This window comes from Oncorhynchus tshawytscha, linkage group LG03 (assembly GCF_018296145.1).
Source record: "Oncorhynchus tshawytscha isolate Ot180627B linkage group LG03, Otsh_v2.0, whole genome shotgun sequence".
NCBI classification, from domain to species: domain Eukaryota; kingdom Metazoa; phylum Chordata; class Actinopteri; order Salmoniformes; family Salmonidae; genus Oncorhynchus; species Oncorhynchus tshawytscha.
Genome location: NC_056431.1, coordinates 17018885 through 17163063, shown reverse-complemented (window position 1 = coordinate 17163063; position 144179 = coordinate 17018885). Strand labels below are relative to the sequence as shown.

General features: G+C 42.4%; 5 protein-coding genes across 10 annotated transcripts; 3 read left to right on the top strand and 2 right to left on the bottom strand.

Annotated features, from left to right (window-relative positions):
* Positions 1-56288: 56288 nt before the first annotated feature.
* Positions 56289-57685, top strand: LOC112228893 (GSK-3-binding protein). Its single transcript, XM_024394640.2, has one exon. The coding sequence runs from the start codon at positions 56397-56399 to the stop codon at positions 56883-56885; it is 489 nt and encodes a 162-aa protein (XP_024250408.1). The 5' UTR covers positions 56289-56396; the 3' UTR covers positions 56886-57685.
* A 19273-nt stretch (positions 57686-76958) lies between these two features.
* LOC112228870 (potassium voltage-gated channel subfamily V member 1-like) lies at positions 76959-87431 on the bottom strand. 2 transcript variants are annotated; one of them, XM_024394587.2, is made up of 4 exons: positions 87154-87431; positions 86230-86439; positions 79983-81017; positions 76959-77964 (listed from the first exon to the last, which is right to left on the bottom strand). In XM_024394587.2, exons 3-4 carry the CDS (start codon positions 80968-80970, stop codon positions 77432-77434), a joined length of 1521 nt encoding a protein of 506 aa, XP_024250355.1. In that variant the 5' UTR covers positions 80971-81017; positions 86230-86439; positions 87154-87431; the 3' UTR covers positions 76959-77431. The 2 variants fall into 2 exon arrangements, with proteins under 2 accessions (XP_024250355.1, XP_024250363.1); XM_024394595.2 differs by lacking the exons at positions 86230-86439; positions 87154-87431 and adding an exon at positions 84304-85373.
* A 34-nt stretch (positions 87432-87465) lies between these two features.
* On the top strand, positions 87466-94284 carry LOC112228882 (protein DEK). 3 transcript variants are annotated; one of them, XM_024394610.2, is made up of 12 exons: positions 87466-87599; positions 88409-88572; positions 88793-88891; positions 89147-89256; positions 89382-89476; positions 91372-91492; positions 91700-91984; positions 92159-92359; positions 92550-92661; positions 92767-92909; positions 93001-93069; positions 93240-94284. In XM_024394610.2, the coding sequence occupies exons 2-12, from the start codon at positions 88437-88439 to the stop codon at positions 93249-93251; spliced, it is 1383 nt and encodes a 460-aa protein (XP_024250378.1). In that variant the 5' UTR covers positions 87466-87599; positions 88409-88436; the 3' UTR covers positions 93252-94284. The 3 variants fall into 3 exon arrangements, with proteins under 3 accessions (XP_024250378.1, XP_024250387.1, XP_024250396.1); XM_024394619.2 differs by lacking the exon at positions 87466-87599 and adding an exon at positions 87787-87887; XM_024394628.2 differs by lacking the exons at positions 87466-87599; positions 88409-88572; positions 88793-88891 and having other exon boundaries at positions 89147-89251.
* Positions 94285-97067: 2783 nt separating this feature from the next.
* LOC112244961 (succinate-semialdehyde dehydrogenase, mitochondrial) lies at positions 97068-106287 on the top strand. Of its 2 annotated transcripts, none has more exons than XM_024412876.2 (10): positions 97068-97164; positions 100307-100390; positions 100490-100660; positions 100798-100914; positions 101018-101161; positions 102932-103075; positions 103239-103397; positions 103523-103683; positions 103779-103837; positions 105625-106287. In XM_024412876.2, the coding sequence occupies exons 1-10, from the start codon at positions 97141-97143 to the stop codon at positions 105834-105836; spliced, it is 1275 nt and encodes a 424-aa protein (XP_024268644.2). In that variant the 5' UTR covers positions 97068-97140; the 3' UTR covers positions 105837-106287. The 2 variants fall into 2 exon arrangements, with proteins under 2 accessions (XP_024268644.2, XP_024268637.2); XM_024412869.2 differs by lacking the exon at positions 97068-97164 and adding an exon at positions 97421-97891.
* Positions 106288-109341: 3054 nt separating this feature from the next.
* On the bottom strand, positions 109342-128932 carry kiaa0319 (KIAA0319 ortholog). 2 transcript variants are annotated; one of them, XM_024394574.1, is made up of 18 exons: positions 128535-128932; positions 127437-127514; positions 126100-126758; positions 125365-125536; positions 125138-125200; positions 124916-125008; positions 118214-118346; positions 117641-117852; positions 117288-117453; positions 117030-117178; positions 116597-116748; positions 116318-116456; positions 113811-113970; positions 113476-113612; positions 113122-113244; positions 112923-113013; positions 111066-111157; positions 109342-110975 (listed from the first exon to the last, which is right to left on the bottom strand). In XM_024394574.1, the coding sequence occupies exons 2-18, from the start codon at positions 127486-127488 to the stop codon at positions 110818-110820; spliced, it is 2751 nt and encodes a 916-aa protein (XP_024250342.1). In that variant the 5' UTR covers positions 127489-127514; positions 128535-128932; the 3' UTR covers positions 109342-110817. The 2 variants fall into 2 exon arrangements, with proteins under 2 accessions (XP_024250342.1, XP_024250334.1); XM_024394566.1 differs by having other exon boundaries at positions 124916-125200.
* Between the last annotated feature and the right edge of the window lie 15247 nt (positions 128933-144179).

Sequence of the window (144179 nt, the reverse complement as noted above, 5' to 3'; positions counted from 1 at the left end):
TTTTCGGCCAAATGCACTCGCCTAATTAGCTAGCTAGAGATCACTCCATGTCATGCTCTTAGCCCTTACCTCACGGGGCTAGCCGTACCCTGTGGCCTATACAACTGGAATAACTAGCCCTCTCATTATAGGTAGAGAAGGGGCCACCTCTGGAAGCCAAATGTTTACCAGCTAAATCACTCCAGACGGGCATTCGTTATGGCGTTGTCATGGCGATGTCGACGAATGTAATTTATCAACTGCTGTCAGTCTCAGCACCAAGTCAAGGTAGAAATGTAAGTAGGGCATCGCTATTTTAATTCTCTTTCTTTACTGGCTCTTAATGAAAGCTGTAGTGTTGAAATGGTGAGTCTTGAATGAAAGATTTGTTCCAGTCGATGAAAGTACTTACATTTCCGGTAATCTTCTATAAAATAGTATTCACAGATGTTATACAGAGGTTGCTAAGGGAGTACATTTAATCTGTTTATGGATTGAAGTTACTGACTGGTAATGTTGGTATATACATATGAATTGCTCTGAATTTCCCTACTTCCCCATCCCGCCCCATCACGATCATTGATTTTAAAGTCAGTCATCTCAGTCTAAGTAAACAAACAGTAATCATGGACTGCAGTCTGTTTTCACCTATGGACTCCTTTAGGGGTTAAAATCTGTGACTGAGTTGAGTCCATTTTTTCCCCTTATCCTTAAATTAGCTACAGGTCTTGCCAAATATGTGACCAGCATCAGAGACTAAGTAGGCCTGTTACGGTCTTGGAGCCTGAGGGGAAATGGCATTAGGAGCCCCCAAAGGATGCTGGGTGATCACAGTGAAATATTGCTACAAAGGTAAGCATGTGTGTGTGGGTGTGTGTGCGTGTGTGTGTTTGCGAGTGGGCAGAAGGGGTTAATACAACGCTGAGCATAATCCCTTTATAACACCAAATTGAAGTTCATGTTTGAACAGTGTTCACAAAATACTGGAAACATTCCCAGCAAGCATAACTGTGTGATGACCAGTGTTATGGGGAGGCGTACGAGACAAGTGTATCTTTTAAAAAGCTAATAACAAACTCTGACACTCAGAGACCCGGAGAGTGAAACAAAGAAAAGCTTCTATTGGAGTTATTTATTATGAAAGAAAAGCCCTGTACAACTCATCTTTTCATGCCCAATCACTCAACTCTTAAATATGAATGTTTTATATTCTCTTTAATGTGACAGCGTATCATTTCGTAACAAAGGAAATAACCTAGCATGGCAGCACTATTGAATGTCACACCATAGCATTTTAATGAATAGCAAGATGGGTTTAATCATTCGGTGTCGTCCCACAAGAGTATCCATGTCATCAAAAGTCTTTAAGTTACCACATTTCAAAAATAGATATTCAGGACTAGTTTTAGGAAAGCCACAATTGCACTAAAGCATTCAGTCATTTGTGGCTTGACAGCCTCTGTAACACAAACCTCAATCTCAAAATGAGCCGCATCAGGAATGTAGACTTCAGACGGTCTCACTTTATTTCTCTTTCTTTCAGATTCTGAGTGGGAGGTGAACCAGCACAAACAGTGTCCTGTGTGTCGCTAAATACTTCCTGGTTAAATCTTGCACACTGGCCAATCCCCTGACAGCCCTTTAGGGGGGATAAAGAGGCTCATAGATAACTCAAATGGGCAGTTATACTGTATTTCTATCTGAATGTGACACTCAGCATGACAAAGGGAAAGCAGGGGAGTCTCTTTCTTTCTTGCACGGCCAACAGGGAACAGATTGACAGGAGAGACAGCTGTTAACCTTAGGAGTCAGGGCAAATAACATGTGTGCCGGTGGTAGGGGTTGGAAGGGGACCATGACTCGCCCACAATGGCCATTGTATGATCTTAGCAGTAACTCAATGACCAACACATGTGTGTCATGCGGCTGACAGTCCACCCAATGACTCGTAAACTGTGTGCCGTGATTGGGGAGGCCCACCCTCTCCCCCTGTCAAACCAATGAAACTCAACACTCCATCCCTGTCATCTACGCTCACCTTCTCATTCGCACATTCTCTCTGACCTCCCGGATTCAGCTCCCCACACAAGCCACTCATCTTTGAGTTGAGCTGAGTAGTGTCAGCCATAGAATTACATACAGGTGGGGATAATACTGGTGGTTATATCATGCTGATTGATCTGGATGAATGGAAATGATTGTATCTGGTGACTACAAAAACCGACATGAACGAATGCACGCGTGCACACACACACACACACGCACACACACACACACACACACACACACACACACACACACACACACACACACACACACACACACGCACGCACGCACACACACACGCACACACACTCACGCAACCACACACACACGCACACGCGCACACACACACGCACACACGCACACGCACGCACATGCACGCACGCACACGCACACACACACACATGCACGCACACACAGTGGAACTGTTCCATCTGTATGCTTGTTGAAGACGACAATGGATGGTCGTTAAACAGTTAATCATCCCTCATTTTTCTAGCCTGTATGATGGTAATTCAGAAATAGAGAGGTGCAGAACCTGCCAGTTTTCTAGGCTCCATTTCGTGTCTGTTGAGACATAGTGTTCCACCAGCATATAGCCTGTTTGTGCTAATAATACAAGCAATCCATCAGGGTTATGGACTTTCTCTGGCTAGCACAATTGACCATTCTGACTGACATGTCTTTGCCTCATCATTTAGATTCACTGTTTGTAATTATAGTAGCTATGAATAGTGTTATGATCGGTGAGTTAACTATGAAGCTGTACTTGTATGTAGCTAGCGTCAGCTATGGAAAGTTAGGCATAGCTGGCAAGAGTGTTTGCTTTGGAGGATAAGCCTAGTTGTAGTAACTGGCTAGCAGTAGCTGTTTGGGGTCAGTGATACAGAGAGGCCACCAGGCTAGCCATGACATGATGGGAGAGACGGGTAGAACACCAGCTCTGGGCCTGGTTATTTGAGCTCCATTAGGCTTAATAGCAAATTATATCCTAATACCTGTTGTCATGGCGGATTCACTGGAGTGAGAACGCTTATCTGAGCCACAGGGGCTGAAAACCACCCACGCTGAACAACAGTGTAGCCTACAGATGTAGGATCTTAATTTGATCGCTCTTATGTTGCTGAGAATTTTCCTTCACAGCAAGTAATGCAAACTTGTAGTGTATTCAATGTTTAAAAGGCTTCTAAAGTTTGTGATTTCCATTTTAAAATGTCAGACTTGATTTGCCCTAATGAAAAATGTATCAACCCCTACAAAGAAATGCCATTAATTATAATCCACATAATTATATTGACGCAGGATTATTTTTGGCTCAAATGAAGATCCTACATCGGTACACAGAGACACACATACACATTACACCATCTCGGTCATGTATATTGTTGGGCTGCAACCACACACACAGTACGCATGACCTTCTGTCCATCAGACACAAAACCATACCCTTTTCCTGACAGGCAAAGTGGTCTCTCGCCTTCATTCTTTCTAGGTGCACTACTCAAAAAACATTCACACACACAATAAGCCGCATTAGTAAGCCTACAACATAATCTGCACAAAAATATGTTTGTTTGTGAATAGTTTTAAAGAAGCTTACTGCTCCTTTAAGTTTGTGCTTAAAATCTCCAGGTGTGAAGAACAAATTGTTGAAGCTTAATTAAGGGGGCAATCGGGGATTGGACTTTAATTATATACTGAACAAAAATATAAACACAACATGCAACAATTTCAAAGATTTTACCTAGTTCATAGAAGGAAATAAAGGCATTAGGCCCTAAACTATAGATTTCACATGACTGGGCAGGGGCGCAGGCCCACCCACTTAGGAGCCAGGCCCACCCACTTAGGAGCCAGGCCCACCCACTTAGGAGCCAGGCCCACCCACTGGGGAGCCAGGCCCAGCCAATCAGAATGAGTTTTTCCCCACAAAAGGGCTTTTTTACAGACAGAAATGCTCACTAACAGGAATGCACAAAATTTGAGATAAATACATTTTTTGTTTTTTTGTTTCAGCTCATGAAAAATGTACCAACACTTTACATGTTGCGTTTATATTTCTGTTGAGTACATTTACCCATTGATTCTTGAATAATATCATGTATAAATGCCTCACAAGCTTAGTTTGTCTTACTCCATCAGAACCACAAATATAAGCTTATTTTACTCCATTGTTTGTAAACAATGTATTTGTAAACAAACACAGTATATCCTCAACATATGGTTATATTAATTTGAGATTAGTTGCACTATCAAGCCCCGTCCCACAGCTGTTTACCAAAGCAGTGGCAGGGTGGTAATTTTGCCATTGTTTTAACTGCAGATTGCCCCTCTACCAAACAAAGACTTTCATCCTAAACTGTTTTTAGAAACGGAGTAACCCTCCCAACATCCCCTCTATTTACGATGTGCATCCATTCTGGAGAATGACAAGTTGGAGCAGCGTTCCTAAGCAACTGGACACAATAAGTACCTACCTCCTGATTCCAAAGGTGCCACAGGCAGCAGGCAGGCAATCGTTATCTCAAACCCGCACCACACATCAAACCGATACCCAATCTCTGGGCAATATCAGCTACGTGCCATGCTAAAGACGAATGGGAACATTCAAAATATAGTATACCATAAAAATGAGAAATACTTGCTCCAAACGAATGATAATCCTGATAAGAAAAACTAACATGCGATTCAAGTTGGGAGTTGGTTGGTATTTTATGTAGTTATTGTTGGGTTGTCATGGAGGTTGAGGTGAGGAAAGAGAGAGAAGGGAAACAAACGCATCTGTTGCTAGAGGTGGAGGGAGTTGGGGCTGTGTATTGGGTGGACACACACACACTCAGCTAGTCCTTTTTATCCAGAGTAAGTATTTTATCTCGTAGCTGGGGGAAGAAAGGACAAGCCTGGGCATGCCTCTATTTGACACACTGACTCAAGGTCCCCTAACATATTGACATGTCTGTCCCCTCTCATCTAAAATAAACAACCACCAATCTCCTGCAGAGTTTCTGGATGGATGGCAATGACTACTGCACCCTCACTGCTGAGCTCCAACATCCTCACTGCAGAGGCCCTGAGATTAAACAGATCAGTCACACACACATGCCCTCACACACATACACACACTCACTCACTCATGCTCACACACACACACGCACACACACACTCACTCACTCACTCATGCTCACACACACACACACACACGCACACACACATGCACACGCACACACACACACACACACACACACACACACACACACACACACACACACACACACACACACACACACACACACACACACACACACACACACGCACACTACAACACCGGCTCACAGACCCCTGTAGCATTGAAAAGAGATGACAGAAAGCATTGAACATTATCCCTCAAGTACAACACAAAACCTCTGTCATATTCCTAAGAGAGAAAGTGATAGAGAAAGAGACAGAAACATGGGGCATCTACTGGGATTGGTTGACGTAGACTCCTACTGATTCCTTAGTGAGAAGTGGAAGAAGGAAAGAGAAGAAGAGTAAGAAAGATAGAGATGGAATCCCTTTGATGGAGGAACAACGAGTCATAAACCTCTTCTGTCAGTCCTCAGAGAAGGGGAGATTGAAACAGTTAGATGGGAGAGAGACAGTGATTCTGACAGCATCACAGGGACAGCGTTCGCCACCAAGATAATCATCTTTTTCTTTTCCATTTGGAACTCAGAGAGCTGTCTCTCCTTAAGTGCTGGTACCTCCTCTGTCGAACGCACACCCTCTCAAATCACCCTGACAGCTACTCCTGCATGACAGTAGAACTCCTCAGCGGGGCGAGAGTTCACTCCACCTAGGTCGGGAGGTCACCCCAAATGGGCTTCTCCCTTCTCCATTCTTCCATAATGATGTGCTATGTCAGTACAGTAAGTGTCAAAGGAAAATACATGAAATGTGGGGATAGAGCATGGTATTGGGCTTGGTTTCATACTGAAGACGTGCACCCTTTCTCCCTGCCCTCAGTCACTTGTTCTGAGAAATGTGAAAGCAATGGAAAGGGAGTGATAGGGAGGAAATTACACAGTTTTGGGTGTGTAAATGTAACACATATTAAATGGCATTTGGAATGTAACAAACGTTACTGTAAATTACATCACCGTATTTCTGGTCGTATTTCTGGTCCATTCATACCTGGGCCCGGTTTCCCGATAGCGTCGTAAGGCTAAGTTCATCATTAGAACCTTTGTAGGAGCATGGTTAAATCCGAGCTGTTTCCCAAAACCATCATTACTACAGTTGCAGTTTAAAACGCTCATTATTTACCGACTGCCTCAGACCACAGTCGGTAGAACAGCTAAGTGCGTAAATGATCGCTGAGTGCGATAATTTATTTTGCCCTTCCACGTCACTTTATACACAGAAGATCTCTGTTCAACATGGAAACAAGATGTTTATCTGTCTCAATGTGACCGCCGATAAGCCCACCTTCACAACGAAGTTGACTCGAAATACAAAGTTGCCAATGTCTTTGGAATTGTTACAAACAAGCAATGGATTTAAATTTACTTCAAATTAAGACATACATAAGCTACATAGGCCTATACAGTGCATTCGGAAAGTTTTCAGACCCCTTGATGTTTTCCACATTTTGTTACGTGACAGTCTTATTCTAAGCAAAAACGGAAATATCACATTTTCATAAGTATTCAGAACCTTTACTCAGTACTTTGTTGAAGCACCTGTGTCAGTGATTACAGCCTCGAGTCTTCTTGGGAATTACACCATAAGCTTGGCACACCTGTATTTGGGGAATTTCTCCCATTCTTCTCTGCAGATCCTCTCAAGCTCAGGTTGGATGGGGAGTGTCGCTGCACAGCTATTTTCCGGTCTCTCCAGAGATGCTCGATCCGGTTCAAGTCCGGGCTCTGGCTGTGCTACTCAAGGACATTCAGAGACTTGTCCCGAAGCCACTCCTGCGTTGTCTTGGCTATGTGCTTAGGGTCGTTGTCCAGTTGGAAGGTGAACCTTCCCCCAGTCTGTGGTCCTGAGTGCCCTGGAGCAGGTTTTCATCAAGGATCTCTCTGTACTTTGCTCCGTTCATCTTTGCCTCAATCCTGACTAGTCTCCCAGTCCCTGCTGCTGAAAAAACATCCCCACAGCATGATGCAAACACCACCATGCTTCACCGTAGGGATGGTGGCAGGTTTCCTCCAGACGTGACGCTTGGCATTCAGGCCAAATAGTTTAATCTTGGTTTCATCAGTCCAGAGAATCTTGTTTCTCATGATCTGAGAGTCTTTAGGTGCCTTTTGGCAAACTCCACCTGATTGGTGGAGTACTGCAGAGATCGTTATGCTTCTGAAAGGTTCTCCCATCTCCACAGAGGAACTCTGGAGCTCAGTCAGAGTGACCATCGGGTTCTTGGTCACCTCCTTGACCAAGGCCCTTCTTCCCCGATTCTTCAGTGTGGCCTGACGGCCAGCTCTAGGAAGAGTCTTGGTGGTTCCAAATTTCTTCAATTTAAGAATGATGGAGGCCACTGTATTTTTGGGGACCTTCAATGCTGCAGAAATGTTTGGCACCCTTCCCCAGATCTGTGCCTCGACACAATCCTGTCTCGGAGCTCTACAGACAATTTTTTCGACCTCAAGCCTTGGTTTTTGCTCTGACATGCACGGTCAACCGTGGGACCTTATATAGACAGGTGTGTGCCTTTCCAAATCATGTCCAATCAATTGAATTTAGCACAGGTGGACTCCAGTAAAGTTGTCGAAACATCTCAAGGATGATCAATGGAAACAGGATGCACCTGAGCTCAATTTTGAGTCTCATAGCAAAGGGTCTGAATACTTATTTAAATAGGGTATTTCTGGTTTTATATTTAGTAAATTAGCAAACATTTCTAAAAACCTGTTTTCCCTTTGTCATTATGCGGTATTGTGTGTAGATTGATGAAAATGTCTTATTTAATCAATTTTAGAATAAGTCTTTACAAAATAGGAAAAAGTCAAGGGGTCCGAATACTTTCCAAAGACACTGTATATTTAAACCATATCGAAAAATAAGTGTAATGGTCAGTCAATTTAGTTATATTTTGCTAATTGTGGGCTAGGCAACTGTACAATTTTTTATAATGTGTAACAACCTGTGCAATGATGTGCTAAATCTGTGTTTTTAGTGCATTATTATTGGGTAAGCATTAGAATAAGCCACCTCAATATTTGCAGAAATAGGTAGTAATATCTCTCTAGGAGCTGATCCGTCGTCAGTATTGTGAAAAGATTATAATGTTAAGATAAGATTTGAATGGAGAAAGTTGATCCAAAAGCAGCGCTGCCTTTCTTTCAATATACAATCAGTATCAACACCTGCTCCAACCACTTACTTAGTGCACGTTCTCTCTGTGTGGAGTTTTGGGAAACGAAGCATTGTAAAAACACTGGTAAGCCTAAGTTCCATCGCTATTGCAAAACCCGGACAGATTTGTTATGGATGGGGCTGATGGAAAACTAATTTTAGGTCTAGATCTAAATGTGTGACTACTCAAAACGACCGTAGTGACATGTCTGCACAGAACACACACAGAATGCATGTAATAACAGTTATATTACTATATTGGAATTTGTCTTCCCTGTGACGTATGACTTGTACGTATTTATATGTCATATTGTCTTAACATACTGCAAAGCAAATTATAAATTGAAAATGACTCCGGAATTTCTAGCTGTCTTCCCACTCTGTTTGGCCTTAGCATACCCTGGCATACCTCTGCACTCCCAAAGGGGATTCACACAGAATGACCTCTCATAGAGAATCTAAACAGCAGGGCTCCTGCAATGACAACCAGCTCATTGTTTTGATGACAGTCTCATTCCCGTACAGAAAGGAACACAAAATGAATTGGCAAGTAGGTGCAGTTAATTTCCATAAAAAAACACAAATAGTTTTGATAAAACAAACAAACCAATTAATAGGCATGTGCTCTGATAAGCATGAGTGCTGTTTTTTAATGGACCTTTGATAGACTGGGAGGCAGAGATATCCAACTCGCCCAGTTAAAAGGGAAAGGGAGAATTTTTGTGCTGAATGTTGCCAGCTAGAATGGATTTCACAAGAGCTTAAGTGGATGTACAGTTGATGTCGGATGTGTACATATACACACAGTCATTTTTCAACCACTCCACAAATTTCTTGTTAACTATAGTTTTGGCAAGTCGGTTAGGACATCTACTTTGTGCATGACACAAGTAATTTTTCCAACAATTGTTTACAGACAGATTATTTGACTTATAATTCACTGGATCACAATTCCAGTGGGTCAGAAGTTTACATACACTAAGTTGACTGTGCCTTTAAACAGCTTGAAAAATCCCAGAAAATGATGTCATGGCTTTAGAAGCTTCTGATAGGCTAATTGACATCATTTGAGTCAATTGGAGGTGTACCTGTGGGTGTATTTCAAGTCCTACCTTCAAACTCAGTGCCTCTTTGCTTGACATTGTGAGAAAATCTAAAAGAAATCAGCCAAGACCTCAGAATTATTTTTAGACCTCCACAAGTCTGGTTCATCCTTGGGAGCAATTTCCAAACGCCTGAAGGTACCACGTTCATCTGTACAAGCAATAGTACGCAAGTATAAATACCATGAGACCACGCAGCCGTCATACCGCTCAGGAAGTAGACGCGTTCTGTCTTCTAGAGATGAACGTACTTTGGTGCGAAAAGTGCGAATCAAGAACAACAGCAAAGGACCTTGTGAAGATGCTGGAGGAAACAGGTACAAAAGTATCTATATCCACAGTAAAACAAGTCCTATATCGACATAACCTGAAAGGCTGCTCTCAGCAAGGAAGAAGCCACTGTTCCAAAACCGGCATAAAACAACCAGACTACAGTTTGCAACTGCACATGGGGACAAAGATCGTACTTTTTGGAAAAAAGTCATCTGGTCTGATGAAACAATAATAGAACTGTTTGGCCATAATGACCATCGTTATGTTCGGAGGAAAAAGGCAGAGGTTTGCAAGCCGATGAACACCATCCCAACCGTGAAGCATGGGGGTGGCAGCATCATGTTGTGGGTGTGCTTTGCTGCAGGAGGGCTGGTGCACTTCACAAAATAGATGGCATCATGAGAAGGAAAATTATGTGGATGTATTGAAGCAACATCTCAAGACATCAGTCAGGAAGTTAAAGCTTGGTCGCAAATGGGTCTTCCAAATGGACAATGGCCCCAAGCATACTTCCAAAGTTGTGGCAAAATGGCTTAAGGACAACAAAGTCAAGGTATTCTATGGGATTGAAGCCCTGACCTCAATCCCATAGAAAATGTGTGGGCAGAACTGAAAAAGCATGTGCGAGCAAGGAGGCCTACAACCTGACTCAGTTACACCAGCTCTGTCAGGATCAATGGGCCACAATTCACCCAACTTTATGTGGGGAGCTTCTGGAAGGCTACCTGAAACATTTGACCCAAGTTAAACAATTTAAAGGCAATGCTACCAAATACTAATTGAGTGTATGTAAACTTCTGACTCACTGTGAATGTGATGAAATAAATAAAATCTGAAATAAATCATTCTATACTGTTATTCTGACATTTCACATTATTAAAATAAAGTGGTGATCCTAACTGACCTAAGTCAGGGAATCTTTACTAGGATTAAATGTCCGGAATTGTGAAAAACTGAGTTTAAATGTATTTGGCTAAGGTGTATGTAAACTTCCGACTTCAACTGTATGCTCTCGGTCTCTCTCTCTCTTGCACTTACTCTCTCTCGCTCTATTTTTTCTCTTCCTGCATTCCTTTCTATCCCCTTTCTTTGCATCTTAAACGGCCTTACCCTTTAACTTTCTCTTTCTCTCAAACTCTCTCGCAGTTCATAGCTGTTCTGTAGGTAACTACTGTATGGCGAGAGTCTATGAATCCAGACAGAGAAAGACTTGATGATGTTAAGCTGGAACCTTTACATAATGCTGTAAAGTCCTAAAGAAAGAAAAGGAATGAGAAACAAAGAGTGAAAGACAGATGCAAAGCTTCCCATCATCTGTTCAAGGTCATGAGAGAAACTTGTCTGCTGGCCGTGAGATCTGATCGTTCTTTCATATAGCACTCAGAGGGGAAGAGAAAAGGAGGAGGGTAGGAGATGAAGAGAGAGAAGGGGGACGGATCAGGCAAGCTAAAGTGAAAATCACCAAATCGGCGCCTCATGAATCTATCAGCGCAGGATCTAGATCCTATATCTTTTTATTCAAATTTCTTTATTTCCGTTTTCTTATCTAGTGGGCATGGGGCATGGGACATGGAGTGAGGAAGGACGGGGGTGGGGGTCTTTTTATGTCAAGGAATTTATTTGATCTTAGCTGCATCATTTTGATTGAAAAAATACTGTATATCCGTTCACACTTCAGATTGGAAAGATGTTCTAAGATTAGAGCTAGAAGGCTGCAGGGCCATCTCACTGCATATCACTGTTTTTCATTCTGTCCTTCTATTCAGGGACTGATTCAAAGCTGACTCACTCAGGAGAATAGGCCAATCAATGACAGTCATTTAGGAATTTACTAACAGATGGAAACATGGCCACGTATGTTTTGGGTTGGGGGTGCTGTGGGGTGCTGTCGAAAAATATATACGCCAATTGGGGGCTGAGGGAAACTGTTGAGCGTGAAAAACCCAGCAGCGTTGCAGTACTTGACACACTCAAACCAGTGCGCCTGGCACGTACTACCATGCCCCGTTCAAAGGCACTTCAATCTTTTACCTTGCCCGTTCACCCTCTGAATGGCACACACACACAATCCATGTCTCAACTGTATCAATGCTTAAAAATCCTTCTTTAACCTGTCCAGGTGAAAGCTATGATCCCTTATTGATGTCACATTTAAATCCACTTCAATCAGTATAGATGAAGGGAAGGAGACAGGTTAAAGAAGGATTTTTAAGCCTTGAGACAATTGAGACATGGATTGTGTGTGTGTGCCATTCAGAGGGTGAACGGGCAAGACAAAAGATTGAAGTGCATTTGAACAGGGCATGGTAGTAGGTGCCAGGCGCACCAGTTTGAGTGTGTCAAGAACTGCAACGCTGCTGGATTTTTCACGCTCAACATTGTCCCGTGTATATGAAGAATGGTCCACCACCCAAAGGACATCCATCCAACTTGATACAACTGTGGGAAACATTGGAGTCAACATGGGCCAGCATCCCTGTGGAATGCTTTTGACACCTTGTAGAGTCCATGCCCTGATGAATTGAGGCTGTTTTGAGGACAAAAGGGGGTGAACTCAATATTAGGAGGATGTTCCTATTGTTAGCACACTCAGTGTACGTTGAGCGCAAGGGAGGGGGGTACAATAAATTAGGTCGCGGGCTGCAAATGGCCCCAGGGCTATGTGTCTGACACCTCTGATGAGAATCAACGTGTATGGTAGGGAGTGAGAGGAAGCTCATGAAATAGAGAGAAACTTACATTTTTAATGGTTGGAAAGTGTGAGTGGGGAGCGCAGTACTGGAGACCCAATTTATCTGATGTTGAAACACGAGATGATGACACAGGAGGTCCCTCAACTAGGATGGGTGGTAGTTTGACCCACATTTGAAGAAAGGTTCCATATTTTGACTGTTATCCACCTTGTTAGCTAGTTTTTGTCCATACGGAGAGATACGGCCTAACTGACTCTAGAGGACGTGGGACAGCATGTACAGTGGCTTTTGTGAAAGTATTCATCCCCCTTGGCATTTTTCCTATTTTGTTGCCTTACAACCTGTAACATTTGATTTACACAACATGCCTACCACTTTGAAGATGCAAAATATGTTTTATTGTTACACAAACAAGAAATAAGACAAAAAAATTGAACACTTGAGCGTGCATAACAATTCTCCCCCTCCCAAAGTCAGTACTTCGTAGAGCCACCTTTTGCAGCAATTACAGCTGCAAGTCTCTTGGGGTATGTCTCTATAAGCTTGGCACATCTAGCCACTGGGATTTTTGCCCATTCTTCAAGGCAAAACTGCTCCAGCTCCATCAAGTTGATGGGTTCCACTGCTGTACAGTAATCTTTATGGTTTTTACTTTTTAATTACCGTTTATATTTTTTAGTTTTCCCCTCACTCAACTTTTTTTCATTCAACTTTTTCACTCGGTATCTGGACATGATTCATCGGGAATTACAACAGCCGAAGCTAAGTAGTAATTGCAGTCACTGTACTGATAATATACAGGAGAACGATCGTATTACGGCGAGGATAGCTGTGCTGCAAGCCCAGCTTCAGACACAACCGTCAGGCAAGGGTAATTTAAGTGTAGGAAAGGATGAAACAGCATCTGTGCCACCAGTAAGTACAGATAGTAGTATAAATCCCCTCGCACAGTCCCCGCAGCCGGACAACTTTCTCATGGCTTCTGGAGGGAAATGCTGTAGGAATGCTCAACCGGTGTTGCTCATTCAGCCGACAGAAACTTTCAACCGGTTCTCCCCATTAAGCAGCGAGTCGGAGTCAGAGGCCGAGCCTTCTCTGGTCTCCACTCCTCCCGTTACAGGGTCTGAGACGCCGAAGCCTCCCACCATTAGCTCTGGCAAATTGAAAACCCTAGTCATTGGCGACTCCATTACCCGCAGTATTAGACTTAAAACGAATCATCCAGCGATCATACACTGTTTACCAGGGGCAGGGCTACCGACGTTAAGGCTAATCTGAAGATGGTGCTGGCTAAAGCTAAAACTGGCGAGTGTAGAGAGTATAGAGATATTGTTATCCACGTCGGCACCAACGATGTTAGGATGAAACAGTCAGAGGTCACCAAGCGCAACATAGCTTCAGCGTGTAAATCAGCTAGAAAGATGTGTCGGCATCGAGTAATTATCTCTGGCCCCCTCCCAGTTAGGGGGAGTGATGAGCTCTACAGCAGAGTTTCACATCTCAATCGCTGGTTGAAAACTGTTTTCTGCCCCTCCCAAAAGATAGAATTTGTAGATAATTTGCCTTCCCTCTGTCCATCCTAGCTGGAGGGGTGCTCTCATCTTATCTACGAACATAGACAGGGCTCTAACTCCCCTAGCTCCACAATGAAATAGGATGCAGGCCAGGCAGCAGGCTGTTAGCCAGTGGAGTAGCTTAGTGGAGTCTGCCACTAGAACAGTGTAGTCAGCTCAGCTATCCCCATTGAGACCGTGTCTGTGCCTCGACCTAGGTTGGGCAAAACTAAACATGGCGGTGTTCGCCTTAGCAATCTCACTGGAATAAAGACCTCCTCCATTCCTGCCATTATTGAAAGATATTGTGATACCTCATATCTCAAAATAGGGCTACTTAATGTTAGATCCCTCACTTCCAAGGCAGTTAAAGTCAATGAACTAATCACTGATCATAATCTTAAAGTGATTGGACTGATTGAAACATAGCTTAAGCCTGATGAATGTACTGTGTTAAATGACGACTCACCTCCTGGTTACACTAGTGACCATATCCCTGATGCATTCCGCAAAGGCGGAGGTGTTGCTAACATTTACGATAGCAAATTTCAATATACCAAAAAAAAAAGGCGTTTTCATCTTTTGAGCGTGTCGTCATGAAATCTATGCAGTGTACTCAATCACTTTTTATAGCTACTGTTTACAGGCCTCCTGGGCCATATACAGCGTTCCTCACTGAGTTCCCTGAATTCCTATCGAACCTTGTAGTCATAGCAGATAACATTCACATTTTTGGTGACTTTAATATTCACATGGAAAAGTCCACAGACCTACTCCAAAAGGCTTTCGGAGCCATCATTGACTCAGTGGGTTTTGTCCAACATGTTAACCTACTCACTGCCACAGTCATACTCTGGACCTAGTTTTGTCCCATGGAATAAATGTTGTGGATCTTAATGTTTTTCCTCATAATCCTGGACTACCGGACCACCATGTTATTACGTTTGCAGTCGCAACAAATAATCTGCTCAGACCCCAACCAAGGAGCATCAAAAGTTGTTGCTATAAATTCTTAGACAACCCTAAGATTCCTTGGTGCCCTTCCAGACTCCCTCTGCCTTACCCAATGACGTCAGAGGATAAAAATCAGTTAACCACCTAACTGAGGAACTCAATTTAACCTTGCGCAATACCCTAGATGCAGTTGCACCCCTAAAAACTAAAATCATTTCTCATAAGAAACTAGCTCCCTGGTATACAGAAAATACCCGTGCTCTGAAGTAAGCTTCCAGAAAATTGGAACGGAAATGGCGCCCCACCAAACTGGAAGTCTTCTGACTAGCTTGGAAAGACAGTACCGTGCAGTATCGAAGAGCCCTCACTGCTGCTCCATCATCCTATTTTTCCAACATAATTGAGGAAAATAAGAACAATCCAAAATGTATTTTTTATACTGTCGCAAAGTTAACTAAAAAGCAGAATTCCCCAAGAGAGGATGGCTTTCACTTCAGCAGTAATAAATTCATGAACTTCTTTGAGGAAAAGATCATGATCATTGGAAAGCAAATTACGGACTCCTCTTTAAATCTGCGTATTCCTCCAAAGCTCAGTTGTCCTGAGTCTGCACAACTCTGCCAGGACCTAAGATCAAGAGAGACACTCAAGTGTTTTAGTACTATATCTCTTGACACAATGATGAAAATAATCATGGCCTCTAAACCTTCAAGCTGCATACTGGACCCTAATCCAATTAAACTACTGAAAGAGCTGCTTCCTGTGCTTGGCCCTCCTATGTTGAACATAATAAACAGTTCTCTATCCACTGGATGTGTACCAAGCTCACTAAAAGTGGCAGTAATAAAGCCTCTCTTGAAAAAGCCAAACCTTGACCCAGAAAATATAAAAAACTATCGGCCTATATCGAATCTTCCATTCCTCTCAAAAATGTTCGAAAAAGTTATTGCGCAGCAACTCACTGCCTTCCTGAAGACAAACAATGTATACGAAATGCTTCAGTCTGGTTTTAGACCCCATCATAGCTCTGAGACTGCACTTGTGAAGGTGGTAACTGACCTTTTAATGGCTTCAGACCGAGGCTCTGCATCTGTCCTCGTGCTCCTAGATCTTAGTTCTGCTTTTGATCTCATCGATCACCACATTCTTTTGGAGAGATTGGAAACCCAAATTGGTCTACACGGACAAGTTCTGGCCTGGTTTAGATCTTATCATAGATCTCATCATGCCAGGTAGTCCTGGCTTGACTCCTTGCTGTCTCCAGTCCACCTGGTCGTGCTGCTGCTCCAGTTTCAACTGTTCTGCCTTCGGCTATGGAACCCTGACCTGTTCACCGGACATGCTACCTGTTCCAGACCGGCTGTTTTCAACTCTCTAGAGACAGCAGAAGCGGTAGAGATACTCTCAATGATTGGCTATGAAAAGCCAACTGACATTTATTCCTGAGGTGCTGACTTGTTGCACCCTCGACAACTACTGTGTTTATTATTATTTGATCATGCTGGTCATTTATGAACATTTGAACTTCTTGGCCATGTTCTGTTATAATCTCCACCCGGCACAGCCAGAAGAGGACTGGCCACCCCTCATAGCCTGGTTCCTCTCTAGGTTCTGGTTTTTCTAGGGAGTTTTCCTAGCCACAGTGCTTCTACACCTGCATTGCTTGCTGTTTGGGGTTTTAGGCTGGGTTTTTGTACAGCACTTTGATATATCAGCTGATGTAAGAAGGGCTGTATAAATAAATACATTAGATTTTTTAAGTCATACCACAGATTCTCAATTGGATTGAGGTCTGGGCTTTCCAAGACATTTACGTGTTTCCACTTAAACCACTAGTGTTGCTTTAGCAGTATTCTTAGGGTCATTGTCCTGCTGGAAGGTGAACCTCCATCCCAGTCTCAAATCTCTGGAAGACTGAAACAGGTTTCCCTCAAGGATTTCCCTGTATTTAGCACCATCCATCATTCCTTCAGTTCTGACCAGTTTCCCAGTCCCTGTCGATGAAAAACATCCCCACAGCATGATGCTGCCACCACCATGCACACCAGGGATGGTATTCTCGGGTGATGAGAGGTGTAGGGTTTGCGCCAGACATAGCTTTTTCAAAGAAGCTACATTTTTGTTTCATCTGACCAGAGTACCTTCTTCCATATGTTTAGGGAGTCTCCCACATGCCTTTTGGCGAACACTAAACATGTTTGCTCATTTTTTTTCTTCAATATTTTTTTTCTTCTGGCCACTCTTCTGTGAAGCTCAGCTCTGTGGAGTGTATGGCTTAAAGTGGTCCTATGGACAGATACTCCAATCTCCGCTGTGGAGCTTTGCAGCTCCTTCAGGGTTATCTTTGGTCTCTTTGTTGCCTCTCTGATTAATGCCCTCCTTACGTGGTCCGTGAGTTTTGGTGGACAGCACTCTTTTGGCAGGTTTTCTGTGGTGCCATATTATTTTTTAAATAATGGATTTAATGGTGCTCTGTGGGATGTTCAAAGTTTTTGATATTTTTTTAATAATCCAACCCTGATCTGTACTCTCCACAACTTTGTCCCTGACCTGTTTGGAGAGCACCTTGGTCTTCATGATGCAGACCAGGTGTATATATACTGAGATCATGTGAAAGATCAAGCGACACTTGGTTAAATAAAGTTCACCTGTGTGCAATCTAATTATGTGACTTCTGAAGGTAATTGGTTGCACCAGATCTTATTTAGGAGCTTTATAGCAAAGGGGGTGAATACATATGCATGCACCACTTTTCCGTTTTGAATTTTTTAAAATTGTTTGAAACAAGTTATTTTTGGACTATTTTGTGTACGACACAATTCATTGAAATTGGGTCAGGCGCTGGATTGCCACCAAAACACACCCGCTCCCTAACCTTTAGAAAACCACACTGGGGTTCTCACACATGTGATTATCTTTCTCCCAAGGCCAATCCCAGACGACAGCTTCTCACATGTCAACAATCTTGTCTGTGCAGACACGTCTCACACAAGTCTCACACCCGCATGCATGCCTAGTCAAGTGTTACCGAAAGGACATATGTACCTTGGAAGATTTCAAAAGAGTCTGAAAACCTCAACTTCTCCCAGAAATGGAAGCCTTTTTGAAATGTTTCCTCTTTGCCCAAAATCATCTCAAACTCACCCCAGCCTCTCCAACTCCTTCCTAATCGTATTACTCCACTCTAACGTGTGTCTCCTGCTTTTCCTAGTCATTAACGTGATTTTCCCCCAATCAGCAGAATTTCCAGAGCCTATTCCCAACCAGGCAGCCTGGAATAGGGGATGGATCAGGCAGCTTATAGGAATAGGGGGATTGGAGCACATGCACAGAGCTGTGTTTATTTTAGCCCTTACTTCCTTAAACCAGTGTTTCCCCAGTCTGGAGATAATCTGGAGAAGAGATGCTAAACCAGCAGCTTTCTGAGGCTAAGGCTGGTGTGGACTCTCTTCTACTTCCTCCTATTCTTCTTCCTCTCAGTGTATGGTTTTGGGGTTTTGCCTTTAAATATGAACTCATAAAAAACACATGACGCAAAGCACGCAAGGTCTGGACAAGGTGTTCTCAAGGCAAACCAGTGATACAATGGTGCTGTTACTGAGAAAATGGGTGAAAATACACTACATGACCAAAAGAATGCAGAAACCTGCTCGTCGAACATCTCATTCCAAAATCATAGGCATTAATATGGAGTTGGTCCCCCTAGAAGTTGGAACATTGCTTTCATTTAGCCATAAGAGCATTAGTGAGGTCTGGCACTGATGTCGGGCGATTAGGCCTGGCTCGTAGTCGGCTTTCCAATTCATCCCAAAGGTGTTCAATGGAGTTGAGGTCAGGGCTCTGTGCAGACCAGTTAAGTTCTTCCACACAGATCTCGACAAACCATTTCTGTCTGGACCTCGCTTAGTGTACAGGGGCATTGTCATGCTGAAACTGGAAAGGGCCTTCCCCAAACTGTTGCCACAAAGTTGGAAGCACAGAATGGTCTAGAATGTCATTGTATGCTATAGTCTTAAAATGTCCCTTAGCTGGAACTAAGGGTCCTAGCCCGAACCATGAAAAACAGCCCCAGACAATGATTCCTTCTCCACCCAACTTTACAGCTGGCACTATGCATTGGGGCAGGTAGCGTTCTCCTGGCATCTGCCAAACCCAGATTAGTCCATTGGACTGCCAGATGGCGAAGCATGATTCATCACGCCAGAGAATGCGTTTCCACTGCTCCAGAGTCCAATGGTGGCAAGTTTTACACCACTCCAGTCGGTGCATGGTGATTTTAGGCTTGTGTGCGGCTGCTCGGCCATGAAAACCCATTTCATGAAGCTCCCGATGAACAGTTCTTGCAGTTTGGAACTCGGTAGTGAGTTTTTCAACCAAGGAAATATGATTTTTACAAGCTTCAACACTAGGTGGTCCCATTCTGTGAGCTTATGTGGCCTACCACTGCGTGGCTGAACCGTTGTTGCTCCTAGACGTTTCCACTTCACAATAACAGCACTTACAGTTGACCGGGGCAGCTCTAGCAGGGCAGAAATTTGATGATCTGACATGTTAGAAAGGTGGCATCCTATGACGGTGACACGTTGAATGTCACTGAGCACTTCAGTAAGGCCATTCTACTTCCAATGTTTGTCTATGGAGATTGCATTGCGGTGTGCTCAATTTTATACACCTGTCAGTAACGGCTGTAGCTGAAGTAGCTGAATCCACTAATTTGAAGGAGTGCCCACATACTTTTGTATAAATAGTGTAGAAAAAGGGGGAACGAAAGTAATATACAGTGCCTTCAGAAAGTATTCACACCCTTTGACTTTTTCCATATTTTGTTTTGTTACAGCCTGTATTTAAAATGGATTCAACTTAGATTTTGTGTCACTGATCTCCCCACAATACCCCACGATGTCAAAGTGGAATTTTGTTTTTCTCTTGAGTCAATACGTATTCAACCCCTTTGTTATGACAAGCCTAAAGGTCAGGAGAAAAAAATGTGCTTAACAAGTCACATAATAAGTTGCATGGATTCACTCTGTGTGCAATAATAGTGGTTAACATGATTTTTGAATGACTACCTCATCTCTGTACCCCACACATACAATTATCTGTAAGGTCCCTTAGTCAAGTAGTGAATTTCAAGTACAGATTCAACCTGAAAGACTAGAGAGGTTTTTCAATGCTTCACAAAGAAGGGCACCTATTGGTAGAAGGGTAAAAATAAAACAAGCATTTGAACTTTGTGAAGTTATTAATTTGGTTTTGGACAGTGTATCAATACACCCAGTCACTCCAAAGATACAGGAGTCCTTCCTAACTCAGTTGCCGGAAAGGAAGGAAACGGCTCAGGGATTTCACCATGAGGCCAATGGTGACTTTAAAATAGTTTAATGGCTGTGACAGGAGAAAACTGAGGATGGATCAACAACATTGTAGTTACTCCACAAAACGAACCTAATTGACAGAGGAAAAGGAAGAAAACCTGTGCAGAAGGAAAGAAACTATTCCAAAACATGCATCCTGTTTGCAATAAGGTGCTAAAGTAATACTGCAAGACATGTGGCAAAGAAATTAACTTTTTGTCCTGAATAAAAATAGTTATGTTTGGGGCAAATCTGACACAACACATCACTGGAGTACCAGTCTTCATATTTTCAAGTATGGGGGTGGCTCCATCTTGTTATGAATATGCTTGTCATTGGCAAGGACTAAGGAGTTTTTAGGATAAAAAGAAACGGAATAGAGTTAAGCACAGGCAACATCCGAAAGCAAAACCTGGTTCAGTCTGCTTTCCAACAGATACTGGGAGACAAATTCACCTTTCATCAAGACAAGAATTTAAAACTCAAGGCCAAATATACACTGGAGTTGCTTACCAAAATAACATTGAATGTTCCTGAGTGGCCTAGTTAGAGTTTTGACTTAAAGCTGCTTGGAAATCTATGGTAATACTTGAAAATGACTGTCTAGCAATGAAAACAACCAACTTGACAGAGCTTGAAGAGTTTAAAAAAGAATAAATGGGCAAATATTGCGCAATCCAATATTTTGAGATTTACCCCAAAATACTCACAACTGGAATCACTGCCAAAGGTGATTGTAACATGTATTAACTCAGAGGGTTGAATACTTATCTAATCAATATATATATATTATTTTTTTTAAGTGTTAAAATGTTTCTTCCACTTTGACATTACAGAGTATTTTGTGTAGATGGTTGAAAAAAAATATGATTAAATCCATTTTAATCCCAATTTGTAGCACAACAAATCTGGACAAAGCGAAGATACTTTTTGAAGGCACCGTAGAGAGACATAAGGAAGGAAGGAGACTGAAACAGGCTAGAAACTCTCTCTCTCTCTCTCTCTCTCTCTCTCTCTGTCTAGCTCTCTCTCTTTCTCTCTCTCTCTCTCTCTCTCTCTCTCTCTTCTCTCTCTCTCTCTCTCTCCCTCTCTTTTCTCTAGCTCTCTCTCTCTCTCTCTCTCTCTCTGTCTCTCTCTCTCTCTCTCTCTCTCTCTCTCTGTCTCTCTCTCTCTCTCTCTCTCTCTCTCTCTCTCTCTCTCTTTTCTCTCTCAATTTGTTCCCCTTTTCTCTCTTTCTTTTTTTTTTCTCTCCCTGCTCTCTTTTACTCTCTCGCTCTCTCTTTTTCTCTCTCTTTTTCTCTCTTTCTCTCTCTCTTTGTCTAGTAGTTTGTCTCCAGGTATGCCTCTGCACCCTGACTGGGTCCTCAGGGATCTGTTGGTGGCATGTGTGTTGAAGTTTCTTCTCCAGTGATGTGTCTGACTCAGGCTTTAAAAAACACAGAGTCAGTGAGAGAGGCTTCTCCAACAGCTGTTCATCCTCATTTAGACCCAACCCGCTTCACTCAACGATTAAAACCCTGTGTGCATCAGCAAGAACCCCCCCCCCCACATCTGCAGTCCCTATACAGCTCAGAGGGACACCAAAAGTTTCACTATATTATCAAGAAATGGGAAGAATTAATGTGCCACACCTTTAACCCTGGGCATCAGTAATAAGCCGTAATAACTTCCCAGAGGGTTTCTCCTCATCTCTTTTACTCGATCTGAACTGTTCTGAGAGAGTTGAACAAATGCAAAACAAATATTGATGTCACCCTGTTTATTTTTCTTCAGATCAGTGCAGATGAAACTGAGAGGACAGGAGAGGAAGGCACTTTAGTCTATTGAGATGCACCCTAGATCAGAGGAGGTGCTGTTCTGCGAAACAATACAAAAGTACATTCTCATACATAATGGGAAAGATAGAGGGAGGGAGAGAGAGAGTGAAAAAAGTTCACAGAAGGAGAAAAAAGTGTATAATGAGAGAGGGAAAGGGGAGAAGGAGGGAGAGCTGAAGAGTCAGAGATAGCGACTGCTGCCAGCGAGAGTTGAAAGCATGACCTTGCCTGATAGGATGACAAAGGGAACCGGCGGCACACTCAGGAACGCACACACACACACACACACACACACACACACACACACACACACACACACACACACACACACACACACACACACACACACACACACACACACACACACACACACACACAAACAGAACGTTTCTCTGTTCATTATTCATATGGCCCCTTGTTGATTTTGGGCGTTCGCCCCACATTCTAAATGCCAGGGTATCTCATTTGGATGTTGGCAGCCCCAGCCACGGCTGCTGTCTTGCGCTGCATTCTTTATGCATTTTGCCGTTTTCTTCAGTTATTCCCCCCGCTTCCCCTCTCTCTCCTTGCCTGTCCTCTTCTGTCATTGTCCCAACTATACATCATTCTGTCTCTCTCCTTGCCTGTCCTCTTCTGTCATTATCCCAACTATACATCATTCTGTCTCTCTCCTTGCCTGTCCTCTTCTGTCATTGTCCCAAATATACATCATTCTGTCTCTCTCCTTGCCTGTCCTCTTCTGTCATTATCCCAACTATACATCATTCTGTCTCTCTCCTTGCCTGTCCTCTTCTGTCATTGTCCCAAATATACATCATTCTGTCTCTCTCCTTGCCTGTCCTCTTCTGTCATTGTCCCAAATATACATCATTCTGTCTCTCTCCTTGCCTGTCCTCTTCTGTCATTGTCCCAACTATACATCATTCTGTCTCTCTCCTTGCCTGTCCTCTTCTGTCATTGTCCCAACTATACATCATTCTGTCTCTCTCCTTGCCTGTCCTCTTCTGTCATTATCCCAACTATACATCATTCTGTCTCTCTCCTTGCCTGTCCTCTTCTGTCATTATCCCAACTCTCTTCTTTTTGCTCAACCTCCACTTCCACCCCATATTCTCTCTCTCGCTCTCTCTTACTCTCTCGACCACCCCGGCCTTTAGGGACACACATCAGGTGTGTTATTCTCCTTCATGATCACCAGGCGTAGAGGCACGAGGCCCTTTAGTGTACATATGTCTGAGTGTGAAAGACGTGTGTGTGTGTGTGTGTGTACGTGCGTGCGTGTGTTTTTTGAATATACTGTATGTGTCCGTTCTCACCCATTCGCCCCCACCCCAAGTAAACACACACATCTCAGATGTATTGGGGAGAAAACTAGCTGAACTTGCTGATACCAAAGGTTTCCGTGGCTGAAAAACAGCATTCAGAGTAATGATGAAATAAGTCTGTAATGATGTCCTCTATTAGCTATGTATATCAGAGTAAAACTCTTTCTCACAACTTTCTTTTTCGCCTTCTTATGTACTGTGCAGAACATAAACAAAACGAGGCTGGGGTAAGGCAACATTCACCATGCCACTTTGATCAAAGAGCGTCGTTGTTTTTGAAATAGAAGAACACAGCGCACAGCCCACGAAGAAAGAGAGAGAGCACAAAAGACAGACAGAGAGGGAGGGTGAGAGAGGGAGGGTGAGAGAGGGAGGGTGAGAGAGCGGAGGGAAAGTTTTAATAATGCATCTGGCAATCCTGACGTCTCCCAGTTGTGGCAGAGTCATCCTGAAATGTCCAATTAGTATAAAATATTCAGGCGTGGTGTGTGTCTGTAGAAAGAGACAGCGTGGGGAACGGACACAGAGAAGGGAGAATGAGTGTGTGAGTCTGGAGGTGACAGGCTCTACGAGGGACACTAACAACATGCCCACGGTCTGAGAGTGCAAAGGAGAGTGTTAACGAAATACTGGGGAGCTCCTAGTGTGTGTGTGTGTGTGTGTGTGTGTGTGTGCATGTGTGCATACGTGTGTGTGTATGTGTTTGTGTCTCTCTGTGCATACGTGTATGTGTCTCTGTCTGTCTGTCTGTCTGTCTGTCTGTCTGTCTGTCTGTCTGTCTGTCTGTCTGTCTGTCTGTCTGTCTGTCTGTCTGTCTGTCTGTCTGTCTGTCTGTCTGTCTGTCTGTCTGTCTGTCTGTCTGTCTGTCTGTCTGTCTGTCTGTCTGTCTGTCTGTCTGTCTGTCTGTCTGTCTGTGTGTGTGTGTGTGTGTGTGTGTGTGTGTGTGTGTGTGTGTGTGTGTGTGTGTGTTTATAGAGATATTCTCATCCAGCAGGTGCTTGCTGTAAGGGTTCCCTCTTAAAACCCAACCAGGAGAACTAATAACACAGTAACCTGTCCAGAGAATGGCTGGTTCAGCTCTGTGACTGGTGACACTGATCTCTAGCCTTGTCTGCTGCATTACTCTTTACAAGCCCTCCTTTAGTAGTTCTGTATTCAGAAGGTCAGTCAAGCTTTCCACCAGCCCTATTAAAAAATAATGGGTATTGTCTGGCTAATTAGTTAATACTACTTCACAGTGTTCAATGTTGTGCTTATATATAGAGAAAGATGGTCAAACATTGTTGTAGACACTGGAGAAGGATTCACATAAAACTGCTGAATGTAAGCCTGAGGTATGTGTGAGACAGTGGAGGCTGCTGAGGGGAGGACGGCTCATAATAATGGCTGGGATGGAGTCAATGGAGTGGTATTAACCAAATGGAAACCACGTTTGATGTGGTTGATACCACTCCATTGACTCCATTCCAGCCATTATTATGAGCCATCCTCCCCTCAGCAGCCTCCACTGGTGGGAGAGCTCCATCCTTGGGACTGGTGGATAAGTACAGTGCAGGTTGTCGAAGGAAAGACAGAGAAGGGAAACACGTGGGTTAGCCAACATGACCGTAGTCATTCTCCACAGCGCACAATGTCTCCACAATAACCGTTGACATTTTAGTTGGACGTGACAGCACTTCATCTAAAATGAGTTAAACATACAGCTGCTCCTCTATGCATTGCAACTCCACACATTTTGAGGTTGTTTGTCTATCTATCCTGTCTGCTGTGGATGGTAGGAGGTGGGGGAAGAGTAGAGGAGGAGGAGAAGAGGGGGACGAAGAAGGGAGGAGCAGAAGGATGAGAGGAGTGGGAGGAGGAGAGAAGGGAGGAATAGAGGAGGGAGGACATGAGGAGGAGGCGGGGTAGGAGATCAGCATTCTGCTCCACTCCGATGCGATTCGCGGCACTGGCCACGTCTGCTGGCAGTAACAGATTTTCTGCTGCTCGAGTAGAGCCAGTTCATTTTCTCCCACTTGTACAAACACACACACGCACACGCACACAAATACATGCATACAAACACACACACATATAATCACCCCAATTGTTATTTTAACCTTGACAGAGCGGCAAGCAGCAATACACATGTTTACACACTACTGGCCTCAAGCAATAGCAAGTTACTCAATGTTAGAGTTTGTGGAGGGAACAGGCAAGGCTGAACGAGGGAGAGAGGATCCCTACTGTTGTTGTAGGACTAAGAGAGAAAAAGGGATAAGAAAAGAGAGAAAGAGAGATGGTGCTATAGATAAAATGATTCTAGGAAGGGGCAGGGTTAATGCAGCCTATAGCAGTAACATGTAACACTGACATTCTGCAATGACAACAGAGTTTTGCAGCAGACAAGGACAACATTGCACTTGCCTGCCAAAACATTTGAACATGAGATTATTACAACATGGCATTGGCTGCTTAATGTTATATCATTAATCTCCCCTACCCTCGTTCTCCCTCTCTCTCATTTTCTGTCATTCTCTCGTTCTCTCTCCCTCCATCCCTTCATCCCGCCAGTCGGACCTGTGACACGGTCGGTTCACTTTGACGGCTGGGGGACAGGAGCCGAGGACCCATGATTTTTCGGCTGGCACTTTGATGGGCCGAAAAGTGAGTCACTCATTAGAGGGTGTAAATCGTGTCATCTCTCTCCATCTGCTCCTCTCTCTCTCTCTTCATCTCTTGCTCTCTCTGTGTTTTTTGCATGTCTTTTTCTCAATCCCTGTCTCTCTCTCTCATCCCTTTTCCTCTCCCCTTGCACATCAACAACAGAACAAAATAGTGTCGGTGTGAGTATTAATATTGAGCAGAGTAGAGTGGATTGGGTAAAAAGGAGCAGAATGTATGGGCAGTGGATGGGGAGAAGAACAGGAGTCTAGCAAGACGCTCAATATACATTTAAACCCCACATACTGTAACTGATTAAATATAAATGGATCTCTACCAACAGCTGCTCCCTACACACTCATTGACACACACACACACACACGCACACACACACACACACACACGCACATGCACACGCATGAACATGCACACACACAAACAGGCTTGCTGACTTAGGGAGACCACAGACAGACTGCTGATATGCAGCAGGACATAGTATGGTCTGATGTGTGTGTGTGTTCTGCTGTGTCATCAGAGACATTGACCCGAATCTGCACCACGACAGGACCCTGTACAGGAATGAGGAGGGAATGTAGGGTTAGGGAAGGGGTTGAAGAAAGCAGGAGGGGGAGAATGGAGAGGAGTGGGGAAGGTGTGTGTGTGTGTGCATGTGTGTGTTAGTGAGGTTCTGTTTACCTTAATGTATATGAGAGTACTACAACACAATAGCAACAACACAAACAAACTAACAGAGTAGTGGAGTTGGTATAGGCTCATGCTCTGAAAATCCCCCCAATCTGACATGGAGAATTACCAGCGCCTTCCCAATGGGCTTAGACACACTTGAATCCACACTACAACTAAGAGGCATGAGATTTGTGTGTGTGTGTGTGTGTGTGTGTGTGTGTGTGTGTGTGTGTGTGTGTGTGTGTGTGTGTGTGTGTGTGTGTGTGTGTGTGTGTGTGTGTGTGTGTGTGTGTGTGTGTGTGTGTTTGTTCCTGCCCAAGGTAAGGCATAGGATGACCAACATCACATTCAGATACAGCAATTATAGAGATAGATAAAGAGAGAGGAGACATTGTAATGGGAGACAAAGATAGACAGATGGCGATAAAAAAGGGGAGAGATTCAGAGAGAAAATAGCATTGGACTAAAGGAGAAAAAGGAGAAGAGGAGAGGAAAAGATTAAGCGAGCAAGTAAGAAATAAAATTGACAGAGAAAGAAAAAACTGATTGAGAGCATCAAATATCTGTATTGTAAATACATCTTTGTCCCCCTCTGGTGGTTACATTTAGTAACTCTCTGAATCCCCTGAAGCTCTCGGTTGAACTTCAAATCAAATCAAACTTTGTCACATGTGCCGAATACAACAAGTGTAGACCTTACCGTGAAATGCTTACTTACATGCCCTTAACCAACAGTGCAGTTCAAGAAGAGTTAAGAAAATATTTACCAAATAAACGAAAGTAAAAAATAATAAAACGTAACACAATAACATAACAATAACGAGGCTATGTACAGGGGGTGCCGGTACCGAGTCATTGTGCGGGGGTACAGGTTAGAGGTCATTTGTACATGGAGGTAGGGGTGAAGTGACAATGCATAGATAATGAACAGCGAGTAGCAGCAGTGTACAAAACAAATGGGGGGGGGTCAATGTAAATAGTCAGGATGGTCGTGTGATTAATTGTTCAGCAGTCTTACGGCTTGGGGGTAGAAGCTGTTAAGGAGCCTTTTGGTCCTAGATTTGGCGCTCCGGTACCGCTTGCTGTGCGGTAGCAGAGAAAACAGTCTATGACTTGGGTGACTGGAGTCTCTGACAATTTTATGGGCTTTCCTCTGACACCGCCTATTATATAGGTCCTGGATTGCAGGAAACTTTTACCCAGTGATGTACTGGACCATTCGTACTACCTTCTGTTGCGCCTTACGGTCAGATGCCGAGCAGTTGCCATACCAGGCGGTGATGCAACCGGTCAGGATGCTCTAGACGGTGCAGCTGTATAACTTTTTGAGGATCTGGGGACCCATGCCAAATCTTTTCAGTCTCCTGAGGGAAAAAGGTTTTGTCGTGCCCTCTTCACGACTGTCTTGGTGTGTTTGGACCATGATAGATCATTGGTGGACATCAAGGAACTTGAAGCTCTCGACCCGCTCTACTACAGCCCTTTTGATGTTAATAGGGGCCTGTTCGGCCCACCTTTTCCTGTAGTCCACGATCAGCTCCTTTGTCTTGCTCACATTGAGGAAGAGGTTGTTGTCCTGGCACCACACTGCTAGTTCTCTGACCTTCTCCCTATAGGCTGTCTCATCGTTGTCGGTGATCAGGCCTACCACTGCTGTGTCGTCAGCAAACTTAATGATGGTGTTGGAGTCGTGTTTGCCACGCAGTCGTGGGTAAACATGGATTACAGGAGGGGACTAAGTACACACCCCTGAGGGGCCCCAGTGTTGAGGATCAGTGTGGCAGACGTGTTGTTGCCTACCCTTACCACCTCGGGGCGGCCCATCAGGAAGTCTAGGATCCAGTTGCAGAGGGAAGTGTTTAGTCCCAGGGTCCTTAGCTTAGTGATGAGCTTCGTGGGCACTATGGTGTAGAACGCTGAGCTGTAGTCAATGAACAGCCTTCTCACGTAGGTTTTCCTTTTGTCCAGGTGGGAAAGGGCAGTGTGGAATGCGATTGAGATTGCGTCATCTGTGGATCTTTTGGGGCGTTATGCGAGTTGGAGTGGGTCTAGGGTATACGGTACGATGTTGTTGATGTGAGCCATGACCAGCCTTTCAAAGCACTTCATGGCTACCGACGTGAGTGCTACGGGGCGGTAATAATTTAGGCAGGTTACCTTCGCTTCCTTGGGCACAGGGACTATGATGGTCTGCTTGAAACATGTAGGTATTACAGACTCAGTCAGGGAGAAGTTGAAAATGTCAGTGAAGACATTTGCCAGTTGGTCCGCGCATGCTTTGAATACATGTCCTGGTAATCCATCTGGCCCCGCGACTTTGTGAATGTTGACCAGTTTAAAGGTCTTGCTCACATCGGCTACCGAGAGCATTATCACACAGTCATCCAGAACAGCTGGTGCTCTCGTGCATGCTTCAGTGTTGCTTGCCTCGAAACCAGCATGAAAGGCATTTAGCTCGTCTGGTAGGTTTGCGTCACTGGGCAGCTCGTGTCTGGGTTTCCTTTTGTAGTCCGTAATAGTTTTCAAGCTCTGCCACATTCGACGAGCTTCAGAGCCGGTGTAGTAGGATTCAATCTTAGTCCTGTATTGATTCTGAGGACATAGCGGGATTTCTTATAGGCGTCTGGATTAGTGTCCCGCTCCTTGAAAGTGGCAGCTCTAGCCTTTTGCTCGATGAGGATGTTGCCTGTAATCCATGGCTTCTGGTTGGGATATATACGTACGGTCACTGTGGGGACGACATCGTCGATACACTTACTGATGAAGCCGATGACTGAGGTGGTATACTCCTCAACCCCATTGGAAGAAGCCCAGAACATATTCCAGTCTGTGCTAGCAAAACAGTCCTGTAGCGTAGCATCCGCGTCATCTGACCACTTCTGTATTGAACAAGTCACTGGTACTTCCTGCTTTAGTGTTTGCTTGTAAGCAGGAATCAGGAGGATAGAATTATGGTCAGATTTTCCAAATGGAGGGCGGGGGAGGGGGTGTGGAGTAAAAGTGGTCTAGAGTTTTTTTTCCCTCTGGTTGCACATGTGACATGCTGGTAAAAATGTGGTAAAACTGATTTAAGTTTGCCTGCATTAATTAAAGTCCCAGGCCACTATGATCGCCGCTTCTGGGTGAGCATTTTCTTGTTTGCTTATGGTCTTATAGAGTTGGTTGAGTGCGGTCTTAGTGCCAGCATCGGTCTGTGATGGTAAATAGACAGCTACGAATAATATAGATGAGAACTCTCTTGGTAGATAGTGTGGTCTACAGCATATCATAAGGTACTCTACCTTAGGCGAGCAATACCCCGAGACTTCTTTAATATTAGACGCGTACCAGCTGTTATTGACAAAAAGACACACACCCCCACCCCTCGTCTTACCAGATGTAGCTTCTCTGTTCTGCCGGTGCATTGAAAATCCCTCCAGCTCTATATTATCAGTGTCATTCAGTTCTTAAATGTCCCGTTGGTAGGATAATCGTAATCGAAGATCATCAATTTTTATTTTCCAATGACAGCATGTTGGCAAGTAGATTTGATGGCAGTGGGAGTTTAGTCGCTCGCCTACGGATTCTCAAAAGGCAGCCTGATCTGTGTCCTCTTTTCCTCTGTCTTTTCTTCACGCAAATGACAGGGATTTGGGCTTGTTCCCAGGAGAGCGGTATATCTTTCTCGTCGGACTTGTTAAAGGAAAAATCTTCTTCCAGTCCGTGGTGAGTAATTCCAGTTCTGATGTCCAGAAGTTATTTTCGGTCATAAGAGACGGTAGCAGTAACATTTTGTACAAAATCAGTTAAAAATCAGTTGCAAACAACCCAAAAAAACTAACAAAATACCATAATTGGTTACGGGCATGTAAAACGTCAGGCATCCTCTTCGGGGTCATCATAATCAGCTCTTAGGCACAGATCGAGGATCAGATCCCTCCTCCAAACTCTGACCTTAACCATTAGATGGGATAACTCAAAACTAAATCAGCCCCATTAGGTCTCATAACTCCCAGACATCGTCAGCCACTGACATTTCAGATCCTCATTCCTCAAACTCTGACCTTAACCATTAGATGGGATAACTCAAAACAGATGACTTACTTTTTATGAATCAGTGACGGGGAGCAAATTCATCTGTGTGACATAATATCTGGTCACAACTTGCAGACTTGTTTACGTGCTGCGGTGCATTTTGTTGCTAACCTTACTCTGCTACCTGCCAACTTTACGTTTTTTACTTTTTAATTACCGTTTTATTTGTACTTTTTTTCCCTCGCTCTACTTTTTTATTCAACTTTTTCACTCCGGACCGCTTTATCTGGACGTAGTTCGTCAGGACCTCCACCAGCCGAAGCTAAGTATTAACATTAACATGATGCCTTCTAATTGCAGTCGCTGTACTCATAATATACAGGAGAAGGATTGCCTTACGGCGAGGATAGCTGTGCTGTAAGCCCAGCTTCAGAAGCAATCGTTAGGCAAGGGTAATTTCAGTGTAGGAAAGGATGAAACAGCGTCTGTGCCACCAGTAAGTACAGATAGTAGTATAAATCCCCTCGCACAGTCCCCGCAGCCAGACAACTTTCTCATGGCTTCTGGAGGGAAATGCTGTAGGAATGCTCAACCGGTGTTGCTCATTCAGCCGACAGAAACTTTCAACCAGTTCTCCCCATTAAGCAGCGAGTCGGAGTCAGAGGCCGAGCCTTCTCTGGTCTCTACTCCTCCCGTTACGGGGTCTCAGACGCCGAAGCCTCCCACCATTAGCTCTGACAAATTGAAAACCCTAGTCATTGACGACTCCATTACCCGCAGTATTAGACTTAAAATGAATCATCCAGCGATCATACACTGTTTACCATGGGGCAGGGCTGCCGACGTTAAGGCTAATCTGAAGATGGTGCTGGCTAACGCTAAAACTGGCGAGTGTAGTGAGTATAGAGATATTGTTATCCACGTCGACACCAATGAAGTTAGGATGAAACAGTCAGAGGTCACCAAGCGCAATATAGCTTTAGCGTGTAAATCAGCTAGAAATATGTGTCAGCATCGAGTAATTGTCTCTGGTCCCCTCCCAGTTAGGGGGAGTGATGAGCTCTACAACAGGGTCTCACAACTCAATCGCTGGTTGAAAACTGTTTTCTGCCCCTCCCAAAGGATATAATTTGTAGATAATTGGCCCTCTTTCTGGGACTCACCCACAAACAGGACCAAGCCTGGCCTGTTGAGGAGTGACGGACTCCATCCTAGCTGGAGGGGTGCTCTCATCTTATCTATGAACATAGACAGGGCTCTAACTCCTCTAGCTCCACAATGAGATAGGGTGCCGGCCAGGCAGCAGGCTGTTAGCCAACCTGCCAGCTTAGTGGAGTCTGCAACTAGTACAGTCAGTGTAGACAGCTCAGCTATCTCCATTGAGACCGTGTATGTGCCTCGACCTAGGTTGGGCAAAACTAAACATGGCAGTGTTCGCCTTAGCAATCTTACTGGAATAAAGACCTCCATTCCTGCCATTATTGAAAGAGATCGTGATACCTCACATCTCAAAATAGGGCTACTTAATGTTAGATCCCTCACTTCCAAGGTAGTTATAGTCAATGAACTAATCACTGATCATCTTGATGTGATTGGCCTGACTGAAACATGGCTTAAGCTTGATGAATTTACTGATATCCCCCGCGACCATATCCCCCGCGTATTCCGCAAAGTTGGAGATGTTGCTAACATTTACGATAGCATATATCAATTTACAAAAAAAAATAAAACATTTTTGTCTTTTGAGCTTCTAGTTTTCACCATATATTTTACTTCTTGGTGATGTCATTCGGAAACATAATGTTAACTGTCACTGCTATGAGGATGACACACAGCTGTACTTTTCGTTGAAACATGGTGAAGCCCCAAAATTGCCCTCCCTGGAAGCCTGTGTTTCAGACATAAGGAAGTGGATGGCGGCAAATGTTCTACTTTTAAACTCAACAAAACAGAGATGCTTGTTCTAGGTCCCAAGAAGCAAAGAGATCTTCTGTTGAATCTGACAATTAATCTTGATGGTTGTACAGTCGATTAAAATAAAATTGTGAAGGACTTCGGCGTAACTCTGGACCCTGATCTCTCTTTTGACGAACATATCAAGACTGTTTCAAGGACAGCTTTTTTCCATCTACGTAACATTGCAAAAATCAGAAACTCTCTGTCCAAAAATGATGCAGAAAATGTATCCATGCTTTTGTCACTTCTAGGTTAGACTACTGCAATACTCTACTCTCTGGCTACCCGGATAAAGCACTAAATAAACTTCAGTTAGTGCTAAACACAGCTGATAGAATCTTGACTAGAACCCCAAAATTGGATCATATTGCTCCAGTGCTAGCCTCCCTACACTGGCTGCCTGTCAAGGCAAGGGCTGATTTCAAGGTTTTACTGCTAACCTACAAAGCATTACATGGGCTTGCTCCTACCTATCTTTCCGATTTGGTCCTGCTGTACATATCTACACATACGCTAGTCACAAGACGTAGGCCTCCTTACTGTCCCTAGAATTTCGAAGCAAACAGCTGGAGGCAGGGCTTTCTCCTATAGAGCTCAATTTTTATGTCTGCCTATCCGTGTGAGAGGCGCAGACTTGTTCTGAACCTTTAAGTCTTTATTGAACACTCATCTCTTCAGTAGGTCCTATGATTGAGTGTATTCTGGCCCAGGAGTGTGAAGGTGAACGGAAAGGCACTGGAGCAACAAACCGCCCTTGCTGTCTCTGCCTGGCCGGCTCCCCTCTCTCCACTGGGATTCTCTGCCTCTAACCCTATTACAGGGGATGAGTCACCGGCTTACTGGTGCTCTTCCATGCCGTCCCTAGGAGGGGTGCGTCACTTGAGTGGGTTGAGTCGCTGATGTGATTTTCCTGTCCGGGTTGGCGCCCCCCCCTTGGGTTGTGCCGTGGCGGAGATCTTTGTGGGCTATACTTGGCCTTGACTCAGGATGGTAAGTTGGTGGTTGAAGATATCCCTCTACTGGTGTGGGGCCTGTACTTTGATGTCCGTGGGTATCGTCGGACGGGGCCACAGTGGCTCCCTATCCCTCCTGTCTCAGCCTCCAGTATTTATGCTGCAGTAGTTTATGTGTCGGGGGGCTAGGGTCAGTCTGTTATATCTGGAGTATTTCTCCTGTCTTATCCGGTGTCTTTTGTGAATTTAAGTATGCTCTCTCTAATTCTCTCTCTTTGTCACGATCGTCGTAAGGAACGGACCAAAATGTGGCGTGGTTTGTGTTCATCTTGATATTTAATGACGAAAACACTGAACACTGAAACACACTATACAAAACAATAAACAAATAACGACCGTGAAGCTAAATGAGAACTGTGATGACACAAGCAATCAACATAGACAATCACCCACAAACAAACAGAGAAACCCAGGCTACCTAAGTATGATTCTCAATCAGAGACAACTAATGACACCTGCCTCTGATTGAGAACCATACTAGGCCGAAACATACAAATCCCCAAATCATAGAAAAACAAACATAGACTGCCCACCCCAACTCACGCCCTGACCATACTAAATAAATACAAAACAAAGAAAATAAAGGTCAGAACGTGACACTTTTTCTCTCTCTCTTGCTTTCTTTCTTTTTCTTTCTTTCTTTCGGAGGACCTGAGCCCTAGGACCATGCCTCAGGACTACCTGGCATGATGACTCCTTGCTGATGACTCCCAGTCCACCTGGCCGTGCTGTTTCTCCATTTTCAACTGTTCTGCCTACGGCTATGGAACCCTGCCCTGTTCACCGGACGTGCTACCTGTCCCAGACCTGCTGTTTTCAACTCTCTAGAGACAGCAGGAGCGGTAGAGATACTCTGAATGATCGGCTATGAAAAGCCAACTGACATTTACTCCTGAGGTGCTGAGCTGTTGCACCCTCGACAACCACTGTGATTATTATTATTTGACCCTGCTGGTCATCTATGAACATTTGAACATCTTGGCCATGTTCTGTTATAATCTCCACCCGGCACAGCCAGAAGAGGACTGGCCACCCCTCCTAGCCTGGTTCCTCTCTAGGTTTCTTCCTAGGTTCTGGCCTTTCTAGGGAGTTTTTCCTAGCCACCGTGCTTCTACACCTGTAACGGCTCTCGTTGGTGGTAGAAAGAGTAGACCAAAGCGCAGCGTGGAAAAACACTCAAACAAAATAACGAAAACGAAAGCACACAGTTCTGTCAGGCAACAGTAACTAAACAGAAAACAAGATCCCACAAACTCAGGTGGAAGACAGGCTGCCTAAGTATGATTCCCAATCAGAGACAACGATAGACAGCTGCCTCTGATTGGGAAAGACACTCGGCCAAAAACAAAGAAACAGAAAACATAGAATTTCACACGCTGACCAAACCAAACATAGAGAATAATAAGGATCTCTAAGGTCAGGGTGTGACAACACCTGCATTGCTTGCTGTTTAGGGTTTAAGGCTGGGTTTCTGTACAGCACTTTGTGACATCAGCTGATGTAAGAAGGGATTTATAAATACATTTGATTGATTGACTGATTGTTCCACATCTGTGTCTGTGTCTTGAGAGTTTGTCTTTAAGTCTGCTTTTACAACTGATGTGGTATGGGGGTATAGAAGTATGAATGTTCTGATATGAAGGTATATCACCAGACTGATTTCCCCAGGTAGTCTCCCATCCAGGTTCTGACCATGCCCAGATGGAAGCCAGCAGAGGTATATAGGGTGCTATGGATGCTGACTGTGACTGATGCTGGCCATAACTGATGTGGTCTATAACTTATGCAGTCTGCCAACTCAAGATTCTGAACTTGTCATACCAGTACACACTAACATTTTCAACTGAAAAAGGAGAGAGAGAATACGTGTATGGAGAAGAGAGGAAAGAGTGAGAGAGAAACATCGAACAGAGAGAGAATTAATGGGGTGAGGAAAGGATAGAGCAGGACGAAAAGGAGGGAGGCTACTCTTGATGGGCTGGCCCCTCAGGCTTTATCTGCAGGCACAGAGACTACCCCTAGAGACACAGAGGTGTAGAGAGAGGGGGAGAAAGAGACATAGTTGGGAGGGTGAGAGAGAGAGAAAGGTAGACAAATTAAAGAGGGGAGAGATTGAATGAAAGCAAATGGCAAGGAAGAGAGAAGGTGAGAGAAACTCTATGTGCACATGTGTGTGTAGGTGTAAATTCTCCAGAGAGACCTTAATGGGTTTGGAGAAGCCCAACAACAGGGAGGTCATAAGAGATTGCTCCCGGCTTCTGTGCCAATGTTTTCGGTTTCTACCTCATTTCTGGTGTGTGTGTAGAACACCTTGGTGTGACCGTGGCCTATTGAAGCCTGAGAGCTGACAAAACCTCCCCAGTAGAATGTTATTCCAGGGGGTTGCCTGTCATTGTACAGTGGAGCCAGTGTGGCACACATTAGAAGGATAATTTGAGCTCTAAAGAAAAATATAGACTGAGAGACCGAGACAGACACAAAGAAAGACAAAGAGAGAAGAAGAGAGGTGATAGAGAGGGAGAGACAGCAAATTTGTGGTAGAGAGAGGGGTGAGAGGTACAAGGGATCATATCGATGATCACTGACTTCCTCCTGGGTCTTCCCATCCAAACAGAACAGATATGGATGGTTGCCGATGTGACACATTGAGGGAAACAAAGGGGAAAGCAGGCAGAATTTGTCACATGAAACGTAAAGCAGCATGACCCTCTGTCATACAAATCCTCATGATTCATCAGCCGGCACGCCCAATTGTGTTGTGTTCGCTTTCCCAACCTATCAGTATCACACGCCAGGGCGACCAATTCTTACACACTCGAGCGGCGCGACCCTGTTAAAGCGCTCTCTGAAGATGATGAGATGTGATTCTAAACGGAGATTCCCCAGAAAATCCTGATTCCTGTGTTATTTTGCTGGGCGGTGTGGATTAAAAATACAACCGGCCAGTACATCACGCACAAACCGTGAATATAGTAGATATATGAAGAAAAAGAGGAGAACACTTCCACTGTTGTTCTCCAAAGTAAGAAAGAGACTATTACTGAAGCCTTTTTACAAAGGGTCTATAAAGACTCAGCACATACACATTGTTACTGGACCCCTAGTCTCTCTCATGCTGAAGGGGATAAATAAATAGTTATTTGCAAATGATTCAGTCTTAAAACAGATAGACTGCTACATAACACGCAGTCCATAGAGCTTTGAGTACCTGATTGTGTGTGTGTGTGTGTGTGTGTGTTGATTTCTGATGGTGCTGATTGAAGAGAGGTCATCTGACGTGAGACAGATGTCATGGATGCTACTGGTTATTTATGTTGTTAATATTTCGACGAGGCTGCCTCCAGCTAAGCAGCCGATCAGGGACACATCCGTAAACCACAGCCGACACATTACAAGGCCTCCGCTTAAACACACTCATTCACTCAGACAAACACACACAGTCACACACACAGACAAGCGCACAAACAATAGAGCACGAGACCCTCTAACATAAACCAACACATAGGCACACACCACACCAGCAGTGACATAAAGGCCTGGGGGTAAACTCAAACACACCACACCAGCAGTGACATAAAGGCCTGGGGGTAAACTCAAACACACCACACCAGCAGTGACATAAAGGCCTGGGGGTAAACTCAAACACACCACACCAGCAGTGACATAAAGGCCTGGGGGTAAACTCAAACACACCACACCAGCAGTGACATAAAGGCCTGGGGGTAAACTCAAACACACCACACCAGCAGTGACATAAAGGCCTGGGGGTAAACTCAAACACACCACACCAGCAGTGACATAAAGGCCTGGGGGTAAACTCAAACACACCACACCAGCAGTGACATAAAGGCCTGGGGATAAACTCAAACACAGCACACCAGCAGTGACATAAAGGCCTGGGGGTAAACTCAAACACACCACACCAGCAGTGACATAAAGGCCTGGGGGTAAACTCAAACACACCACACCAGCAGTGACATAAAGGCCTGGGGGTAAACTCAAACACACCACACCAGCAGTGACATAAAGGCCTGGGGGTAAACTCAAACACACCACACCAGCAGTGACATAAAGGCCTGGGGGTAAACTCAAACACACCACACCAGCAGTGACATAAAGGCCTGGGGGTAAACTCAAACACACCACACCAGCAGTGACATAAAGGCCTGGGGGTAAACTCAAACACACCACACCAGCAGTGACAGAAAGGCCTGGGGGTAAACTCAAACACACCACACCAGCAGTGACATAAAGGCCTGGGGGTAAACTCAAACACACCACACCAGCAGTGACATAAAGGCCTGGGGGTAAACTCAAACACACCAAGCATTAAGTTTCATGTCACGTGCACAAGTACAGTGAAATGCCTTTCTGGCAACCTCTAAACCCAACAATGTAGTAATCAATAACAATGTAATACTCACATTAACAAGGTAGAACAACAAAACACGGGTAATAGAAATATGAATTACACAAGAACGTAAGTAAGCTATATACAGGGTCAGTTGCAATACCATATTTACAATTTGCAGGGATACTGGATCAATAGGGCTCCCGAGTGGCGCAGCAGTCTAAGGCAATGCATCTCAGTGCAAGAGGCATCACTGCAGACCCTGGTTTGATCCTGGGCTGTATCACTACCGGCCGTGATCCGAAGTCCCATAGGGCGCTACAATTGGCCCAGCGTCATCTGGGTTAGGGGAGGGTTGGCTGTGGTAGGCCGTCATTGTAAAATAGGAATTTGTTCTTAATTTAACTGACTTGCCTAGTTAAATAAAGGTTAAATAGAGGTAGATATGTATACTGTCTGTGTGTCGAGAGAGTATAAATGTGTGTGTGTGAGCAAATGATTTGAGTCCTGTGAGTGTGCATAAAGTGATAGTCTGTGCAGCCATTTTGTTAGCTACAGTTGAAGTCGGAAGTTTACATACACCTTAGCCAAATACATATAAACTCAGTTTTTCACAAATCTTTACATTTAATCCTAGTAAAAATGACCTGTCTTAGGTCAGTTATGATCACCACTTTATTTTAATCATGTGAAATGTCAGAATAATAGTAGAGAGAATTATTTACTTCAGCTTTAATTTCTTTCATCACATTCCCAGTGGGTCAGAAGTTTACATACACTCAATTGGTATTTGGTAGCATTGTCTTTACATTTTTTAACTTGGGTCAAAAGTTTTTCGGGTAGCCTTCCACAAGCTTTCCACAATAAGTTGGGTGAATTTTGTCCCATTCCTCCTGACAGAGTTGGTGTAACTGAGTCAGGTTTGTAGGCCTCCTTGCTCGCACACGCTTTTTAAGTTCTGCCCACAAATTTTCTATAGGATTGAGATCAGGACTTTGTGATGGCCACTCCAATACCTTGACTTTGTTGTCCTTAACTTTGGAAGTATGCTTGTCATTGTGCATTTGGAAGACCAATTAGAGACCAAGCTTTAACTTCTTGACTGATGTTGCTTCAATATATCCACATAATTTTCCTACCTCATGATGCCAACTATTTTGTGAAGTGCACCAGCCCTCCTGCAGCTAAGCACCCCCACAACATGATGCTGCCACCCCCGTGCTTCACGGTTGGGATGCTGTTCTTTGGCTTGCAAGCCTCCCCCTTTTTCCATTATGGCCAAACAGTTCTATTTTTGTTTCATCAGATCAGAGGACATTTCTCCAAAAAGTACAATATTTGTCCCCATGTGCAGTTGCAAACTGTAGTCTGGCTGTTTTATGGCGGTTTTGGAGCAGTGGCTTCTTCCTTGCTGAGCGGCACTTCAGGTTATGTCGATATACTGTAGGACTTTTGTACCCATTTTCTCCAGCATCTTAATAAGGTCCTTTGCTGTTGTTCTGGGATTGATTTGCACTTTTCACACCAAAGTACGTTCATCTCTCGGAGACAGAACACGTCTCCTTCTTGAGTGGTATGGCGGCTGCATGGTCCCATGGTGTTTATACTTGCGTACAATTGTTTGTTCAGATGAACGTGGTACCTTCAGGCATTTGGAAATTGCTCCCAAGGATGAATTAGACTTGTGGAGGTCTACCATTTTTTTCTGAGGTCTTGGCTGATTTCTTTTGATTTTCCCATGATGTCAAGCAGAGAGGCACTGAGTTTGAAGGTAGGCCTTGAAATACATCCACAGGTACACCTCCAATTGACTGAAATTATGTCAATTAGCCTATCAGAAGCTTCTAAAGCCATGACATAATTTTCTGTAATTTTCCAAGCTTTTTAAAGGCACAGTCAACTTAGTGTATGTAAACTTCTGACCCACTGGAATTGTGATACAGTTAATTATACGTGAAATAATATGTCTGTAAACAATTGTTGGAAAAATGACTTGTGTCATGGACAAAGTAGATGTCCTAACATTTGTTAACAAGAAATGTGTGGAGTGGTTGAAAAACGAGTTTTAATGACTCCAACATAAGTGTATGTAAACTTCTGTCTTCAACTGTATTTAGCAGTCTTATGGCTTGGGAATAGATATTGTTCAGGAGTTTATTGGTGTCAGACTTGATGCACCGGTACTGCTTGCCATGTGGAAGCAGAGAGAACAGTCTATGGCTTGGGAATAGATGTTGTTCAGGAGTTTATTGGTGTCAGACTTGATGCACCGGTACTGCTTGTGTGACAGGTTAAAGGAAATATTCATAGCCTGTAATACATTAAAAAGTATTAGTAAGTTCATAGTATGTGAGGATCTTAAAACATCTAAGGTTAAAAATATGCATTCAGTATTAGTTGATAGAGATTGATAACATTCATATAATTGTGTTAAAGTTGAAATCTGTCAAAGGGTACGAGTTGTGAGAGTAATGTGTAAACGTTAGATTGATTACTTTATTTTGTGGTGCCTAAAAGTGTTCATCTGTGATCTACGAAATGCTCTTAATCTATGAGCCGGAGATCGATTGCTCTGGTCTCCACCCATATTCCTGGGGAAAATCGCGGTCTTTTCTCATTTAACTAAAAATTGAATTGAGAATACAACACCGTATCACTCTCGTGATTATTTCTCCCCTGTTTTCAGGGGCGTAACACTTGCCATGTGGAAGCAGAGAAAACAGTCTATGGCTTGGGAATAGATACGGCTTGGGTGGCTGGAGTCTTTAACATTCATCCACTCACACACAACAAGTGAGGTAGACTCAATCATGTACACTCTTACTGACAGTTACTGCTTTGTGTGATGCATTGTTGTCTCTACCTTCTTGTCCTTTGTGCTGTTGACTGTGCCCAATAATGTTTGTACCATGTTTTGTGCTGCTACCATGTTGTGTTGCTACCATGTTGTTGTTATGTTGTTGCTACCATGTTGTTGTTTTGTTGTGCTGCTACCATGTTGTGTTGCTACCATGTTGTTGTTATGTTGTGCTGCTACCATGTTGTTGTTATGTTGTGTTGCTACCATGTTGTTGTTATGTTGTGCTGCTACCATGTTGTGTTGCTACCATGTTGTTGTTATGTTGTGTTGCTACCATGCTGTTGTTTTGTTGTGCTGCTACCATGTTGTGTTGCTACCATGTTGTTGTTATGTTGTGTTGCTACCATGCTGTGTGTCATGTGTTACTGCCTTGCTATGTTGTTGTCTTAGGTCACTCTTTATTTAGTGGTGTCTGTCTTGTTGTAATGTGTGTTTTGATCTATATTTATATTGTATTAATTTGTATTTTATTTTTTATCCCAGGCCCCCATCCCCGCAGGAGGCCTTTTGCCTTTTGGTAGGCCGTCAATGTAAATAAGAATTTGTTCTGAACTGACTTGCCTAGTTGAATAAAGTTTAAATTAAAAAGGGTAGAGAGCCATGGCGTACTGAACAACACATACTATCTATACTCTCTCCCACTAAGAGGAGGATCAGGGACCAGTGTCCCACACTGCTACTGTGTTATATAATAAGTCATGGCCCTAACCCAACCCTCTCCTGCCTGGGGTCATAGGTGTGATTCTAGGAAGACCACAGTAGCAAATACTTCACACAGAACATGGGTGGAGATCACAGGAGGCTGCTAAGGGGAGGATAGCTCATAATAATGGCTGGAACGAAGCGAATGGATGGAATCATACAACTGGAAATCATGTATTTGATACCATTACACAGATTCTGCTCTAGCCACTACCACTAGCCCGTCCTTTCCTATTAAGGTGCCACCAACCTCCTGTGGTAGAGATGGGGCCTACACGTGAACACTCCCTGTATTGATGACCCAACCTCCTGTGGTAGAGATGGGGCCTACACGTGGACATTCCCAGAGTCTGTATTGATGACCCAACATTCTTGCATGGGCCATACAGCATGCTGAATGGCTGAATATGTTCATCACAACATCACCCAGTCAATATGTTTATCAGTCTGTTAATATGTTTGTCTGGCTGTAATAACTGATAACAGTGCTGTTGTCAATAACTGTTCACACAGTTGAAAGACGATTATTCACAAAGTACTGTTATGTTTGTAATTCAAATTCTAATCGGGTCCATGGAAACGTTGACACATTAAAGAGATGGGATTAGTGTGAAGATATTTTATCTTATGAGAATAGCAGGTGAATCAATATCTCAAGATAGACATGCACTACTACAACTGTGTGGAGTCCATTCAATAAATAGGCACTGCCCTCTAGTGGTGCAAAACAGGTGTCAGTTATGTTTATTTCCTGTAGATGTACTATTATACCATAACTACTGATATTGCGATCACTCATTATATTTGCAATGAGGCACATTATGACAGTGATAATGTTAGACACATTATGACTGAATGATGGGTTATACAGGAAATTCTATCATTTCAGTTTTGATTTCATTGACTGATATCCACCAATAGTTTCTGATGCAAGACTTGTGCAAGCAGAAGGTATATCGAATCTGACCTTTATGTTTCACCCTTTTGGTAGGCCATCAGATCAGGGCGTTGTGATGGCCACACAAAGCCCTGTGGTATGCGAGATAAAATTTGATTGTGTGTCTGTCTGTTGGTGTGACTACCCTGACAGTATACCACCAGTTTGGTCAGCTTTCAACCCAACTGGGCTGAATTGAAGTGATCTTATGCCACTTAACACACATAGACACATGTGCATGGACACACACACACACACAAACAGCTGTGACTTGCAGTTCAGAGAAAAGGGTTGGTGTTCTCCTAAAGGTGTGGCATGACCACAACACATGCAGCATGCACCCATAGACAATGATAGAGGACTCTAGTGGGCAAAAGGCCATTTTAGCATGGGGTGCACCATTGAGGGCTTCCACCATGCTTCCTCCATTTTAAAGTGGTTAACTGGGTGGGGATTCCTATGGATTGTAGCCTCAATTGCACTGCCCATGCTGTCACAGATATAAAGATGAGTCCTCTATCTATCTCTATGTGTGCAGACATCTCTATGCATGCACCCTGCAGTTGTTGAGAGAGCAACTAGAATCTAAACCAATTGAATCACAGGTAAGAAAACTAGCAAATCACAAGGAAACAGTATCTCTTCGGGTAGATTTCCTTAAGGTGAGAGGGTGGTGCAAGAAACGTGTCAATATTTACTACAACTCTTCAGAGATTTCTCTCTGTGTGTGTAAACACATACCAAGATGGATTTGTACAGCAGTGAACCTGATACCCTCCGGACAACCGCTATGAAAAACAATGGAGACCGGGTAGAGGAGGGAGGGGGAGGAGGAGGTTGTTAGTTGTAGCTTTCCTCTTCTAACCACTGGTCTCAAGATATATTCATCTGATTACTGGTGGTGCCTTTTGGTAGTGTCTAAACATAGTATCATACGAGCAGAACATTGGTAAGATTTACGTAGGTCAGATTGGTAAGATTTAGGTCAAATTGGTAAGATTTAGGTCAGATTGGTAAGATTAAGGTCAGATTGGTAAGATTTAGGATACCATGTGTAACATGGCAACATGTTCACTTTAATATATGATTGTTTTTAGTTTTCTGTTCCACACTTCACATAATAGCAGATGATTAGATATGAATATGTTGTGTAACACTTTATTATTGGGGCCACTGGATAAGGGCTGTGTACAGTTCTGTCCATTGCATTTTTTTTTTTAAATCTTGAATGTTCTACCGTTGTTAAGGAGACCAGCAGAGCGCCATGTGGCAACAAGCAGAGAGAAAAAGAAGGGGGAGGTGTAGGTGGGAGAGTTTCTAGAAAAACAGAAAATGTCTGCCCTCGTCCCGACACGTCCTACACAATAAAGCTTTCGCTGTTTGTGCTCCGCTTCAGAGTCTGTTTGGACTCAGTTCCATAACCTTTAGTCAGACAACATGGTGGGCATCAGTCACCAGGCACTTTCCAATCTGTGCTAAAGGTGCTCTTCAGCAGAATACAGTGGCCATGATAGATTTATGTACCAAGAAGCGCTGTCATAACTCACAGCCCTGTGGGTCTAAAACTGGGTGACGCTTGACCCATCCCACCGGCCCCACGGCCATATTGTTGAAAATGTCTCACTCAAGCCAGCTGTGTACCAATGGCTATACTTAGAAAAAAAGAGCCCAGACGGTCAAACGACTGAAATAGCCTCGAACCAGAGTCCCCTATTTCAAAACAGATGGCTCTATTTACTCTGAAGTTCAATGCCACTTCTCTCCTTGTTGGGCCTGTTTGTTTGGGTGATGGGTCATGTTTGCCTGATGTGTTTTCCTACAGAGACAACATGGAGGTTTGGACCAGTGTATTCGAGGAACAAACTGTTTCCTCTGGCAATGGTCAGCATGATCTTACTGAGTGTGGGCCCCAATCCAACTTCAATGCTAGGTGTAGACAGAAAGCTCATAGATAACAACAGCCATTCCTAAGGTAGCATTCTCCTCTCACTGCTGCCCTTTGTACTGGGGTGAGGCCAGAGAGAGAGAGAGAAACTGTGTGACAGTTAGATAATAAGATATGGTGAAGAAGCAGGACAGAGTGAAAGCAGGAGCAGGACTGGAGGGTGGAGACTCTCCACAGAGTAAACATAGCCAATTGGCAGCGGGCCAGCATCAGAGGGTAATCAGTACATTCACTGAAACACGTGCTCCTGCTGGCCAACAACACAAACCTGGCCTTCACTACGACATGGGGGCCTGGGAAAGGGTGGGAGGGGAGAGAGGGCAAAGGGAGGGGGAGATTCTTAGAAATAGTAAATGAGTGTGACAAGTGTGGCCCGCCAAAAACAAATGTGCAAAACAAAGCAATGGCCATAGCAGGAATGGGCATCAGTCCCATATCAGAGATGGCGCCGGAGAAGAAGGCTGACATTTTACGTGTTCCTATCCAATTGTGTTTTTTTTATTTGTTCCTTTGCGTAGTTTGTAACTTATTTTTGTACTTATTTTGTGCATAATGTTGCTGCTACCGTGTCTTATGACCAAAAATAACTTCTGGACATAAGAACTGCGATTACTCACCACGAACTGGCAGAATCCTTTTTTCCCCTTTAATGATTCGGACGAGCCCGACGTGAATGACATACTGCTTTCTCGGGAACAGGCCCAAATTCCCGTCATTTGCGTGAAGTGAAGGCGGAGAAAAGGGGGCTGGAGGGCCGGCTGTCTTCTGAGAATTCGTAGGCTATCGAATAAACCCCCACTGCCTTCCATTCTGCTAGCAAACGTGCCATCATTGGAAAATAAAATCGATGACCTACGCGGAAGACTAAACTACGAACAGGACATGTAATATCTTATGCTTCACGGAGTCGTGGCTGAACGACGACATTATCAACATACAGCTGGCTGGTTATACGCTGTATCGGCAGGATAGAACAGCGGCGTCTGGTAAGACAAGGGGAGGCGGACTATGTATTTTTGTAAATAACAGCTGGTGCACGATATTTAAGGAAGTATAGAGGTTTTGCTCACCTGAGGTAGAGTATCTCATGATAAGCTGTAGACCACACTATCTACCTAGAGATTTTTCATCTGTATTTTTTGTAGCTGTCTACATACCACCACAGACTAGCTGTCTGCATACCACCTATATCCATCCTGCCCTACCTTTCTAAAATCTTTGAAAGCCAAGTTAATAAACAGATCACCGATCATGTAAAATCCCACCGTACCTTCTCCACTATGCAATCTGGTTTCCGAGCTGGTCATGGGTGCACCTCAGCCAAGCTCAAGGTCCTAAACGATATCATAACCGCCATTGATAAAAGACAGTACTGTGCAGCCGTCTTCATCGACCTGGCCAAGGCTTTTTTTGTCAATCACTGCATTCTTATCAGCAACCTCAATAGGTTCTCAAATGACTGCCTCGACTGGTTCACTAACTACTTCTCAGATAGAGTTCAGTATGTCAAATCGGAGGGCCTGTTGTCCGGACCTCTGGCAGTCTCTATGGAGGTGCCACAGGGTTCAATTCTCGGGCAGACTCTTTTCTCTGTATACATCAATGATGTTGCTCTTGCTGCTGGTGATTCTCTGATCCACCTCTACGCAGACGACACCATTCAGTAATCATCTGGCCCTTCTTTGGACACTGTGCTAAAAAACCTCCAAACAAACTTCAACGCCATTCAACACTTCTTCCGTGGCCTCCAACTGCTTTTAAATGCTAGTAAAACTAAGTGCATGCTCTTCAATCGATTGCTCTCCGCACCCTCCCGCCCGACTAGCATCACTACTCTGGACGGTTCTGACCTAGAATATGTGAACAACTACAAATACCTAGGTGTCTGGTTAGACCGTAAACTCTCCTTCCAGACTCACATTAAGCATCTCCAATCCAAAATTAAATCTAGAATCGGCATACTATTTCGCAACAAAGCCTCCTTCACTCATGCCGCCATTATTAATTATTTAGCTCGTCTGGTAGGCTCGTGTCTATGGGCAGCTCTCGGTTGTGCTTCCTTTTGTAGTCTGTAATAGTTGCAAGCCCTGCCACATCCGATGAGCGTCGGAGCCGGTGTAGTACGATTCAATCTTAGTCCTGTATTGACGCTTTTCCTGTTTGATGGTTCGTCGGAGGACATATCGGGATTTCTTAGAAGCTTCCGTGTTAGAATCCTGCTCCTTTAAAGCGGCAGCTCTAACCTTAGCTCAGTGTGAATGTTGCCTGTAATCCATGGCTTCTGGTTGGGGTATGTACACTACCGTTCAAAAGTTTGGGGTAACTTAGAAATGTCCTTGTTTTCCATGATAAAATACATGAAATTGGTTGCAAAATGATTAGGAAATATAGTCAAGACGTTGACAAGGTTACAAATAATGATTTTTAATTGAAATAATAATTGTGTCCTTCAAACTTTGCTTTCATCAAAGATTTCTCCATTTGCAGCAGCTACAGCCTTGCAGACCTTTGGCATTCTAGTTGCCAATTTGTTGAGGTAATCTGAAAAGATTTTACCTCATGCTTCCTGAAGCACCTCCCACAAGTTGGATTGGCTTGATGGACAATTCTTACGTACCATACGGTCAAGATACTCCCACAACAGCTCAATAGGGTTGAGATTCGGTGAATCTGCCACTCCATTATAGACAGAATACAAGCTGACTGCTTCTTCCCTAAAAAAATCATGCATAGTTTAGAGCTGTGCTTTGGGTCATTGTCCTGTTGAAGAAGGAAATTGGCTCCAATTTAGGGCCATCCACAGGGTATGGAATAGCGTTGTAAAATTGACGATAGCCTTGCTTCTTCAAGATCCCTTTTACCCTGTCCAAATCTCCCACTTTACCAACACCAAAGCACCCCCAGGCCATTACATTGCCTCCACCATGCTTGACAGATGACGTCAAGCCAGCCTCCAGTATCTTTTCATTTTTTCTGCGTCTCACAAATGTTCTTCTTTGTGATCCAAACACCTCAAACTTAGATCCGTCTGTCCATAACACTTCTCTTCCAATCTTCCTCTGTCCGGTGTCTGTGTTCTTTTGCTCATCTTAGTGTTTTATTTTTATTGGCCAGTCTGAGATATGGCTTTTTCTTTGCAACTCTGCCTAGAAGGCCAGCGTCCCGGAGTCACCTCCTCACTTGACACTTGACATTCAGACTGGTGTTTTGTGGGTACTATTTAATGAAGCTGCCAGTTGAGGACTTGTGAGGCATCTGTTTCTCAAACTAGACAATCTAATGTACTTGTGCTCTTGCTCAGTTGTGCACTGGGGCCTCCCACACTTCTTTCTATTCTGGTTAGGGCCAGTTTGCGTTGTTCTGTGAAGGGAGCAGTACACAGCATTGTACCAGATCTTCAGTTTATTGGCAATTTTTCGCATGGAATAGCCTTCATTTCTCAGAACAAGAAAAGGCTGATGAGTTTCAGGAGAAAAGTCTTTGTTTTTGGCCATTTTGAGCCTGTAATCGAACCCACAAATGCTGATGCTCCAGATACCCAACTAGTCTAAAGAAGGCCAGTTTTATTGCTTATTTAATCAACACAACAGTTTTCAGGTGTGCTAACATAATTGCAAAAGGGTTCTCTAATGATCAGTTAGCCTTTTAAAATGCTAAATTTGGATTAGCTAACACAACGTGCCTTTGGAACACAGGAGTGATGATTGCTGATAATGGGTCTCTGTATGCCTATGTAGATATTCCATAAAGAATCTGCCGTTTCCAGCTACAATAGACATTTACAACATTGGGGCGGCAGGTAGCCTAGTGGTTAGAGTGTTGGACTAGTAACTGGAAGGTTAAAAAATCAAATCCCCGAGCTGACGTGGTAGAAATCTGTCCTTCTGCCCTTGAACAAGGTAGTTAACCCACTGTTTCTAGGCAGTCATTGAAAATAAGAATTTGTTCTTTAACTGACTTGCCTAGTTAAATCAAGGATTTTTTTTTAACAATGTCTACATGGTATTTCTGATCAATTTGATGTTATTTTAATGGACAAAAAATGTAGCTTTTCTTTCAAAAACAAGGAAATTTCTAAGTGACCCCAAACATTTGAACGGTAGTGTACGTACAGTCACTGGGGAGACGACGTCCTCGATGCACTTATTGATAAAGCCAGTGATTGATGTGGTGTGCCAGTGACTGATGTGGTGTACTTCTCAACGCCATCGGAAGAATCCCGGAACATATTCCAGTCTTTGCTAGTAAAACAGTCCTGCATCTGCTTCATCTGACCACTTTTTTATAGACCGAGTCACTGGTGCTTCCTGCTTTAATTTTAGCTTGTAAGCAGGAATCAGGAAGATTGAATTATGGTCAGATTTGCCAAATGGAGGGCGAGGGAGAGCTTTGTAAGCGCCTCTGTGTGTTTTTATTTGACCTTTATTTAACCAGGCAAGTCAGTTAAGAACAAATTCTTATTTTCAATGACAGCCTAGGAACAGTGGGTTAACTGCCTGTTCAGGGGCAGAACGACAGAATAGTACCTTGTCAGCTCGGGGGTTTGAACTTGCAACCTTCCGGTTCCTAGTCCAACTCTCTAACCACTAGGCTAACCTGCCGCCCCTGTGGAGTAAAGGTGGTCTAGAATTTTTTTTCTCTCTGGTTGCACATTTAACATGCTGATAGAAATTAGGTAAAACTGATTTAAGTTTCCCTGCATTAAAGTCCCCAGCCACTAGGAGCGCCGCCTCTGGATGAGCGTTTTCCTGTTTGCTTATGGCAGTATACAGCTCATTGAGTGTGGTTTTAGTACCAGCATCGGTCTGTGGTGGTATGTAGACAGCTATGAAAAATACAGATGAAAACTCTCTAGGTAGATAGTGTGGTCTACAGCTTATCATGAGATACTCTACCTCAGGCGAGTAAACCCCTGAGACTTCCTTAGGTATCGTGCACCAGCTGTTGTTTACATATATGCATAGGCCCCCGCCCTGTGTCTTACCAGAGGCTGTTGTTCTATACTGCCGAAAAAGTGTTTAACTCGACATATGTATGTTCTTAATGTCATCATTCAGCCACGACTCGGTGAAACATCAGATATTACAGTTTTTAATGTCCCATTGGTAAGATATACATGCTTTCAGTTAGTCCCATTTATTTTTCCAGCGATTTAACGTTAGTTAGCAGAATGGAAGGCAAAGGACAGATTAGCCACTCGTCGCCTGATCCTCACAAGGCAACCTGATCTTTTCCCGTAAAATCTCTGTTTCCTTCTCTAGTGAATGATGGGGATCTGGGCCTGGTCGGGTGTCTGTAGTACAGTATATATCCCGCCCAACTCATTGAAGAAAAACTATTTGTCTAATCTGAGGTGAGTAATGGCAGTTCTGATGTCCAGAAGCTCTTTCGGTCATAAGAGACGGAAGCGGCAACATTATGTACAAAACAAGTTATGAACAACGCAAAAAAAAAAAAATAGCATGGTTGGTTAAGAGTCAATAAGACGGCAGCCATCCCCTCCGGCGCCATTATACTTTTCAATCACTTTTTGACAGCATCCCTTTTGATTTAAACTAAACTTTCCATACATGCTTGCCCATGGAAGAAGAGGTCAGAAAGGGAATTTTTGGACGTGAATCCCAAAACATTCAGGAGATAACGGTGCTCAAACTTAATATACTTTTAAATGACTAAAACCAAATCGAAATTGTGTAGAAATGATAATGGTCCTACATTCATACAGTTTATTGGCCGTGTTCAGCTCACACATTTACTGAAATGAAAGCTAGACAGTCAGGAAGCATAGAAAATAAAAAATAACATGGATAGAGGACTATTTTTATCATATGTTGACAGCGATGAAATAACACATTTTCAGTGCAGCCCTCTGGACTTCAGTGAAGACTGAATTGCTGCGCCAGGGATTTTTTTTGTTGACACCCTTGACTTAAATGGTCAAGTCTATTCTATGATCTATATTTCTATGATTTCAATAGGTTTTCTATGGAGGATTAACAGTATAATTTAAAACAACACATATTCCCATTCAAGTCAAAATTATCTGATTATATGATATGTGGACCTCCAACCATTTTTGTGGTACCATTTGAATGTTGACATTGCTATTTTATTCACATTTTAGTACATGTATTAGCCAAAACATGATACCCACCCTGTATTCAAGAGCATGTTGTGTTTCAACCGATGGCGGGCACAACACAAACACCTCAGATTATTTTTTTCTAGAAATTATAAAATAGTTTGACAACCCTGTTTGTAAGCTTTTAAATTATATAAATCTCAACCATTTATCTTTTCCAGTGATTAAGACATGGATGTCTCATGGTATGAGGGGGTATACAAAAGGCGTCTACTTCGAGCACTTTTATCTCTTGAATGTTTTGGCATTCAGGTCCAAAAAGTAACTTTGAGCAAATATGTATGGAAGGTTTCATTCAAATTAAAAGGGGTGATGTCAAAAACAGATTGAATTCAAATGGATTTACCCTATGACACACACAGACACAAACAGCAGCTCTCACAAACAGCCCTGGAATTGATACTAAATTAATCTCCTAATGTGTTGTTGTTTCATAGCAACTAGAAACCCCTCCTGTGACCCTGATCCACTGATCTGAGAGCCTGATTAAACGTGCAAACATACAAACACCCCCCACACACACGTACTGTTGATGCACAAACACCCTGCATAAAAACAAAATGAACACAAACACACAGGGATTATGCTTGCTCCAGTGTGAAGCATTGGGAGGTCAATAAAAACAGTAAACGCTATGCAGGCATTTAAATAGCAAACCCATGTGGTTGGTTCACTATCTCCATATCCCCCATGTTGGCCAGAGTAGGCAGAGTTACATCCTTGAATAGGCTTGTTCTAACAAGATGTCTTCTTGATCACTGTGCTCAAGGTTTTCCAACCCCCTGGCTGCATCTAAATTGGCTTAAAGTGCATTGTTTCCTTATCTGCTTTCCTTCATGATGACCACTTCTCCAAAGCAGCAGGAGGCAATATGTGAAAACAATAATGGAAACATATCCAACTAATCCATCAATCAATGGGACAAAAGGAAAGTAGAGAAATAGATGAATTCAATCACAGTATTAGAGCACAGGTCTGTTGTCCTTGGGAGTTGGGAAGAGCAGATTGGGCCATTTTTTTAGATAATTTTTTGAGGAAGAGTTGTTAGAATCAGTTTAAGTTTTCAATTCTCTACTTTCAAATCCTTAATCCATATGCATATAAATTCTATGGAATACCCCTATATTCAGTTCCTGTAAAATTGAAATGATTACATACGCAGAATTAAGAGGATAGGACTACGAATCTACACTCACAGGAACTCTCACACACTCTCCCTATGTTTACAAGTTTACTGTGAAGCACAAGGATTATTGCCTAGATTACTTGGCAGTAGAATGCATTGTGCTTTGACAACAATGAAAGAAAAAAAGGCATTGATGAAGTATTCTAAATGAAAGGGAAAGGGGGATACCTAGTCAGTTGTACAACTGAATGCCTTCAACTGAAATGTGTGGTAAAGGCTCTTAACCTTTATACGATAACCATTCTCAAATCCTTATCTCACACTTTGAAGTAGATTATTTTACCGCAGCCAAAAACATTCTGGAATATGACCCTCAAAGCCCTTTATTTCTATGTTTAGTCTATGTATTTTATATCTGTTCTATAAATACAGCATATTCTGGTATGTTCTAATCTAATTCATGTTCTAATCTACCATTCTCCTCTTTCTCTGTTTATAGAATGTTTGAGTGGCATGTATGAACCTTCTTTTATACTTCAGTTTTACTTGTGTTATTATTACTAACATTTGTAGTAGTAGTAGCAGTAGCAGTAATAGTAATAGTATTAGTGCTATAGTGCTTGTGTTGACCTCTTGCTCCTTTGTAGCATTTCAAAATAAACCTGTCCATGCCCAAACCTGTCCATGCATTTCAGAGCAGGCCCCTCCCAAATGTCTCTTACTGTACTTTCACCTTACATGACTTTGAAAGGCAGAAATCCAAAGGCAGACGGTTTACAGAACTCTCAGTGGTATAGGATGTACAGTACAAACCTGTATGGGGTCATTTGGTGGTGCTGTGTATTGAATATTATGCAAAGGGAAGAAATGGTAAGGTCCAACAATCCTCTCTGTTTACTTTAATACAGATCTTTACACCAATAGCAGTAGAGCAAGGTCTGACATACAACTAAAACATATGTTTTAGATGTCATACCCACAGTATATCATTAGAATGGTTTAATGCAAAGTAATGGAAGAAGCAGGAGCTCTGTAAGAATGCTCCAAATAGTATGCCTAAATTAAATCAAAGTAACTTCAAACCAAGTTTTATGGCAACGCAATATTGTGCTAATTACCCATAATATTAGGTAGCCTACATTTGTCAGTTGGTTGAACTATCCTTTTAAAGGTAGGCCCATGTGGTCACTTAAATGTCAATGTTCTTAAATAGTTTTCTGACATTGAAAGTTGGCTGTAGTTCCGTGCCTGCAATAGCTAACTTTAGTCTAAATTACTAAGAGTACATAGACCTGGAATTAGCTACTACTATTAGCATGCTATTTCAGTGTCAGCCATTTAAGATCCACATAGTTTCCCCCAATCATTCTGTGGACATCTTTCGGGGTAAGAAACTGTTTAAAGTATTTTTTAAATATTGTGAATTACAACACTTTGTAATTAAGTAGTGACTCATTGTTAATCCCTTCCTTCAATCACATCTCATTTCAATGACCACCTATCTAGTACAAGCATCATCCATCCCAATTACTGCCACACATCTATATGCATTACTGAGTCATCAACTGATGAAGTTATGTTAGCACACAGGGTCTCAGATTTTGTCCAACACTCTGTCTGTTTCTCCATGGAGCAGGTTCCAAGAACTGTCTCTCAACGGGGACCCAGTTGATGGTTGCACCATGGGGCAACAGCATGCCAAGCAAACTATCCACCGCCTCTGAGCAGGATCCCTTAATCACCGACACAGCGCATGCATTCTCCCTAACCAAATTAGATAGGACATTTCAGGACCTAAATGAAGGGTGGAAAACCAGCTACGCTGTTTATAGGCAAAAGTGGGACTTAGTGTTTGGCTGTCTTTTTGGGCAAACTGGTAGTTCAGGTTGAGGTGATGGTACTCACAGCACTGACTAATGAATGTGAAATTGACTCTGACACTCCCTCCTCCTCATCAGAGTTAGAATACCCACTGATAGCCATTTGAGATAAAACATGAATAGTACTTCAGAACTTGGGTGTGTATTATGATACATTTTTGAATGGCCTTCAATATTAAGGGTGTGCCATTATTTCTAATCAGACAAAAGGGTGTGGTAAATAAAAGGTGCCTGAACTACAACTGTGAACAGAAGTTGTGCAGCACTGAAATGTGCAGCCAGGAATCTACTACCACAACCCCTTAGTATTATGAGGCTGTTATGTGACTCTTGACACTGATGTAACTCTTGACAGATTGATAGCCTGTAAATTACAGGAACATCAGGTGAATTAAGGTCACTATGCTCCTGAAAAGTTTATGGGCTGACAGTATGTCATCTTTGTTGATCAATCTCATATTGTGAGAGAGCTTTATGATTGGCTGGCAGATGCAGAGCGTTGCTTTCTCTCAAGTAACAGCATGCACTGCAGCTCTGCCAAGTGAGTCCTACAGCCAATGGCATTCACTGCATCATGTTCACGATGCAAACATTGCCATGTGATAGGGAGCTGGATAGCCAATTGCACTTTAGATGAAGTCGTAGATGAAGTTCAGTTCATGGTAAACCCACCAGAGGGTCAAATTATTCCTTGAAAAAATGGTATAATAGTTAACAGTAGAGGATGAACTATGTTCTCTTTTTCTGACTCAAAGATATATATGATAAAGGTCAATTATTCTAATACAAGATCTCTGAGAGCATCACATTACATATCCATCAAGTTGAACTCTACCAAATATTTAGTGAAGTCAACTACATATTTTTTCTGAGTTTCAGCCCAAATCAGACACATTACAAAGGGCTCTGTCTGTTATGTAATCTTTGAACTGTATGTCAAATCAAATTTAAAATCAAATGTATTTATATAGCCCTTCTTACATCAGCTGATATCTCAAAGTGCTGTACAGAAACCCAGCCTAAAACCCCAAACAGCAAGCAATGCAGGTGTAGAAGCACGGTGGCTAGGAAAAACTCCCTAGAAAGGCCAAAACCTAGGAAGAAACCTAGAGAGGAACCAGGCTATGAGGGGTGGCCAGTCCACTTCTGGCTGTGCCAGGTGGAGATTATAACAGAACATGGCCAAGATGTTCAAATGTTCATAAATTACCTATATCCCATAGGACAGGATCTCATTGTCAAACTCGGATGAGTAACTTGACTGTTAGCTCAGGGTTTATTTACATTGAACAATGTAATAATTATTTTACTGTTTTTCAGTGGATGCAATACTCGGAAGAGCCTTATATGGTGTCAGCACATACTCAATGGAAGGAAGAAACCAAATGACCCCCAGCTTTGGCAGAGCTCCAAGTCCTATCAAAGTCAAATGAATAGACATGGTACACTCAATACACTGTTTCCCCAGTTCCCCTCCCCTATGCGACAAGGATAGAGTCATACTAGTAAAATGGGAACATCCCTGCAACAGGAACACAACCAGCTGCTAGTACAGACCACAGACAAACAGGAATTGTTGTTGATCAGCCAGCCGTTTACTGCATGGAAGAGAAAGAGGAAATCGGTATTGTACTCCGAACCTAATAAACATCTTTCACATATAAATGAAAACCATTCCCGATAATGACTTTATTTTAAGCCCTGTGATGTGTTAAGGAAATATACCACGTACTCGTATGACCTGAAAATACAACGCAGCAGCAGGTCTAGGAACAGGCTGTAGTACAGACACGCACCACGTGAACACGATAGTCGCCCCTTATATGGTCATGAGGGCGCTCTTTGACTGGAGCGGCCGAGTTCAGTACGATTCAGAGAAATCAGAAATGTACTCCATGTGCTAACCACTGATTTTGCGCATAATAGATCGTGCATTCTGATGCATTGACATGTACATATGCACATATAATGCTTAAAAGAAATATCATCGTTTATTACCATAATGTAATAATTGTTATTTATATAATCCGAAAATGAATCAATTATGGTTATTTCAACAATCCAGCAAATCGTTGTCAAACATTTGAAATATGCAGCATTTTAGAGTGGAGGGATGATATTGAAAATAATATTGCATGAAAACAATTGAATGATAGCTAATTGAGATAAAATACCTCTCAGTCAAAGGTTTTTATTTCATGGGTTGTGGAATATAGCAATTTGCAACAAGAAATAAGTCAGAGATGTATGACAATTTGGTGTTATTGTAAAAACATAGTTTATTTGACATACATAATATAGCTAGACAGTTACGAGTTATGTATTATGTCCAGTTGGCTAGATGTGCCAAGACTGAATAAAATCAGGGGAATCGTCCAGGTCTGTCTTTAAATAAGATATGAATAGTCAGAGTTGTGTTCAGAAAATATGTCATACATAATAAGGAATTATATAATGAAATAAATAAATATATAGAAATGAAATAATAGAAATGATGATTCTCACTATTTGAAATCATTTGAATGATGATCGCACCCACATTGGAAATGGTACATTCCGGATCCTACGTCATCTATTGTTTACAAAATATCGAGAGGGTTCATTGCTCACTTGCTTTTCTGCCAAGCAACGTGGTGAGAGGAAGGAACTGAGCTACGCTCCCATTCATTTCGAAACTACAGCCAAGAAACACACAAAATACAACAAAATGCCTTGTCGAAAGGAGAACTACATCCTCTTGGAGCAGTCTGTTACCGTCGATTCAAAAGAAGTGGACGCTTTGGTCACGAAAATCGGTGAGGCGCTGCAGCTTCACAACAATAGTGCTAATCAAAAGACAATGTCATGTCTCCACGGTCTCACCAGCAACTGCAGCGGTAGCAACATCAAACAAGCTAACAACAACAACAATGGTGTGGCCCTGCAAAAACGTACCGGGTGCTGCATACGGCTTCGAAACCGGAGGCAACGTAATAACAGAACTAGTCCGTACAGCTTCCCTGGCTCAAGTAACCAGGAGTGGGACAATTTCAAACGTTGGGACCGAAAGGGGATCAACGCAGCTGTCGAGAACGACGACCCACATCAGTTACTTCAGGAATTAATATTGTCTGGGAATCTAATCAAAGAAGCGGTCAGGCGGCTGCAGTTCTCTACGACGGAGTGTGGAGATCTTTCGGACAAGCTGCAGTGCTGATGATGCGGACAATGTATTCATTATACATGATATGTTACCGACAACGTAAACTATTTTGCTGACATAGCTAGCTATAACGTTAGTCTACATGTTGAACGATTAAATGTCATGGTGGTAACGTCGTTAGCATGTCTACTTTGTGACCGTTAATTTAGGTTTTTCATTTACCCAATGCGTTAGCTAGCTAGTTAACGTTAACCATGTTTGTGTGCAACTCCAACTTGATGGTTAGTTAGATTTTTGTTTATGGTTGGGCACTCTCCTTTTCACACTTCGTTGGCTTAGTTAGTAGCAAGTTATGTAAACCAAGTGAATGCTATGTCAACCAAGTGAAAGCTTTACGTTGACATTGTTTACAAATCGAATCTCAGGCCGCCAGCATTGCCTGTTTTGGTCCGTTAGTTTGAATCGGGTCGTTTCAAATCCAAGGTTTTACGTTACTAGTTAGCAAGCTAGGCTAGCGCCACACTCATGCCTGGGTGGATTCCTACCCCCCGCAAGGCAGCACTGTGACTGCTTCGATACCAGCTTTGTATTTCCTTTACACAGAAGGAACGGGATCGACAACCAGCTACCAAACCGTGTAAGAGACGGAGACGGGCGACATTTCAAACTAAATGTCTCTTCGACTGGCTGGGGGCGGTGTATTTTATTTTTTTCATAATGGGATGCGGATGTTTCATTTTCCCATTGTCTGTGTCAAGTGATTTACCATGACCACTTCGCAACGAAGTATTTTATAATGTTCCTGAGTATTCAGGCCTTTGTCTTAAAAATAAACACGGTGTTTTTTTTTCCAATTTTGTGTGTATGTGTATGCTTTTCGCACTCAGATAAAGGTTCCAATAAAATATAGCAAGTAACTACAGTATTTGGGAAGCCTGTCGACATACTATACCAAACGCTGCCGTATGTACACAGAACAAAAATATAAACATGCAACAATTTTCATATTTTACTGCGTTCATAAGGTAATCGGTACATTTGGAGAAAAAAAATCATGGTTCCAATCTATGGATTTCACATATGCATTTGTTGGTCACATATACCTTAAAATAATTAGGGGAGTGGATCACAATACCAGTCAGTATCTGGTATGATCACAATTTGACTTATGGAACGCGACATCTCCTTCGCATTGGGTTGATTGTGTCCTGTGGAATGTTTGCTCCTCTTCAATGGCTGTGCGAAGTCGGTGGATATTGGCGGGAACTGGAACAAGCTGTTGTACACGTCAAGTCAGAGCATCCCAAATTATCGATTGGTGACATATCTGGTGAGTATACAGGCCATGAAAAAATGTTCAGCTTCCAGGAAACACGTACAGATCCTTGCGACAAGGAACCATGCATTGTCATGTTGAAACATGATGCGATGGCGGCGGACGAATGGCATGACAAGGTGCCTCTGGAGTTCGTCACCGTATCTCAGTGCATTCAAATTGTCATCGATAAAATGCAATAGTGTTCGTTTTCGGTAGTTTATGCCTGCCCATACCATAACCCCACTGCCACCATGGGGCACTCTGTTCACAATGTTGATATCAGCAAACCGATCGCATACACTACGCCATACACGCTGATATCTGCTACGTGCAGTTGAAACCCGGATTCATCCGTGAAGAGCACACTTCTCCAGCGTGTCAGTGGCCATCGAAGGTGAGCATTTGCCCCCTGAAGTCGGTTACGACTCTAAACTATCGCCAGGTGAAAACCCTTGTGAGGACAAAGAGCACACAGACGAGCTTCCCTGAGATTGTTTCCGACAGTTTGCAGAAATTATTAGGTTGCGCAAACCCACAGCTTCGTCAGGGTGGCTGGTCTCAGATAATCCTGGATGTGAAGGTCCTGGGCTGGCATGGTTATACATGGTCTGCAGTTTTGAGGCTGGTTGGATGTACTGCCAAATTCTCTAAACAACGTTGGAGGTGGCTTATAGTACATCAATTAACAGTCAGCATGCCAACTGCAGTTCCCTCAACTTGAGACATCTGTGACATTGTGTTGTGTAACAAAACTGCACATGTTAGTGGCCTTTCATTGTCCCCAGCGCAATGTGTCTGTGTAATGATCATGCTGTTTAATCAGCTTCTTTATATGCCACAGCTGTCAAGTGGATGGATTATCTTGGCAAAATGAGAAATTCTCACTAACAGGGATGTAAACATGTGTGCTATTTTTGGGGGGAGAAATATACTTTTCATGAGTGGAATATTTCCGCAATCTTTTATTTCAGCTCAAACAACATGGGATCAACACTTTACATGTTGTGTTTATATTTTTGTTCAGTGTAGTTTCATAGCTGATTATGTAACGGATGTGAAACGGCTTGCTAGGTGGTGCGCGCTAAATAGCGTTTCAATCGGTGACGTCACTTGCTCTGAGACCTTGAAGTAGTGGTTCCCGGCTTTTGTGGAGCGATGGGTAACGATGCTTCGTGGGTGACTGTTGTTGATGTGTGCAGAGGGTCCCTAGTTCGGGCAAGGGGATGGTCTAAAGTTATACTGTTACAATGGTGCTGGGACCCGGATCACTGGTTGCTGCGGAAAAAGGAGGAGGTCAAAAGGGGGGTGAGTGAAATGGCTAGCTAGTTAGCGGTGGTGCGAGCTAAATAGCGTTTCAATCGGTGACGTCACTTGCTCTGAGACCTTGAAGTAGTGGTTCCGGTCTAAAGTTATACTGTTACAATTGCACTTTCCCCATTTTAAATGTTATACTTGATTTATTCCATCAATTAATGCTCAAAAACATTTAATCCCTGTTCAATATGTTTTTTTGGGGAAAATGTTGGGCCCTGCCTGTGTGTGGTGTAGCTGAACATCCAGTATGTTGGAAAGGACAGATGTCCATTTTCTACAGTGTTATGTTCCTGGGTTTGCCCCCAGTGGCCTACGCTACACTGGTTGACGAGAGTTTGTGGAAAACTTGTTTTGCCTCTTCTCTTTACTATATAGCCAGTGTGAGGGCCAATAAAATAGTTGAAACGTCTCCTCCCCCATTCATTTTATACTGGATGTTCAGCTACACCTCTATCATTTATGGTCACAATAACAGATGTTCATGCAAATAAAGAATAGATGGTATCATGTTTTGGTTGTATTTCACTGGGGAACATTCTCACAATTGATTATCCAGAAATCACACCCTGTTATGTCAAAGTGAATCTCCATAGATGTTTAGGGATCAAAAGATGCCAACATATGAAATGAAGATGAGAACCACCCAAATCCGTATTACTTTCTATATGACACAATAGAGTTTGTTCTGCAGTAGGCTACATTAGGAAAATGTTGCAATATTCCCTCTTTCTAGACTATGGTGCGACCCAAATCAGATCCATGTCCACACCTACAGTTGAAGTCGGAAGTTTACATACACTTAGGTTGGAGTCATTCAAACTCGTTTTTCAACCACTCCACAAATTTCTTGTTATCAAACTATAGTTTTGGCAAGTCTGTTAGGACATCTACCTTGTGCATGACACAAGTCAATTTTCCAACAATTGTTTACAGACAGAGTATTTCACTTATAATTCACTGTATCACAATTCCAGTGGGTCAGAAGTTTACATACACTAACTTGACTATGCCTTTAAACAGCTTGGAAAATTCCAGAAAATTATGTCATGGCTTTAGAAGCTTCTGATAGGCTAATTGATATATTTTGAGTCAATTGGAGGTGTACCTGTGGATGTATTTCAAGGCCTACCTTCAAACTCTGTGCCTCTTTGCTTGACATCATGCAAAAATCTAAAGAAATCAGTTAAAAACCTCTCTGGGATATGTGGGACGGTAGCGTCCCACCTTGCCTACAGCCAGTGAAAGTGCAGGGCGCCAAATTCAAAACAACAAAAATCTCAAAATTAAAATTCCTCAAGCATACAAGTATTTTACACAATTTTAAAGAAAAAATTCTCATTAATCCAGCCACAGTGTCTGATTTCAAAAATGCTTTACAGCGAATGCTCCACAAACGATTATGTTAGGTCACCACCAAGTCACAGAAAAACCCAGCCATTTTTCCATCCAAAGAGAGTCACAAAAAGCACAAATAGAGATAAAATGAATCACTGACCTTTGATGATCTTCATCAGATGACACTCATAGGACTTCATGTTGCACAATACATGTATGTTTTGTTCGCTAAAGTGCATATAAAAAAATTCAGTATACATTGGCGCGTTACGTTCAGTAGTTCTAAAACATCCAGTGATTTTGCAGAGAGCCACATAAATTTACAGAAATACTCATCATAAATGTTGATGAAAATACAAGTGTTATACATGGAATTAGAGATATACATCTCCTTAATGCAACCACTGTGTCAGATTTTTAAAAAACTTTATGGAAAAAGCAAACTATGCAATAATCTTAGTACAGCATTCAGACAACAAAGCAGCCAAAAAGATATACGCCATATTGTGTAGTCAACATTAGTCAGAAATAGCATTATAAATATTCAATTACTTTGATGATCTTCATCAGAATGCACTCCCAAGAATCCCATTTCCACAATAAATGTTTGATTTGTTCGATAAAGTTCATAATTTATGTCCAAATAGCTTCTTTTGTTATGGCGTTTGGTAAACAAATCCAAACGCGCGTTCAGGTCCAGCCGAACGTCAGACAAAAAGTTCAAAAAGTTCAGTTACAGCCCGTAGAAACTTGTCAAACTAAGTATAGAATCAATCTTTAGGATGTTTTTATCATAAATGTTCAATAATGTTCCAACCGGAGAATTCCTATGTCTGTAGAAAAGCAATGGAACGAGAGCTAACTCTCTCATGACAGCGCGATACGAGCCTGTGGCACTCTGCCAGATACCTGGCTCATTCCCCTTTCATTCGGCCCCACTTCATAATAGAAGCCTCAAACAAAGTTCTAAAGACTGTTGACATCTAGTGGAAGCCTTAGGAAGTGCAACATAACCAATATCCCACTGTATCTACAATAGGGATAAAAAACCACAAGCCTCAGATTTCCCACAGATGTCCCTGGTTGGATTTTTTCTCAGGTTTTCGCCTGCCATATGAGTTCTGTTATACTCACAGACATCATTCAAACCGTTTTAGAAACTTCAGAGTGTTTTCTGTCCAATACTACTAATAATATGCATATATTAGCATCTGGGACAGAGTAGCAGGCAGTTTTCTCTGGGAACCTTATTCATCCAAGCTACTCAATACTGCCCCCCCTGTCACCAAGAAGTTAAGACCTCAGAAAATATTTGTAGACCTCCACAAGTCTGGTTCATCCTTGGGAGTAATTTCCAAATGCCTGAAGGTACCACGTTCATCTGTACAAACAATAGTAGGCAAGTATAAACAACATGGGATCACGCAGCCATCATACCGCTCAGGAAAGAGACGCGTTCTGTCTCCTAGAGATTAACGTACTTTGGTGCGAAAAGTGCAAATCAATCCCTGAACAACAGCAAAGGACCTTGTGAAGATTTTGGAGGAAACTGGTACAAAAGTATCTATATCCACAGTAAAACGAGTCCTATATCGACATAACCTGAAAGGCTGCTCAGCAAGGAAGAAGCCACTGTTCCAAAACTGCCATAAAACAGCCAGACTACGGTTTGCAACTGCACATGGGGACAAAGATCATCCTTTTAGGAGAAATGTCCTCTGATGAAACAAAAATAGAACTGTTTGGCCATAATGACCATTGTTACGTTTGGAGGAAAGAGTTGGAGGCTTGCAAGCCGAAGACACCATCCCAACCGTGAAGCACTGGGGTGGCAGTATCATGTTGTGGGGATGCTTTCCTGCAGGTGGGACTGGTGCACTTCACAAAATAGATGGCATCATGAGGTAGGAAAAGTATGTGGATATATTGAAGCAGCATCTCAAGACATCAGTTAAAGCTTGGTCGCAAATGGGTCTTCCAAATGGACAATGACCCCAAGCATACTTCCAAAGTTGTGGCAAAATGGCTTAAGGACAAGAAAGTCTAGGTATTGGAGTGGCCATCACAAAGCCCTGACCTCAATCCTATAGAAAATGTGTGGGCAGAACTGAAAAAGCGTGTGCGAGCAAGGGGCCTATAAACCTGACTCAGTTACACCAGCTCTGTCAGGAGGAATGGGCCAAAATGCACCCAACTTAATGTGGGAAGCTTGTGGAAGGCTACCCAAAACGTTTGACCCAAGTTAAGCAATTTAAAGTCAATGCTACCAAATACAAATTGAGTGTATGTAAACGTCTGACCCACTGGGAATGTGATGAAAGAAATAAAAGCTGAAATAAATCAATCTCTCTACTATTATTCTGACATTTCATATTCTTACAATAAAGTGGTGATGCTAACTGACCCAAGACAGGGAATCTTTACTAGGATTAAATGTCAGGAATTGTGAAAAACTGAGTTTAAATGTATTTGTGAAGGTGTACAGTGGGGCAAAAAAGTATTTAGTCAGCCACCAATTGTGCAAGTTCTCCCACTTAAAAAGATGAGAGAGGCCTGTAATTTTCATCATAGGTACACTTCAACTATGACAGACAAAATGAGAAAGAAATTCCAGAAAATCACATTGTAGGATTTTTAATGAATTTATTTGCAAATTATGGTGGAAAATAAGTATTTGGTCACCTACAAACAAGCAAGATTTCTGGCTCTCACAGACCTGTAACTTCTTCTTTAAGAGGCTCCTCTGTCCTCCACACGTTACCTGTATTAATGGCACCTGTTTGAACTTGTTATCAGTATAAAAGACACCTGTCTTCGCTGGCCATGGCAGAACACTGACATTCCTGTCTGGCAGGAAATCACACACAGAACAAGCAGTTTGGCTGGTGGCTGGTGTCATGCTGGAGGATCATGTCAGGATGACACAACCTCAAACAGTCACACTCCAAACTCCACTATGGCCAAGACCAAAGAGCTGTCAAAGGACACCAGAAACAAAATTGTAGACCTGCACCAAGCTGGGAAGACTGAATCTGCAATAGGTAAGCAGCTTGGTTTGAAGAAATCAAGTGTGGGAGCAATTATTAGGAAAGGGAAGACATACAAGCCCACTGATAATCTCCCTCGATCTGGGGCTCCAAACAAGATCTCACCTCGTGGGGTCAAAATGATCACAAGAACGGTGAGCACACAAAGTGTGCTACTGAGGTAAACACACCAGATGGCAGTATACCACTAGGATGTGGAAAACATCAAATAACTTCTTTTTTTTTGCCTGTGAATATTTGAGTCGTTTTGGCTTCCAAATAAATCAATAACCTCAAAGAATAAGATTATGTAAACAAATGAGTTCCGTATACACATATGGGAATTCACAGCTAGTGTAAACGGCTATGAAGTTAAAATTTCCACCAATTTCAACCACAAACAATACTGTAAATAATTTGTCATATTGATAAGTTTAATTTCAAACCTTCGTAGAGCCTTAACATTTTACAAGATGTGTATCAAGAGAAAACCAAGTGTGCCAGTGCCACTCCCTCAGGATATGCCAGATCCTGGAAACCTTGGTGCTGCTATTGCTTTCAATGTCACAAACATTGAATCCTAGATAATTTTATACATAAGGACAAGCTCTTTGTCCTATATTCTTCCCTACAATTACCAAATAAAATCAGCGAGGGTTAGAAGAGTGGGGCTGAAGTCATTTAAATGGCATCCAATCTCTTTTAAGATAATGGTAGGTTACACTTTTACCTATTGTACCTTAACCCTTATTTGGAAGGTGCTTTCAGGACAGAAATACCCTCACCTAATCAGGTGCCATTGTGATGTGCCACCCATCTCTCCTCTTGCCCTGATCAGATACCAGCTTGGCATATGGAAGGAAAACGTTAGAACACACCTGCATGTGTTACTGGAACAAGCAGCAACAAAACGTTGGTTTAACGTACTGATAACAGACAGGGTTCATTAACCTCATTACCATGTCTCACCTGGAGAAGTGCCCCAGCAAAACAAGGGGGCTAGTCTACCAAATTCCACTTCATAGCAGCTGGGAGAGAAAAGGCTTCATAGGATATCTATTAATATTTGATTGGTATGATTGTTGTATAGTGACATCGTTCTAGACACAGACAGCCATTGGTTTGTTATGCAGCCCTGTCTGAGCCTTACTGTATGACGTGTCAAACTCATTCTTCGGAGGGTCGCGTGTCTGAGGGTTTTTGCACTGCCCTTGTACTTGATTGATGAATTAAGGTCACTAATTAGTAAGGAACTCCCTTCATCTGGTTGTCTAGGTCTTAATTGAAAGGAAAAACCAAAAACCTGCAGACACTTGTCTCTCTCTCGCTCTCTATCTTTCTTTCTCCCTTTCTCTCCATCTCTACTCCCTCAGAATGAAGAGTGGAGTGACGTCTGTGTATCTTTACCTAGCCTCGCACGGCCATCCTGATTTGAGAGCTTAAACAGAATGTACGCTGGCTAGATATGGATGGTCGAACAAGGCTAGTCCTTACCAGTCAATGTTGAAATTTGAACAGAAAACCAGTGAAATCCATAGGCGTACAAAGTTAACAAAAGCTGACTTGTAGCCCCTAGAAATCTTTTTGGTGTCAGATTAAATATATATTTGGCATTTAAGCTAGCTATTTGGCATTCAATATCCTTGCAACATCGCTTAAGCATGGAAAGATATTCATGCCATCTCTTTGACGTACGTATGTTTAGCCCTTCAGCTAACTCTGGCACTGGATAAATATTAACATTTAGCTTAAGTACAAGACTGAGTCGGCAATTCATATGATGTTGGATTAAAATCAGGGTGTGAGTCATTCCTTCAGACTACAATGTGTCGTAGTTATTTTGCTTTTCTCTCTCTCTCTCTTTAGTCTTTTTAGCATGGGACTGCTTCGCCAAGTGTGCAAATCCCTTCCCAAAATGTGTGGGCCCTAGAGGCTCACAGCAAAATATTTTGGATGATATTTCAAATCCAGTTGTCACTTTGAAGAAAATGTTTCACGCGATAACTAATTAGTGTCACTTACATTGGAAGCTGCTTTTCTCAGGCTGACATTTTCAATGTAGTCTTATGTTTGTCATATATATTCAGACATAAAAAATGTGAAAGTCACTGAACAACTGGAAAAGAGAGAAGGACAAGCAAACATGGAGAGGGAAGAAGTTGCCCCTTGTTGGACAGTAAAGGTCTGTTTAGCATTTACCCTCGAATATGGTTAGGATTTGAAGAGGGTAAGCTAATTCTAGAAATGTACAGGTTGGATGTGTCAATGCATACATTGTGAGGATTAATCAACAGAGACACACTCTAAACTGACAATTTGTTTTGTATTATGATGCTGTTGGAGTGTGGAGATGACGCCTGGTGACACTCATTCAGACATCAGGTGATCAATGCAATGTTTCCACAAGGAATAATCCTACCTCTGACTGGTTCACCATGACTTGAATGTTTGAATACTACATACAGTGCCCTCTGATTTTATTCAGACCCCTGACAATGATTCATTATTTATACATTTTTAAACACATTTTTTAAAATCCCAGCCCTCGTCCCCGCAGGAATCCTTTTGCCTTTTGGTAGGCCGTCATTGTAAATAAGAATTTGTTCTTAACTGCCTTGCCTAGTTAAATAAATGTTAAATAAATACAAATAAAATGATACTTGGGAAAAGTATGAGTACTATACTAGCATTTTCTGGTCATACATGACTGGGGAACATTGTCATAACTGATTATCCAGAAATCACACCATGTTGACATTTTTTTATTCAATGCATACTGGAGTGAATCTCCATTGAGGTCTAGGGATCAAAAGATGCCAAAACACGAAATGGAGTGACACTCATTCATACATCAGGTGATCAAAGACAAAGAATAATCGTACCTGATTGGTTCACCATGACTTGATAGAAAGGATTTTTTTAAATAAAATTGTGTTTTTTCTTTGTCATTATGGGGTATTGTGTGTTGATTGATGACAAAAAAAAATTCAAATCCATTTTAGAATAAGGCTGGAACAAAATGTGGAAAAGGTGAAGGGGTTTGAATACTTTCTGAATGCACTGTATATCAATATCAAAAGGCAACTTAATCCAAAACGCTCTACTCTCATTTTAAATATTAACTGGCAGTCTATCCAGCCCACTTGTCTTTTAGAGATTTCCACTGACATGGTCATAGATGGATTACATATTCCACCCACTGACACAGAAAGGAGAAACTGTTTGCTGAGCGCTCACTCAAGCTCCAAGTGGCACTCTCATGCCTTTTTCCTACACCACACTTTAGTTCAACCAAGAGTGCTGCTCTAGTATTGAGACATAAAGTAACATAAGAGCCCTTAATATGTGTGTTTTAATCGCTCACATCTTGACTTGTCAGTTTTTAGTCCTCCCAACTGGACTGAAAACATTGCCTCCGCACTTGTAAATTAAAGCGTTAAAAGTAGTGTTACTCAACCCAATGTATTCTGAACAAAAATATAAACACAACTAGTGTTGGTCCCATGTTTCATGAGGTGAACTAAAAGATGCCAGAATTTTTCGATATGCACATAAAGCTTATTTCTTTCCAATTTTGTGTAGTTATTTGTTTATATCCCCGTTAGTGAGCATTTCTCCTTTGCCAAGATAATCCATCCACCTGATTTGTGTGGCATATCAAGAAGCTGATTAAACAGCATGATCCTGACACAGGTGCACCTTGTGCTGGGGACACTAAAAGGCCACTCAAAAATATGCAGTTTTGTCACACAACACAATGCCAAAGAAGTCTCAGGTTTTGAGGGAGCGTGCAATTGGCATGCTGACTGCATGCATGTCCACCAGAGCTATTGCTAGAGAATTGAATATGAATTTCTCTACCATAATCCTCCTCCAATGTCGTTTTAGAGAATTTGGCAGTACGACCAACCGGCCTCACAACCGCAGACCACGTGTAACCATGTCAGCCCAGGACCACCATATCCGTCATCTTCACCTGTGGGATCGTCTGAGACCAGCCACCTGGAAAGCTGATGAAACTGAGGACTATTTCTATCTGTAATAAATCCCTTTTGTGGGGAAAGATTAAGTCTGATTGGCTGGGCCTGGCTCCGCAGTGGGTGGGCCTGGCTCCCAATCGTTGAAATTGTTGCATGTGGCTTTTATATTTTTGTTCAGTATAATTACATAATTTGTCTGCGTACAGTTGAAGTCGGAAGTTCACATACACTTTAGCCAAATACATTTAAACTCAGTTTTTCACAATTCCTGACATTTAATCCAAGTAAAAATTCCCTGCCTTAGCTCAGTTAGGATCACCACTTTATTTTAAGAATGTGAAATGTCAGAATAATAGTAGAGAGAATGATTTATTTCAGCTTTTATTTATTTCACCACATTCCCAGTGGGTCAGAAGTTTACATACACTCAATTAGTATTTGGTAGCATTGCCTTTAAATTGTTTAACTTTGGTCAAACGTTTCAGGTAACCTTCCACAAGCTTCCCACAATAAGTTGGGTGAATTTTGGCCCATTCCTCCTGACAGAGCTGGTGTAACTGAGTCAGGTTTATAGGCCTCCTTGCTCGCACACGCTTTTTTCAGTTCTGCCCACAAATTGTATATAGGATTTAGGTCAGGGCTTTGTGATGGCCACTCCAATACCTTGACTTTGTTGTCCTTAAGCCATTTTTCCACAACTTTAGAAGTATGCTTGGGGTCATTGTCCATTTGGAAGACCCATTTGCGACCCAGATTTAACTTCCTGACTGATGTCTTGAGATGTTGCTTCAATATATCCACATCATTTTCCTACCTCATGATGCCATCTATTTTGTGAAGTGCACCAGTCCCTCCTGCAGGAAAGCACCCCCACAACATGATAATGCCACCCCCGTGCTTCACGGTTGGGATGGTGTTCTTCGGCTTGCAAGCCTCCTCCCTTTTCTTCCAAACATAACCATGGTCATTATGGACATACAGTTCTATTTTTGTTTCATCAGACCAGAGGACTTTTCTCCAAAAAGTACGATCTTTGCCCCTATGTGCATTTGCAAACTGTAGTCTGGCTTTTTTAGCAGTGGCTTCTTCCTTGCTGAACAGCATTTCAGGTTATGTCGATATTGTTAATGTTTTAGTATAGATGTAGATACTTTTATACCTATTTCCCCCAACATCTTTACAAGGTCCTTTGCTGTTGTTCTGGGATTGATTTGCACTTTTCGCACCAAAGTACGTTAATCTCTAGGAGACAGAACGCATCTCCTTCCTGAGCGGTATGAGGGCTGCGTGGTCCCATCGTGTTTATACTTGCGTACTATTGTTTGTACAGATGAACGTGGTACCTTCAGGCATTTGGAAATTGCTCCCAAGGATGAACCAGACTTGTGGAGGTCTACAATTTTTTTCTGAGGTCTTGGCTGATTTTCTTTTGATTTTCCCATGATGTCAAGCAGAGAGGCACTGAGTTTATTTGACCTTTATTTATACAGGTATTTCTCATTGCGACAACATCTCTTTTCCAAGAGAGACCAGTGTTTAAGCCTACGCAAGGTCAATGACGACCAGCCAACAGCGCTGTAGAGATCACAGTGATGTGTTAGATGTTTATGATTTGTAATGAACCTGGGGGCTGCATGATACACTGATTCAAGTGCTCTCAGGGTAGTGGTTGAGGCCTGCATATATATAACATCACTCAAATCTAAAACTGCTAGTTATGTACATCGTACCAGCTCCTTCCTGACCAAACCAATCAAGTTCTCTACATCAACCCACACACCCAAATATTTGTACACTTTAACTTGCTCTATAGTATGACCAGCCAATGTAGCAATGACATGATTAGTAACATGCCTGGTATTTGAAAATACCATGCTTTTTGTTTTAACCGAATTTAACACCAGCTTTAAATCCTACAAATTATGTTGTATGATGTTAAATGCTCTTTGGTCATTTTCAAAAGCTAAAGATTAATTACTACCACTTGAATAAAGAACAGTATCATCTGCATAAAAATGAACATCGCTGTTTCAATAAGATCCCCAATGTTGTTGATATATAAAATTAACAACAGTGGGCCCAAAATAGAACCTTGCAGAACACCTGAGCACACCTCTATGGATTCAGATTTACAACCATCCGCCATTACACATTGAATGCGATTTGATAGGTAATTTATAAACCAATCTAGAGCATGACCAGTAATTCCACAACATTTTATCCTTTGCACTGACACAGCATGGTCCACGGTGTCAAAAGCCTTTGATAAATCAATAAAGACAGACAGACACACAATGTAACTTCTTATCAAGAGCACAGTGGATGTCATTTAAAACCTTCAATGTTGCTGAAACAGTGCTGTGGCCAGACCTAAAACCTGATTGCATTCCATTTAAGATGTTGTTTTCTTAGAAGTAGGCCTTTAGCTGCCTACTAACTAAGGACTCCAGTACCTTAGACTGTACAGAAAATCTTGCTATGGGCCGATAGTTGTCAAGTAGCGAAGGATCTCCACCTTTCAGAAGGCAGTACAAAAGCAGATTTCCATAACTTGGGGATTTCCTTAACATCAAGCGTGAGGTTAAAAATACATGTTAATTGAGGGGAAATACATCCACAGGTCACCTCCAACTTATGTCAATTAGCCTATCAGAAGCTTCTAAAGCCATGACATAAGCTGTTTAAAGGCACAGTCAACTTAGTGTATGTAATTTTCTGACCCACTGGAATTGTGATACAGTGAATTATAAGTGAAATAATCTGTCTGTAAACAATTGTTGGAAAAAGTACTTGTGTCATGCACAAAGTAGATGTCCTAACCGACTTGCCAAAACGATAGTTTGTTAACAAGAAAATTGTGGAGTTGTTGGAAAATGAGTTTAATGACTCCAGCCTAAGTGTATGTTAACTTCCGACTTCAACTGTAGGTGGTCACTACATTTACATTGGAACCAGGAAATATAAAAGAAATGAACCAAACAGAAACATTGCAAATGAACAATAACCACCCCATGAATAATAGACCAGAAGTCTAAAGCAAACACTGCACCAGTGATATCACACCAATTTAGTCTAATTTGAGAGTTACTGTAGGCTATGTTAGGGGAAATGGGGGATGTATATAATTCCAGGTGCTAGTGCTCACAGCTCATTAACCCAGTTGCATTAGACAGGAAGGGTGTATTCTTTCAAGGACGAAGCGAAGGATATTCCCTGTTGGGTTCAGAGGTCAGACAGGTGGGTGGAGCTTGAGGAGAATACACTAATGCTGCATGCCTTTCTCTCCGTGCACCACGTCAATGTAGACCACTACTTAAAACCTCAGTACTGAATAGCAGTTAACTCATTCTAAGAATACTTATAATTGACTGTTGTAATAGCACCCCCCCCCAAAAAAAAAAAAAAAAAAAATCCATGCAGCTTTAGTCAGACAGCTTCCAAATGGTTAAACACTGATTATAACAGTCAGAGGTCATCATCTTAACAAGCCTTTTGCTTATAATTTATAGAGCATGGCCCTGGAACTTCACTACTAAAGACTTACCATGAGAGTTAACTGCCGATCCTAATGAACTATGGGACCCTGGAAAGCAAGCGGGGAATCGATTCTCTATTCTGCTTCCAAAATGGGCACTGTGCTTCCTTGAGGACTGTGTGACGTAAGGGTTTAATGAGACTACGTTTGAAGTTTGGGATGAAAGGCTTGTGCTCAGGGCCTCAGCGATGGGGGGAGGACCAGATATCTACGCACACGAGACACTTGAAATACCCCCAGCAACAAACAACATGCTCGGTATTGGGGCTGCAGGTAGCCTAGTGGTTAGAGTGTTGGACTATTAACCGGAAGGTTGCGAGATTGAATCCCCGAGCTGACATAGTAAAAATCTGTCGTTCTGCTCCTGAACAAGGCAGTTAACCCACTCTTCCTAGGCCATCATTGAAAATAAGAATTTGTCCATAACTGACTTGCCTAGTTAAATAAAGGTAAAAAACAGAGCTGGGTTCTGCAAGTCCATTCTTTTATAACCATACGATTAGAACGTGAGGATAGTTTTGAAGCTATAGCAGGACGTTTCTCCATAACCTTCAGTGATCTTGGCCCGGTGTTCTCTCCCTGAGTGTCCCAGCAGTGTTTTTGCCTCATGGCGTGTTTTGTTCTCTCTCTGCCCTGGGAAAGCCTGGCCCTCATTTTGACTTCTGCACCATCCTGCTTCAGATTGAGGCTCTGTACAAGCCATGAAGTTGCAATCCCGATTCGCTTCAAATTACATTGATTAAACAGTTGGTTGCCAATGTCAACAATGTTCATAAACGACAACAGAGGTCATAAACAACGGTGTAACAAAGCCCTTTTTCTTTAGCATTGGTACTTTACTCACCTACAGTAGATTGTGTGTCCTATTTCCGACAGGGCTTTAGTACAGCAAAATGAGAGATGATTAGGAGGGAGGAAATGGGGGAACATGTGGTAAAACATAAATATCCTATTGATCTCACACACACTGAATACTCACATCTGTCCTCTGCTACTCTGACCTATTTGTGAAATACTACCAGAAATCTCTTCTCATGTCTCTTTCTCCCCATACCCCTAAAAGAAGATGTACTACATAGCCCAGCTCATGTCCTTCTGCCTGTCCAAACAACAATATCCCTCCTTGAACCACTCTACGGTCATCTTAAAATAGTAAGAACGAGTGAGAGAGAAGATGCCAGAGATATACAGGGAAAGTAAAAGCAGAGAAGGCAGGGTTGTTTATCAAATTGATTTTTTTGAAATAGAAACTTAAACATCTTGACATACATTTCACATACATTTTAACAAGAAAGTATGACATTGTGATCAGTAATGTAAAGTATATTCAGTATCAGTGTCTCCTGACTAAACCTGCTGAATGTTAAACAGCTGCAGGGCTGCAGGATGTCTCACCTTTTCTCTCGGGCAGAAAGATTTACCCCAGGGAAAGAACTGTTAATCAAGTCAATCTGCTTCCAGAGCCATGAAATAGGAATTGAGTTTGGGGTCCAAGTACTTAGACACAACTAGCTTTCAAACTAAAACAGTTTATATTCTCCTCTCTATTACCATCTTGTATGAGAAACAAAACAGTAGCTATTGGCTATGTTCGATAGTTACTCTTTTAAAAGGTAACATCGGTTGAGTATTGTATGTCCGTTTAGTGTAAGTAACTTGTACTGGAGCTGCTTGTAAAACCAAAGAGATTTATCCCCTAAAAAGAATCCAGGAAAAGGATGCAGTAAAATAAACAGTTCAACCCATAAAGCATCTGAAGGAAAAACTGTTATGACATGCCTGGTCTGGGTGGTGTCTGATCACAGTCAACACACACTCTCTCTTTCTCACACACACGCGCGCACGCACACACCCACAGTTTTGTTTTGCTATCCTTGTGGGGACCAAATAATTGATTCTAATCCCAAATCTTATTTTCCCTAAACTTAACCCTTAACCTAACCATAACACTAACCTTAAACCTAAAACTAACCTTAACCGCAAACCCCTAACCCTAAAACTATACTTAACGCTAACCCTAACCCTAATTCTGAACCTAACCCAAATTGTAACACTATCTCTAAACCTAACTCCTAAGCCTAAAATAGCATTTTTCCTCATGGAGCCAACAAGGATAGTTCAACAAAAACAAAACAACAAAAAACAAACACACACACACACACAACTAATTAGCTTGCCTGACTGTGTGTGTTTTTTTTCCAGAGGTTTGGAAGTACTTGTCCAGCTGGGACATGGATAGTGCTCTCATCCCTGTAGATCAAACAGATGCAAATTAATTATATTCCAATGGCCTCACCAGAGAGCATGCTGATTGGTGTGCTTTGTCTGATTGACTCCCTTATTATTTGAGTTTCATGTGTGTTTTATGAAAACTCACAGGGCCTGTTCAAACGGGACTCATCTGATGCAGCATCAAAAGGACTATTATCACTCTCATGTTGATTACTTTCCTGCCAACACAAAACATTTTCCTGGGGTTGATGCCAACTGTATTTGTCATTTATTCCCCAAATACAAATACAGAGGATAGAACATTGTATAAATGATACAATCCCTCCAATAATATTGAATGAGTGTACTGAGATGCACTCTGGAGATGGATGTGGATTATTGTCCTTGATTCTCTCGTCTAGACAGGTGGTTCTCAACCCGTGTACCACAGCACACTGGTGTGCCTCCAGGAACTCTCAGATGTGCCTCCAGGAACTCTCAGATGTGCCTCCAGGAACTCTCAGATGTGCCTCCAGGAACTCTCAGATGTGCCTTGAAACCTTTCCTAATATTGAAAAAAATGTAACAGTCAATTATAGGCTAAACATGACATGTGGAATGCACATGGGATTTTGACTTAGGAGCACTAGTGCCAGTCAGATAATACATGAAATGGGATCTGTATCCTAACTTGTTTCTCAGGCTGTTTGAGGGGTGCGCATCACAAGCAAAGTCATTTGTATAATTTTGCTTCATCTGGGAAAAACATTAGCACAGGCAAGTCTGATATTTATTATGGCTCTGTGCTTAGCTATACCACAGCCTCTGCCATAAGAATAAACGGAGCATGGCTTTATGTCCGTGGTTGCACATTTGCCATGCAGAAAACCGCTCATCTGTAGCCCAAACCAATCTAAACTAAATTAACCATCATAAGAAAGGAATTATCAAAACTACAAAAATATTTCAAATAAACCCTATTTAACCTACATATTTATTTATATATATTTTATATATTTTTTTATGTCACAGAAAATAGATGATTTGCAGTATGGCTCAGATGAGATGCAAGTCATTACCACTAAATAAATTAAAATGGACATTTTAGGTGTGCCAAAGAATTTTTACATCCCATCAATGTGTGATAAGGTTTTAAAAAAAGGTTGGGAACCACTGGTCTAGACAAATAAGTAGGCCAGAGGTCCCTTGTGGTAAAACAAGGTGTCATAATGAAAATATAAAAAATGTGTTCTGCCAAGTGAGAACTACTGCTGTGAACGACCGCTATTGTTTGTTTGGCCAGAAATGGTAGGAAAAAGGGTTCACTATACATCAATTTTCTTCTGCATCTTATCTCAAAATGGCTGCCATACCATGTAGATTTACAATATGCATGCAATCCACTCTGTTCCATTTAATGAAAACATTCATCACTACTTCAGTGCTGTATGCCCAATGTCTCAGACTGCTAATTAATATTTAGACTGTCCTCATATGTGGACCGGCCCATAATGCATTGACATCTGTGCAGGTTGGCCATAACATCAGGGCCAAGAGATAAGGGGCTGGCCCAGTGGCCCAATAGCCATGTAAGGGAATCTGACTGTCAGGAGTAAAAACAATACTTTCTTGAGAATGGTTGGGAAAAGCATTGAAGCTGAGGTCTGGAACAGGCTAAAAAGCCTTTTTCCTACATGCTTAAATACAGTATAATCCCTATGTATGTACAGTATATCATTTACAGTATTTATAGGTGACTGCAGGGGAGAAATGTGGGAAAAACATTTTGTTTTAGTGCTACATGGAGAAAATATTCTACTCTGAAAGCAAGTTGTATTGTGTTGTACTGTGCTTTCAACCCTCTAAAAGCACAACAAAGTTCAAATGGGAATACAAGGGTAGATATTTTGTGTTTTCATTTATACAACAACTTAATGTGTTATCAATGTGCTTCACCTACTAGCACAACCAAATGACCTGGATTGCAATTGAGATTATTTAAGTACATGGTGCAAGTGGTCAGAGCTGTTTGAGATTCTAAACAGATTATTATAGCAATTGTGAAGATCTCCACAGACCTGAATCCAATATATATTATCAAAATTCCATTTGAAATCAACCACAGCTTGAAACACTAGGCACAACACGTGTTGTCAATTTTTTGTTTAAACAACAGCGGTTGATGACTTCCCAAATGCTATACAGGCCTCAATAGTATCACTGATGTTCTATAATTGATAAAGTATGGTCACATTTCATTTGCTCTGTTAAACCTACCCTTTGGAATGGCTTTAATAGCAACAGTGAATCTATTAAGTGGCGATTTATCAACAATCATTCTCATGATAGCACATTGGTAATAGTCAGTGACAAATATCAGCGCTAAGCAGGGCTTGGTAAAAAGAAACTTGGATGGGAGACCAAAATGATAGCTGTAGATAGAGCAACTCTCCAGTAGGAGGTTATGCCCAGCCTATTGTTTATTTTCTTATAGTGGTTATTATGTTGAAGACCTGACATCGTTTCAAAAGGTACATATTCAACATCTTTTTTTACAAGGTTTGTCTATGTTGAAAATTGGTTACCATGATAACATAATCCTGTTGTGGACATTTCACAAACCTTTTACCCTCAACCAACAATTTATTTTTGATTACTTTTTTCAAATCCAATGTGTTTTTCACATAATTTGTCAATGTATTATAACGTATCTATTTTTGAACAAGGTTGATTTAACCAGTTTGTGCCCTGTGGATTGTCAGTCACGACCTCTCCTCTTACCAACAAAATCACTTACACTGGTACACCATTTTCCTGACATCACACTTTAAGTGCCATTTGGGAATACATCGGCTGTGTCAAAACACAACTCCACATCTCAAGTGACTGTAAATGAGCTGGATGATCTCTCTGCATTTGACACAATAGAAAGGCTGAAGGGAGGGAAGGAAAGAGTACTTGAACTCCTGTGGTGATAGAAGCAGAAGTACCTGACCGTTCTTTCCACAGGTGGACCGTTCTTTCCCCAGAAGGTTATTTGAGGAACCATTAAAAGGGGTTTCTTTGAAGAAGCCTTTTAAAGGGTTATTTTAAGAACTAATAGAGGTTCCCCCACAGTTTCAATTTGAAGAACCGCTAAAAGTTCTTCCATTAACCTTTTCTTTTTAGAGCGCGCGATTATATTTCCTAGAACCGCCAAGGTTAGGATCTGCTGCAGCAGTGCATGTTTTAACCAGTTCAGGATATTCATGTGTGTGTGCTCTGCATACAGGCTGTCGTGACTCAGACTCCTCCTCCCAGAACCCTTTTGGTGTTTCACTGTGACCCTGCAGGAAACAGAGACAGGGGTGAAGGCAGATCTGCTCTCCAATGAAATCATGTTGTGCTGTTCGATACACCACAACATACTGCATCTTTCAATAAGTGTTTTAATATCAAACACAATATAATTCAGTTAATACTGTACATCTTGTCTATGTGACACATACAGAGGAGACAGAACATGCAATAGTTGTCAGAACACAACACTGAAAAAGGTTAGCCATGAAAGTTGTCCCCTCATCATCCTTTAGATATGTCCTATACATTGTACACATTGTCATATTCTGATGATGTTCTTAAAGCTGAAATCCTTAAATGGTGAAACAACCACGTCAGTTTGCACAGTTTTACCCCTCTGACATCATTGCACGTGTGATAAAAGAGCACAGTATGAACCTATTTACCATGCTTCGCGACGCTCCTCAGCTCGGAAACAAAAATAATAACTGTAGTGAGGCAGCCAGTGGTGTTTCCCCCTACTGCGGATTCCATCTTTAACCCAATTGACTTAACTTTTCCATAGCTTTTTCTCCACAGCCGCTCGTGCTCCATCTTCCACACTACCACCAGAGCTCACCCCCTCCACTACTCCGTGTGCTGGCCCTCTCCCTCCCTTTCAGCCTCAGCATCTCCATCACACTCCTGGCATAAACATCCCTCAGATTCACCCCTCTTCCCCTTGCTGCCCCACCCTCCTCCGAGTCACCCAGCGAACCCCGTGCCAGCCTCTTGAGGGCCTCCCCGTGCCGCAGCGCCGCCTCCTTCATCTTGAGAGTGAAGTAGCAGGCAGAGAAGCGGTCGTTGATGATAGCGATGGGCAGTGCCAAGATCAGGATGCCAGACAAGATGCAGAGAAAGGCCAGCACCTTGCCCAGGGTGGTGTCGGGGCGGATGTCTCCGTAGCCCACCGTGGTCATGGAGGTGGTGGCCCACCACCAGGCACAGGGCACGCTGCTGAAGGCGGTGCCGGGGATGTCATGCTCCAGGGCGAACTCCACCGTGGCGAAGATGGAGATGCCCACGGAGAGGAAGAGGAGCAAGAGACCCACCTCCTCGTAGCACTGGGTGATGGTCAGGCCCAGGGACTTGAGGCCTGGGAGACACAGGGATACAGAGGGCTGGGGTAAATTATACATCAGTTCAGGAGATTAAATGACAAATTACTTATTCAGGTCGTACACCTGAAAGTGCATTGTCTAACGTCAAAGTCTTACGGCTGTCTGCACTTACGGCTGTCCACACATTTTCTATAGGATTGAGGTCAGGGCTTTGTGATGGCCACTCCAATACCTTGACTTTCTTGTCCTTAAGCCATTTTGCCACAACTTTGGAAATATGCTTGGGGTCATTGTCCATTTGGAAGACCCATTTGCGACCCAGCTTTGACTTCCTGACTGATGTCTTGAGATGTTACCTCAAAACATCCACATAATTTCCCCTCCTCATGATGCCATCTATTTTGTGAAGTGCACCAGTCCCTCCTGCAGCAAAGCACCCCCACAACATGATGCTTCCACCCCCGTGCTTCACAGTTGGGATGGTGTTCTTCAGCTTGCAAGCCTCCCCCTTTTTCCTCCAAACATTGCGATGGTCATTATGGCCAAACAGTTCTATTTTTGTTTCATCAGACCAGAGGACATTTTTCCAAAAAGTAAGATCTTTGTCCCCATGTGCAGTTGCAAACCGTAGTCTGGCTTTTTTAATGGTGGTTTTGGAGCAGTGGCATCTTCCTTGCACCAAAGTACGTTCATCTCTAGGAGACGCGTCTCCTTCCTGAGCGGTATGACGACTGCCTGGTCCCATGGTGTTTATACTTGCGTACTATTGTTTGTATACCTTCAGGCATTTGGAAATTGCTCTCAAGGATGAATCAGACTTGGAGGTCCATTTTTTTCTGAGGTCTTGGCTGATTTCTTTTGATTTTCCCATGATGTCAAGCAAAGAGGCACCGAGTTTGAAAGTAGGACTTGAAATAAATCCACAGGTAACCTCCATCAAAGGTCTCTTCTTATTATTGGTGTCATTTAGTAGTGGTTTCTTTGCAGCAATTCGACCATGAAGGCCCTATTCACGCAGTCTCCTCTGAACAGTTGATGTTGAGATGTGTCTGTTACTTGAACTCTGTGTTATTTGGGATGCAATTTCTAAGGCTGGTAGCTATAATTAACTTATCCTCTGCAGTAGAGGTAACTCTGCGTCTTCCTTTCCTGTGGCGGTCCTCCATCATAGCGCTTGATGGTTTTTACAACTGCACTTGAAGTTCTTGAACTTTTCCGGATTGACTGACCTTCATGTCTTAAAGTAATGATGGACTGTCATTTTTCTTTGCTTATTTGAGCTGTTTTTGCCATAATATGGACTTGGTCAATATTATTCTACAATGTAGTCAATAGTAAAAAAATTAAGAAAATCCCTGGAATGAGTAGGTGTGTCCAAACTTTTGACTGGTACATAATTTAATATGTTTTTTGTAAAATATAATTTTCCTTCTTTTATTATTTTCCCCCACCACCCCTCTCCTAATTGGAGTAAAATAATAGAAGACAATACGTAGGCTTCCACTTCCAGCTTAAGACACACTACTTACATTTCATGGACAGTACATTCTACATTAGTTATCTTTTGTTTGTTTTTTTGTCCCAGCCTTCAGCTACCCTCAACCCCTCCCATCTATCTCTGAAGACCACCCAGTTCTGATTTCTAGCTGCCATGTATTTTTTCCACTGTGCTGTTTCACAAAAGTTCTGACTCTTTCTATTCTTATAGTTTCAGATTCTTCCGATTTTTTTTGGCCTTCAGACTACAATGACACTGTTGTACACGTAACACCAGCCATCTTGTCTGACTACCCTGCTGTACTTTTTACACACATCTACAAATCACCTAATGAGTTGCTGGAAGAAATAAATAAGTGATCTATCCTTTGAAAATAATGATGTATCTCAACTGGATTGCTACCTTCAAAATCAACTTTGAGATCCTGGACAATCTGACATCCTGGACTACTGCAGCTTGGCATGACAAATGATAGGTAACGGCATCAGGTTTAGGAATCATGAAAGGATTAAAATGGCTGCGTATACTGTATGTTTGGATAGACGACTACATTACCTGTGGAGTGGCGTCCTAGTTTGAGCATGCGGAAGGACCTCATGAGCCTGAGCACCTGCACCACGCGGCCCATGTTCTCCAGCTCAGTAGAGCCACCGTGCAGACTCTCAACTGCCAGAGTCACATAGAAGGGCAGGATGGCTAGCAGGTCGATCACATTGGGAACGCTACGGGTGAAGCGGCACTTGTCGCGCACGGAGACAAAGCGCAACACCAGCTCACCGGTGAACCACACCACGCACACATATTCCAGTGCGTCCACGAAGAAAGGTGTACCCCCGTCATTGCCCCCGCTCTCGTCACCGATCCCGTTCCCACCCACATTCCCCAGGTCCAGCGAGATGAGCACAATGTTGACAATGGACACCGCCACGAAGATGATGGACAGCGTGCCGAAGGCGCGTGCCGCTCGTGAAGACTCTGGCTTCTCCAGCAGGTCCCACAGGCGCCGCCGGAGATCTGGGCACGCGGCGCCGTTGAAGTCTTCATCCTGGCTTTCGTCAGCCTCAGCCTCGTTCCGCACGTCCAGGCTCTCCTTGAGCTCCTTGCGGCGGTAGTAGCGTTCCCGGCAGCAGGGATCGATGCAGAGCTCATCGATGCCCCAGTACTCAATCTCCTGGAGGAAGGAGAACACGCAAAGCTCCTCCTTGACATGCAGGTGGCCTGTGCGGTAGAAGTTTATCACATACTGGAAGGTCTGTGAGCTGCGGTCGAAGAAGAACTCATTCTCCAGCAAGTCAGCGTCATCACAGAGCTCCAGGGCAGCGTCCCGTGTGGACTGGGCCAGCTTGCCCAGACGGGTTTCTGGGTGAGATGCCAGCAGCTCTTGGGAGAGAACGTAGCGGCTGCCTCCCACGTTGATGGTGAAGAAGTCCAGTGGGTAGTCACAGACAGGAGGGGGCTCGCTGTAGAAGACGCTTGAGTCTATGGACAGGAGGGAGGTCCTGTCCCTGGAGAACTCAGCTGGGCTGGATGAGCTGCTCATCATGGCGGCCACAGGCCTGCCTGGGGTGGAGGGGAAAACCTGAAGTGGGACTAGGAGTGCAGTTGGGTATCAAGGAAAAGGTAAACAATGAGGTCAACATTTGTTCAGGTTCAAAATAGTGACTGGCACCAAATCCAATTAAGACCACCTAGAGAACAGCTGACATGTAAGGTAGAATCTTCATACTAATTCCAAGAGGAATTCTATACTCGGTCCCTGCTTGTTCCATTCCCTGTGTAGCCTATAAGCCACGTGGCAAGGGAATACATTGTACAGCTTGGATAGAAGCAGCCATTAGTTATCCCTAATCCTCAGTTAAACTCCCTCTGCTCCCTGAATGAAGGAATCCACATTTCCTTGGCTGCTCCTACCAAGAGCATCGTGTCAGATATCAGATGGGGGGGGAGAGAGAGAGCGAGAGAGAAAGAGGGGAAGACAGGGAAAGAGCCTCTGGCCGTGTCCTGCTTCTTAAAGCTCTTTGTGGAGATTTAAATATTTTAGCTGGCCTACCTAATTAATAGAATTAATGTTCCTATTCCTGTAATCATTCATTCCCTTTGTTAAGTTTATCTGCTATCTAACAACGTCATGGTGTTAATTTTAAGTCGCGCATATTTAAAAGTTACATCCTGAAAAAATGGATATCAGAGCAGTTGATCTGTTGGCAAGAACATAGACACTGTCAAATGTGCTCACCTGTCATGATTGAAACGAACTACCATATACTGAAAACATGCCCTGTGTGTAAAAGTGGTGAAAGATGAGGATTTTCCTACATTTTAAGTGAGAGGAGGACGATAATGCCTAAGCTACACCAATTGATATAATAACAATAACAAATTCAAAAGGGGCTAAATGTAAATTGCTATTTAAACCAAAAGCTTAATGGTCCTACCAAACAAGTTTCTGGGTATGGAGATATTCTGGTTGTGTTTACTCTACATGTTTCTAATGTCTCTAAATGGCTGTGTGAATTCAGAAGTTTACATAAACTAGTTAATGACTCAACCTAAGTGTTTCAACCACTCAGCAAATTTCTTGTTAACAAACAAGAAGTAATTTTCCCAACAATTGTTTACAGACAGATTATTTCACTTAGTTCACTGTATCACAATTCCAGTGGGTCAGAAAATTACATACACTAAGTTGACTGTGCCTTTAAACAGCTTGGAAAATGCCAGAATTTGTCATGGCTTTAGAAGCTTCTGATAGGCTAATTGACATAATTTGAGTCAATTGGAGGTGTACCTGTGGATGTATTTCAAGGCCTAACTTCAAACTCGGTGCCTCTTTGCTTGACATCATGGGAAAATCAAAAGAATTCAGCCAAGACCTCAGAAAAAAAAATGGTAGACCTCCACAAGTCTGGTTTATCCTTGGGAGCAATTTCCAAGCGCCTGAAGGTACCACGTTCATCTGTACAAACAATAGTATGCAAGTATAAACACCATGGGACCACGCAGCCGTCATACCGCTCAGGAAGGAGACGTGTTCCGTCTCCAAGAGGTGAAGGTACCTGTGTGCGAAAAGTGCAAATCAATCCCAGAACAACAGCAAAGGACCTTGTGAAGATTCTGGAGGAAATAGGTACAAAAGTATCTATATCCACAGTAAAACGAGTCCTATATTGACATATTTTACCTTTATTTATTTAACTATTTTCAATGACGGCCTAGGAACAGTGGGTTAACTGCCTGTTCAGGGGCAGAACGACAGATTTGTACCTTGTCAGCTCGGGGGTTTGAACTTGCAACCATTTAAATTTAGTCCAACGTCCAACGTAAAGTCCAACGCTCTAACCACTAGGCTACCCTGCCACCCCATAACCTGAAAGACCGCTCAGCAAGGAAGACGCCACTGCTCCAAAACCTCCATAAAAAAAGCCAGACTACAGTTTGCTGCACATGGGGACAAAGATCATACTTTTTTGAGAAATGTCCTCTGGTTTGATGAAACAAAAATAGAACTGTTTGACCATAATGACCTTCGTTATGTTTGGAGGAAAAAGGGGGATGCTGCAAGCTGAAGAACACCATCCCAACCGTGAAGCACGGGGGTGGCAGCATCATGTTCAGCTTTGCTGCAGGAGGGACTGGTGCACTTCACAAAATAGATGGCATTATGAGGTAGGAAAATGTGGCTATATTGAAGCAACATCAAGACATCAGTCAGGAAGTTAAAGCTTGGTCACAAATGGGCCTTCCACATGGACAATGACCCCAAGCATATTTCCAAAGTTGTAGCAAAATGGCTTAAGGACAACAAAGTCAAGGTATTGGAGTGGCCATCACGAAGCCCTGACCTCAATCCTATAGAAAATGTGTGGACAGAACTAAAAAAGCGTGTGTGAGCAAGGAGGCCTACAAACCTGACTCAGTTACACCAGCTCTGTCAGGAGGAATGGGCCAAAATTCACCCAACTTATTGTGGGAAGCTTGTGGAAGGTTACCCGAAACGTTTGACCCAAGTTAAACAATTTAAAGGCAATGCTACCAAATACTAATTGAGTGTATGTAAACGTCTGACCCACTGGGAACGTAATGAAATAAATCAAATCTGAAATAAATAATTCTCTCTACTATTATTCTGACATTTCACATTCTTAAAATAAAGTGGTGATCCTAACTGACCTAAAACAGGGCATTTTTTCTAGGATTAAATGTCAGGAATTGTGGAAAACTGAGTTTAAATGTATTTGGCTAAGGTGTATGTAAACTTCCAACTTCAACTGTATTATGAGAAAAGAAAATAAGACTGTAGAATTGAGTAAATTGGATTTTCATGCAGGCAATCACATGAATGAATTAGTCAATCAATGGTCATTGCAGAAGATATTTGATGAGCATAAATGCAGAATAAATGGGGGCGTCTAGACATTGTAAACTGGCATCCTATTACACAATAACTACATAACAATATTGTATTACTGGCACAACATCATAATGAAAACGAAATGTATTCATGGTTTTAATTTCACTCGCAAATAAAATAACTACCTACATTTTGTAAGCCTAGGAGGTGAGCAATTTGGATTATGTAATAACAGAGCAACACACGTGTTTCGAATGAAAAATAGCTGTAGATATTCTGGTTATTATATGAATCATGAATAAATATACAAGTTGCTGTCATATTTATTAGATTTAAATAAATTATATGTTTTGCATTAAATAGTTTTGTTGTCAGAGATAGTAGGTTACTGGAATGAACCATCTTTGAATGATTAGCCTGTACTGTACCAAGTGGACCACAAAACTACAGTAATAGCCACGAAACTAGCCCAAATAATATAACTTAGCCAATTTAACATAAAAAGGGGGAAAAGATTGGTCTTACCTGGCTATATATTGAGAGTTTCACTCTTGATAAAAGGGATAGTTGAGTTTTCCATCCTGCCCATTAGCCAAGTTCCTTTTAATATTCTGCGTAAAACAGCCAGTTATGTGTTTTGACACTAATGTTGATCATGATTATTATCTTCTTGCGAGCATAAGTGAAAAAGAGCTCCAGTTATTCGAAGAAAACATGACAAAACTCCGTGCGTTTCAGACAGCTCTAAGACCTCAGATGCGCACAGCACCGTGCACTAGACCCTCTTGACTCTGTCCTTGCTATCTTGGATCCTTTGGACGTCACTACCCCGTTAAAGTTGAAATAAAAAATGGTTAGGGTTAATGGTAGGGGATAAAGTTATGGTATGGACGTCCCAAGGATTGTCCGGATTGTACTAACCCTCTTGGCTCGCGGTGCCGTTTAAAAATGTTGAGTAGCAACGAGCACTCGCAAGGAAGGGCGTTTTTCTGAATATAGCGCTTGCAAATGTATTATGGGTCCAATTTACCTTATATTAGAAACCATGAAAATAAATATTTCATATGAAAGTTTTGAACGCTGGCTTATCAATGATATTACGTTATGCAGATTGATATTTCCAGAGAGATGGCATTGTAGACAATTTCACAAAATTGTTCCATCAAAAAATGTGTCCCATCTCAAAGGTTTTCTAACTGCAAACACATTTTTGTCCATTCAAAAATGTCTCTGAAAAAAGGGCTCATCTACATGCACATGTTCTCAGCTCATTTGTATTTGCAAAAATCCCAACCATATGCTTTGAATCAGACAAGGTCAAGGGTCCTCAATTGACATTTTTACCTGCCATTTCAGTTCTGTAACGAGATGTATTTTCCTTCCTTGTTCAATGAGAGTAAGCCAAGGCAGGGGAGAAACGTCAAAAGTACTTTTTTTGTAGGATTTTGGTTCTTAAAATATCCACATTTATTTGTACAGATCCAGGACACTATTTTGAAATGGTAGGTTCCTGAATTCCCATTTCGTTTTTACTTGTCACAGTTCACCTTCCGTTGACCCCAGAGAGCCATCGGATCTTTTCTTCACTTCCCATGGCAATTATAGAAGCTTGAGACAGGCTTGGTCTGCCGTAACTGCACATCCACAGCTCTCCAGACATGCAATTACTGTCCATCCATGTGGCATTTCTCACACTGTTCACCCATGTGCATGGAAAGAATATGTATAATATAGGATACAATGGGTCCTATGTGACATGCAGGACATCAGGATCCAGGTTTATCTGTAAAGTGTCTAAGAAAAATGATAGTTTCAAGTTCATATGGCTACTGAGTTATTATATCAATAGTATAGTACTGTTCGATTGAGACTTTTTCATTTCTCTAAGCAATTTGGTGGCAGTTTCGAGGCACTGTAATATCTGTTCCATTTCTCCCATTGATAAGTTACTTGGCACCATCTTCTGTTCATGAGAGGTATCACCAAGGTCAATATTGTGATGGGTCCGTTTTATTTTATCACCAAGATCAATATTGTGATGGTGATAAAATAAAAACGGACCCATCCGTTTTGGATGGGTTCATGAGAGTTATAAACAATATTCAAATTGTGATGGGTCCGTTTTATTTTATGCACAACATTAATCATTTTGTATTATTCATTAATTTAAAAAAAATATCAGTCCCAAAAGGTGGTATCATTTACAAAAAATAAGATATATTTTAGAGTAATAACTAACGCACACCTCCAGAGAGTATGGACCAGACAGTGATCAGAATTTTGAGCTCCTCAATTCAGGTGGTTTCTCCTCATCGAGTTTTCAATAGTCACGCTCTCTGATGTTCTAACATCAACAAGTAAAAATCCATAAGTCTGGTGCTTGATTCAATTCACATATTTCACAATTCAAATATAGACAGCTAAAATGTATAAAACAGAGAGGTTACCCACATTGTCTCCTCCACGAGTGGGTCTATGTAGTCTTGGAGCTCAGTGTTGAGGGTCTCTGACAGTAGAACGCACAGATCCCCGCCGATGAAGGGCAGGAGGCCACAGATGAGCATGGACAGGGCCTGGTGGTACACATCTAGCAGATGCATCAGAGGGGCCAGGATGCCCACCCCAAAGGCACAGATGGAGTTAAGACCCACACCATTCTGTCTGCAAGGATGACATGAAGAAGGACATGACAATATATGTATCCAAAAGTGGACGAGGAGAAAATTTGACACACACAGTATGAAGATATTATTCTGCTGTAATAAACAGTATACATTGGGAATTTAACTAACCTTACAATGGTGGGATAGAGTTCAGCAGTATATACATAGACAATAGTGAAGGAGGCTGCTATAGCAAACTGGTTGGAACGGAGAGTAGTCTCCTGTGCATTTCCCATGGTTCAACAGTAGGGAGTGGCATAGCTGGCAAACATCTAGGTAGGTCTGACACGTGTAGTGTAGGTAATGATGTGGTGACAGATGAAAACTTGGCATCTATAGCATTGGCAATGGCAGAGTGGTTGTCTGAGTGGAGCCTGTCAACTTTGATGGAGATTGTCTTTTTACTCCTGGTCAGAGATGTATTTTGATGGTACCATGTGGTACACCTGCTTTTTGCTAACTGTAAAGAATGTAGCATACAAATCATAAAGAGTGTACCGTGCATCAAAAATGCAGATTTCATTTTTAAAGGTTCATTATTTGATTTCCAGTCACATAAATAAACCTATATTTTAAGCCCAGAAAGCAACCCGGCCTTTCCATAATACACTCAGCCTAGTGTGGGATAGAATGAAAAAATCCCATTCTGAAAAAGCACTAATATTGTGAAACAGCCCAAATGCAACAGTCGCCACATTAGTTTTAGGCCTACCTTTACCAGGTGAGTCCCTTGCCCCCGCTGTTTTCCTGCACAAGAAGGTGGTAGCAACAGAAAGTACTGTACAGCGTATCCCGTTGATCGGTTTCTACTGATTAATTGACACGCCAAAACGTTAACTCTTGAGGGAGTTATATTAACCTGAGCCGCGTTGCACCGGTCAATGGCTTTAAACTCCTCTCACTGGGGTAACTCGGGACAGATAATCGAATCCCCTCATTGAGTGTATTATCCAATCGACCAATAAAACCAGGGAAAAATGAATGTTGGATGTTAGATTAGTCCTAATTGGCTAATTTCTAATATTGTGTTGTTTAGTTAGTCATAATTGACTAATTTCTAATGTTGTGTTGTACGTCATCTAAATGATTGCCCATTGACGCCCACACTGCAACAAACCCGCCATTTGGAACCTAATCCAATTCTGTTTTGGTGACAAGGTAAAGTATTGAATTTATTGGCATACTGCAATAGCTGGCAATAGATTTCGAATGAGCCAGAATGGTCATATTAAGTATAATTATAGCGATGAAACAAATAAATGTTCGGCTTTTAGGTGCATTCAGTAGCTAAAAAGAGCTGCCTGACTGGATGCAACGTTGACAAGAAGACTGAGCTAACCGCGTTAACGTTAGCTAGCCAAGTCAGGCAGCATCAGCGGGAATGTATTGACTAGTTAGCTATCCCGTAGATCGGTTTCTACTTAAACACCATTGTCAATTCAACAGGTTAGCAAATATCGAGATAGTTTTCAGTCTGCGTGGTTGTGAACTTTGGGACATGGCGTATTGTACGTAACGTTAGTTGACTAGCTGGCTAACGTTAGCTCTATGTTGTGTTCAAAACAAACCTGCGCGCCAAATCATGTCTCCGGGCGCCACACCGCAAAAAATTTCACTCCATAAGATTGAATCTACTGTTGTAGCTGGCTAGCTATGTATACTAATAATGACAACTATCTGGTGATGGGTAAATTGTGATTAATTGTGAATTTAACTAACTAGGTAACGTTAGATGGCTAATTTCAGATAAGTGGTTAGTAAGCACAAAAAATGCAATTGAACAAAAACTATCTAGCTAACAATGTTCTCGGACATGACATTAAGTGCGATGGAAAGTTGTTGACTAGCTAACGTTAGCTTAATGTTGTAGTTAATATTATTCGCATAAAAAGTAGGGACTATAGTCAGGTGCTTCTCCAGGGATATCTGGCTAAACTGATGGTGGAACTACTTTCTTCCCAAAACAGGGCAGCAGATGTTACAAAGTGCACTGACATGACTGAAACAATGGATGAAAAGATGGAGGTTTGTCCCCTGTCGGATGAGATGGAGAAAGAACAAAAGGTTGAAGACCTGGCCGACTCACCATATAAGGCCCGGAAACCACGGAATGAAATGAGTAGAGACATAAGTATGATAAGTCAATGATGTTTATGAACCCGTTTTGCTCTATAGGCCTGTTAATTTATAGTTCAGTACAGGTATCTAGCTAGGTATCATCCCTCCTTTACCTTCCTCAGCTTTGCATGGGTCCAACTTGTTAGTTATTGCATGCACAGAGGCCTGGTTTGCTACAGTTGATGAAGCCAGCAGCACTGAATTCTATTTGACCTGTTATGTTCTTCTTGCAGCTCTATCTCAAATAGTTGAAGGGAAGAGGGAGAAAAAGACGGTGCAAAGACTTGATTTCCAGGTTGCGAAACCTGCGAAGGTGCTGAAAGTTGAAAATGGTAAGATGGAGCATCCTCGGACATGTCTATCACCAAAGGCTATAGATGATCGCAGAGGACGTTTCCAAAGTTTTGTCGACATGAGACAGAATGAAGCCTGTAAATAAGTTCTCATCAGTCTCATAGTCTATGTATTGGGATGCAACTGTATCATGTACCAGCCCCGCTGGGATCCCATATGCTCCCACCACCATGTTGCCCTCTGTAGTCAGCTCATTATTTAACAGTACAAACCTCATTTCCACTCCCTCTCAGGTGGCGGAGATAAATTAGGAGACATTGCGAGAGTGAACTACCACCTTGGAAAGCTGAAGGTTCCAGATCTGAAACCGCTTCATACAATTCTCTTTGATATGCCAGGTAAGGTAAGTGTATCTTACACTTTTTTTTAAAGGCTGAGTAATGTCACAATGGACACCCCTGTGTGGGTAAAACAACTCTAGAGTTGTTGTTCTTAGTCGGTTGTCATTGTTGATGGTTCCCTCCTCAGATTGCCACAATGAGGAAAAACATGCGGCTGTTCAATGGCTTCCCGTTCGAGGTTGACAGTGATCCCTATATAAAGAAGAAGGAGAGGATGATGAGGTAAGAATGAGAGGGGGTTGCTCAATTAGGACTTATGAAACAACAGTAGTAGCGTGTGTGCATACATGCATGCATGCATACATACAGTACCAGACACATATATACATACAGTACCAGTCAAGAGTTTGGACACACCTAATCATTCAAGGTTTTTCTTTATTTGTACTATTTTCTACATTGTAAAATGACACATGGAATAATGTAGTAACCAAAAAAAGTGTTAAACAAAATATATTTGAGATTCTTTAAAGTAGCCACCCTTTGCCTTGATGAAAGCTTTGCACACTCTTGGCATTCTCTCAACCAGCTTCATGAGGTAGTCACCTGGAATGCATTTCAATTAACAGGTGTGCCTTGTTAAAAGGAAATTGTGAAATGTATTTCCTTCCTGCATTTGAGCCAATCAGTTGTGTTGTGGCAAGGTAGGGGTGGTATACAGAAGAGAGCCCTATTTGATAAAAGACCAAGTCCATATTATGGCAAGAACAGCTCAAATAAACAAAGAGAAACGACAGTCCATTACTTTTAAGAGTTTGAAAGTTTCTCCAAGTGCAGTCGCAAAACCCATCAAGCTCTATCATGAAACTGGCTCCCAAGAGGACCGCAACAGGAAAGGAAGATCCAGAGTTGGCTCTGTTGCAGAGGATAAGTTTGTTAGTTGACTACACCTCAGAAATTGCAGCCCAAATAAATGCTTCAGAATTTAAGTAACAGACACACCTCAACATCAACTGTTCAGACTGTGTGAATCAGGCTTTCATGGTCCCAATTGCTGCAAAGAAACCACTACTAAAGGACACCAATAAGAAGAGACTTGCTTGGGCCAAGAAACATGAGCAATGGACATTAGACCAGTGGAAATCTGTCCTTTGGTCTGATGAGTCAACACCACCGTGTCTTTGTGAGATGCAGAGTAGGTGAATGGATAATCTCTTTATGGTGTGGTTCCCACTGTGAAGCATGGAGGTGGTGTGGGGGTGCTCTGCTGGTGACACTCTGTGATTTTTATTTAGAATTCAAGGCACACTTAACCAGCATAGCTACCGCAGCGATACACCATCCAATCTGGCTTGGGCTTAGTCCCACTATCATTTGTTTTTCAACAGGACAATAACCTCCAGGCTGTGTAAGGGCTATTTGACCAATAAGGAGAGTGGTGGGGTGCTGCATCAGATGACCTAACCTCCACAATCACTTGACCTCAACCCAATTGGGATGAGTTGGACCACAGAGTGAAGAAAAAGCAGCAAACAAGTGCTTAGCATATGTGGGATCTCCTTCAGGACTGTTGGAAAAGCATTCCAGGTGAAGCTGGTTGAGAGAATGCCAAGAGTGTGCAAAACTGTCAAGGCAAAGGGTGGCTACTTTGAAGAATCTCAAATGTAAAAACATTTAACACTTTTTTTTTTTTTTGGTTACATGATTCCATATGTGTTTTCATGTCTTCACTATTATTCTACAATGTAGAAAATAGTACAAATAAAGAAAAACCCTTGAATGAGTAGGTGTGTCAACTTTTGATTGGTACTGTATATTTTTCACCTTATTTTATCAGGGAGTCGTACTGCGATCAAGGTCTCTTACAGATGAGCCCCGAATTACAGAAGAGAGACACCCATCAAAATATAATGCAAAATGCAACCAGAAAGAAAAACACGGTCATAAGAAATGAACACATTCATCAGTAAAAAGGTCCTCCAATCAGCTTTCTGAATATCCCTAGAGGCACCAACACATCCAATTTTAAGAACATTTTTAAGATTCTTCCACAAGGTGCTTCTAACAGCTTTAACGAAGAAACATGTTTAAACATGATCAGAAATATTGTTGTGATTGTGGATCAAACTTACTCTGTTATTATAATTAATGACTAGTAATTGTGTGCACTGATTCAGGATAACATGTGTAAGGTTGAGGACCATCTGTAAAGTGTTGGACCTGGAGAAGGGTGGAAACCAGTCAGTCCTCATCGATAGGATCATGACTTTCCTCATTAGTCCCAGAATATCAGGAAAGGTGAGTTACAGGTCTTCTCTTTATTTTTCAAATAAACTGTCCTTAACAGTCGTTTTCATGTGAGTGACTGGTCTTTTGTTCTTTAGCTAGGTACATATTTCTTGAGTTTGGTCTTGTCAAATAGAATAGAAAACTGAACTGTGTTCACCAATGAGGTCTTCAAAAAGGTATAGGCCCTACCTATAATTCTATCCTTCCCATCTGCAGCCTGTGATTTCAAAGAGAAAGAAGAAGTCAAAGAAGAATATCTCAACCAAAGACTCTAAGAGCAAGACCAAGGCTAAGGCCAGGAGTACATCCAGCAGCCCCCGGAAGGTCAAAGCAGAGAGCAAGTCCAAAGCTATCGTCACTGATTCTAGCAGTGATGAGGATGACGAGCAAGGAGTCACAGTCGAACAAGACGAGTCGGACGCTGAAAAGAAGAGCGGGAAATCGGGAAAGAGGGAAAAGGTGACGACCGATGAAGATACCGATAATTCTGAAGACGATGAGGTGAGAAACTGAAATGTTGTAATGTAAACTAATAGGTATTGTCCATTGGAAATTGATATTTCCCTTATTTGGTCTTGGACGATACTAGTGCCACTCTATAAATATTCTAGAACTGTCAGCCTGTTCTGTCACTCAAAGATTAAACACAGAAGTCCCTTCTCTCCTACCAATCAGGATCCCAAGTCAAATCCACCAGCCAAGGGCAAGAGAACACCTTCCAGGAAGCGCGCGCAACCAGCAAAGAAGGCAGCTCCTGCCAAAAAGAAAACAAAAGTGGAAGACTCCGACCTGTCTGAGTCTGATTCAGACAAGGATGACTCAGACGAGGATGATGAAGATGAGGATGAGGAAGACGGCGAGAGTGAAGTTGAGAAGGTGAGACTCTTCTGTCAATCTGTCCCAGATTTTGGATTTGCTAAACTCACAGCAATTCTTGTGAATACAAAAGTCAACAGTTTGGGTTTGTGTCCATATTTGTATGTAACAGATCACGTCTATAATATCTGGATAGGGTTTTTACCCGTTTGTCTTTTTATCTTGAACTAATGGATTGATTTGTCCTCAGCCAAAAAAGAAGCCGGCAGCTAAGAGGGCAGCACCGGCCAAGCCAGCAGCTAAGACCAAGAAAGCAGACAGCAGCAGTAACAAACAGAAAAATACTGCCAGCAAGGGCAATGGTAAGAATGTAGATTTACTTTTATAGCATGTTTCATACGTCATTGGCAACCTGTAGCCTAATGCATATTGTTATGTTTTTCTCTGCTTGTTTTCCTAAATAACAGCACTCGACAGCTCGGACGACGATGAGCCGTTGATCAAGATGATCAAGAAGCCTCCGACAGATGAGCAGCTGAAGGAGACGGTGAAGAGGCTGCTGAAAGACGCCGACCTGGAGGAGATGACCATGAAGAAGATCTGCCAGAAGGTATGTTTGCTTCTCAAACATCTCTGATTTGATATCACAATGATGGTTGGCTTACCTGTAAAAGTCTAAGGCAACAACTTCTCTGCCCCAGGTATATGACACATACCCAGACTATGACCTGACCAGCAGAAAGGACTATGTCAAGCAGACAGTAAAAACGGTGAGTTACCTGTCCTCCCTTGGTGTTCTGGAATAGCAGCACTGTGCTTCTAGACTACTAAAGTCTAAGTCATTCCCCACACAAAATTGTGTGAATGCTTTTCAATTGTTTTATCTGTTGTCAGACTGATTTCTTTGTATAACCGTCTGTTTTGTTTTGTTTTTTTGCAGCTGATTTCCTAAAGGACATAAACGGTCCTTGTGACAAATAACTGTGTGAACGGTCCAATGCTGGAAAAGGATCATCAAAAGAATGTGCCTACCTTAGAACTGCTCAAACCAGAGTTTTACTTCATGTGTTTGTTTTTATTTTAATCAAAATGTTTTTGTTTCTGTATTATGTCATTTCCAACTTGACTGCACACTTCTCTTAGGTCATATTTAACATGCTACTTAAGGCTTATGCCTTTTGAGTCATTGCTTGTTAATAATCTGTGCTTTGTTAATACACTTTACAGTTTTTCTACTGATCCCAAGCAACAGGTATTTAGGCTAAACGAACCGTGTTTAGAGATTCAAGGTTGGTCACTGTAAATGGAAACATGTCCTCAGGCAATGCATGAATTCACACATGGTTGATTTTAAATGTATTTCTTGACTTGACCAGTCAAAATAGAATAAGGCCCCTCACCATAGCTATCCACTGCCTTTGTCTTCTGTGGAGGATTTCAACTCTTTCCCTCTGTGGTTTTGATGCACATATAACAGCTTTATTGGAACAAGGCAGTGGTATGTATGTATGTATGCTGGGGTGTATTCACTAGAACCAAACGGGGAGGGACCTACAGGAATTTGAACAATAAACTTTCTGTTTTTAGTAAACGGTTTCTGTTGCAAAACATTTTGGACTAATGATGCCACCCCTTTTCCCTTCCCCCTAGGCATTTTGTGTAAAATGGATTTGCATGGCGAGCTGTTCAATTGAGTTTTGAAAAGTATTGTCACGGTCAAGTCTTCAAACATAATCCTTGATTGCATTTATAAGACTTCATGTTTTTATATGTAAATGTGTACATTTGTGAATCATTTACTTTTGATGAGCTCCTGTTTTAGTCCTTATTTTGTCTCTGTATGCATTACAGGATGATCTATGTAGTTGTTACCTTGCTCAATGAAGAGTTGGATTTTTTTAGTCAATATACCTTTGACAAAGTGTCACTGAATGAAATTGTCTTCCAATGTTATGCATATAAATTAAATCAGATTTTTGAATAAACACTTGTCTATCTAGTGTTTTACTAAAGCAAAGACACTTGTTACTAAGGTGGTAAACAGTTAAGATATTGGCCCTGTTACGGCGCATCAAAACCTTGATGTCATGTAAATTGTGACTGCCTGACTTAAGCTACAAACAATATTGGTCAGTATGATCTGGAATCCTTGGGATGTTCCTACCTTAACCATTTTACATTGAAACTTTAATGGGGTTTAGGGATGTCCCAAGGATCCCAGATAGCAGGGACTAAATAATTTTGGCTGCATTCAAGAGCATCAAAACAGTATTATAAACTGGGTGGTTCAAACCCTAAATGCTGATTGGCTGACAGCTGTGGTATATCAGACTAAATACCAGGGGTATGACTTTTTTTACTGCTCTAATTATGTTTGGTAATCAGTTGATAATAGCAATAACGCACCTCGGGTTTGTGGAATATTGCCAATATACACTGCTCAAAAAAATAAAGGGAACACTTACAACACAATGTAACTCCAAGTCAATCACACTTCTGTGAAATCAAATTGTCCACTTAGGAAGCAACACTGATTGATAAATTGCACATGCTGTTGTGCAAATGGAATAGACAACAGATGGAAATTATAGGCATTTAGCAAGACACCCCCAATAAAGGAGTGGTTCTGCAGGTGGGGACCACAGACCACTTCTCAGTTCCTATGCTTCCTGGCTGATGTTTTGGTCACTTTTGAATGCTGGCGGTGCTTTCACTCTAGTGGTAGCATAGACGGAGTCTACAACCCACACAAGTGGCTCAGGTAGTGCAGCTCATCCAGGATGGTACATCAATGCGAGATGTGGCAAGAAGGTTTGCTGTGTCTGTCAGCGTAGTGTCCAGAGCATGGAGGCGCTACCAGGAGACAGGCCAGTAAATCAGGAGACGTGGAGGAGGCCGTAGGAGGGCAACAACCCAGCAGCAGGACCGCTACCTCCGCTTTTGTGCAAGGAGGAGCAGGAGGAGCACTGCCAGAGCCCTGCAAAATAACCTCCAGCAGGCCACAAATGTGCATGTGTCTGCTCAAACGGTCAGAAACAGACTCCATGAGGGTGGTATGAGGGCCCAACATCCACAGGTGGGGGTTGTGCTTACAGCCCAACACCGTGCAGGACGTTTGGCACTTGCCAGAGAACCAAGATTGGCAAATTCGCCACTGGTGCCCTGTGCTCTTCACAGATGAAAGCAGGTTCACACTGAGCATGTGACAGTCTGGAGACGCCATGGAGAACATTCTGCTGCCTGCAACATCCTCCAGCATTACCTGTTTGGCAGTGGGTCAGTCATGGTGTGGGGTGGCATTTCTTTGGGGGGCCGCACAGCCCTCCATGTGCTCGCCAGAGGTAGCCTGACTGCCATTAGGTACCGAGATGAGATCCTCAGACCCCTTGTGAGACCAAATGCTGGTGCGGTTGGCCCTGGGTTCCTCCTAATGCAAGAAAATGCTAGATCTCATGTGGCTGGAATGTGTCAGCAGTTCCTGCAAGAGGAAGGCATTGATGCTATGGACTGGCCCGCCCGTTCCCCAGACCTGAATCCAATTGAGCACATCTGGGACATCATGTCTCACTCCATCCACCAACGCCACGTTGCACCACAGACTGTCCAGGAGTTGGCAGATGCTTTAGTCCAGGTCTGGGAGGAGATCCCTCAGGAGACCATCCGCCACCTCATCAGGAGCATGCCCAGGCGTTGTAGGGAGGTCATACAAGCACGTGGAGGCCACACACACTACTGAGCCTCATTTTGACTTGTTTTAAGGACATTACATCAAAGTTGGATCAGCCTGTAGTGTGGTTTTCCACTTTAATTTTGAGTGTGACTCCAAATCCAGACATCCATGGGTTGATAAATTTGATTTCCATTGATAGTTTTTGTGTGATTTTGTTGTCAGCACATTCAACTATGTAAAGAAAAAAGTATTTAATAAGAATATTTCATTCATTCAGATCTAGGATATGTTATTTTAGTGTTCCCTTTATTTTTTTGAGCAGTGGCACTCCGCCTTGTGTCCCCTTATTGCTTAATTATAAATGGGGTGGTTCGAGCCCAGAATCCTGATGGCTGACATATTTAAGCAATAAGGCCGAGGAGGTGTGGTATAGGTCAAAATACCACAGCTAAGGGACACAGCCACAGTGCCTGGACACAGCCCTTAGCCGTGGTATATTGGCCATATCACAAACCCCTGAGAAGCCTTATTGCTATTATAAACGGGTTATTAACATAATTAGAGCATTAAAAATAAATGTTTTGTCATATCCGTGGTATACGGTCGTACAGCCAATCAGAATTCAGGGCTCAAATCACCCAGTTTATAAAAGACTGTATACCACAGCTATGACAAAACATGCATTTTTACTGCTCTAATTACGTTGATAACCAGTTTATAATAGCAATAAGGCTCCTCTAGGATTTGTGATATGGCCAATATACCAAGGCTAATGGCTGTATCCAGGCGCTGTTGCGTCATGCATAAGAACAACCCTTAGTCGTGGTATATTGATCGGGCCTTATTGCTTAAATGTATCATTGGTAAATTGTGGCTGTCTGATTATTAATAACGAGTCATTATTTATGATGCAAGGTGATTTGTAGATCATTAGTCGTCAGTCTGCTGAAATGTCGAACAAGCCCATTGGGTAGCTGATGCAATGTGATTTATAGATTAGTTTGGCCTTTAAAGTCGACTTGAGACTGAAAGGACTGAACTTTGACAGATAAGACTACTAATGATGCAATGCACACATGCCTACATTTCAGGGAAGCTGGTTATAGTTTGCTGGCTCTTATTGGACGCAAGAGAAGATATCCAAGCGCGTGGATTGGCCAGCTAAACATCAATGGCGGTGGGAAAGGCAGACGATGTAACGTTGTAACAAACTATTTATCGATACATTCGCTTATTTCACAACTATAACTAGCCTAGTATATTAGATACTGTATTTGCATTGTAACGTATTGTAGCACTTGCAGTCAATACAAATAATACATGTATGTACCGTACACATTTTGCTGCTTTCGATAATGCCATTTGTGTTACAATGTATCTATTTTGAGCGAAGGGGCACACGAATTATGGTTTAACTTAGTCAGTAATGTATTGTGTGTGTGTGTGTGTGTGTGTGTGTGTGTGTGTGTGCATGATCACGTGTTTAAATCGACCGCCTTCAAGACTGGTTCAAACTCGTATCTATCCACGGACGACAACCTTATTCAAATTCACCAGTCACTGCAGCAGTTTTTCTTTGACTGACCGAGCGAGACAGCATTCCACTTGAAACCTCTTGTGGACAAAGCTATTCTCCTGCTATGGGTAGTTTCTGCCACCTAAGAAGTCGGTGTCTCCTCAGCCAGTTCGGCCTACCATTTGTCATGCATCGACAATACAGCCTCGACATTTCTGCTCAGCTTCTCCGAACGCAGGGCTATGTGAACGGGCAATGGATCAATGCTCCCTCTACCTTCCCAGTGCTGGACCCAGCGACGGGTGAAGAGATTGCGAACGTCGCAGACTGCGGTCCAGCAGAAGCTAAACTAGCTGTCGACGCAGCCTATAAGGCATTCTACTCCTGGAAACATCACACAGCGAAAGTAGGCCTCTACTTCAATTATGCTGAAAGACAGTTGACTTCACGATCCACAAACCTGACAGTTCACGATCCACAATTCTGACAGTTCACGATCCACAATTCTGTGAATAGCATATTGATATTGTTTTCCTTCTTCATCAGCACCACCGCTTTCCCCACATTTCCTAGTTGCATGAAATCAACAGTGTGACAGCTGCTTTCCTTAACTCTTGTGACTGACATGCACGTTAGGCAGAATATAATAACCAAATAGAGACAGTCATAGTGCACAATGACATCTATTACAAGCATCATAGCCTATGCCACAGGGTTCATTGTTTTGGGGCCCGTACTGCAGTCTACGCTCTATAATAGCCTGGCCAAAGAACTACTTGGCCCGCAAAGTAGCCACTCCAGGTTGCAGGCGTGTTTTTGTTTTACTGTCCATTATAGAGGTCAACCGATTATGATTTTTCAACGCAGATACCGATTATAGGGGCACGAAAAAGGCCGATACAGATTAATCGGCCGGTTTATATATATATACATATATATATATATATATATTTGTAATAATGACAATTACAACAATACTGGATAAACACTTATTTTAACTTAATATAATACAGAAATAAAATCAATTTAGTCTCAAATAAATAAGGAAACAGGTTCAATTTGGTTTCCTGACTGATGTCTTGAGATGTTGCTTCAATATATCCACATAATCTTCCCTCCATGATGCCATCTATTTTGTGAGGTGTACTAGTCCCTCCTGCAGCAATGCACTGACTTTCCAAACCTATAGTTTGTTAACAAGAAATATGTGGAGTGGTTGAAAAATGAGTTTTAATGACTCCAACCTAAGTGTATGTAAACTTCCGACTTCAACTGTACCTTTGACTATTGGATGTTTTTAAAGGCACTATAGTATTGCCAGCCTAATCTCGGGAGTTGATAGGCTTGAAGTCATTAACAGAGCTGTGCTTCAAGCATTGCCAAACGCAGGAAAGTGCTGTTTGAATGAATGCTTACGAGCCTGCTGCTGCCTACCACCGCTCAGTCAGGCTGCTCTATCAAATCGTAGACTTAATTATAATATAATAAACACAGAAATACGAGCCTTTGGTCATTAATATGGTCAAATCCAGCAACTATCATTTTGAAAACAAAACGTTTATTCTTTCAGTGAAATATGGAACTGTTCCGTATTTTATCGAATGTGTGGCAACCATAAGTCTAAATATTGCTGTTACATTGCACAACCTTCAATGTTATGTCATAATTATGTAAAATTCTAGCAAATTAATGATGGTCTTTGTTCGGAAGAAATGGTCTTCACACAGTTCGAAACGAGCCAGGCGGCCCAAACTGCTGCAGGTGGCCCTGACTCTGCTTACACTGAATGCAAGAGCAGTGACACAATTTCCCTAGTTAATATTGCCTGATAACGGGAATTTCTTTTAACTAAATATGCAGGTTTAAATAATATATACTTGTGTATTGATTTTAAGAAGGATATTGATGTTTATGGTTAGGTACATTGGTTCTACGATTGTGCTTTTTTCGCGAATGCTCTTGTTAAATCATCACCCGTTTGGTGAAGTAGGCTGTGATTCGATGATAAATGAACAGGCACCGCATTGATTATATACAATGCAGGACAAGCTAGTTAAACTAGTAATATCATCAACCATGTGTAGTTAACTAGTGATTGTGTTCAGATTGATTGTTTTTTATAAGATAAGTTTAATGCTAGCTAGCAACTTTCCATTGGCTCCTTGCTGCACTCGCGTAACAGGTGGTCAGACTGCAACGCAGTCTCCTCGTGGATTGCAATGTAATCGGCCGTAATCGGTGTCCAAAAATGCCGATTACTGATTGTTATGAAAACTTAATCGGTCGATCTCTAGTCCATGAGTGATTATGCAATTATTAAGCACGACTCACTCACTGCCATATTAACACATCACTCAGTGAGAGAATATCAAAGTTTGACTCCAACATCTTATACTGTAGTTTGGGGAGAATCCTGTTCACTCCAGTTTTGTCTTTGATCTGGTAAAGATAGACTCATTGTACTGGTTTTCTTCTGTCCATGCAGCCAATAACCCCCCTTGTCATTTTATCCATCCCCCTTTTCTGACTCTCTGTCCAATTTTCATCATGCAAATAAATGCTCTGCTGCCATGCATGTGAAGCAATGCTTCAGAGCGGGAGAGACTGAGTGAGTGGAAAGGCTACAGCCAGAGTCGCCACTCACCATCAACACCTCATACACTCTTAATTCACAGCACACATTGTTGCATCAAGTTCCATCTCTGTTATCAGGAGCTGCTAGTTTCAGGGAGCACTAATAAGACCAGATGGAGTCTTCCAGATTCTTGTGGATCATGCAACTTACTGATTCCATGATCTGATTTAATGTTTTCTTCCTTAGGAAAGAAGTGTCCTTCTACGGAAATGGTACGATCTGTTGACGTTGAACAAGAAGGACCTTGCTAAGCTGATCACTTTTGAGTGTGTGAGTATTGTCTTGCTAGATGCAACAGGGGTGTTGTCCTTGTAATGATTTGTATTTCGTTCTGAGTTGTAAACCACTTCTGTGTTCTGCACCTCTTAGGGCAAGCCCATGAAGGAGTCCCTGGGGGAGATTGCTTACGCTGCTGGCTTCCTGGAATGGTTCTCTGAGGAGGCGCGCCGTGTCTACGGGGATGTTGTGCCCTCGGCTGCCAAGGACCGTAAGATCCTTCTGCTCAAACAGCCTGTGGGCGTGGCCTCAATCATCACTCCGGTGAGCCGTAATGCTTCATCCATCTACTATATGTCAGGGATGTCTGTCTTAGGTCCTGGAGAGCTACCTCCGTAATGCTTTTCACTTCCTGCGTAACACCTAGCCTATCCTCCTCCCCCCTCCCCCCACACACACAGTGGAACTTCCCCAGTGCTATGATCACCAGGAAAGTGGGTGCTGCCCTGGCCGCGGGCTGCACCGTCGTGGTGAAACCTGCCGAGGACACACCCCTCTCTGCCCTGGCGCTTGCTGAGGTCAGTGCTTCTGTTTCCACAACAACACTCACTGTGGCTGGGTCCCCAATAGTAAGACACTTCATTTGTCTAATTAATATGTTTACTTTTTGTGTGTGTAAAGCTGGCGAGTCAGGCCGGGATCCCAGCGGGGGTGTTTAACGTGGTGCCCTGCTCCAGAGAGAAGACCCCCTCCGTTGGGACAGTCCTCTGCACAGACCCCCTGGTAGGGAAGGTCTCCTTCACTGGGTCCACTGCCACTGGAAAGGTATGGACACTGATCTAGAATGGCTTCAGAGTTAGCTTAATCAATCCTGAAAATGCAATATACATTTCATGTTCCTCTTAAATCTTGTAGGTGGATAATACAGTGCCTTGCGAAAGTATTCGGCCCCCTTGAACTTTGCGACCTTTTGCCACATTTCAGGCTTCAAACATAAAGATATAAAACTGTATTTTTTTGTGAAGAATAAACAACAAGTGGGACACAATCATGAAGTGGAACGACATTTATTGGATATTTCAAACTTTTTTAACAAATCAAAAACTGAAAAATTGGGCGTGCAAAATTATTCAGCCCCCTTAAGTTAATACTTTGTAGCACCACCTTTTGCTGCGATTACAGCTGTAAGTCGCTTGGGGTATGTCTCTATCAGTTTTGCACATCGAGAGACTGAAATTTTTTCCCATTCCTCCTTGCAAAACAGCTCGAGCTCAGTGAGGTTGGATGGAGAGCATTTGTGAACAGCAGTTTTCAGTTCTTTCCACAGATTCTCGATTGGATTCAGGTCTGGACTTTGACTTGGCCATTCTAACACCTGGATATGTTTATTTTTGAACCATTCCATTGTAGATTTTGCTTTATGTCTTGTTGGAAGACAAATCTCCGTCCCAGTCTCAGGTCTTTTGCAGACTCCATCAGGTTTTCTTCCAGAATGGTCCTGTAATTGGCTCCATCCATCTTCCCATCAATTTTAACCATCTTCCCTGTCCCTGCTGAAGAAAAGCAGGCCCAAACCATGATGCTGCCACCACCATGTTTGACAGTGGGGATGGTGTGTTCAGGGTGATGAGCTGTGTTGCTTTTACGCCAAACATAACGTTTTGCATTGTTGCCAAAAAGTTCAATTTTGGTTTCATCTGACCAGAGCACCTTCTTCCACATGTTTGGTGTGTCTCCCAGGTGGCTTGTGGCAAACTTTAAACAACACTTTTTATGGATATCTTTAAGAAATGTCTTTCTTCTTGCCACTCTTCCATAAAGGCCAGATTTGTGCAATATACGACTGATTGTTGTCCTATGGACAGAGTCTCCCACCTCAGCTGTAGATCTCTGCAGTTCATCCAGAGTGATCATGGGCCTCTTGGCTGCATCTCTGATCAGTCTTCTCCTTGTATGAGCTGAATGTTTAGAGGGACGGCCAGGTCTTGGTAGATTTGCAGTGGTCTGATACTCCTTCCATTTCAATATTATCGCTTGCACAGTGCTCCTTGGGATGTTTAAAGCTTGGGAAATCTTTTTGTTTCCAAATCCGGCTTTAAACTTCTTCACAACAGTATCTCGGACCTGCCTGGTGTGTTCCTTGTTATTCATGATGCTCTCTGCGCTTTTAACGGACCTCTGAGACTATCACAGTGCAGGTGCATTTATACGGAGACTTGATTACACACAGGTGGATTGTATTTATCATCATTAGACATTTGGGTCAACATTGGATCATTCAGAGATCCTCACTGAACTTCTGGAGAGAGTTTTTGCTGCACTGAAAGTAAAGGGGCTGAATAATTTTGCACTCCCAATTTTTCAGTTTTTGATTTGTTAAAAAAGTTTGAAATATCCAATAAATGTCGTTCCACTTCATGATTGTGTCCCACTTGTTGTTGATTCTTCACAAAAAAATACAGTTTTATATCTTTGTTTGAAGCCTGAAATGTGGCAAAAGGTCGCAAAGTTCAAGGGGGCCGAATACTTTCGCAAGGCACTGCATTTCAATGAAAAGGCCTGTGATCTTCCTGATAACTCCTTGCTCATCCTCAGATTCTCTTGAAGCATGCCGCCGACACCGTCAAGAGGGTTTCAATGGAGCTGGGTGGCCATGCCCCCTTCATTGTGTTTGACAGTGCAGATGTGGACAAGGCTGTGACGGGAGCCATGAACTCCAAGTTCAGGAACTCGGGACAGGTACTGGAATAGGAGTTATCTCAAAACAAATCATTTTGTGTCTACTGTGCTGTTCAAACTGTGAAGTACACCATATCGAAATGTTGCCTGTCATTCTAAAATGGGGTGTCTGAAGTCGTGGTCTAACCTCCATGTCCCTCAATGTGCCCTTTGACCATCGTAGACATGTGTCTGCTCCAACCGCTTCCTGGTCCAGAGTAGGATCCACGATCACTTCATAGAGAAGTTGGGGAAAGCCATGGACGCAGAGCTCCGTCTGGGCCATGGCTCTGACCCAAACACCACCCAGGGACCCCTCATCAACGTCCGTGCCTCTGAGAAGGTAACCTGGTTCCTACTGTCAAGAGGGTGTTTGTATTATAATTATACTATAACTGTATTATCTGCATGATATTGTTTATATTCTGATATGTTACATAACCTTATGATATCCTATGTCTCTCCCAGGTGGAGCACCAGGTAATGGATGCAGTGTCGCGGGGGGCCAAGGTGCTAAGGGGGAAGCGTCTGGACGGCTCGTTCCATCAGCCCACTCTGCTGGCTGATGTCACCACAGACATGCTGTGTACCAGAGAGGAAACCTTCGGTCCTCTCCTGCCTGTCATCAGGTCAGTGGAGCTAGGAGAGATCAGACAACTGAAGACTGGATGGATGCTAAAATGGGAGCTAACTCAAGGTGTTTATTCTCTTTTCCTTATGACAGGTTTAACACAGAGGAGGAAGCACTTGCCATTGCCAATGCATCTCATGTGGGTTTAGCAGGTGAGCTAAACAGTATTGTATGCACCTTGCTGTCATGTCTGAAAAATGCTCAAACCTGTAATATAATAATTATTTGACAGAGCCAGTCTGATTTACTAATTACAGTGGGGAGAACAAGTATTTGGTACACTGCTGATTTTGCAGGTTTTCCTACTTACAAAGCATGTAGAGGTCTGTAATTTATATCATAGGTACACTTCAACTGTGTCCGGAATTTAAAACAAAATCCAGAAAATCACATTGTATAATTTTTAAGTAATTCATTTGCATTGTATTGCATGACATAAATATTTGATCACCTACCAACCAGTAAGAATTCAGGATCTCACAAACCTGTTAGTTTTTCTTTAAGAAGTCCTCCTGTTCTCCACTCATTACCTGTATTAACTGCACCTGTTTGAACTCGTTACCTGTATAAAAGACACCTGTCCACACACTCAATCAAACAGACTCCAACCTCTCCACAATGGCCAAGGCCAGAGAGCTGTGTAAGGACATCAGGGATAAAATTGTAGACCTGCACAAGGCTGGGATGGGCTACAAGACAATAGGCAAGCAGCTTGGTGAGAAGTCAACAACTGTTGGCACAATTATTAGAAAATGGAAGAAGTTCAAGATGACTGTCAATCACCCTCGGTCTGGGGCTCCATGCAAGATCTCACCTCGTGGGGCATCAATGATCATGAGGAAGGTGAGGGATCAGCCCAGAACTACATGGCAGGACCTGGTCAATGACCTGAAGAGAGCTGGGACCACAGTCTCAAATAAAACCATCAATAACACACTACCCCTTCATGGATTAAAATCCTGCAGCGCACACAAGGTCCCCCTGCTCAAGCCAGCGCATGTCCAGGCCCGTCTGAAGTTAGCCAATGACCATCTGGATGATCCAGAGGAGGAATGGGAAAAGGTCATGTGATCTGATGAGACAAAAATAGAGCTTTTTGGTCTAAACTCAACTCGCCATGTTTGGAGGAAGAAGAAGGATGAGTACAACCGCAAGAAGACCCGTGATGCATGGAGGTGGAAACATCATTCTTTGGGGATGCTTTTCTGCAAAGGGGACAGGACGACTGCACCGTATTGAGGGGAGGATGGATGGGGCCATGTATCGCGAGATCTTGGCCAAAAACCTCCTTCCCTCAGTAAGAGCATTGAAGATGGGTCGTGGCTGGGTCTTCCAGCATGACAACGACCCGAAACACACAGCCAGGGCAACTAAGGAGTGGCTCCGTAAGAAGCATCTCACGGTCCTGGAGTGGCCTAGCCAGTCTCCAGACCTGAACCCAATAGAACATCTTTGGAGGGAGCTGAAAGTCCGTATTGCCCAGCGACAGCCCCGAAACCTGAAGGATCTGGATAAGGTCTGTATGGAGGAATGGGCCAAAATCCCTGCTGCAGTGTGTGCAAACCTGGTCAAGAACTACAGGAAATTAACTCAATATTTGGTACAGAAACCTTTGTTTGCAATTACAAAGTTCTGCTTTCCTGATGTATCAAATACATATGTCATGCAATAAAATGCAAATGAATTACTTAAAAATCATACAATGTGAGTTTCTGGATTTTTGTTTTAGATTCCGTCTCTCACAGTTGAAGTGTACCTATGATAAAAATGACAGACCTCTACATGCTTTGTAAGTAGGAAACACTGCCGATTTTGCAGGTTATCAAATACTTGTTCTCCCCACTGTATATTATTTAATGTCAATAGAAAGTCTATCTCAGAATCTGATTTGATGAGTTTCATTCAACTACGCTCTTCTCCACCCCCCACCCCCTCCCAGGGTACTTCTTTTCCCAGGACGTCAGTCAGATCTGGCGGGTGGCGGAGAATCTGGAGGTAGGCATGGTGGGGGTCAACGAGGGTCTCCTCTCCACCCCAGAGGCCTCCTTCGGTGGGGTCAAACAATCGGGCCTGGGCCGTGAGGGCTCCAAGTATGGCATCGAGGAGTACCTGGACGTCAAGTACATGTGCTTTGGAGGGCTAACCCCCTGAGGGTCCACTGCACCCCCGCCCTCCAAGTAGAAAGCGGTGATTTTGGGAAAAGGGAGGATTCTTAGGCTCTAGTAACAGTTACTTACTCATATTTAACATAAAACACTACAATGGATTACAATAATCAAATATGATTCCTTCACAAATGATTGTGATTCTGATCCTCTGCATATGTTGTCATTGAGAGCCTTCATCTCTCAGATACAGGGAAAGCAATATTAACAAACATATGTTAATGCAGTACAACTTAACTGGGAGTCCTGCAGGCTGATATGGAGTATAGGAAAACCTTTCATAGTATTGAAAATGCCATTGGTGGTTGCACTATTATCGCTAACGCCATGGTTCATAGATACAGTTGAAGTCGGAAGTTTACATACACTTAGGTTGGAGTCATTAAAAATAGTTTTTCAACCACTCCACACATTCCTTGTTAACAAACTATAGTTTTGTCAAGTCGGTCAGGACATCTACTAAGTCATTTTTCCAACAATTGTTTACAGACAGACTATTTCACTTATAATTCACTGTATCACAATTCCAGTGGGTCAGAAGTTTACATACACTAAGTTGACTGTGCCTTTATACAGCTTGGAAAATTCCAGAAAATTATGTCATGGCTTTAGAAGCTTCTGATAGGCTAATTGACATCATTTGAGTCAATTGGAGGTGTACCTGTGAATGTATTTCAAGGCCTACCTTCAAATTCAGTGCCTCTTTGCTTGACATCATGGGAAAATCAAAACAAATCAGCCAAGACTTCAGAAAAAAAAGTATAGTCCTCCACAAGTCTGGTTCATACTTGGGAGCAATTTCCAAATGCCTGAAGGTACCACGTTCATCTGTACAAACAATAGTACGCAAGTATAAACACCATGGGACCACGCAGCCGTCATACTGCTCAGGAAGGTGACGTGTTCTGTCTCCTAGAGATGAACGTACTTTGGCGCGAAAAGTGCAAATCAATCCCAGAACGACAGCAAAGGACCCTGTGAAGATGCTGGAGGAAATAGGTACAAAAGTATCTATATCCACATTAAAACAAGTGCTATATCGACATAACCTGAAAGGCCGCTCAGCAAGGACGAAGCCACTGCTCCAAAACCGCCATAAAAAGCCAAACTACGGTTTGCAACTGCACATGGGGACAAAGATCGTACTTTTTTGAGAAATGTCCTCTGGTCTGATGAAACAAAAATGTAACTGTTTGGCCATAATGACCATTATGTTTGGAGGGAAAGGGGAGGCTTGCAAGCCGAAGATCACCATCCCAACCGTGAAGCACGGGGGTGGCAGCATCATGTTGTGGGGCTTCTTTGCTGCAGGAGGGACTGGTGCACTTCACAAAATAGATGGCATCATGAGGTAGGAAAAGTATGTGGATATATTGAAGCAACATCTCAAGACATCAGTTAAAGCTTGGTCGCAAATGGGACTTCCAAATGGACATTGACCCCAAGCATACTTCCAAAGTTGTGGCAAAATGGCTGAAGAACAACAAAGTCAAGGTATTGGAGTGGCCATCACAAAGCCCTGACTTCAGTCCCATAGAAAATATGTTGGCAGAACTGAAAAAGCATGTGCGAGCAAGGAGGCCTGCAAACCTGACAGTTACACCAGCTCTGTCAGAAGGAATAGACCAAAATTCACCCAACTTATTGTGGAAAGCTTGTGGAAGGCAACCTGAAATTTAAAAAGGCAATGCTACCAAATACTAATTGAGTGTATGTAAACTTCTGACCCACTGGGAATGTGATGAAAGAAATAAAAGCTGAAATGAATCACTCTGGTATTATTCTGACATTTCACATTCTTAAACTAGTGGTAATCCTAACTGATTGTTACTAGGATTAAAGGTCAGGAATTGTGAAAAACTGAGTTTAAATGTATTTGGCTAAGGTGAATGTACATTTCCGACTTCAACTGTATGTGTAAGAAGCTGCTGAGAAATCCATGTCTCAAGTTCCATGCTCTACGTCGTTTCCTCTCCTCATCCTCTCTGACCACTGGCCTATAAGAACTGGTGAAGGGAAAGCAATATGGTGACAACCCAAACCAGTTCTCCCGGTCCGTTAAAAGGAGAGTTAAAGACCCAGTGCAGTCTAAACATGAATTTCCAATGTTTTTATATATATTTCTACACTGAGGTTGGAAAATGGTGATAATGCCCTTTTAGTTTAAGAGCTGCTTGGAAAGACTGCCTGAAATATCAGGCATTTTTGGTGGGATGGAGTTTTGGCCTGCCTGGTGACATCACCAGGTGGTAAATTCTCTGCCAATAACCACTTATTTTCAGTTTTCCCCTCCTCACTCAGACCACTCCCAGGTAGTCTTAGCAAAATTCTTTGTTTGAGAAATTGCTCTTTGCTAAGAAGCTATTTTTGTTGCTTTGTTTTCAATTATAATAGTCAAAATCACAGTAATGTACCTAATTGTTACCAGATATTATTTGATGTTGAGATAAAAACGGCTGCATTGGAACTTTTAAAGGGTAGTCCCTTAAAGAGGAGGAGAGGAAGCCACAATAGTATTTGGACATCTCCCCATACACTTATCCAACCTGTGGGATCCCATAACGATCTGGACCTTTAGGGCTGAATCATATGTTGAGATACAAATGTGTGTTCTCAATGTAGGATTGGGCCCTCAATGAGGAGCACTGTGTAACTTGAGTTGGGTAGATTTAATAAGCACGTCAATTGCAAACGGTTGAGATTATTAATATGCACAAGAGACATCTGTTTAATAGGAAGATTATTTATATTTCTGCTATTTTCTAGAAAAGGGAGCTTGGCTGTATCCAATGCCAGCTGTATTAGATATGTCACTTGATCATTATGTGGTGAAATTATGAATGACACTATTTTGGTAACCATTGTTGGGCTAAGCATCCTCTGTTGTAAATAGTTTTTTTTTAAAGTCCTAACTACTTAAAAACCATCTATTGTAGACCATGCCCCTACATTATAGGATATGGTGTTGTCGTTGTTAACTAGTCTTCCCACATACAATATATTACACAGCAGACCTGCCTTCTGCTATTCAGACAGGTGGTACACACTGCGTGCTGTATCGGAGCCTGCAATGGAAATGTTGTGTTCTCTGAAACTGTTGTAATGTCTCTTGCCAATCATTGTCTCCTAAGTGCCGTTTGAATGATTTGACAAATTCTGTTTTCTAGTTGTGACATTGTTATTGTAAAAAATACATATATTTCTAACTATTGTAAATATTATTGGAGTATTTCAGAAAATATAAAATAAATTACTGTGAGTTACTTTGTTGTTTGTCGAACAATTTAATTTGGTTTACCTTAGATTAGTGTTTCCCAACCCTGGTCCTCGAGTACTCCCAACAGTACACACTTTTGTTCAGTCAGGTGTGCTTGTCCAGGGTTACAATAAAATGTGTGCTGTTGAGGGAATTGGAGGTCCAGGGTTGGGAAACACTGCCTTACATCTTACTATCCCTTTTGGACAGGAAAGAAAATTACACAGAATTCAGTACACTGTTCATTGATTTGATGCATTTGTTTTATTTCTGGCAATATATTATCTGTAAAAACATTGGTAGCTGTAATTAGTGAAGTAAACAGAGCAAATACCAAAAAGTGGGTGGTGTAATGGGAAAAATCCATGACTGTTAGTGTTTCCGTCCATATTGGGGAAATATCTCCCCAGTCGCTTACGAGAACAAAAAATGTAAAGCAACCATTGGACATGGTTATGTTGCTTTAATGTCTAAAGTATTTCATCCATTCCATCAATGGTTACCTGTCCTGCATAGTAACGTTACTTATCAAATCCAACAGTCCTCTTCTTAACCCTTAAACTCCTGACTGTCCTGTCAATCATTATTTTGCACTATACTCATGTAATCAGACATTCTCTGACACTGAATTCAGGAGGCAAAAAATCCATCATTACACAAAAGGAATTACTGATTGAAAGCATGTCACCCACCATGTTCAAGTTAGATAATAGATCTTACCAAGGGAAGGAAGAAAGGATGCTTTGCCAAGTACTTGGATAGAACAGGGTCTCTGTCAGCCACAGGTTTATGGTGCATAGTGCAGTTTGGCACCTTTATGGATTGTCCCATGAAATGCCTGGTTCTGTTTCTTCGGGCCCATTTATGAGACCTATTATGCTTATTTAGCATAAATAAGCTTTAAAATGAGAAAGATACCAAAACTATACAACTAGTTTGGAGGACAAGGGTGCAAGCTCAATACAGTAGTTCAGATACAGTAAAATGCTGTGTTGTATTGTGTCAAAGTCCAAGACACTCATAGAGAGAGATCACAGAGAAATTGAGTTAGATTCTGATTAAATCATTCACGAGTAGCATCACAAGATGGACTTTGGGTAGTAAATGTAAGAATCATGACACTTTTTCCTCAAATGTGCACTCAAGCCATTTTGACAAATCCAATTTGTCAAATAATTTACAGGAGAGGCATCAGACGCTCACAACCAGGGTTGGGCTTGTCTCCATTTCCTTAGAATAATGACAGTAAAAAAACATTGGATAACAAGGCAAAGTTAAAGGTCAGTAGTAGTCGGTAGACTAGTATGCATAATGGATAGTTGTATGTACATTCACCAATCTGGTTATCTGTAGAAGTATGTGAGGCCACAGAACCTCACTGTGCTCCTCACAAAGAGCACCTTCATACTTAGTGTCGAATCATTCAAACAGTCTGTATGCATGTAAACTCAATGCTACTGTTAGTTCCCAGAATCCAGGGATGCCCAACTATAGTATTCTACGGCCCTTGGATTTTCACATCTCCCTGGTGCTGAGTTGTCCAATGAATGTCATAGAAAGTACACACCTGGTTGTAACAAGTATTTGAATAGAAGACGAGACCGAAAACAAGCAGACACTATGGCACTCGAGCTGTGCACCCCTGCCATAATCCCAAAAGTGGGTTTCACTCATGTTGTCTGATAACCACCCCAGTTCTGTGTGTTCCTACTCATCCGAAGGTGTTCCCGTTGCGGGCAGCCTGAGCATTGGTCCGGTTTCTGCTCCGGACCGGTCGGTCTCGGCTGAAGATGGTGTCCTGGTCACTGTCCAGCTCTGACTCGGACATCATGAGGCTGGAGTTGTGCTCTGTGCTCCTGTGTTTGATGTCTGAGAAGGGGACAGACCGGGTAGATCATGGCAGGGTCACCAAAAACAGGAATGTTTTGAAATGTGTTGATTGAAAAATCAGACACTTACTGTATTTGGGCCTTAGCTCCATTTTCTCCTGTTCGTCCATGTTGTCCAGTATAGTGTACTTGGTTTTCTTCCTGACCTTAGTGCGACTCCTCCTAAACATAAAAAAAACACATTTCTATTGAAGTTCCAATGCAGCCTTTAAAAGAAATATCAATATCAAATCATTTCCAGGTAACAATTAAGTACGTTACTATGATTGTTTTCAATTAAAATAGTTTAAAAGATACAAAAAATTACTTGTTTGCTAAAAGCCATTTCTCAAGCAACAATTTTGCTAGGACTTTCTGGGAGTGGTCTGAGTGGGGAGGGGGAAACTGAAAACTTGCTGTTGGCAGAGAGGTTTGGAGAGAGGTTGGGAACTCTCTTTCTTATTGGTCTATTAACTCATTTACCACCAGGCGATGTCACCAGGCAGGCCAAAAACCCCATCCAACCAAAACAGGCAGTAATTTCAGGCAGTCTTTTCAAACAGCTCTTACGCTAAAATGGCAATATCATAATTTTCACAATTTCACAGTATTATTCCAACTTCATAGTGTGGAAATACTGTATATATACAGTACCAGTCAAGTTTGGACACACCAAATCATTCCAGGGTTTTTCTTTATTTGTACTATTTTCTACATTGTAGAATAATAAGGAAGACATCACAACTATGAAATAACACATATGGAATTATGTAGTAACCAAAAAAGTGTTAAACAAATCCAAATATATTTTATATTTAAGATTCTTCAAAGTAGCCACCTTTTGCCTTGATGACAGATTTGCACACTTGGCATTCTCTCAACCAGCTTCACCTGGAATGCTTTTCCAACAGTCTTGAAGGAGTTCCCGCATATGCTGAGAACTTGTTGGCTGCTTTTCCGTGAAGAGGCGACTCTGGGATGCTGGCCTTCTAAGTGAGAGTACCTCTGTCCAGTGTCTGTGTTCTTTTGTCCATCTTAATATTTTATTTTTATTGGCCAGTCTAAGATATGGCTTTTTCTTTTCAACTCTGCCTAGAAGGCCAGCATCCTGGAGTCATCTCTTTACTGTTGACGTTGAGACTGGTGGTTTTGTGGGGACTATTTAATGAAGCTGCCAGTTGAGGATTTGTGAGGCGACTGTTTCTCAAACTAGACACTCTAATGTACTTGTCCTCTTGCTCAGTTGTGCACCGGGGCCTCCCACTTTCTATTCTGGTTAGAGACAGTTTGTGCTGTTCTGTGAAGGAAGTAGCGTTGTACGAGATCTTCAGTTTCTTGGCAATTTCTCGCTTGGAATAGCCTTAATTTCTCAGAACAAGAATAGACTGACGAGTTTCAGAAGAAAGTTCTTTGTTTCTGGACATTTTGAGCCTGTAATCGAACCCACAAATGCTGATGTTCCAGATACTCAACTAGTCTAAAGGCCAGTTTTATTGCTTCTTTCATCAGAACAACAGTTTTCAGTTGTGCTAACATAATTGCAAAAGGGTTTTCTAATGATCAATTAGCCTTTTAAAATTATAAATTGGATTAGCTAACACAACGTGCCATTGGAACACAGGACTGATAGTTGCTGATAATCGGCCTCTGTACGCCTATGTAGATATTCCATCAAATAATCAGCCGTTTCCAGCTACAATAGTCATTTACAACATTAACAATGTCTACACTGTATTTCTGATCAATTTGATGTTATTTTAATGGACAAAAAATTTGCTTTTCTTTCAAAAACAAGGACATTTCTAAGTGACCCCAAACCTTTGAACGGTAGTGTATATATAAAACATAGGAAATCACATGTTTTACTGCACTGGGCCTTTAACAAACAGCTAATCATAACATCTATATAGGACCTTGCTGTGTGTCTGAGCACTAAAAGAAAAGTCACCTTTTGCAGCAGTACACACATGCCCAAGTGACTGTCACGATGAAGACAATGACCATGAAGAAGGACAGGATGAAGTAGAGAACCCGCCACTCTGCCAAACATAAGAGAGAAAAGACTGGCACTGTGAATGTAGCATCTCACAGCAGACGGGGCAAAAACTATCTCATCCTCTCAGGACCGATGAATGAACATAGCTCACCACAGTTGCTCTCTCCGTCGCCAAAGAACCTGCGAATGAGGTTCTCCGTCCAAAAGGGGTCACAGACACACTCCTTGGTGATTGGGTCACACGTCCCATGGCCCGAGCAGCGGAGCAAGCACACTGTGTGGGGTGTGGGATGAACACCAATACACAAACAGGATCAGCATACATCACGGCAGAGGACAAAGACAGACAGCTTTCTTAGTCACCAAGTGATGAGATCTAGTCTAATTTAATCTCTCATGTAATAGAATCAGAGATGGTCTATAATGTTGTTATAACATTGTAACAGACTTTGATATAATATGGTATGATAAGGTAAGATGTGGTGTTCTGTGTTGTGGTACTCACTGACTGTATCCACTCGAAGGACTCTGAAGAGCAGGTAGTCAGTCTTCTCCCTCAGCAGCTGACCACGCAGCACACTGGCCAGTTTAGGACCAGGGACTGGCCCCTCAGGACCCTGCACTGAGAACCTCAGCACTGTGCTACACGCACACACACACACACACACACACACACACACACACACACACACACACACACACACACACACACACACACACACACACACACACACACACACACACACACACACACACACACACACACACACAATGCAGTACTACAATGTGTAAAAACACAACCATGTATGTTGTGTATGTGTTTGCTGCATTGGGCAGTACCTGAGATCTGAGTGTCCCCATAGGCACCTGAGGTGGATGTCATTGTCCAGGACGTGGAGCAGTGCTGCCAACTGTCTGAGCACTGTGTCCTTCTGTGACACACTCACCTGGGCCAGCGCCACCAACATCTCCACCTCTACCTCCTCACGACCACCAGGGTCTGTGGTGTCGTAGCAGAATCAGAATTAGTTAGGTAACATTGATAAATAAGATGTTGTATCTACTTTCATAAATATGCTCATGTGGAAAGTCACTTGGGGCCCAGAGAGGGGAGAGGTCAGGATTGTCTTCATATGTGCGGGTGAAGGGCTCCACAATGTCTGTACACCAGTCACTCCCTACTTTTCCCATTGGGGGGAGGAGCATGGCAGTGTCTGGAACCGTTGTATGTCCCCTCTGATGTCGAAACTTGTCTTTCATAGTATATGACCTAGAGGCTCACTCCTCTCCGTGAGCTTGTCCAGGGGGGGTTGTATTTGAGATGGGTGTATCTAGAATTGACAATTGATATATGCCATTGGATGAGGTAATGTTTTAGTAATAGGAAGTACCAAGAACGAGAAGTAGAACCTCATCTAAGAGAGCAAACTGAACAATAATTTATAGCTAATGCTATCTGGCTATGGGATACTCCTCTCTCAAGTAAAAGTCTTACTTTGTGCAGTTTTCCTAAGACCTGTGGTTCGTCATTGTGATTTGAGAGGGGTGGATCTTTGCTATAAACGTTCTCAGTTGCCATTTTGTAAGCACTCTCAGAGAATTAATTTATAGACACTGAATTGATCTGAGAGTCACAGGGCTATGGTGAATCTCATTTCATTAAAATATTAAGTTTATGTATAACTCTGACTGGTGTGTGGTTTGTAACTCTCCTTATTTAGTAATGCAGGAAATTTCCATGACAGTGGACACACACACTGTCTGAGAACATACACACTCTGACAGAACACACACAGTGGGGCAAAAAAGTATTTAGTCAGCCACCAATTGTGCAAGTTCTCCCACTTAAAAAGATGAGAGAGGCCTGTAATTTTGATCATAGGTACACTTCAACTATGACAGACAAAATTAGGGGAAAAATCCAGAAAATCACATTTTAGGATTTTTAATGAATTTATTTGCAAATTATGGTGGAAAATAAGTATTTGGTCACCTACAAACAAGCAAGATTTCTGGCTCTCACAGACCTGTAACTTCTTCTTTAAGAGGCTCCTCTGTCCTCCACTCGTTACCTGTATTAATGGCACCTGTTTGAACTTGTTATCAGTATAAAAGACACCTGTCCACAACCTCAAACAGTCACACTCCAATCTCCACTATGGCCAAGACCAAAGAGCTGTCAAAGGACACCAGAAACAAAATTGTAGACCTGCACCAGGCTGGGATGACTGAATCTGCAATAGGTAAGCAGCTTGGTTTGAAGAAATCAACTGTGGGAGCAATTATTAGGAAATGGAAGACATACAAGACCACTGATAATCTCCCTCGATCTGGGGCTCCACGCAAGATCTCACCCCGTGGGGTCAAAATGATCACAAGAATGGTGAGCAAAGATCCCAGAACCACACGGGGGGACCTAGTGAATGACCTGCAGAGAGCTGGGACCAAAGTAACAAAGCCTACCATCAGTAACACACTATGCCGCCAGGGACTCAAATCCTGCAGTGCCAGACGTGTCCCCCTGCTTAAGCCAGTACATGTCCAGGCCCGTCTGAAGTTTGCTAGAGAGCATTTGGATGATCCAGAAGAAGATTGGGAGAATGTCATATAGTCAGATGAAACCAAAATATAACTTTTTGGTAAAAACTCAACTCATCGTGTTTGGAGGACAAAGAATGCTGAGTTGCATCCAAAGAACACCATACCTACTGTGAAGCATGGGGGTGGAAACATCATGCTTTGGGGCTGTTTTTCTGCAAAGGGACCAGGACGACTGATCCGTGTAAAGGAAAGAATGAATGGGGCCATGTATTGTGAGATTTTGAGTGAAAACCTCCTTCCATCAGCAAGGGCATTGAAGATGAAACGTGGCTGGGTCATTCAGCATGACAATGATCCCAAACACACCGCCCAGGCAACGAAGGAGTGGCTTCATAAGAAGCATTTCAAGGTCCTGGAGTGGCCTAGCCAGTCTCCAGATCTCAACCCCATAGAAAATCTTTGGAGGGAGTTGAAAGTCCGTGTTGTCCAGCAACAGCCCCAAAACATCACTGCTCTAGAGGAGATCTGCATGGAGGAATGCGCCAAAATACCAGCAACAGTGTGTGAAAACCTTGTGAAGACTTACAGAAAACGTTTGACCTCTGTCATTGCCAACAAAGGGTATATAACAAAGTATTGAGATAAACTTTTGTTATTGACCAAATACTTATTTTCCACCATAATTTGCAAATAAATTCTGACTAAATACTTTTTTGCCCCACTGTGTGCTGTACGTGCTGTTCAGCTCTTCCTCCTAATGCTCGGCATGGTCTGTGGGGAAACACAGTCTGAGAACACACATCTACCTGGCCGCACTTCCACGGTGGCTGTGGCGGTGCTGCTGCGTCCCTGGGTGTCTGTGACATGCAGCTGGAACACATAGGTCCCCTCCACCAAGTTGGCCAGGTACAGGAAGGCCTGCTGCTCTGAACCATACAGCACATCCTGGGGAAACAACAGGACAGAGTAGTTCCTACCTTAAAGTAGTTCCTACTTCCTACCTTCCTACCAGTTTAGCTAACAGCATATTACAAGTTCAAACTATATTTACCGTATACCTAAGTATCAAGACTCGTCTCACTCACCCCAGCAGCAGGGCTCTGACTGTCCCGGACCCAGAGGAAGTGCACCTCGGCTGGGTCACCATCCGTCACTGAGCCTCTGAGCACCAGGGAGTTGTTGGGCAAGGTGAGGGTATGGCTGCCGCTGGCATGTGCTACAGGGGGAAGGCTTCTGGCTGAGGATGGACAACAGGCTATAGATGAGTCCCATCATACTCAACCAGCCTGGGTGATGATGTCTCATCTTGTTTTTAACAGTTTTGCTGTGTTTGAAGCATTGTGTGTTTCTTAGCAGGTTGACGTTTGTCATTAATTATTATTAGGGTTAGCAGTGTGGTTAAGGTTAGGTTTAAAATCAAATTGTATTGCTTTGTGACTGTGCCAGCTAGTGACCACTCTGCAGAGCTGCCTCCAGTATATGAGTCATCCCAATAAATGCCAACCTGTGTTTTCTTACCCTCTTGAACCCTGACTGTGAGAAAGGCACTGTCTGTCAGCCCTTCCTGGTCACTCACAGTCAGACTAAATGTATAGCGGCCTGCTCTGAGGCCCGTTACTATGGCTACGGGCTTGTCCACACCCTCTGTCCTTGACCCTGGAGGACCTCTAAAAAACAACACAGAAAAGCATCGTGAGAAAGCTCTTCAGCTTGTTCTTCATATCTTTATAGACTTTTCTGGACACAACCTTTGACCTATATGAACAGCGTTGGTACCTGATGGTGTCCCAGTGGTAGCTAGTGACGGCGTGGTCATCAGTGCTGCTGCTTCCGTCCAGGGTAACGCTGGTCACTGGGAGGGTCAGCTGCCTGTTAGGACCCACTACAGCCACAGGGGCTCCGTTTGACTCCTTGACCTCAGCTATGGGGGTGTTTTTGTTCTCTATGGGACAGAGCAAAACAGATAATTTGTTGAAACATGTCCTATGCATGTTTTGATACCCTTGGGTTTACTACTAGGTGGACTAAGGTAAAGGAATGCCTGAGGTAAACTGCTTGAGGACAATCTAATGTTGTAAAACATATCTGATACTCTGTTATAATCTTAATACTGTCCTTATGTCATTTACCTGTCATCTGAGTGGCAGCGGTAGTGACAGAGGAGGTGGCTGCAGTAGGGTCACCCTGTCTGTGGGCCAGGGTAGCAGCAAGGCCAGGGCTGGAGGTGGGAGTGAGGGTGTCATGGCTGGGGTAGGGCAGTCGGTCATTCTCCACTTGCTGAATAACCTTCACTGTAGCCGTGGTGGATTCTGACAACCCGGCAGAATCTGTAATGGTCAACCTGGAAAAAAATCCATATGAATCCAGCTACTCTTGTACGCTTGTATTGTAGTGGTGGGGGAAACATTGATGGTAATGGCTTACACAGTATCTATGTCACGTTTCCATGAGGCTTCATTCATAGATATAACTATCTGAAGGCAGAAAACCTTTGGTCCTGTATTCTTGTTGGTTAAACACCAACTATGATTAATAGAGACCATATACTGTAATTATTAGTGCCGTCTGACCTGTGTTCCATGGTAGAGCAGCATACCCAAACTATTTTTTCTTCCATTCATTATTTGATTTTCAATCCTTGAATTGACTGAGATTAAATTTAATTGGACCCCAAGTCTAGGCCACAGAGGTCCTATCCATACCTGAACGTGTACTCCCCAGGGGCAAGGTTGGATAGGTTGGGAATCTGTGTGTCCGAGAAAGCTCCAAGCTCTATGGATGGACCTCCAACCTGCTCCCAGTGATGGCTGATGATCACTCCATCATCAGTACTCTCTGTGAGGGACCATCAAACACAAGATAGGACAAACGGACAACATAATATATCATTAGGTGGGTGCTTGATAGAATTCATAGTCAAATAATTGGATAGGACAGATTGAAATACTGGCTAACGTTATTTAAATACAGCAGTAAGACAATGAAACGACCCAAAACAGATCTTCATCCTCGATTTAAACATTGTTTTTGTTTCACATCAATAAATGTTGGAGCATTTGAGTGTGCATGCCCTAATGGCTCTTAGTCCAGTATTTGACATTAGACTGAACTCCTTGATCTGTAATGTTCATTCATTTGTCTGATACTACTGCTCTGGTGACAAGAGGAAGACTGCCCTCTACTGATTCATCAACACCATGTCCAGCAGCATCTTGACACCCACAGGGGAACATTTCTCCTTACCATTTCTCATTTTGGGGGACTGTCATGATGATAAATATTTAGATAATACATGAAGCCAAAAGCTTAAACAAATTATTTATTGAGGTTGTTACAAACTTGGAAAAGAAAGAACAAGCTGATACGAAAACCATTTCTCGATTGAATGAATATGGTCTTACCTTTACATTTGAGTAATTTAGCAGACACTCTTTTCCAGAGCGAAATACAGGAGCAACTAGGGTTAAGTGCCTGGGTCAAGGGCACAGACAGATTTTTCACCTAGTCGGCTCTGGGATTTGGTTACTGGCCCAACGCTCCTAACCACAAGGCTACCTGCCACCCCAGCTATATAGTATTATATGCAAACTATTCAATTACACAATATTTGAAACAGATAGCTTATTTTGTTTACAATAATACAGTAATTGTTAGTTTATAAGGCGATTAGAAGTAGAATATACACGCCACGGTGGAAATGGCCACTTCTTTGTTGCCCTCTTTTATTGGGATGTTTTGTTCTAGTATCTCTTTTTTCAGTATTTGACATTGTTTATTTTAAAATGCAACCCGAATGTAAATTCAGCTTGTAAACTCAATCAACATTTTCCCCACATGTCATATATTTAAGTCAGAGGAGAATCACTTTGTCCAAAGTGACAGTGGCCTACATGCTAAATCTCTGGTCGCCAAGGGGAAAAGTCACAGCTCCATCTCTTGGCTCAAAGGGCGAAGCCGCTACTGGTGACCTGCACCCGTCAAAGCCCCAAAAGGCCAAAGTCCTATATAGGTCCATCCTGCTTGTTGACTCCAGAAACTTCAATGAAATCAGGATGATCCTGAGGAAGGTTGGTTGTCTAGGCTCATCTCAGATGGCTGTGTCATGTCCTAAGCTGTCCCAGCGGGTCTCACAGTGTCCAGTCTTGTCCCAGAGTGCTGTGCAGCATGTGGAGGGCAGTGCCAGTCAGTTGCATGGCCACGTTTCCTGCCCACGGACAGAGAAGCAGCTGAACAACTTAACAAAGAAAAAAATGAAAAGATTGGAAGATTGGTGTCATTTCCGGTCACAACTTGCAGACTTGTTTACGTGCTGCTGTGCGTTTTGTTGCTAGCCTTACTTTGCTACCTGACAACTTTACAGTTTTTACTTTTAGTTTTTCCCTCACTCAACTTTTTTTCATTCAACTTTTTCACTCGGGACGATTTGTCGCTGTACTCATAATATACAAGAGAACGATCGCCTTATGGCGAGGACAGCCGTGCTGCAAGCCCAGCTTCAGACACAATCGTTAAGCAAGAGTAATTTCAGTGTAGGAAAGAATGAAACAGCGTCTGTGCTACCAGTAAGTACAGATAGTAGTATAAATCCCCTCGCTCAGTCCCCGCAGCCGGACAACTTTCTCATGGCTTCTGGAGGGAAATGCTGTAGGAATGCTCAACCAGTGTCGCTCATTCAGCCGACAGAAACTTTCAACCGGTTCTCCCCATTAAGCAGCGAGTCGGAGTCAGAGGCCGAGCCTTCTCTGGTCTCCACTCCTCCCGTTACAGGGTCTGAGACGCCGATGCCTCCCACCATTAGCTCTGGCAAATTGAAAACACTAGTCATTGGCGACTCCATTACCCGCAGTATTAGACTTAAAACGAATCATCCAGCGATCATACACTGTTTACCAGGGGGCAGGGCTACCGACGTTAAGGCTAATCTGAAGATGGTGCTGGCTAAAGCTAAAACTGGCGAGTGTAGAGAGTATAGAGATATTGTTATCCACGTCAGCACCAACGATGTTAGGATGAAACAGTCAGAGGTCACCAAGCGCAACATAGCTTCAGCGTGTAAATCAGCTAGAAAGATGTGTCAGCATCGAGTAATTGTCTCTGGCCCTCTCCCAGTTAGGGGGAGTGATGAGCTCTACAGCAGAATCTCACAACTCAATCGCTGGTTAAAAACGGTTTTCTGCCCCTCCCAAAAAATAGAATTTGTAGATAATTGGCCCTCTTTCTGGGACTCACCCACAAACAGGACTAAGCCTGGCCTGTTGAGGAGTGACGGACCCCATCCTAGTTGAAGGGGTGCTCTTATCTTATCTACGAACATAGACAGGGCTCTAACTCCCCTAGCTCCACAATGAAATAGGGTGCAGGCCAGGCAGCAGGCTGTTAGCCAGCCTGCCAGCTTAGTGGAGTCTGCCACTAGCACAGTCAGTGTAGTCAACTCAGCTATCCCCATTGAGACCGTGTCTGTGCCTCGACCTAGGTTGGGCAAAACTAAACATGGCGGTGTTTGCCTTAGCAATCTCACTAGAATAAAAACCTCCTCCATTCCTGCCATTATTGAAAGAGATTGTGATACCTCACATCTCAAAATAGGGCTCCTTAATGTTAGATCCCTCACTTCCAAGGCAGTTATAGTCAATGAACGAATCACTGATCATAATCTTGATGTGATTGGCCTGACTGAAACATGGCCTAACCCTGATGAATTTACTGTGTTAAATGAGGCCTCACCTCCTGGCTACACTAGTGAACATATCCCTGCAAAGGCGCATCCTGCAAAGGCGGAGGTGTTGCTAACATTTACGATAGCAAATTTGAATTTACAAAACAAAGAAAACATTTTTTTTGTCTTTTGAGCTTCTAATCATGAAGTCTGTGCAGCCTACTCAATCACGTTTTAATGCTACTGTTTACAGACCTTCTGGGCCATATACAGCGTTCCTCACTGAGTTCCCTGAATTCCTATCGGACCTTGTAGTCATAGCAGATAATATTCAAATTTTTGGTGACTTTAATATTCACATGGAAAAGTCCACAGACCCACTCCAAAAGGCGTTCGGAGCCATCATCAACTCAGTTTTGTGGATCTTAATGTTTTTCCCCATAATCCTGGACTATCGGACCACCATTGTATTATGTTTGCAATCACAACAAATAATCTGCTCAGACCCCAACCAAGGATCATCAAAATTCGTGCTATAAATTCTCAGACATTCTCAGACCTCTGCCTACCCAAGGACGTCAGGGGACAAAAATCAGTTTACCACCTAACTGAGGAACTCAATTTAACCTTGCGCAATACCCTAGATGCAGCCACACCCCTAAAAACGAAAATCATTTGTCATAAGAAATTAGCTCCCTGGTATACACAAAATATCCGAGATCTTATGCAAGCTTCCAGAAAATTGGAACGGAAATGGCGCCACACCAAAGTGGAAGTCTTCTGACTAGCTTGGAAAGACAGTACCGTGCAGTATCGAAGAGCCCTCACTGCTGCTTGATCATCCTATTTTTCCAATTTAATTGAGGAAAATATGAACAATCCTACATTTATTTTTGATACTATCGCAAAGCTCACTAAAAAGCAGCATTCCCCAAGAGAGTATGGCTTTCACTTCAGCAGTAATAAATTCATTAACTTCTTTGAGGAAAAGATCATGTTCATTAGAAAGCAAATTACGGACTCCTCTTTAAATCTGCGTATTCCTCCAAAGCTCAGTTGTCCTGAGTCTGCACAACTCTGCCAGGACCTAGGATTAAGGGAGACACTCAAGTGTTTTAGTACTATATCTCTTGACACAATGATGAAAATAATCATGGCCTCTAAACCTTCAAGCTGCATACTGGACCCTATTCCAGCTAAACTACTGAAAGAGCTGATTCCTGTGCTTGGCCCTCCTATGTTGAACATAATAAACGGCTCTCTATCCACCGGATGTTTACCAAACTCACTAAAAGTGGCAGTAATAAAGCTTCTCTTGAAAAAGCCAAACCTTGACCCAGAAAATATTTTAAAAACTATCTGCCTATATCGAATCTCCCATTCCTCTCAAAAATGTTAGAAAAAGCTGTTGCGCAGCAACTCACTGCCTTCCTGAAGACAAACAATGTATACCAAATGCTTCAGTCTAGATTTAGACCCCATCATAGGACTGAGACTGCACTTGTGAAGGTGGTAAATTACCTTTTAATGGCGTCAGACCAAGGCTCTGATCTGTCCTCGTGCTCCTAGACCTTAGTGCTGCTTTTGATACCATCGATCACCACATTCTTTTGGAGAGATTGGAAAACCAAATTGGTCTACACGGACAAGTTCTGGCCTGGTTTAGATCTTATCTGTAAGATATCAGTTTGTCTCTGTGGATGGTTTGTCCTCTGACAAATCAACTGTAAATTTCGGTGTTCCTCGAGGTTCCGTTTTAGGACCACTATTGTTTACACTATATATTTTACCTCTTGGGGGTGTCATTCGAAAACATAATGTTAACTTTCACTGCTACGCGGATGACAGACAGCTGTAGATTTCAATGAAACATGGTGAAGCCCCAAAATTGCCCTCGCTGGAAGCCTGTGTTTCAGACATAAGGAAGTGGATGGCTACAAACTTTCTACTTTTAAACTCAGACAAAACAGAGATGCTTGTTCCAGGTCCCAAGAAACAAGGAGATCTTCTGTTGAATCTGGCAATTAATCTTGATGGTTGTACAGTCGTCTCAAATAAAACTATGAAGGACCTCTGTGTTACTCTGGACCTTGATCTCTTTTTAAACGAACATATCAAGACTGTTTCAAGGACAGCTTTTTTCCATCTAAGTAACATTGCAAATATCAGAAATGTTCTGCCCAAAAATTATGCAGAAAAATTAATCCATGCTTTTGTTACTTCTAGCTTAGACTACTGCAATGCTCTACTTTCCAGCTACCCGGATAAAGCAATAAATAAACTTCAGTTAGTGCTAAATACGGCTGCTAGAATCCTGACTAGGACCACAAAATGTTATCATATTACTCCAGTGCTAGCCTCCCTACACTGGCTGCCTGTTAAGGCAAGTGCTGATTTCAAGGTTTTACTGCTAACCTACAAAGCATTACATGAGCTTGCTCCTACCTATCTTTCCGATTTGGTCCTGCCGTACATACAATTAGGCCTCCTAATTGTCCCAAGAATTTCTAAGCAAAACAGCTGGAGGCAGGGCTTTCTCTTATAGAGCTCCATTTTAAGTCTTTACTGAAGACTCATCTCTTCAGTAGGTCCTATGATTGAGTGTAGTCTGGCCCAGGAGTGTGAAGGTGAACGGAAAGGCACTGGAGCAACGAACCACAATTGCTGTCTCTGCCTGGCCGGTTCCCCTCTCTCCACTGGGATTCTCTGCCTCTAACCCTATTACAGGGGCTGAGTCACTGGCTTACTGGTGCACTTCCATGCCATCCCTAGGAGGGGTGCGTCACTTGAGTCACTGACGTGGTCTTCCTGTCTGGGTTGGCACCTCTCCCCCCCTTGGGTTGTGCCATGGAGGAGATCTTTGTGGGCTATACTCGGCCTTGTCTCAGGATGGTAAGTTGGTGGTTGAAGATATCCCTCAAGTGGTGTAGGGGCTGTGCTTTGGTAAAGTGGGTGGGGTTATATCCTGCCTGTTTGGCCCTGTCCGGGGGTATCATCGGATGGGGCCACAGTGTCTTCTGACCCCTCCTGTCTCAGCCTCCAGTATTTATGCTGCAGTAGTTTATGTGTCGGGGGGCTAGGGTCAGTCTGTTATATCTGGAGTATTTCTCCTGTCTTACCCGGTGTCCTGTGTGATTTTAAGTATGCTCTTTCTAAGTCTCCCTTTCTCTCTCTCGGAGGACCTGAGCCCTAGGACCATGCCTCAGGACTACCTAGCATGATGACTCCTTGCTGTTCCCAGTCCACCTGGCCATGCTGCTGCTCCAGTTTCAACTGTTCTACCTGAACCCTGACCTGTTCACCAGACATGCTACCTGTCCCAGACCTGCTGTTTTCAACTCTCTAGAGACAGCAGGAGCGGTAGAGATACTCTCAATGATTGGCTATGAAAAGCCTACTGACATTTACTCCTGAGGTGCTGACATGTTGCACCCTCGACAACTACTGTGATTATTATTATTTGACCATGCTGGTCACATAGCCAATTACACATACACACACAAGCACTAAAAACATTTGCTTTTAAGTTTAGGTTTGCAGCATCTATTAGTTTGAAAATATACTTTTACATTAACCACACAGTCAGTGTGTAGTATTTGTATTCATATTAGTGTGTTTTATGGTACATCGGAGCTGTGACTGATCATTCATCTGATATATATTTATCTTTAGTAGGCCTACTCTAAAAGTAAAGAGTAAAATTATGGTAAGGGTAGTCACCATCCAAAGCCAACTATTTCATACATACGGCTGCCCTTGATGATGGTTGAGCTGGCAGGAAGTGACACGACCTCGGTTACTGGGAGGGTGACGGCTTTGGGGGTCTGGTTCCTTCTCGCCGCTGTAAAGTAAGAGATATTCCATCCATTAGGACTGTCAGCCATGTGTGACTGCTGTGTGCCCTTTCTAATTAATCCAGGAAATAAACTTCCAATCATGCTTGTAAAAACCCTTGTGTTTGTGACTGTACCAGTTTGGGGCTCTGGGCCGACGGAGGCTACCAGCTCCACTGTGTCCCTTAGCAATGTTAGCTCTACAGGATTGTCAGATTATACAGAGACAAGAGATTGAGAATAAAACAAGAAAATATGAGATAGAAACATGTTATGTAACAGGGGGAACAAAGAATATGAAAGACTACCTACAATCACCAATAAAGGTTTAAAAAATCCAATGAACAAAAACCTATTGCAGTACCTGTCTGTGTGGATGTGGTCAGAGGTACAGTACTGGACAGATGAGATGGGGCTTTATTGGGATGGAAAGTCCTTATTTGGCTCGGTTGGGAGGAGTGAACACTGTCATTCTGTGGTTTGGGCGTGAATGTTGGCCCTGAGCTGGCCATGGATGTGTTCTGTAGTTCACTATCCTACAATGAAAACACAACAGAAAATACATGACTATTCGTATTAGTAATTGAAGACTCTCTAATATAGAACCTGTATGTCTCATTCCCAAATTGACACTCTCTCCAAATCCCCCTCCTGGGAATGGCTGACAAGCCTACATTAGCAAGAGAAGCTATATGGATTACACTATGTCCTATCCTCAAAGGATACGTGAAGGTCAGGCGCGCTGAATGAATGTGACTACAGAGCAGTTGAGTCAGCAAAATGCCACTGTAATAACACACACATATATGCAGACTGTCAGCTGGGTGACCGTTTATCATACCTCAGGGAAGTAACCCTATTTAAAATGTAAATTTAGACAGACTGCTTTTTCATGGCCAGTTTGTTCACTAATTGTGAGCTATCTAAATCCTAATTACTGTATTGGATCAATGGAACGTAGAACATCTATGTAACTCAGTATCATTTCCACCATGTCCTGACAAACATGTATGTGGTCTTCACACTGCCTGCAACCCTATCCATGCCATCATTTCTTGTTGCGTCATGATTCCTCCCCATTGTTCCATCTGACACTTACTTTCTTGTTTTCAGGTGTATCGCCAGACGTGGGGTCGCCGGGGGGTGCCCCCTGGTTGACTGTCACCCCAGTGGAAGGACTGGGCAGGCTGCTCTCAGCCCCTTCTGTTGCAAATCCCAGCCCCTCTAACCTGCCTTCACTTTCCGATAGGTTGAAACCATCCCTCCCTTCCAATGCTGCAGGCCAATCTGGAAGATCCCCACCGTTATCCTCAGGGCCAAGTTCACTCTCAGGGTATTCCAAATCCATCCCACCTGGGTCACCAAAATCCGTCTGGGGCCCATCTAACAGGGCTAGGTCCTTCAGTGCCTCCACGTCCCCAGAGGGGTGGGGCCTCCAGCGACTGGGATAGGGCTCCCCCCTGACCAGAGACTGGAGCAGCAGGGTCTGGGGGGGTCCTCTCTGCAGGAAGGCCATATAGGAATCAGCTCCAGGTCTCTGTCTGGGCTGGCAGTTCTCCCTCTGCTGGCAGCTGAGGATGTAGCAGCGACGCTCAAACAGCCAGGCCAGGTTACAACCGGGCAGATCACAACAGGCCCCGGCACACTGCGCCAGAGATGACACGTCCGGCACCCGCAAGATATTGCTGCTCCTCAGGGCCGGGGAGACCACAGCCTCTGAATAGGTCGCACCCTGCCAGCACTGTGACACCTCTGCAGCTATGGTACAGAGCACAGAGATATATGGTAAAACAGCTTTTGCTTATACTTTGCTTATATTTAGTAAAGGTCAGCAATAAAATCAGAAAGAGTCACCTTCCAACATGCTCCACTAAGGCGTCAACCAGATGGAACCATTAAACGGAGGGAAACTAGCATGAATTATTCAGCGATCACTTCACTGATACTGTGAGCCTAGGTATAGTCACATCTTAGCTCTCAACAATATCATCTGATAACATAGGCAAAAGGCATCAGCTGCTTTCTTTGTGTCATAGTGGCGAGTGTACGATAATGAATAATTGGACTCAATAACAGCAAACGTAATTCTTCTGCTACTCTCATAAGGAGATATTGAGTGCACAAGCAGATCCTAGTAAACATCACCCAAATATACTGCCACTCTTAGAATAAATCAATAAGCTTTTTGGAGGTACTTAAAGGGCACATTTGGGTTCATTATCCTGTTATTAATTGTTCATTTTAACCCCCGAAAAGCATCTCTTGTGAAACCATTGTCTTTTTGACAATATGGGAATCAGAAACTCAACACAAACATGACTGCCGTTTGTTAACTTTATGCTACAATACAAGTATACAACATAGAACACACAGCAAAAATATTCATTTAACATGAGGTACAGTCACAAGAATGTAATTTTAAAGATGTCCCCTAACCTTCCACATAGTGCAGGATGAGACAGAAAAGCAGGTGAGCTCCTGTCTGCATGATGCACTGGACAGACTGATCTAAACCTGGAACACAGAAGAAATCACAGACACATTACACATTGTCCCAGATATTAATAATAATAATCACACATCACCTACTGTATCTACCAATGACCACTTTGATACTCACACACAAAAGCAACATGGACTCTCCTACCCACAGAGAATGACCGTCAGTATCCTCCTGCCTCATGTTGAGTGGATCGTGTGTGACTCCGTAAAGCCACATGCCACCTTGGCAAGGATGACACAGCACCACTCTCTGCCCATACCTCCCATGATGGACTCTACTGGTGGGAACCTGTTACTACTGTCACCATACTGTGTGCTTACTGGTCTGTTGCTTCTGCTTACTGTGTAGGTAAACAATGATCATATATTTAGGTTGTTTCAGCTAATTGTTAAGGGTAGTGGTTAGGATAAAGTGTGATTCTGATATAGGGCTACAGATCAAGGGTCACTGTTGGTCACTGTATTTGAACTCAGGACAAAGCATTGAATTTGAACTCAGAATTGATCCCCATTATCTGTCCTTTTGCATACCATGCTGAGAAAGTCACTGAATAAGCTGACACCATAGAAGGCTCTCTAAATAACTAATTAATCAATCAATTACTTAATCATGAGTAAACCTAACATATTGGTAATGTGTGGTCGCACTAAAACACAACATCCAATAAAGTCAACAAGCTGATTTCCTTTACTTTCTCCATCCACATCCCTTGTATTATAAAGCGCTGTTCCAGCACCAAGGACAGCAACTGAGGGAAGGTGGAGAAAAAAGCTTTCATGAGGCATTTGATGATGACGCAACCAACTGTTTTCTGGACTGGGGTCTGCAACACAGAAGCTAACGTCATTAGCCTACTAACCTCACGGTTGTTGAGGAGATAACATGGTTCGAATGTGTAGCCTACAACAAAACATCCAATTTAAATAGATACTACCGAGCAAGCCAAGCAGTTCAACTATTCAAAGCAGCCCTCCATTACTCACTGCTCATACAGCACTTGCGAAAGATGTAGCTACACGTGAGACACTCACCAATGATGAAGGGTGCAACAATGTATCCAAATAGCGGTAGAAGTGAAAGTCGTTGTTCCAGTCGATAAGACAAATTATGCTGGCATTTTGTAGAGAGGGTGTTAATTCCCGGTGCTCACCAGTCGAAATACGCCTAGCTCGGCTGGGTTGCTACAGTCTTGTTCACGCCAGCTACTGCACCATCCCTTTCCACTGTTCCCCTGCTGCTGTTACCGGTAGACATCCTTTGTAGCTCTTTTGGGCGCAGCCGACTGGGTGGTGGTAGGTCTCGAGAGGCAATTTGCTCTGCAGCTGAGCAAAATTAGTGCGCACTGATATTCGGGGAAAAGCTGCTCATGTCATGCTGCTCACCATCCCTGACTGGCTTCGGTGGCTTGCCTTCCATGCAAGGGGAGGAAGTGTCGCCAGCGGGATATATCAGGGGAGGGGTATGATATATCTTTAATATACAGTACCAGTCAAAAGTTTGGACACACCTACTCATTCAAGGGTTTTTCTTTATTTTTATTATTTTCAACGTAGACTTATAGGGAAGACATCAAAACTATGAAATAACACAGGGAATCATGTAGTAACCAAAAAAGTGTTAAACAAATCAAAAGAGAGTTTAGATTATTCAAAGTAGCAAACATTTGCCTTGATGACAGCTTTGCACACTCTTGGCACATTCTCTCAACCAGCTTCACCTGGAATGATTTTCCAACAGTCTTGAAGGAGTTCCCACATATGCTGAGCACTTGTTGGCTGCTTTTCCTTCACTCTTCGGTCCAACTCACTCCAAACCATCACAATTGGTTTAAGGTCGGGCGATTGTGGAGGCCAGGTCATCAGATGCAGCACTCCATCACTCTCTTTCTTGGTCAAATAGCCCTTACACAGCCTGGAGGTGTGTTTTTGGTCATTGTCCTGTTGAAAAACAAATTATTGTCCCACTAAGCCCAAACAAGATAGGATGGCATATCGCTGCAGAATGCTGTGGTGGCCATGCTGATTGTTTTTGCCTTGAATTCTAAATACATCACAGACAGTTAGACAGTGTCCCCAGCAAAGCACCCCCACACCATCACACCTCCTCCCCCATGCTTCACGGTGGGAACCTCACATGCGGAGATCATCGGTACATCTACTCTGCATCTCACAAAGACACAGCGGTTGGAACCAAAAATCTCAAATTTGGACTCATCACACCAAAGGACAGATTTCCACCGGTCTAATGTCCATTGCTCGTGCTTCTTGGCCCAAGCAAGTCTCTTCTTATTATTGGTGTCCTTTAGTAGTGGTTTCTTTTCATCAATTCGACCATGAAGGCCTGATTCACAATCTCCTCTGAACAGTTGATGTCGAGATGTTTCTGTTACTTGAACTCTGTAAGGCTTTTATTTGGGCTGCAATTTCTGAGGCTGGTAACTTTAATGAACGTATCCTCTACAGCAGAGGTAACTCAGGGTCTTCCTTTCCTGTGGCGGTCCTCATGAGAGCCAGTTTCATCATAGCGCTTCATGGCTTTTGCGACTGCACTTGAAGAAACTTTCAAAGTTCTTGAAATGTTCCGGATTGACTGATTTTCATGTGTTAAAGTAATGATGGACTGTCATTTCTACTTGCTTATTTGAGCTGATCTTGCCATAATATTGACTTTGTCTTTGACCAAATAGAGCTATCTTCTGTATACCACCCCTACCTTGTCACAACACAACTGTTTGACTCAAATACATTGAGAAGGAAAGAAATTCCACAAATTAACAAGGCACACCTGTTAATTGAAATGCATTCCTCATGAAGCTGGTTGAGAAAATGCCAAAGAGTGTGCAAAGCTGTCATATTGGCAAAGGGTGGCTACTTTGAAGAATCTCAAATATAAAATATAACACCCTTTTTGTTACTACATGACTCCATATGTGTTATTTCTTAGTTTTGATGTGTTCACTATTATTCTACAATGTGGGAAATAGTACAAATAAAGAAAACCCTTGAATGAGTAGGTGTGTCCAAACTTTTGACTGGTACTGTATACAGGATCATTTAATGTTCAAAGATAATAATGAACCTTATGGGTACAGGCATATAAGATACTTAAGCCATCATCACCATTATACCTATTATTATAATTTACTACTTTTTTATGCATATATTTATTGGATTTTCCAACAGGACTATCAACAGAGTTGGTACAGAACACCCTCCCCCCCCAAAAAAAAACAACATCAAAAAATTGGTTGCCAGGTGCATGGTGTTTCCTCCGACACACTGGTGCGGCTGGCTTCCGGGTTGGATGCGCACTGTGTTAAGAAGCAGTGCGGCTTGGTTGGGTTGTGTATCGGAGGACGCATGACTTTCAACCTTCGTCTCTCCCGAGCCCGTACGGGAGTTGTAGCGATGAGACAAGATAGTAGCTACTACAACAATTTGATACCACGAAATTGGGGAGAAAAAAGGGGTAAAAATAATAAATGAATAATAATAATACAAAAAACATCCTAATGATTGATTCTGTACTTAGTTTGAAATGTTTCTTCGACCTGTAATATAACTTTTTTAAGATTCTGTCCGACGTAACGCTGACCAGAATGAGCGTTATGATATGTATACCAAATGCCCTAACAAAAGGAGGTATTTGGACATAAATAACGGACATTATCGAACAAAAACAAACATTTATTGTGGACCTGGGATTCCTGGAGTGCTTTCTGATGAAGATAATCAAATGTAAGGGAATACTTTTCATGTAATTTCTTGTTTATGTTGACGCCAACATGGTGGCTATTTTTACTATTTTACTGAGCGCCGGCTCAGATTATTGCATGGTTTGCTTATTCTGTGAAGTTTTTTTGAAATCAGACATAGCGGTTGCATTAAGGAGAGGTATATCTATAATTCCATGTTTATAACTTGTATTATCATCTACATTTATGATGAGTATTTATGTTGAATGATGTGGCTATGCAAAATCATTGGATGTTTTTGGAACTAGTGAATGTAACGCGCCAATTGTAAACTCATATTTTGATAAATATGAACTTTATCAAACAAAACATACATGTATTGTGTAACATGAGTGTCATCTGATGAAGATCATCAAAGGTTAGTGATTAATTTTACCTCTATTTGTGCTTTTTGTGACTGCTATCTTTGGCTGGAAAAAATGGCTGTGTTTATTGTCGTTTGGTGGTGACCTAACATAATCGTTTGTGGTGCTTTTGCTGTAAAGCATATTTGAAGTCGGACACTATGGTGGGATTAACAACAAGATTACCTTTAAAATGGTATGAGATACATGTATGTTTGAGGATTTTTAATTTTGAGATTTTTGATGTTTTGAATTTGGTGCCCTGCACTTTCACTGGCTGTTGTCATATCGATCCCGTTAAAGGGATTTCAGCCCTAAGAAGTTTTAAGTAAGCAGACTAACTTACATGTCACCTTATTTGGAAAGGACCTGTAGGCCTGCTCTGTCAGTTGGGAGTAAGTGGAGCTGGATACAGTTTGTATTTGTACCTATGGTGGAAACGGCTGTGTAAAAGTGAAAAGGTGAACAGAGATGGGGGACAAGCAACAAGACTCAGTGAAAAGGTAAGTGACAAGCCAGATATGTTTACGATAGGTTATACTAGGCTCAGTGGGGGTGTTGTGCTGAAAAGCTCCCCCTGCTAGAATCCCCCCATCATGTGGACGCGCAAGCACTCAATTCTTCATTGCTGCGACTTGCTTGCTAGTTGAGATTTCTGATCACGTTCGGCTGCGTTTCATTTGATTTTTTTATGTCGGTTTTATTGCTGGGGATGCACTAGTAATGTCTGCCGTTTTCAAGTGTAATAGTCTATAAATAAATCTCTTTGCCAAAATTCGTCATCTCTCCCATTACTTATTTGACTAGTAGTTGGTCCAAAATGTTTATTGCTTGCCTACGTTTTACTCCCTTCTCAATGGTTAATATAACACACATACATTAATTATTAATTTCGGTTGCCTATCCTGATGTGAAGTTTGTTCTATAAAAAGTATTTGACTCTGATGTGGGCCACAGAAAGGCTTCAGAATCATTTTGGTAGCTCCTGTTGACCAGTAGTGTGTGCTACAGAAAGAAAAACCAGAGTATAAAGAAACATACATATTTATTTTAGAAACATTTTGTAATGTTTAAGAAAATAATGATAATACACAAATATTATCACACAATAACACAAAAACATCACAGAAAGTTAAGCTTGTTCACAAACATTAAATAAGAAATACACATTTTGATTAGAGGTTGACCGATTATGATTTTTCAACGCCATTGCCGATACCGATTATTGGAGGACCAAAAAAGATTTTTATATATATATTTGTAATAATGACAATTACAACAATACTGAATGAACAATGAACACTTATTTTAACTTAATATAATACATAAATAAAATATGTTTAGTCTCAAATTAATAATGAAAGCTGCTCAATTTGGTTTAAATAATGCAAAAACACAGTTTTGGAGAAGAAAGTAAAAGTGCAATATGTGCCAAGTTCCTTACTCAGAACATGAGAACATATGAAAGCTGGTGGTTCAATATTCCCAGTTCTTCAATATTCCCAGTTAAGAAGTATTAGGTTGTAGTTATTATGATGCGTCGACTATTTCTCTCTATACTATTTGTATTTCATATATTTTTGACTATTGGATGTTCTAATAGGCACGTTAGCATTGCCAGCCTAATCTCAGGAGTTGACAGGTTTGAAGTTATAAACAGCGCTGTGATCAAGCATTGCTAAGAGCTGCTGGCAAACTCAGTAAAGTGCTATTTGAATGAATGCTTACGAGCCTGTTGCCGCCTACCACCGCTCAGTCAGACTGCTCTATCAAATCATAGACTTAATTATAATATAATAAACACAGAAAGACGAGCTGTTGGTCATATCCGGGCACTATCATTTCGAAAACAAAACCTTTATTTTTTCTGTCAAATACGGAACCGTTCCGTATTTTATCGAACGGGCTGCAACCCTATGTGTAAATATTGCTGCGATATTTATGCGAAGATTGATTGTTTTTTACAAGATAAGTTTAATGCTAGCTAGCAACTTACCTTGGCTCCTTGCTGCACTCGCAGAACAGGTGGTCAGCCTGCCGTGAAGTCTCCTCGTGGAGTGCAATGTAATCGGCCATAATCAGCATCCAAAAATGCAGATTACCGATTGTTATGAAAACTTGAAATCGGCCATGCCGATTAATCGGTCTACCTCTAATTTTGATATTTGCATAATAAAATATAAAATGACAGTAAATCAAATATAAAAAGACAATAAATAACATAAAAAAATATTGGAAAGCTACAACAGCTCGAACAGCTGAACATTTATTCCACTTTTTATGGAAAGTTTTCCAGGTGATACCGTCGCCTGGAACTCAAGCCTAACCTAGTCCTGACAGGCAGCGCACACATAATCCTCCAATGATAGGATGGTTTTCATACAGGACTGGTGGAACCATCGTGGGCAGCGGTCACAACCAATCTGACATTTATGATGAAAAATGTTAATATATTTAAAACATTAAATACATTTTCTTGAATTACAATCATTTCATTATCAGAGAAAGTGGATGATACTACCTCCAGAAATATTACTGCTTATACAAATTCGTACTCCTAAAAATGTGCCTTTAGAAGTGAACAAGCAATTACCCAGATAGTGTCTTCCTCATTATTGTCCACCTCCCCACAGAAGTGGCACAGTTGGCTCAGGTCATCTAGCAAAACATAATGTCAAGTAGTTTATACATCTTTACATGTATTTTTCTGAGCAAACAGGGAGCAGGGAACAAGGGAATAGTATAGGTTTCTTGTAACATAATTATTTAAATACATGTGTTTTAGTGGCCATCTAGTCAGAAGTTGGATCAAAGATAACCTTGAAAAATCCATATAAATGTTTTTTTTATATTAAATTATATTATATTATATTAAATTAGAAATGTAACATACCAGTGTTTTGGAGGAGAGTGACTGCTAATTCTTCTCTCATGATGTTAAAATCTTTGTCTGTATTTGAAAAGACAATCGACTCCTCTTTCAGAACAAATTCAGCAAACTGGGGAAAAAAGTTTGATGGGCATTTCAGTTTTCCCCAACAAAATTATGTTACACCTAAGATTATAATTCTGAAGTATACAATGACACAGCTATAATATAATTTGACAGTTCTGTTTTGCCTTTTAGTCAGTATACATTCAGTAGGTTAATTGTACATTACTTATACTCTCATACTTACTGTCAAGGCAAAGACCCCTCAAGAAGTAACATCTTGTTGGCATGGGTGAGGAAGGGTACCACACGCCCATCTGGAGATATTACACCCCTTCTCTCTCAGGAATGATCTGAACATATATGTTAATAAAAGTACAGCATTTTGAAACACTTTATTGATTACAATATAGAGATTAATAACAGAGGGGAATCTGAGAATGCAGGGATTCCAGCAGGGTGTGAGTTGTAGTAGTCAAATCTGGAGCTGACAAGGGCTGGAATGTAAATGACATGTGATCATCTCAGATTATCTAACATCTGTGAATGGGCAGGCATTCCCTCGGATGAAGAGCATCTCCGTCTTGCTGATTATGTGCTGTCATCCAGGTGGAAATGTCACCTGCATATCTGATGTGGGGAAAAACATGAGAGATAAGTTGAGTGTCCTGTGAATATGTTTATGTATATGTACTGTACATGTGTGTGTATGTGTATATATCTTTTTTTCTATTTTTTTCTATTATTATTGTCATTATTGTGTTTTGTGGTTGAGGGGTGGGGGTGGGGGGCTGATGGGGATGGTGGAGGTGGAGGTGGAGGTGGAGGTGCTGGGGGTGGCCTATTGGGGAGAGGATTCTTTATGGAGGCACATTCAGTCAGTTTTGTGGTTGAGGGGTGGGGGGTGGGGGGAGGTTGATGGGGATGGTGGAGGTGCTGGGGGTGGCCTATTGAGGTCAAAGGGACCTATTGGGGAGAGGATTCTTTATGGAGGCACATTCAGTCAGTTTTGTGGTTGAGGGGTGGGGGTGGGGGAGGTTGATGGGGATGGTGGAGGTGCTGGGGGTGGCCTATTGGGGAGAGGATTCTTTATGATTTTTTCTATTATAATAGTTTACTGTGATTATGGATATGCACTCATGTTGACTTGAACTTTATTTTTTGCCCAGAGTACAAATTTTAGATTTATTGTTATTATTATTTTATTAATACTGTAACTACATTCTTAAAAACTAAAACAAAAAAAAAGTGTTTGTTTTTTTAGGAAAAGCCATAAGAAGGAAAAGCACGATGGGATGGTGGAATGAGGGATGGGTAGAGGGAACAGTAGAGGGCTCTGAAAACTATTATTGCTGAAATAACCACTTCCTTTGACTAGAGTCTAATACTTCCCGTGGCACACATCAGAGGGCATGATAGGTCACCAAAAATGATTCTGAAGTGTGCCAGTCCTTGCAGTTCCAAGATAGAAAGGGGGGGAGAATTTCGGCAAGCAAGAAAATAGCCTTCCTGAAATCCCCCCCCCCCTTCTAATTTCCTTAATTTTGTGGCTAGAGTCAAATACTTTCTATAGAACAAACTTCACACTAGGATAGGCAACTGAAATGAATAATTAATGTATGTGTGTTATATTAAACATAGGGGAGGGAGTAAAATGTAGGCAAGCAATAAACATTTCTACTCGACAAAACTACTAGTCGAATAAGACATGGGAGAGATGACGAATTTTGGCAAAGAGATTTATTTATAGACTAATACACTTGAAATAAATAGCCAAACTGAAAACTGCAGACATTACTAGTGCCTCCCCCGTGATCAAAATAACATAAAAAATCAAATGAAACGCAGTCTAACGTGATCAGAAATCTCAACTAGCAAACAAGTCGCAGCAATGAAGAATTGAGTGCGTGCGCGTTCATGCGAGGGGAGGGGCAAATTCAGTCAGGGGGGAGATTGTGGGGCACAGGGGCACAGTGTGACAACACCTGGTATGTGGTGGGTTTAATTCCTGCACGAGCCACATACAACACTGAATAGTGTTAGCGATCACTTTGGATAAAAGAAAGCATCTACTAAATCAGTGGCCATATTATTATAGGTGTCTGGCATTTTGTAAAGTCAGTCTATTTTCCCATTCATAATTGATTAACTAATACCTCTCTTGTGATCCTCTAATGACCTACATAAACAGGCCAGCAGATGGCAATAAGCACCAGACGACTGACTCCCTCCAACAGGTCACAGCCTCTGGAAATTCCAAGGGGACAAAGAAGAAGAGAGGAAAGAAAAAGAGGAGTGCTGAGAAGATGGAGGACAAGGAGGGAGAGATGGGAAAATCTACCCAATTCCAGTCTATCTTGGTTCAACCACAATCAGAGGAATCTAACCCAGCCCAATTCCTATCAGTGCAACCTGACCCACCCTTAGGGAAATCTACTCGAGAGAAACCTACACCAGAGCAACCTATCCCAGAGCAACCCAAACCAGAGACACCCAAACCAGCACAACGTAACCCTGCCCAACCACCTACAGGGCATCAAAACCCAGCCACGCTCCCTTCAGTGCTATCTCCACAACAGTCATCACCAGATCAGCCAGATCAGTCATCTCCACACCAGTCATCACCAGATCAGTCATCTCCACAACAGTCATCACCAGAACAGGCAGATCAGTCATCTCCACAACAGTCATCTCCTCAACAGTCATCACCAGATCAGTCATCTCCACTACAGTCACCACCAGATCAACCAGATCAGTCATCTCCACAACAGTCATCACCAGATCAGTCAGATCAGTCATCTCCTCAACAGTCATCACCAGAAGAGCCAGATCAGTCATCTCCACACCAGTCATCACCAGATCAGTCATCTCCACAACAGTCATCACCAGATCAGTCATCTCCACAACAGTCATCACCAGATCAGCCAGATCAGTCATCAGAGTCATCTCCAGACAAGGAAAACCCTAAGAAAAAAGGAGATCAAACAAACTCACCCTTCTGACCTGGAACATAGACGGCCTGGACCTGAACGATATCAAGGAACGTCTCTCAAAGCTACTGGACTACCTGATCGAGTGAGTCACATCAACATACAACACATTTCGTCATATAGTCTTCAGGATGAGATGTTTGTGTGTCATTCCCATAACCCACCCTCCCACTGAGTGGAGAGAAGCTGTGACTAATCGGAGGGAGACAGTCGTCACAGTTAATGAGATTTTGGCCCATTGCTTTTGAAGTCTGTCCTAGATTCATCTTCGGCACAATTTTCTAATTCCCTTTTGTCACGGAGTAAATGCTTTTTACCCTCCCTGTTAAAACTGCACATATACATATAAACCTTTATTATCCATCAAAAACAATGTTATTGTTTTTATTAATTGTCTGGTCAAGTCACAGAACAAAATGATATGTTTACAAGTCATTAAACAACATCTTAAGCAGTGAAATAGCGTTGTGTTGATTTCTCATGTTCTTTCTGCCTTGATGGTACCATCCTGACATTGTGCTACTGCAAGAGGTTATTTCACCAATTTCACCAATTCACCAATATTTCACCAATTTACCAGGTTTTACAGTGTGTTATTATGTTAAGATTAAGTCTATGATTTGATATTTGATAGAGCAGTCTGACTGAGCGATGGTAGGCAGCAGCAGACTCGTAAGCATTCATTCAAACAGCACTTTTGTGTGTTTGCCAGAAGCTCTTCGCAATGCTTCAAGCATTGAGCTGTTTATGACTTCAAGCCTATCAACTCCCGGGATTAGGCTGGTGTAACCGATGTGAAATGGCTAGCTAGTTAGCGGGGTGCGCACTAATAGCGTTTCAATCGGTGACGTCACTCGCTCTGAGACTTGGAGGAGTTGTTCCCCTTGATCTGCAAGGCTTTTGGGGAGCGATGTATAACGATGCTTCGAAGGTGGCTGTTGTCGATGTGTTCCTGGTTCGAGCCCAGGTATGGGCCGAGGAGAGGGACGGAAGCTATACTGTTACACTGGCAATATTAAAGTGCCTATAAGAACATCCAATAGTCAAAGGTATATGAAATACAAATGGTATTGAGAGAAATAGTCCTATAATTCCTATAACTACAACCTAAAACTTCTTACCTGGGAATATTGAAGACTCATGTTAAAAGGAACCACCAGCTTTCATATGTTCTCATGTTCTGAGCAAGGAACTTAAACGTTAGCTTTTTTACATGGCACATATTGCACTTTTACTTTCTTCTCCAACACTTTGTTTTTGCATTATTTAAACCAAATTGAACATGTTTCATTATTTATTTGAGGCTAAATTGATTTTATTGATGTATTATATTAAGTTAAATTAAGTGTTCATTCAGTATTGTTGTAATTGTCATTATCACAAATAAAGTATAAAAATCGGCCGATTAATCGGTATCGGCTTTTTTTGGTCCTCCAATAATCGGTATCGGTATCGCCGTTGAAAAATCATAATTGATGGAACTCTAATTATAAAGTATTGTCATTTGAGATCGTTTCTAGCTTTTCTTTGGCCAGATGTGGATTATATGACTGCAATTATGTATTTATATGACTGTGTTTATGGTTATCCTTCCTATGTTATGTTGATATGGTCCATCCCAGGTAGTGACAGAAGCTATTTCACTGCCATACTGCTGAGGAAGTCCAGAGTTCAACTTCTGGAGAGTAGCATAGTGAATTACCCTACCACAGAGATGAGGAGAAACCTGCTTATGGCCCATGTAGGAACACTCTCTGTACCTTGCTTTATCTTTTCCTGTCATCACTCATTCCATCAAATTTCATTAAGTAATAGAACATGTGCACAGATATTCAAGTTACACATGCAGATCTCAAGTTATGATTCTGCACTCAGTGTCTCTCTGCTCTCTGTCGTGGACCAGGTTTCTTTCCTTGGCCATCCTCTGTGTGTGATGACGTCCCACATGGAGAGCATGAAGCCCCAATCCCTGGAACTCCAGAACCAGGTGGGGACGGTGTGGAAGACAATGAGGGAGCAGCTCCAGGACCACAGTGTTATCTTTGGGGGAGACACCAACCTCAAGGACTGGGAGGTGAGACAGGGAGAGAGGCAGCGATGTGTTTGACATGTACATCATCTATGTATGTCTGTATGTCTGCAACATGTCTGTGTGTGTTTCCAGGTGAAGAACCAGGGCGGTCTACCTGGGCCAGCCGGAAGACTGCCGGTACACCTGGGACTGTGTCACCAATGACAAAAATGACCTCCCTTTCCCCGCTCACCTGTGCTTCGACCACATCTTCCTGAGGCAGGCCAGCGAGGGGTCAAAGGTCAGCCCAGTTGGCATGACCCTGGTGGGCCTGAAGAGGTTGGATGACTGTCACGGGGGTCTCCACTGCACCTTCGTCATAAAACCTCTCAGTCAAGCAACACCTGAATGATACAAAGGGAACAGTTAGCTGTCCATGTCATGTCAACCAGGAACAGCATAGAAATCTTTGCCCATCTTTATGTACATTGGGAGATTTCGAGATTTCGACCTAGGATTATGGATTATGGGTGCAGCAATAGTGATTAATGACTTCAATTTCTATGTTTGGCAAATGCTGCTGTTCCAAGGCACACTTTTAATTTATTTACCCAGCCACATATTTGTCTGTGTCAACAGGTTATGTATCCTATTCAAGGGCACATTCATACTGTCTCTGGACTTGGAAGCAGAAACGTTGTTGGCTATCCTCCAGGGTACAGTATCTGGTTATTTTCTATCACTGTTTTAAACATCAAAGCAGCATCAAGCCAATTTCATAATAAACTCATTTTGTTCCAGACAATTATTTGTATTGACCCACTTTGATATGACTTTCTATGTGATTTTAATTTGCAAGGTGTAAGCAAAATGCAAGATTATGTTATAATACTTTTACTGCATCAGATGGTTGTTTTAAGCAACAGAATAAGGGGTTGTTAGAACACTCATCTGTGTGTCACGTCCTGACCATAGAGAGCCTTTATTTTCTATGGTGGAGTAGGTCAGGGCGTGACTGGTGAGTTAGTCTAGTTTATATTTTCTATGTGGGGTTTTGGTATGATTCCCAATTAGAGGCAGCTGGCTATCGTTGTCTCTAATTGGGGATCATACTTAAGTTGCATTTTTTCTACCTGTGGGTTATGGGATATTGTTTGTGTTTTGAGTTAGTGCATGTAGCATCTCGTTAGTCACAGTTCGGCTCCAGTATGGAGTTGGGGGGCCAGACACTGGTCTCTACACAATGAGTTCTCATGTTTTTACAGCAGATACGGTCTATTGTGAATTATAAGTATCTTTCATACAAAATCTTAACCTTGTGACCCATTCCATACATCTGTTGTTTGTCATGTAGACTGAAGGAGGATGGACTTTGCTATAAAATGCTGTGGCTAAAACCAGCTGATTGAGTTCTCAGTGATTAGCTCCAGTGGTGGTTACCGACCAGCTTCGTTACTGCACTAATTAAATAATAAAGGTTGATTGTTTTGAAGAAATCTAAAAGTCTCTCCTTTTGATTACAGTAATTCCACTACAAAGGCTGTATTGTTTTAGAGAACAGTTAATTAACTTGCTGTTGCTGTAACAGATCTCTACCATTTTGCACTCACAAAGTGAACTTCTTGTGTATTAACAGCCTTACCCAACCATTCAGTAAAAATAGCACAGAAGAACCCCATACCAAACAAGTTAGTTCTGATTTCTCTCCACTAGAGGTAGCTCTGGCCATATTCCAGATCCACTCACTGCACCAGACACCATGGAGGAAAATGACCTCCAAAAATAAACTCCTTTATCGCATTAGGGATAAAGACAGCCCTATGAATAACACTTGTCTAGCCCTGATAGCACCACCCTCAACAGAGCCACCCTCACCGTGAGAGAGAGAAAGCGTGGTGCATTCATTCATGAAACCGGTGCTTTGTCAATGGTATTCATCGTGGCATTAAGCTGCCGAATCAGACAAGGGAGAAAATACAGACACAAAACAGACTTCAGAATGTTTTTGTGACTACATGACCACATGTATGCCGTTTCCTCAGCCGCTGGTCTGGCTGAGACTGACGGTGTCTAGTATCTAATGTTCTGTCTTGACTGTTTCTTTAAGGCTTTTCTCCTCTCTTGGCGTTCTCTATTACTGATAACCTCAAGAATGAATGCTCCCTCATTGAAATGCCTTGAACATTTTGCTATCAATAATGTGCATCAATACGTATGCAAACAGAGCAGCTGACTCATGTATTTTTTAGGGAGGGGTTGATCGCAAGGCTAATGATTTGTTTTGACAACCATAGATCATGTTTATATTGCTGATAATATATTTATTGTGTTATTGTGTGTGTTAGGGTGACATACTTCACAAAGTGTGTGAGTCTGTGCTTTTGAGTAAGTGTGTGTATGTGTGCTTTGTGTGCTATTATGTGTATGATTGTGTGTGTATGCGCACATGTGTGTTTGCTTGCACACGGCTGTATTGGTTTTCTGTGGCTTTCTGTTCCTGCTCAGGTTGTTTCCTGAGTTATCTCCCCTAGGACCAGTGCACCCTCTTGTCTGTTTTAGATGGATGGCAGTATCTTCTGTAGGGAGAGAAATGGATGAACAGGGCCCCAATGTTTTCATTTGGAAAATTGATTGGGAGCTCATTTTCTCAGCTGTTTAATTCGAGCCGAATGGAAATATGTCTGCACAGTCTGCTGGAAATTAGGAGAGATGGCAAGCTGTCAATGTGAGGAATTATTTGTTTCTGGCGTGGCTTCAGCGAGAGGGTTAGCTTAGGTGTATATAAATGTACTAGCGCATTCTCCATTAACATCCTCAGTAAAGAGCCTGTCAGTCAATCAGCCAGGTGCATTCTGGGACAGTAGCCAAACATAGGTTTATTGTTTTGGGGAGGTACAGAGGATGACCTGGAAAAGGTGAAAATCCTCTGTGTGTTATTAGACATCTCACTCATTCTCTCATGTGATGATACTGTCTCTAGGAATGAAGCTGGTTGAAACGATCATGTCTATTTGTTTTATTATTAAGGTTGTAACCAAAGTGACATACAGCCCTATTCAGGGATGCAAACTAGTCACCTTTCGGCCAAATTCGCTGTTTTGAATCCAAAATAGTTGACCTACGTGATTCGTGTAGATCTGATGATAAATGTTTGGGAGGGAAGGGGGGGTTGAATTAGTACTGGCTGTAAGCGAATGAGTGATGCGCGTTTGGAGCAATACTAGTGGCTGTATCCAAGGCTCACACGGAACTCAAACGAGCTGTGCGCGTGTGCGTCATCATGCATAAATGTATTTTGTTCCCCCACACCAAACGCGATCACGACACGCAGGTTAAAATATCAAAACAAACTCTGAACCAATTATATTAATTTGGGGACAGGTCGAAAAACATTAAACATTTATGGCAACATTGCTAGCTAGCTTGCACTTGCTAGCTACTTTGTCCCTTTTAGCTAGCTTACTGTTGGTAGCTAATTTGTCCTGGGATATAAACATTGAGTTGTTATTTTACCTGAAATGCACAAGGTCCTCTACTCCGCCAATTAATCCACACATAAAACGGTCAACCGAATCGTTTCTAGTCATCTCTCCTCCTTCCAGGCTTTTTCTTCTCTTGACTTTATATTGCGATTGGCAACTTTCATAAATTAGGTGTATCACTGCCACTGACCTCATTAGTCTTTCGGTCACCCACGTGGGTATAACCAATGAGGAGATGGCACATGGGTACCTGCTTCTATAAACCAATGAGGAGATGGGAGAGGCAGGACTTGCAGCACGATCTGCGTCAGAAATAGAACTGACTTCTATTTTAGCCCTTGGCAAGGCAGACACTGGTTGCAGTGGGTGCAATAATTGAATAACATACATTTCTACATTTATTTTGCAACGCTTGCGGACACAACACGAGCAGTGTTGTCAGCCTGTTACTAGTTACAGCATCAGTGTGCGCTCTGGAAAAGCAGCTTGTCAGTTACAGCAGCGCATCACTTGAACAATAACAAAGAGGATTTGGAGGCGGAGGGTCCGTCATGGTCTGGGGCGGTGTGTCACAGCATCATCGGACTGAGCTTGTTGTCATTGCAGGCAATCTCAACGCTGTGCATTATAGGGAAGACATCCTCCTCCCTCATGTGGTACACTTCCTGCAGGCTCATCCTGACATGACCTTCCAGCATGACAATGCCACCAGTCATACTGCTTGTTCTGTGTGTGATTTCCTGCGAGACAGGAATGTCAGTGTTCTGCCATGGCCGGATCTCAATCCCATTGAGCACATCTGGGACCTGTTAGATCGGAGGGTTAAGGCTAGGGCCATTCCCCCCAGAAATGTCCGGGAACATGCAGGTGCCTTGGTGGAAGAGTGGGGTAACGTCTCACAGCAAGAACTGGCAAATCTGGTGCAGTCCATGAGGAGGAGATGTACAGCAGTACTTAATGCAGCTGCTGGCCACACCAGATACTGACTGTTACTTTTGATTTTGACCCCCCTTTGTTCAGGGACACATTATTCCATTTCTGTTAGTCACATGTCTGTGGAACTTGTTCAGTTTATGTCTCAGTTGTTGAATTTTTTATCTTCATACAAATATTTACACGTTAAGTTTGCTGAAAATAAACACAGTTGACAGTGAGAGGACGTT

What these genes read in the sequence shown, in the direction of transcription:
- LOC112228882 (XM_024394610.2), top strand. Translation starts at nt 88,437, where the DNA reads ATGACTGAAACAATGGATGAAAAGATGGAGGTTTGTCCCCTGTCGGAT. An exon ending in AAGAAGGAGAGGATGATGAG is followed by an intron (nt 89,477 to 91,371) that starts GTAAGAATGAGA and finishes GCACTGATTCAG; the next exon opens with GATAACATGTGTAAGGTTGA. An exon ending in ATAATTCTGAAGACGATGAG is followed by an intron (nt 91,985 to 92,158) that starts GTGAGAAACTGA and finishes CCTACCAATCAG; the next exon opens with GATCCCAAGTCAAATCCACC.
- LOC112228893 (XM_024394640.2), top strand. Translation starts at nt 56,397, where the DNA reads ATGCCTTGTCGAAAGGAGAACTACATCCTCTTGGAGCAGTCTGTTACC.
- LOC112244961 (XM_024412869.2), top strand. Translation starts at nt 97,610, where the DNA reads ATGGGTAGTTTCTGCCACCTAAGAAGTCGGTGTCTCCTCAGCCAGTTC. An exon ending in CTGCCCTGGCGCTTGCTGAG is followed by an intron (nt 100,915 to 101,017) that starts GTCAGTGCTTCT and finishes GTGTGTGTAAAG; the next exon opens with CTGGCGAGTCAGGCCGGGAT. An exon ending in CCTCTCCTGCCTGTCATCAG is followed by an intron (nt 103,684 to 103,778) that starts GTCAGTGGAGCT and finishes TCCTTATGACAG; the next exon opens with GTTTAACACAGAGGAGGAAG.
- kiaa0319 (XM_024394566.1), bottom strand. Translation starts at nt 127,488, where the DNA reads ATGCAGACAGGAGCTCACCTGCTTTTCTGTCTCATCCTGCACTATGTG. An exon ending in CATCCTGCACTATGTGGAAG is followed by an intron (nt 126,759 to 127,436) that starts GTTAGGGGACAT and finishes TCTGTACCATAG; the next exon opens with CTGCAGAGGTGTCACAGTGC. An exon ending in CACCGTGGAAGTGCGGCCAG is followed by an intron (nt 113,971 to 116,317) that starts GTAGATGTGTGT and finishes ACGACACCACAG; the next exon opens with ACCCTGGTGGTCGTGAGGAG.
- LOC112228870 (XM_024394587.2), bottom strand. Translation starts at nt 80,970, where the DNA reads ATGATGAGCAGCTCATCCAGCCCAGCTGAGTTCTCCAGGGACAGGACC. An exon ending in ACTAGGACGCCACTCCACAG is followed by an intron (nt 77,965 to 79,982) that starts GTAATGTAGTCG and finishes TGTGTCTCCCAG; the next exon opens with GCCTCAAGTCCCTGGGCCTG.